The sequence below is a fragment of the Zophobas morio genome, unplaced genomic scaffold, assembly GCF_036711695.1.
Source record: "Zophobas morio isolate AGI-343-1 ecotype UQ-CSIRO unplaced genomic scaffold, CSIRO_AGI_Zmor_V1 ptg000002l, whole genome shotgun sequence".
NCBI lineage: Eukaryota > Metazoa > Arthropoda > Insecta > Coleoptera > Tenebrionidae > Zophobas > Zophobas morio.
Genome location: NW_026972107.1, coordinates 24,314,123 through 24,458,301, shown reverse-complemented (window position 1 = coordinate 24,458,301; position 144,179 = coordinate 24,314,123). Strand labels below are relative to the sequence as shown.

Below are 144,179 nucleotides of genomic sequence, written 5' to 3'. Positions count from 1 at the left end.
TCACTAAATATTGTTAAGTTATTTTTACATTAACAATGTACTCTTTGTATGTGTGTTAGAGAGTTAATAAAGTTTTAATGAAGTCGTCATCACTGTACTCTTAAATTCGATATTCATTAGTTAGTTAATGTATACAGCATGTTCCAAATCAAACTCTGCGGCTTTGTGTTAAAAACGGATTAGATATTGAGATTCTATAAATGCCATTATTATTAAGCGATTTTGATAAATCGTTTAATTACTATTACAATGATATAAAACATTCAAATGTTTATTTCTCTTTCTAATATTATATAAAAAAAATATGAATATAAACAAACTGAAATTGAATGAAATATAGTACTTCCACTTTATTTTACAAACAATTAGTTCAACCTATGTCATTAAGCATAAGTATATTCGATCTGTCTCCCGTAAGACTGAATACAAAACTTCCTACTTATTCACGACTTGTCGCGACTAATAGAGTATCACGTGTTAAACAGGCACAAAAATTCCTAATTTATGTATGTTTAATAAATCTTCTAAATTAAATCAAATGTTTTCTGTATTAACCACAAAAATAAAAATCTAAAGAGTAATCTGGACTGCGGTTGGTCAATGAATAACGCCACCTGTTACCCACCAAATTGTCATAATAAATGAATTCAGAATTTAAAAAATCAACAATTTTCGACAGACAGCAAAGACATATGGTGATCACTTAAGAGGTGGCAATAGGAAGCAAAAATAAAGGCAGTATCCGGCACATTAACTGCACAAAATGATAATAGGTAGTTAAAACAATTTCTGAATTACATAATTCTAATTACCTTGTTTTGACTATTGCGAAATAACAAAGCTTATCAAACAATCCCATGAATAATTAATGGTTTTAACTAAACTGACGTTTCATGTAGTACATCAATTACAATTTCATGTTTAAATGTTAAAAGGACATAAAAGAAGACCTTTCAAACCAGCCTATCATTTTAATGTGACGTCACAATTACTACCGATAAGTTGTGTTTTAAGCTTTTGTGTTGGTGCATGTTTATTAAAGTCGTAAGTTTATTTAAAAAAATCTAAGAAAAAAATGGTTAGTCGATGACAAAAATAAGAGCGTTGAATATGATGAATATGTAATCACAAAAAATGCGTTCCTAGAGGTCATTTTTGTATACCTAATCCGTTGTATATATGAATCTAGTCAATTTTATATCGGAAAATTTGGAATTATGTACATATTTTTGAAAAATTCAATTGTTAATGATTTATTTATCTTTGTAACAAGAATGAAGTTTTATTATAACAATTTGTAGTACCTAAAGTCTAGTCTACTTAATATTTATAAATCTATAGCTAAATTATTTACAAAAAGAAACTTATATTAACCTTACGATGTGGCACTTGCCTCAGGGGTCTTTTTTGATTGCGTAAATGGACTCGTTATCAACTTCGCCACGTTTTGTAGAACGTTTATGGGAATCTGAAAAATCAAGTTACGACATGAAACACAGATAAGGCGTTTTGTTGTAGAGTAAGATATTTTTTTTAATTTCGGCATTTGTTAATCTTTTTCAAGTTTTACATGGAATTTTTGTAACAGCTGTTATGTTATCATGTTTCTTTTTATATGTGTCATATGGTATTAATCTATTTTGAATTACTTCTTATTCATTTACATCAACACACAATTTTTGGCTCTAAATATCTGCGAAATTCGTAATTTAGAGGAAGTTTGGGTTCAATTTTTTTGTCAGTAATGTCGACGTTTGTTGCATTACAAAAAATGTTCTGTAGTGTCCTTCTGTCATGTCTGCCATGTTTTTACAAAACGACATAGTCAATATATGAGCTCTAGGCAATAATTATATAGAAATCGTTGAAAATAACCTCTTCGAGGTATACGGTTTTTGTTATATATAACATTTTAAATGCTTCCTTGATGAGCTTGCATGATCTGGTGATATTTGGTAATGCTCTGAAATATAAAACTGACCGCTAAGAAAGAAACTCAGTAATTGGACAACGACCAAAAAACGTGATTGTGGTAGAGAGAGTAGTGGATATTTAACGTTATTGCACACAACACTACTTTAGATCTGTAAGTATTTAAAATATGGACAAATAATAAAACTTCTCTTAATTATGTTTGTTGTACCTACTTCATTATTATCACCACCTAATTGCTTGTTCACAAAAAGGTATCAAACTTTTGAAATATATACTTAATTAAAAAAAAAAAACAATTAGATTCCTCGTTTCCGTTTGTCCATCGTTTACTGTCTGGTGTCTCTCTAATACAGGTCCTTGTGAAATTTTAAAGATATTTTAAAGAATGTTATGGTAACTGTAAAGCGTTAACCAAAATTTTCGTAATCGCTCAAAACTTGAGGACGTCAAAATCGATTGCTTTAAAGTTATGTTTTCGTTTTTTAAGATTAATTAAAGAGTACAATAAAAACATAAAATGTTTTTCATTAATTTATACATACAGAGGTGTTTTGTATTTCGGCAAACATTTATTAACAAAAAATGTAGATAATAAAAAAGTCATAAGACTACTCGAGTCCTTTATTTTACCATCGCCAACACTTTAAACACATTGTTTTTTTTTTTCAAAGCTATAAAAATGATTAGGTGTGCTCTCAGTTCCCATTTTTTACTAAGTACATTTAAAAATTTCTCATACCCAAACATAACCTCAATAGCAACAAAAAATGTAAACAGATGTTAAGCCTTAGGTGACACAAGTTCCTTAAATATGCTTTTGTATAGTGTGCGGCTAATGGGATGCTTTTAGTATATCCGAATCTACAGGACGGAAACTGTCACTGGGGTCGCTACAGGAGAATACACTTCTAACAATCACTTTTCTGTGAGTATAATTTAACGAACAAGAAACTTTAGGCAAAATACTGCTCTTGAATTTAAAGTGATAGATCTTTAACTGAAAACATCGTACTTATCTGACAAATAATGTGTATGTTAGTGTGTATTATAACATGCTGAAATTTTATTTATTTTACTGAAGAATACAACTACTAAATTTCTTTAGTTAAATATTTGTTATTATATTAAGTTCAAGTTCAGATAACATGTAATGATGTTTTATGATTTTTTTTGTAATGTTTACATCAATAAGTGCACACATTAAAATTGTTTGACGAATTTCTTTACCAGTAGGAAAGCAATTTTCTTTTGTGTGATTAGGTATATTTATTTTAAATCTCTGTATTAATGTTTTAAGCCGTACACCTTTAAGGTGTTATTTCCATCATGTCATCTGTTGCAAATTCTAATTGTAATTGTAAAGTTGTAAAGAGGTCTTTAATAAAAATTATATATAATATTAGAATAGTCACGACAGAACAGAAGGATTAACATTTTAAATGCAACGTGTACTTTTTTAATATTCGTGATTTCGAAAAAATGTGAAAAAGCATTCTGATTAGATAAAAACACACGAAATATTAATGAGTGGAAAACCACACATTAAAAATAAGTGGGTTTAATCGAGAGTGACAGTAAATTAGCTAATTTAAATTTGTTAAAGTACTAAATTACATAACGTTCTAATTTGTGCGATAACTGAATTTTATTAGTCTCCAGATAAACAGAAACATGGAAAGTTTCCTCTATCAGAACTTGTAGTTACCAAAATTTTTTGTGAACTACTATGAGTAACAAGTTTTATATTCAAATGTAAAATTAACACTATTCCGTTACCCTTCGACAGTTCTTTGTTTACATTTATTATACAACTACATACACAAAAACAGTCTTAGGACACACAGTGCGTTGTAACTCAGTACAACAAAAAATGTATTGTAATTCAATGGCTTTTTCATTGACATTTACATAACTTCGTTGTTTCTTAGAAAGCTTTTGAACTATTGTGTAGCTTATCTAGAAATCGGCAAAACGTCGGGCATGCCGCACAAAGAACTTTTAAGGACAACAAAACTAAATCGATTTCCGGTTCAAGATAAAACAGTTTACCAAGCTCACTCAGCAAAATGAATACATTTCACCGGTGGCTGAACGCCGAATTAGATTTTCTGTTTCACTTATTAAATTGCGACATTTTTAAACTTCCGCCACTTATTTTCCTTCCGTAACTCACTTGAAAGATGTCGTCGATAAATCTTGCGAACATTGATCCAGCCCTTTGCGGATGGAAAAGAGTCGGGATTTGGTCTGGAGTTTCAACTCCGGTTGTAATACCGGTTATTTGAACCGTTGCACCATCCTTCTTCTCCTCTTCATTTTCTTCTGCTTTTTTATCAGGTGATACCGCATTGGCGGCTACGTCGTTTACGGTTACCTAAACATGGTAATATACTCTTCATATCAGGTTGCAGTGGAGAAAGTGATCCTAATTGTTGTTTCTTTAAATACTAATTAAACTATGCATGTCAACATAAACTTGTTGCAAAAGAGGACTTTTTTAATAGAAATCTCACGAAAGCGCTTACCTTGTCTAATTGATCATTTGTTGCAGGCTTAGCAATTGCAGAAGCCACTGCAAGACAACATAAAATCACAAGGGTGTTAGCCATTCCGCCTGGAAAAAAAATGACTTTCATTTATCGTCCTTGAGTCACTGAGAAATAGTGCATTTTAAAAAGCACGGTTATAGTTACTTTATGCATTTTTCATTGAAATTCTAGGAACAAAAGGAGTGCGGTGAATGCATTAACTGCATTTTTAATGTAATAATACTTTAGCTCTTTATACTTATCGAAAGCTTACAATTAATGGAAATGTGTTGTGTCATTGATCGGTGTCGAAATAATCACATAGAACTCGGTAGTAGGTACTGAGTAACAAAATTGCTGGATGATGAATTATCACTTTTATTCGGAGAAAAATAAAATTTAGAAAGTAGTTATATAAAATATTCATTACATCTCTCTGCTCTTACCTCACTTTATTGCGACCACTTTATACTACCTGAACTTCAAATGAAAGATTATGACTAAACCAAAATTAGATTAATAATATAATATCAACTGCAATCAAGTTTAATAATGGGTCGACAATGTATTTCTAGGGAACAATTCGATACGCTTTATTACCCCTTTATAATGAAGCTAAACAACAGCGCCAACATTTTATTTAATTGAATGGCATCAGGTTTAGAGTCGGTTCTAATTAAAGTCGCTTTAATTAAAAGTTTACTGCATCCGGGTTTTCAAGAAAACGTCACAATCATTTGTACAAAATTTAACTTTAAATAAGATCACTACATACCTGTTGTATGCAAAACTGAAGACCACTTAACTGCTCGGACTGCGGCAAATTCACAATGTTTGCGAGTTTCTATTCTGACCGAACATTGAGTTCTCCTACCATTAGGTAGCATGCACTTTCCGTTATTTCCAGAATTAGCTTTTTTCTCTTTTTTTTTCAAGAAATAATACATCGCTATTGTCACACTTATAAAAAAGAATATTTTACAGTTATTTGTTGAAAAGTTTTTAATATGCGGTCGTTGACTGTATAGAAAAAATATTTCATAACTTTTTATCAGAAGGAACTGGATTTGAATGTGTTTTTTTATCTTGTTTATTTTGGTTTTTAAGATAATTATACATAAATGAAAATGTCTATTATAAAAAATTAATAACAGGAGCAACAAAAAAAATACAGGTTACAATTTAACAATAATACTTTTATATATAACGTCGTTGCATCCTGATTCTACGGGGTTAATAGCAATTTAAACCCTAAATTGCAAATCATTGTTAAGCAGAGCTGTTCGTAGAATTAAACTCATAGCAAAAATCACAGCCAAATATAATAGGTACAACATAAAGAAAAAATTAACAACATAAATAATAATGCAGAGATGTAATCGATCGAGCTAAACCAAATGTTCATTATTGTTTACAACAAAATGTGGAACATATTCAGCATTTACCTACTGTAATTTAATTTTATTTGATCAATAAGATGAATTAATATTGTACCAATTTTCCTTATAAGTTCACACTTCTTTTATTAAAATTCTTATTAAAAAGTGTCTCATTTTCAGTAATAATACATGCAGACTTCACAATCACCTTGGATGAATAAGTGTATCTATAATCACTCTGTATACATTATACAATAATTAAATGCAGAAGTTGATGCGTATGTTTGTTTATCACTTGGTAAGTACTGTTACCGTAAAGAAACGTTAAAAAAAACTACTTATTAATACAGTTCTACATACTGTTCAAATACACTTTACAATAAAGTGGACTAAGGCAGTTTGTTATGCAATGTCCCCTTTTAATTAGCGGGAAAAAATAGAAGTGCTGAACTATGCACAAACAGCAAACGCAAATGTTGGACTTCCCGAATGTTATAACAGTGACCAAATTACTTTTGGCATTATGTTCAATATCTCTAGTGTTTAGATTTAGATTTATATGCATTCGCTCTCTTGTGTAGGATAAAAATTAAATTAAATAGTACATAAAATAAAGAGTCGTGTCGTTACCATTCGTTTTGCCACTCCAAACTTTCCACTTCAGAGCTACCACTTTTTTCTAGAAAATTAAAATTCTAATTTTTTTGACCTGTACCATGTCAGTTCTTCAGAATGGAAGACTGTCACATGGAAGCAGTAGTTTTTGATATCACACATGTGCATGACATAATTAAACCTTTACCTAAGTTGTTTCTAAATCAGACCACATTGTTAGATAATTTCCTCAATTAAAAAAATCTACATTAAATTGATAAGCCTTAGTAAAGTTTTCAACATTTTTGAAGTACCTACAGTTCTGTTATTATGTGTTCATAGAGGGCAGGAACAGTAGGTAATTTGCTTACCGTTCTCCTCTTGGTTGTTAGTCGTAGCAACCCGTAAACTGAACTTACTGCTATGGAAACCTGTACGGTAAATGATCGAAAAAGCAATGGTCGTACAAAAATGTATTTGTTTTATTTGTATTTGTACAAAGTGTCTATAAATGATGCATGCATCGCAATACCTCTGCAAAACTCTTGCATTGAGAGCAAGTTGGAGGCCACTCTCAACATTTTTTGTGACATACTTAAACACTAGATTTGTACACTTAGTTAAATCATGTAAATCCGTGGCAACTCTTTTTCTATTCTCGTTGCTGTTCTTAGCCCTTCCTGGATCAGAATCAATAACCGTTTCCCTAAAAATAACAGTTCGGCGAATGTTTGAACAAACTAACCGAAAATATTACTCGTTTTATTACAAATTTGTTGTGTACTGGAATAGTGTCACTCTTACAATTGGTCACTGAAGATCAGAAACTTACAAAATTGAACCAAGTGTCCCAAAGTGACTGTTGTGATTATGATTTCAAATTTGTTAATTAAGCACAAACCGAGATTTTGAAATTTACTAGAAATGATATTAATAATGACACTATAATTTAAAGAATTAAAGATTCTCATCCTAAGAAGAAAAAGTACAAGAAGGACTGAATTAAAAAAACATAAACATTTTGAAAATAATTGTTCTAAAATTGTTAAAAATGTAGAACCATACTGAATAATTGGCACACGAATTAGGACTGGTCAAAATTATAGAAATATGGTAAAAAATTATTTACTCTGGTTTTAAAACCTCAGCGTAAACTCAATATTAAATTTAATTTTATTCTATTACTTCTATTATATTTTTCACACACGCAAATTCACAAAACCAAATTTTGTAATTTTTTGAAAAAACTGGAATCTCTGATTGTATTTCAGGGGCGAGGGAAGTTCTGTCAAAATATTTTTTTTATTTTTCAATTTTTTGGTTTTGTTTTTTTTGTGAGCTTAAGATAAGGAAGTATTGTAATCGAGTCCATTGGGCGACCGGCTGCTTTCACAGTTTCTCTATGCGTCATGACCTAGAATACGAATGAATGAGTCTCTGGTTTCCGTCTGTCGGTCTGTCTGCTTGTCCGCCCTCTGTGTCAATTTTTGTTGGACAACAAACTTTGTCTAATCATCCCCACCAACAATGTGCTGACGTCATCTCAACATTGTAGGTAGTAAATGGGTTTTACACTGTATAAAATAACGTAGTCCTACGCGTGTAGTTCATGAACCAGTGTTGAGTTTTTACCCGAAACACCCATTTTTGGAAAGAAAAATCAAAATTTAATTTTTGAATCTGTAAAACCGAATGCTTTGAAAACTTTCAGATCTTTTGAAATTGTCATGAGCATGGTAAATGTTTAATCAAAATACATTTGCTTGTCCCCTCCTAAAAATTGATGACGTCACCTCAAAATTTTGCCGAATAAATCCTACCTAAAATATACAAAATATGATGAGTCTATACTTGTCATTTAACACTGCATTAATGTTTTTTAGATTTGCTTTTACAGGGTGGCTCAAAAAAATTAATGAAAGAATCAATTTATTTTATTGAATAAATCAGGAACTGTAAAACCGGATGCTTTGAAATCTTGGAAACGTTTTAAGGTTATCGTAATCATGGTAAATGATTAATCAAAATGTATTTATTTATCCCCTCCCACAAAAAGCATGACGTCATCTCAAAATTTTGTCGAATCTCTGCAAAATATTATCATCACAGTCGTATTTTTTACAACTGTTTACACAGGTGGCTCAAAAAAATGACAAAATTTTATAAAGTAAAACCTCATTTGGAACAAACCCCCGTAGCACACTTATTTACAATTATTAGTTCCTCACTTGTAAACATCAATTTACCAAGTCACTGTATTCAACATGAAAATGTCACTTAACTGGCTATAGCCTGTAAAAATTTTACTGGCTTGTCAGTAAAATTTTTACAGCCCTGCTCGTGCTCATATAACCATGTATTTTAAACTATTATAAGTTGAAATGACAGCCAAAGTTGATTCAGGAAAATTTTCACTCATAATTGCTGCTTCCTCAGTAATATAGCTTGCGCCACACTCATTTCAATACATCGAAAACGATAAATCGAAAAATCTAAATGACTAGACAACACAATAAGTGCTATGATAACTGCCATGCTGACGTGTGTTTCCAAGGCAATACGTCTAAAGCTCATGCGATGTTTCTTCAAATATTGGGCCGTATGGAATTTTTAATAGTTTATAATAGTTATTTATAAGTCAGAAACAAATAAAATATTGAACAATACACGCAAGGTAACCGGTTTTTACTGGCTCCAGAAGGTGACTGACTCTCCTGCGGCGTAATATTACGTATTTACATATGTTTATTTCAACTTACAGGGGTACTTATAAAAAAAACAAAATTCGTAAAATCAAATTAGGTATATAACTTTTCGCTGGATAATATGTTTCATTGTACTTGAGGGGCGAGGGAAACTCTCTCAAAACAACTTTTCACGATTTTTTTATGTAAACTTTTAATCATTTTAGTGATTATTATTATTATTGTAGAGAGTTGGATGATTATCCATGTGTCGGGCACTCAGTGACTGTTTAAAACCCACATTTGTAGCAAATTGACAAACTGGAATTCAATACTAAACTTAGCTTAAGACACTATTTCTATTTCACACAAGGGACAAACGCCCAACGTTGATTTGATTTTCTTTAATCGTAGGGTATGTTAAAAGATCTAAAGCTATCTAGCTATCTAAAAATTTGGAAACAACATTTGCAGAAACTGTTTCTTTGTAGTTTAATATATGTCCTAAACCAGACTGCGAGAATTTGGTTGAAATTCAGGCAGTAAACATAAACAAATATTGTCAGTTAAAGATATATTTATTTGATTTGTGTGTTTGTCTTCTCTTTGTCATTTTACAATAATTTATATATCAGTTGACAAAATTCACTGAGTATTTTTATTTATGTATCACATTTGGTTACAAGCTCCTAGTAAGCTGATCCTCCAACTCCAAAAGATTTAGACACTGAAACAGATCCACCTCCTCCAATTCCGCTAACCAACTTATTAACGGCTCCTAATGTTGATATAGGAATCTGAAAAAAATACACACGTTAGGATGTTTTAAGTTACAATTACTTGTAACAGTAAATACTACATGGTAATCATCAATTTCTGCACTCTTTAAATTGTAGAGTTTACGCTTAATTTCAATTGATCAATTGATTGTCACTCACTGGAAATTTTAACATCAATGACATCTTAGATGTTCAAGAAAAAATTTACAGAGTTTAAGAATGTGTTTATAAGTTTTTAGAAAATGAAATGTAAGACATATTGCTGATGTCTAAAAGGGTTTTAAGAAAGCAATAATTGATTATAACACTTATTTTATATCATCCGTCTTCTAAAATACAATATTTTCCTTAACCTACTACGTTCATACGTTCACTGTTAAAATTTGAACACAAAAAATAACTTTTTAATTGTCCTCGTTCTCTAATATCGCCTTTTCCTGGTGACAATAAATATTCACTTTGCCAACAATAATAGATACGATAGAACAATAGTAGAAGTTATCTATATCAAAGTTCTGAATTAAACTGCACAAAGTTAAATAGATAATAACATAGCCTACTGCCAAAATTGATAACAAACAGTAGTATATTGTAAAAAGTACAAATTAAGTATTCTAAAAAATTTGCAGTAACCATCAATATATCTTGTTATTTACAATAGTCACATGTCAAGTTAACTCATTATTTCCAATTAAATAATAGGAAAATAAAGCGTGGTATCCTACTTACGGCAAAATATACTAACGTAACTTACATTAAAGATATCGTCAAAAAGTCCAGAGTTGACTGATTTCGTAACACTGTAACCTCCGGATGCCACACCTCCTCCGCCGCCGCCTCCTCCTCCAAAACCACCTCCATATCCTCCTCCAAATCCACCACCGAAACCGCCTCCAAATCCACTAGCGAATCCTCCTCCGTAGCCGCCACCACCATAGCCACTGTAAAAATAAATAACTGTTAAACTCCCTAAATTCCTTACTTACACATTCTTGTAGCGAATGCGGCTATGGACATGTGGATGGTGATGTCCATGAACTCGGGTTTTTTGAACATACGTGACAGTATGTGGAACCACTTCGGCTTCTTTGACAACTTCTCCTTTGAAGCTTCCTCTTACTCCAACCTCAGCAGGAGCTTCTACTGTCTTTTCGATAATAGTAGGTTCTGCAGGAACTCGAATTTTCTTCTCAACGGTAGTAGGAACTCGAATTGTTTTTTCAACGTATGAAGGAACTTGGACGGTTTTTTCGACGTAATTAGGAATGACTGTTCTTTCAATGTAAGTAGTTTGGGGTTTTTGTTCTTCGATGATTTCTACTTCTTTTTGTACTACTGGAGCAGGAGCTTTATGACTAACTTTGGTGATGTAGGTTTCACCACCACCAGATGTTGCCCCAGCGTATGATCCGCCTATGGATCCTGCTACGCTAGAAGATCCTGCTAAGCCTGCACGTGCTGCGACGCCACCGCCAGCTGAAGCTCCTGCGTATAAACCTCCCGCAGATTTACCTAAAAATAAATTGTTCATTAATATTTGATACTTAGCGTTTGTTTTTTTTGGTAAACAAACTATTTTTAAAATGAGAAAAACAAATTAAATTGCATTATTGTTAATTAAATACGTTTTCTTTTATCGTATGTATGATCGACACAATTTAAAAAAATATTAAATATGTATGTGTTATTATATTAAATCACCTTCTGGATTTTTTTTTTAATTTTGAAATATTAACACTCAAGAAAGTGATAGTATTCAATGGTTTCTTGAAGGGAGTTTTTAATTATTACTACGAGAGCAAAACATCTAATTAGTAAATCAGTAACTTAATTGTAAATTATTTTTAAACAGCATGTATTAATCAGTACTGCATTAAACAGATGAGTAGTTCTAGTGTAAATCAAAAGAAAAAATAGCCCCATGCGCAATTAGTTACACGAGTTCTTAAAAATGTCAAATATTTGACTTAAAGGTAACCTCGAAAATAACTGTATTATCTTGATGATTGCATGAATTTGCAAAATAATATAAAACAGAGAAATGCAACTCTGTTATATATAATTATTGTTCCATCACTTAATCGAACCAACAGATACGTATTTCCTTTTAAAGATGTAATACTCCAAGTTTGGGTACAGTTCATCTAGTGTGAATTAACCTACTGAAAAAATCAATGAGAATTGTCAGAGTAGATAGAGTACAAGGTGGGAATTGTGAAAAGTAATAAATATTTTCTATAAATAATACTCTCTACGACGGTAAGTAATGCACAATAACCATGAACTGCAGTAGTTCTATGGTACTGTAACATATAGTCTGTTCTTGAAGAATACAGTTTTTTGAGATATCTTTATGAACTTTGTTAAATATTGTATTATCACAAAAGCAATGTTTATCATCCAGTACAATGATTTTATATACAAAATCATAAAAACGTGTATTTTTCTTTGCATTACGTTGTGAAAAGTCTACTACACTATAATACCTAATATTTCTTTCTTTCTGTAAAACCATTGACCCGACTTAAACCATATATAATAGCAAACAGTATTTAAAACTGAGGTTTAACGAAAACTCCCCTTGTAGATAAGAACTATTTTACAAATTAAGTTTCAATTTAAATGGTTTCATTTTCATGTTTAAATTCGTAACTTCTGACTGGCCAAAAATAAACATATCATTATATCACTCTGCAAGTGTCAAGTAAGATTTCCGTAAGACTCCAAAAAACATGACAGTAGATATGCGCTAAAATGACCCTGAACAATCCTCGATTTATCGCTCTAGGTTGTTATATACATATAACATATAATTAATAACAATTTTAACGTTTAGGGAAATTGTGATTATAACCTAAACTGTAATACCTTTGATTGTCTTAAAAAAATTTAGGATTTGATAAATATAACGTGTTACTAAAATTGTCACATTTACGTTCTTTCAGTGGAAAAAAACTACATTTTATTTAGTAGTCAATTTAAGAATTATGGAAATTAAAACCAGATTCCATTTTCCATCTTTGTTTTATTCTTACTTCTGTTTGTTTACTAAGGAAACCAGTTAATGCATTATCTTTTCTTGGTAAATAATTATTACTTTTTGTTACACATCAACATAAAAAATGACTCGAAATTTTGTTTTAAAAAAATAAGGATGTATAAATGTTCAAAACTGAAATGGCAAATTAGATCTTCATTTTCTTTAGAGGAAAATGACACACATTGATTGTAAGTATAAACTCGTGTGGACAAAATCAATTTCAAAAACTAAGACATAAAACATCCGCAAAAAAACAAGGACAAAAGCATTAAGTTTGTTTCTTCCAGGACAAGTCGTTGGTAGTCAATTAAAAATTGTTTAAAAATAGTTACACAACATGGATAAACAACTTTGAAAACAAATAATAAAATCCAGAAATACTGAATAAGCTTATTTGCTATGGAAACAAGTCTAGTGCGATAACAATACAAAGTGCAAATATTTTACAACTACCTGTACCAAGTAAAATTAAACGGCTTTAAAAACACTTTTTTTATATTTTCATCACGTTCTGTACTACCAAAACCGATACGTATGTTGCTGGTTTAAGAAGTCTGCCCACAGGGCCTCCGTATACAATTAGCTACTGATCAAAAGTCTCCACTGCTGATTTTTCTGGTGTTAGAGTGGTTTCAGGCAGTTCTTCTGGTGCCTCAGTTGTTTGAGGTATACGCCGCCTCAACAACGGCAAAATATCTAAGGGGCCAAACCCCTTGCCAAAATGATACGAAAAACCAGATGCATTACCGCTTCCATCTACTCCTCCTCCAAGTCCAGCTCCAGCAATTTGCCCATGGGGTGTACCAGCTTGTGCATGAAGGCCACCCTGAGCAGCATTTCCTGTTAATAATCCACCGAGACCAGCAGAAGCATGGTAACCAAGAAAGTTGACTCCAACGTTGCCATTTTCAAAACTGAACAAGGGCTTTGGCTAAAATGGTTTGAGCTAAACCAAAGATATTTTATTTGTTTATACTTACAGCAGCAGCGTCAAAACTTGCCGATATTGCGGCGGATTTTCCCAAGTGATGTGTAGGCAACGCAAGAATTATTACTGGTAACAGTAATGTTACATGTAAGAGTAACCACATTTTCTCTGAAATAAGAAATAAATCAAACAGTCAGACGATAATAACGCGAGATACTAAGAGCGGCGTGTGTGCGATGTCTTTATTAGATAAGCAGTCGGTAGTGCTTTTACAAGTAGCAAACGTGAAATGCATTAACAAAAAGTGTTTATTCTTATTTCTATTGTCATTCCAAGGATTTATAGGCAATTTAGAAGTACCATAGTTTTGCATAAACACTTGTTACATTTAAATTACACATTCCAAATGAATCACTGAAATTTCATTATAATGTCTGCGCGTTGTTTACAACGACATGGATTTGTTCAAAATAATTAGCACCAAATTTCAATTTTTGTTGTGCTGTAACGATGTACCAAATTCTAATTGTTGCTCATCTTCACACGGTTAATAACAGTTATTGTGCGTTTTTTGTTAAAGTTTATATACATTTTAATGAGATAAAAGAATCAAGGAAAACGAGTTGAATGGTTTGACGCAGGCTCGCAGTTCATATTAACTCGTAGTGCTTGTAAATATACGTAGACTGGCGTCACAAAATTATTAAGAAATCATAATTATATTTTTTATGACATGCTGTTAGGAAAATAAACATAATCCCCACATATTATACATCATTTGTACACACCTCATCACATAACACAAATTTGTACATCTCTATGCGTAAATGTAAAATTAAAAGCAAAATTTGTCTTGTATAAATAAGAATTATTCTCGACTGACTAGACTACCTATACGACGATATGGAAGTTCTTTTTAAATAAAATCGTACCAATATTTCGTCTTAATTTTATAACGTATAGTTCAACCTTAACAGAAACATCAAGTTTCTGAAAACTCGTAACTTTGTTTCTCTGTTTGATTAAGAGCTAAGTACTTGAATACGAAAAAAATCAACACAAAAAACAAAAAGACATGAATAAATTATTTTTTGTCATGACTTTATAAATGTTACATGTGTTACATTCCCACATTAATTGTTCTTCAACTTAGAATGTTAATTATGTCAGACATTATTTTTATACAGTACGTCCCTAATACATGATGCATATGCTGCACACATTTCAGGAATGAAATATGATTAAAAAGCACCAGAGATATATGTATTTTTCATACAAACATTGGTTCCGTGCTTTTACATGTACTTAATATTTTAATTGTCATGCACATGTTGCATTAGCATTTCATGATTTTACCTCAGAAGTTCATAACACTGGACTTATGTACTTAATTAATCACACAGGAAAGTCTCGAAAACAGCGGATCACCTCGGGCTTATATACTGACATTTCATTTTGAGTAGCTTATTTTACATTAGTGTTTGTTTGGGTTTTAACCTCGGAAATCCATTTCACCGGGCTTACATACTGTCAGAATTTTAACGACACTGACCACTTTTCCTCAGAGCAACTTTATTTTTAGTACTGATTTTGATTAAGACAAAGAAACATGATACGAGACAAAAGCAAGGATAAATCTACAATAAAAAAAAATGTAAATTTTACAGACTCGCGTAAACATTTGGATCAGTTTTTGAAGGACTAAGTAACTATATTTAAAAAATATGACAGTGTTTGAATAATAGTTTTTTAGATGTTGTCAAGGTATAGACATTTTTTTTCAAAAATCATTTCATTTGGTTGAATGTTTTACAGATTTTATTTACTTTTTGTTCTGATTATTATTAAAATGTATAATTACCACAAAATATTTACATAATTATTCACATAGTTTTTTAACTATCCAAAGCTGAGCAGAATTTTATTAATAAATATTACCCAAGTTATTACTTTAATATCATCAACAGATTCAAGACTGTAAAAACAACCTAATTAATTATGTCTCTTAATTTTTTTTCAAAAATGATGTACTGTATTTTATTATTCTTTCATATTAGTCCTAACACCAAGTTTAATAGTATGCGTAAAAACGAAAATGGATATTTTTTAATAACTTATACAACAATATGCCATAAATTCAAAAATATATCTAGTATTAAGAAACATTAATCTGCAATATTTGCACATTCGGCATTATTTGAAAATCTCAAAAATATGATTTTTCACATTATTTGCATGAATTTTTGCGACTTTTTAGAAGAAGGTTTTTTGATTTTCCATCATATATGTAAAATTTGCCCATTAAAATATTAATAACATAATAAGCATTAAGTTTTGTACAATTCCTTTCAAAATTGGCTAAAATGGAACCAAACACATAGTACTAAGTATTTTGATTTTTTTTAATTTTTGCTCTAGTTGGCCATGACGCTTACGTCAGCCGTTTCAGTTGCACTACTTACGCACCATGGCCAACTAGGGCAACAATTAAAAAAAAATCGTACAGTACAATGTTTAACGAGCCTCCATCTATAATCCATATATTTAATGACATCAGAATATCGTTCACACAGCAACATAATCTAATATTAATAGTCAATTAAAGTATATCTACGGCAATTTTTTTATAAAACTGAGTTACTTCTTTGGTTAACAAATGAAATACTAATTGATCTTAACTAATGGCCTTATGAGAAAGAAATTTGTCAGGTGTTTATTTTTATTTTTTTAGTATTTTCTTCTTGATTTTGTTGCCTACTTTAATATCCAAAATTATATTTTCACATTATACCTATATAGTGGAACTGTAATTCTAAGACTGCAAAGTAACTTTCAATACATATATTATATACAAAAATATGTTAAAATTATAAAATATTTCTAAACTGTTAATTTGAAGCAACAGAGAAAAATTCGAAATTTCTATAAAAGACTGAAATTAAAATGTATCTCATTATTAATTTTCGAAAACTAACGTTTTAGAAAATTTTAAACTAAAATTTTATATGTACGATACTAACAAATATTAGCTGCAATCGATACGTGTGTGTCTCATGAAATAATCACATTTTTCTAATCATTTATATTCACAGACCTGCAAGATATTTAACGTTACTTGAATAAGTTTTGCACGACTACAGTAAAGTAACTTTTTGTCAACCAGCACTTATTAACAAAAAAAAGTGAAAAATAATTACACACATAACGAACACAAACACATAAATATACACCGTGTCTTAGAGATTATAAGCAATTAAAATAAAATTCCTTTAACTAATGTAAATTTAACGCATGTGTCTTAAGCATAAAGTTCGAAAACTCTCTCTCACCCCTCAGATCCTTGTTCTCTTGTCACTATGTTACTCACTATAAAGGAAACTACCAACTGTCTTCAAAATTTCAAATGTTGTATATATACGTCATTGTACCTGTTGAACCTGAGAGTAATTCTCAAAGCCGCAGGCCTTGTTGATGGTCTGACGAAGGTCAAAAGTAGATGCTCTCTATTCCGTCTGAGACTAATTATCATCATTACAGTGCAGTGAAAGAAATTACGCTTTCAAAATATCAGCAACCATAAGCACCTAGGAAATTTAAACACTAAGCCAAATACTTCAAGGATTCGTCATAAAATTTAGTCCAATTTTTAAAGTGAGAAAGAACAAGTGGGTTTTTTTAGGATGTTTTTAAATTATCGGAATTTCCCATTTGAATGAATTATTGACTTGGCCAAACAAATGTAGATTAGATGTGGAAAATACCTATAGTGGTGATGTTATCAGTAGGAAATTTAATTTATAAAACAACACAACATACGACTCTTTACTAATTTTGCTGGGAAAGTTGTCATTTCGCGTTAATTGATTCGAGTGAACACAAAAAAGCGGTGATGTTACAGTTGAGTTGATAACACTAATGAAGCTTGTGTCACTGTAATTTAAAATACAAAAAGGAGCAACGTTTTCCATGACAAAATAATAATGTAAACTTATGACCTAATGTGTTCATTTCAATAAAAAAAACCTAACGTAAAAATTATTTTTATAAAGTTAATTTTCCATTTTAAACTGTTTTGATCCTTCTCTCAGCACATATAATATTATATCTAAACTGTCATTATTTTAATTTCAATAGTAATGTCAAGTTAAAATTACACCACACATTTACATCACATGCTTGTTCTTACTATTTCAAGCAAACAAATAATACTCTTTGCTCAAACGTTGCATAACGACATTATATTTTATATATTTATATTATAAGTGTTAATTAAAAATTGATTACTCAATGACGTGAATGTACAATGCATTCTTGACAGTTTAATTTAGTGGGAATATCCGAGTGTATTATATGGCGTATTTTTTTTGTTTCAAATTTTGACATGCATCAACAAAATTTTATATAATAGTTTCTAACGATTTTAAAACTTTACAAAAACACACTGTAGAAAAGAGTCAATCATTTTTTTTTTGTTTGGATGTTTAACGGCAATTATAAAAACACTGGAAATTTTTATGTAACTGTTATTATTTTTCACTTTTTATTTTTATACTATTCTATGGTTTTAATAATTCAGAACACTAGAGAAAGAGTAACACTATTAAATGCAATTGACAAATAGGTTGCAAACGTGTTACAAGCTGAACTAGAATATTCTCAAATTTTTAAATAAATACACCTCGTGTATGTTTTATTCATCATTTGATAACTGTCGCTCTGGCCTAATTTCTTCGCAACAATTTATTCGTTATTCTTACCTTCGTAAAATATTTTTAAGTACCATGTTTATTTTCAAACTGGAATAAAAAATTGATGTCAAAAGTTTAGATAATAATTTCCTCGTTCCTCCTCGATGACCGATTGTACCCTTTGCATTTTTCTGAAAACAGTTTTTCAGTTGAAATAACATCACTTACTGTGAGAAAGTTGTTTTTATTTATATATTAGTCAATAACCACTACCCTATTTCGTTAATCAATAGAGTAACCACTGATATAATCAATAAATATAACCAAAATAAAAATTTCAAAAATAATAATACTAATCAAAAACAGAAATATTATAAGTTTCCATACATATAAAGAATTTATCTAATAAGATGAACAAAATTTTGAAAAGTAATATATTACGCACAAAGTCGAAAAGTATTCCATTCCTGTCGAGGTGAACTAGTGGCATAAGTGAAATGGTCCAAATTAGGAAAAACAAAACTGTGAACGTTAAGAGATAACATTAACAGCTTAAGTCAAATTTATGAAATTATTCTTAGTTTTTATATAATCATTAATATGAGGCACAAGATAACATGTAGTCAGAAATATATAAACTGTGTGTTTTATGATGTAGTTTAGTTATGATTATTAATGGTTTAATCTGATTTTAAAAGTTTATTACACATACATTTTTGTTTCCTAATATTATTCAACTTAAGTTTTACTCGACATGTATGTATCATTAATTATAGTTTTATAATGTAGTTTATTCAATGGCGGCTCGTGACCTTTTGAAATGAGGGGACACAATTTGATTGATGAGTTAAATATGAAGATATAAAAGAGGTTGTTATTACCAATTAATAGACGAGAATATATGGCGGAAATAAATACACAAATACATTCAATAAAAGAAAAAAGTGCTTGTCCACATACCTTTGGTTTTAAATCATTACTGAGAAGACAAACAATAGAAAACAATTTATTATTTTGAAATTCTCCAACTAGTTACTGGTAGTGGTCACTGTTCAAGCAAGACCCGATTCCAGCTGAATACAGCGACTAAACGCACGGTTTCCATGGCAACGGTGTAAACAAAACGTCTAAGTGAGGCATGATTTGGTCTCCGCTTTTATCAGCACTTCAGCAACGTATCATATGTCCAAGACATTTTATACAAATAGAGCAAGATAAATTATGACACAAATTTTCGGATCATTTTTGAAATATTGAAATTACTATTTTGCTACGTCCAGTGTGTTTGTAGACGTTGCAATTTTGAGAGGGTACGTGTCCGTGTGCCCCCTGGGACCAGCCACCCCTGAGTTTATTTAGTTTATTTTATCCAGTACTGACAAGTAAGACAACACATTTTAGTTGACCATGCTATATGTTAGTGCTAGTAACTTGTAGGTTTATGAAATTTTATTTCAGAAGTTGCCTGACTCAAAAACGATTTAAAATATTATTATAAAAAAGTTCGCTTTTACCTTTATACAAATTTAAGTGTTTAGCAAAGTTATCCATATTTTACAGTATTAGATAAATGTGTTGTAGAATGTTAAAATTTAATAGTGACAAAATTTATACTGTACATTATGTAAGAAATTGGTAAAAATAGTCTCATTCTGATACAACCACTAAATTTTGTAGCCTTGATAAAGGACAAAGTTGGAAGTCAGAAACGTCGGCCATATTGTAAAAAATGTTATTATTAAAGTCAGATTCCCCACTATGCCTTTTTTAATTTAAAAAATAAAAACGTCTTTCAATTTGTTGAAGCCTAATTTGCAACTACCCAGTTATAATTTATAACTTTAAAATAATTTCAATAAATTTAAAAACATAATTTGTGCTTGGTCTGACCATACAAAAGAATGTGAACTTGCACACTGAAAAAATCATACTGTTTGAGAGAAGTAGGGTACCGGCAGTAAAAGTGAATATTGAATACATTGGTTTCAAAAACAAAAACACTAGTGCTGATCACCGATAAGATATGTTTTATCTATTTTTGGTCACTTATTTCACTCAGTGTCTTTACAAACATACTAAAATTATTAACATTCTGCCAATAAAAAGGCTCAATTACATGAATTTACTGGGGAAATTTATATTCGCCCTCAAAAATATTACTCGTAAGTTCGTAACATTGTTTATTACAATTTGGTTATAATTAACCCATAAATGTATTCATTTGAAGTAATTATTTTGTTGAAATCCTGAGCAATCAATATGCAACAAACCTGCATTAGAAACGGCATCAAGCAAATGTGTTCTAATAATAGAGTTAATAGTTGTTTACATAATTAGAACAATGAAGTTGTTTCACAAAGCGTAGTCAAGAACTTTTGGGAACAAGTTACACACATTCTTGTGCATTTTAATAGTACAACAATTTTATGAAACAACTTTTATATACTTACTAACGCTTATAAATATTCTTGTGTGCCTGCAAAAAGTGCACCGAACAATTATTGTTTGATGTATAGAAATTATAAAAAAAATATGAAAGTCTCTAAAAGTTAGCACAGAAGGTAGCGACAATTTGCATAAATTCAGGTACAGTGTTGTTATACTTAGCAGTACTCAAAAAAAGATTTTGAATCTGACATTAAAAGCATGTGGAGTAAGTTTACTGAATAAACATCGTCTATAACAAAAGTGGATATGTTGATAGTGTGTGACAACTGAAAGATGAAGATGTTCACTCTTCTACGATGAAACAAATGCCTTAAATAGTGAAAACTGTTGTTAAGTATACAATCTACTTTTATTTTTCTTAATTCTGCAATTTTTTAAGCCCAGGCAGTACAGTGCAACAAATTTCGTTTCTTTCAAAACTTATAAAATGAAATAAATCAGGAGTGGATCCAAAATCCAGTGGATTTTCGCGTTACAGGGACCCTACTCTTGACTTCGCTGAGTTTTCTCACTGGTGACAAACGTCATGTGTTTAATTTCACCGTCGTCTTCGTTGATTCACTATTAAAGTCTCTCCAATTGGTTACAATCGTCCGACTTGTCAAAAGGGAAAATATCAAAAGATGTCACTCCCTTCGGGAGTTACAGGAACCTGTAATTAATCCGTTTTGTCACGCGCCAAAACACTTTGTGCTTGAATTGATATTATCAAAATGTCCAAAAAATATTGCTCTGTGGCTGCCTGTGGGGTAATCAAGGATCCTAGAGACCACACAATAATACACAGATTCCCTTCAAACACTGTGAACAAAAGGTTGTGGTGCAAAAATGTTTTTAATGCTACAAGTACGTACCCCAACATGAATCTTTTACCTAAGGGAATGTATAGCCATTAAAACCATTTCAGGAGATAATATTGCAAATAACTTATACATTTGTGGTAAACACTTTGAGAGAAGTTGTTATTATACAAAAGACTTAAACCCGGCTCTGTTCCTACTTTGTTCCTCCATGGTTCCAAGTCACCGCTACCTGTTCCTACTTCTTCAAGCTCCTCAGCAAGTACTAAACGTGATCCAGAATGCAGCTTCATAATTCCTGAGACACATTCCAATAACAATGTAAACACCTCAAAGAAAAGCTTTCCTACTGCAGATCCCTTTGAAGACCATCCACGCCCATGGCGTTGTGACTTTGGCACCGGTATCGAAATTTTGCCTCTTTTTCAAGTAAAAACCGAAATACATGATGTCAAATTGTGTCAAAAAGTCAGACCACGACAGACATTTAGCCGACATTACAGATTCCTTTCCCTCCCGACGTATGCGCCCTCACATGTCACATTTAAGGGATTGGAGAGACTTTAATAGTGAATCAACGAAGACGACGAATTTCACTAATTTGAGTAAGTGTCTACTCTTGACAACCTGTGAGATGATAAATCTCACCCAATGAGTTATTTCACCAAAATATGTGGCAACGCCGTGGGAATTAAAATGTATCGAACAAACGAGAAACGAATAATTGACAAGTGACAAATTTTTTTGAAGTTCGAAAGCAAAAACTTTTAATTATTGAATACAATGAAAATAACGTAAATACAGAAAGACATCTTGGTCAAATTTGTGAAAAGTAATCCAGATTTGACGTCTGGGAGTTTTCTCCAAATTTTACAACAAAAAAGACAGAAGAGTTGTGGATAACTATTGCGCGTGCTTCGGTTTGTTCTTCTTGAAGCCCATGCACATCGTCATCAAATAATCCTTAAAATAAGTATTAAAATCTTCTGAATTGTTATCTAGACAATTTCAGTACTTTCACGAATATTAATTTCTCCCAAATCTTCAGGCGGAGGAATGTTATTTTGAATGCACAAATTGTGAAAAACCACACAAGCGTTTATAATTTTTCCGGCTACTTCTGGCATATAATGTAACACTCGATCTTTTAAACAACATCTGGATCATTCTTTCAATAAAGCATTGTATCGTTCTACCAAACTTCTTACTCTCTTATGTTGTACGTTAAAACGATACACAACGATGGGGGGAGGTACACGGGCTATATGGGTACAGTCTATGCATCCTATTACTCCAGCAAATCCGAAATCGTTGCAAAATCTATAAGAAAATCTTCTAGGTATAATTAAAGCTCTTGAAAGTTTTTGGAAACCTTAATCATTGCATTTAAAATCTCTGGTCTATTCAATGCTTCTGTAACTTCTCGGACACTTCGGCTTACACTTTGTTTTGAAATATCGATATAAGCATTGTATCCAACATCTGTCTGATACAAAACGCAAAGCTGCAAGAACCTAAACATTTTAAGTAGAACCTGCATTCTTCTTAAATGTTTACTTTTTATAGAGTACCTAATATACTTGAATGAAGGCAGTTTTGTGACAGACATACTTAGATACCTGTGTATTTACAGCTAGATCTGTCGATCTTAGTTTTGGTCGCATAGGTGGTTCCACCATCTAACAATATTATAATTAAACAGTCTCTTATTAACTTTAAATAATTTGATAAATTGTTTTTCGGGCAATTTAGTTAAGGGATTGCCAGTACATCGCGAAGCAGGTTCCAAATCTTCAACATCTTCGTTTAAAATATTTTGTATTACAAAATCATCCATTTTTTTAAAAATATTTAATCACCAAAAAAAAAACGAACCAAAATAGTAACAGCACACGTTAAAATATTTCAGAATGTAAAAAACACACAAAAACATACAAATCTCTCCCAAAATGAGAAATCTCATCGAAAAAGTATCAACTGTTTAAAGTCACGCGTTTCCATGTGGATTTTCTCATCGCTGAGTTGAATCATTGTGTCAAGAGTAGACTTTTAAAAAAATTCACTAAAATCACGTCATTTTAGTGAAAAAAGTCACAAATGAGAAAACTCACTCGGTCAAGAGTAAGCTCCCAGGTCGGGCACACTATCTACAGCACTGGCGAGAAATGTTATAGTTATATATGTTGATAATGAGAATTATTGCAAAATTTTTAGTTTGCATTTTACTGTCTACATAATAATCTTAACAAACGTGTAAAACTTGACAATAATCGGACCAGTATTTTCGGGGATTAGTAATCTGTCTAATAAAAATCGACCCAAATGACAGATGAAAGAGAGACGACAACTTACTACTTTTTCGAAATTTAATAAAGATAATGAAACGTCGAAAAAACATAAAAATAGCAATTCGCCGTATAGACCCTATTACAGTACTTCTTTAGGATACGCTCGAGAAGTAAAAATGAAAAACATTATACAGACACAACCTTTTTTGAACAGTTTAAACATTTTTGACTCTTATTACTTTTCCATACAACCAGCCAATCATATTGATCAAAAGCTCTTGTATTTCAGATACTTTATACATTAAAAAGAACACAATTCTATAAAAATATATGTTCCATTCAAGGACATATCTAAGAGGATGAAGGATCATATCAAAAAATAAGTAAACCCTCTCGCCAAAGGTCATAAACAGTAAGTAAAAAGAAAAATGGAACGTGTTTTACGAGAGATGGCGCGTACAGTAGTGAACAAGCACACAACCAGTGGTGTACCGAGACTATCTTAAGTGACCTGATTACTTACAACACACCCAATGATCACATCAAAAACAATCGACAAAGAGTACTTATCGAAAATCAATGTAAAAAAAAATGTTATTTATTTATTTAGGTAAACTTAGTTATAAAATATTTTTTTAAAATAACCTCTATAAGTTAAAATAAAGATATGTGTGGACTGCTAAAATCTACATGATATTCTTAATATACACACAAAATTTCATAACAATCGATTCGGTAGTTTCGGAGATTACGTGTCTAACAAAAATGGACACAGACACTAGATAGATAGATAGAGAGAGAGAGAGAGAGAGAGAGAGAGAGAGAGAGAGAGAGAGAGAGAGAGAGAGAGAGAGAGAGAGAGAGAGAGAGAGAGAGAGAGAGAGAGAGAGGAGAGAGAGAGACGGAAACGGGAGACCACTTTTTTCGTACTCTAGAGGTCATGAGACGCCGAGAAAATATGAAAGTGGCATTTCGGTCGATGGACTCGATTACTATACCTACTTCCTTAGTTTAACCTTACCCGAACCGACAATTTCCAGGACCATCAATAATAATCGACAGAATCCTACAACAGTTTGAAACGCAAGGTTACACTATAAACAAATTCTGCAAGGGCCAACGGAACACCCATGGTGCTAGTGGTAAAAAAATTGAAGCTGTTCTTATGTTTCAACGTTTAATATGAGTCAGTATAAAATTTATAGTTGCAAATAAAGCATGTTTTAACGTTTGCTTTGAACCCAAAATCAGAATAAAGACTATGTCAATGTTTTCTTTTTATTTCAGTACAATAAGGTGTAATAAATAAAAAAGGATTTAAAAACAGGTTTTCATTCTCTACAATGTTTGTATTTAATTTTTTGCTCTAAAATAATTAGGAGAGACAATATTTTCATGTATCTGTTTTTACACGTAAAATACCTATGTTCCAAATACAATTCAACTACACCCGGTATATCATTTTGAATAAATGCAGTGCAATACTAATAATAACATTCCTGTATACTCAAATTTTGGCGAAACTGGGGAGAACCGTTTTGGATTTGATCAATAAAACAAATTTCCAAATATAAAAGCACTGGTAAACTACAAGTACAGGGTTTCTATAAATGACTATAGGGTCGAAATAAGTTATGGATATGTGCCGCCTATCACTTTATGCGAATGTTACTAAATGCCCAAGGATTCACGACAAATAGCAGATACATCTGTATAACTGATTGCCTAAATTCGTCATATATCAAAAAATAATAAAAATAATTCATTACAATAAAAAGAAAGAAATTTATTGTGGTTAAACGTCAACAGTCACTCTCTTTTTAATTTGTAAAATGTTCTGTAACATGCTTACGTCAATGTTTTGGACCCATGGTTCAATTTAATGTTGTAACAGGAACTCCTGACTGCTGAGACAATCTTACCAAAGATGTTTGTGGATTCTGACTGAGTCATCTCAAATCCACACCACCTTCCTCAGAATCTGAAGGGAGATTTTTCTTTATTGAGATTGTCAATTCGAACAAATGTGTTGATTACATTTCCTTTAATGTGAGCCTCTAACGATGTTTCTTGAATTTACAAATCAGCGTATTTGGTCAGATACTATTGATTACAAGCAATTGTAAAATGCACCTACTCTCTGTTTACAAATGTCCTATTGCGATAATAAGACAATGAAGGTGTCTTGTTCAACAGAATAAACGATTTTCACGGTCTTCGCTTCCTAGCCGAAAAACAAAATTTTCGAACGCAAGCACCAAGAGTTTTGAAAACGACCGTTTTATTGTTTTGAGATTGTATCGACGAGAATTACTGTAAATGATACTTGAAAAACGTTAGAACAATAAAAGCGATGACTTTAACTGACAGAGTGACAGGTTACAAATGACATTAATGACAAGTGAAAACTGTCCTAATGAGGTAATATTTCAGCGAAGCGGGATTTTTTAAATCCATGGCCAACTACGCCCTTAAAATCATCTATAAAAGCCCTGTATAAAGTTATAATATATTGCATATTTTAGGTAAGATTTATTGGACAAAACTTTGAGATGACGTCATCAATTTTTTGGGAGGGGATAACACGATACATTTTTACCATGCTTACAACAATCTTAACACGTTTACAAGATTTCAGATTTATCGGTTTTGAAGTTTCAAAGTTAAATTGTAAAATATTGTTATTATAATTTTGATTTTTTCCAAAAATGTGGCCACAGGCAGACGACAGACAGAAGACAGAATATACGGAAACGTTATTAACGACCGCAGCGCGCGGCAGGCCGTTTGAAAAGACTCCGTCTGTGCCAAAATATATGCCTGTATTTTTCTAAATATTACCTAATTTTTAAAGATGAAGAAGTTTTGTTTAACGCGTATTTGGTGTACATCAAATAAAACATTTTAATGTAAAAGGCAAACTTTGTTTTAGTAACAACAAATTTAGTTTCTAAACGAATTTAAATAAACTTTGTCCAAAATATCTACCGGCGTGGCGACAATATATCCCTGGAAATAAAACTAGCTGTCCCAATTCAAAGAAAGAAGAATAAATTACCAGAAACAGCTCTTCAGTGTATCTACCCGTTTCTTCTTGAAGCTATTGTAAACGGAATGATTAAACACGAAACCACGTAATCTGCGACTAAAGAATATGCGGTTTCAACGATAACCCTTATTCTAATTTAGCATGCAGGACGATCCTAAACAGTCTCTAAAAATTCTTCATTAGAAAATACATTTTCCCCTTTATTTCACAAAAAAAAAATGTTTTTTTTTTATCGTTCACTCATTAGGGCATCATCCGTCCTCTTATTAATACTTATTTAATACTCTCCTTAGCTCCATTAAATTCATTTAACGCGCGAGCGGAAATTGCCAAAATATGGAACGTTTAAAAATGCAAAAATTACAAAAAATTATGAAACATGCGAAATATTTATGTAATATGCATTTACCATATAATAGGTATTTGTTGATCACTATAGTGCAAAATGGAAAGACAATTGTTTTGGGTTTTATTGTTATATATATTTTAAATCCATCGGCATTTATAGTTATTAAAACACCACATAACAAGGTCAAGTAGTACAAAACAAAATTAGTAATTATTATAATTAATGCTGCTTCCTGAATCCATTAAATTACGAAACAACATCCACATTCTTATTAATTCAACAAGTCTAGATTAAGTTTACGAAATCTCTATACACGTTGTGCAATTTTTTTTGTAAAAAACACAGACAACTAAGGAAAACGTTTTGTTGACAATACTTAAATGTCATTGAATTTAACTTTAATCTTAGTGATTGCCGTAATATTTTTTGTAGTTGCAGATATAATCCTTGCACTTTTAGTTAAACTAGTTATGCCCAAGTATATAAATGAGGAGGGCTGGTATTCTGCTGATGGATCAGATTATAATTTTGATGACGCAGCTGAAACTTGTCCTTGTTTATACAGAATTTTTCTATATGGAACCGAGGAAAAAATTAAATTCAGATCCATAGACAAAAAAGCTCGCCGACAAAGATCCTTAAATGACATCTATACTGCAGACATGGAAAAATATCCTTACTTAGCATCCTTAAGCATTGCTGCCTTCAATGACGATCCTAAGGAGAAAATATTCGTTTGTAATGGTTTGATTGAATCAGCTGAATGGCTCTTAACAAGTAAAATAGCACAAAACAAGAACCGCAAAAAGTTAAAGGTTTATTTGTAGGCCAAAGCTGTATAGATCATGATTCAGATTGGTGCAATTTAACCGTACGGTCTATGAGTCCATTTTGGTCGCATCTTGGACATGAACATGATGTTGTTGATGTTGTGAAACATTCCAGTGGCCTAGTGCAATTGAAAGTTTGGCCAGAATTTGCAGAAGCCGCTGTGCCCTCACCCCCCATTAAATATCCTTTTAGTGGTAATTGGACTTATGCTGTTTCTTTTGGATGGAATGACAAAATGTATCAAGAAAGCCTGAATTTCAGACAAAAATTTAAAAGGTTTCATGTTGAAGAATGGACTTCAATAAATTCTGGTTCGCAGTCCATACAAGTTTGCAAGAGATGTGAAAAATTTTCTAGCAAACCCGTACTGACAAGTTGTCATCAATTAATTGCCATGGAATCCTTTGGCAGAAATATGTGTAATGGATTTGTAGATCCAAAAACAAATTTTGTTCAGAAATTGGATGCAAGTGATGAGTGTTTCCTGATATATAGAGATACTCATAAATTTAATGACATAGAAGTCTGTCAGAGTCAGATACAAGTTGAAAGACTCTTTCCTTATGATTTGAATAAAAGTGAAAGTAGTTTGAACTCCTAGTTTTAAAGAAGAATCAGCTATAATTTTTAGTTTCTCTGCATGATATAGAAAATTACAAGTCGACCAACTCCGCTTAGTAACTGACCTTAATAATTAGTCCATATTAGTTATTAGTTATGTGTGTTGTAGGCAATACTTACGCCGTAATAACAAGAGTTTAATAATGTTTAATTATATGAAAAATAATAAATTTGCTGGTTTTTCCAAGTAATAAGTTCGTTATATATCATGGTACATAGTACTACGATCAAAAATCTTTGGTCGTCAATGTTGCTTAGATCAGTGGTCCCCAAACTTTTTTCTGTGGCGACCCCCCAGATTTAATTAAAATGTCAGCGACCCCTAATTTATTTTTATTAATACTAATAAAGAAACGAAACCTTTTTAAAAATTTATTTTAGGAATATTTAACAAAAATATTATGTTTAACTAAATATTAAATAAAATATGTTACATTCAGGGTTGCTAAAAAGTTTACAGCTAAATATCTCCAGAACGGTGAATCAGAACTCACTAAAATTTGGTACACAAGTAAAAACTGAATTCTATCCTCTGAAATGTCATTCAAATTTCCATCAACATTTGTTTTGGAGATATATGACCAATTTAATTTTTTTTTAATAGCACGAGGGGTCACATTTAATATTAATTAAAAAAAAACATTTTTCTACATTCAGAAATGTAATACATGTCTTTCTTTATTTGGCATTAAAAGGTATAAAAAAAAATATTAAAATAATACAATTTAAAAAAATATCTCCTGTCTATCACATCTCAAATATTTTCGAATAGGGATATGTAAGGAGGTTGACTTCAACTTCGTCAAAACGGTCTAGCTTTAAAATAATCATTTCTAGACGATTTGAAAACTTTTTCATCAAGAAAGAGTACATTGTTTTATTAAGAGCAAAAGTGTTACTTTTCGTTGCGAGCTCTGTAAGTTTGACGGCGGAACGAAGCGAGGCCGACAATACAGACGAGGCACAGAAAGGACTTTTACTCCAACTAAAACATACTATTTGTTCTTCAAACGTCTCAATCAAGTTAAAATGTAACACATTTCTTTTTACATAACCTCACTAATCCCGGTATCACTACATCATACCACCACACAACCTGACAATCAGGAACTATATATAACTATCACTTTTTCCCCATATTAACCGAATTGAATCACAATTGCAAAGTTTTATCTTGATGTTTTATTATCATTTATTTGAAGCTCGTTTGAACGAAAGGGTGTTGATGTTCTTTAAAATTTCCGCAGAAAATAGTTACTTTAACAAGGCAGGAGGGTCCTAGTAGGAGTACACCACGGCCAACTTGTGAGAAACACTTCAAATCGAAAATGGGAGGCTTTATATATGCGTTAGCGAATATAAATGGAGGTGCCGATGGTTATGAAATGGTCCTGACGCTCACACCTATAACATTCCAGGTTTCTCGTACCAGACACACCATTCTTTCGTCCTTGAGATAGGCCATCTATTTGTTGTGACAGTTTTTTCAATAACTTTTTTATCTCGTCGTTTTCTTCCTTCTCTAGTTCTGCCACTATGATTTTGTTGCACGTTTTTACAGAATTGTATACAGTTTTCACTTCCAGTGCACGAATCAGAGAATCAGATGATGTCCGCACCTGGATACTGGTAGAATTTTCTTAAATTCAGCGTCGCGAATACCGTTGATAAAGGTTTCTGCCGCAAGACGCTCTTGAAAAGTTGGTCGTACGTCGAAGTATGTAAGTCTTTTGACATCTGCCTCAAATTCTTCTTCTGTGTTCTTGTCTTTACTTAGGCTGTAAAAACTTGTTTCAAATTTTCATCCCCATATCGAGGTTCTAGACCAACAGTCAGGGCACTGTATCTGTTGCTATCTTCTTGGGAAAGAGTTTGGTGCATCTTTACCTCTGCATTCGCAGATTTATTACCAGGACTGTGGTGCATCTAAAACGGTCTGGAACTGTAAACAACCTCTCAACTAACTGAGCAGCAAATCAGAACTACTCTGTGCTTGGTGCCAAGACATGAGAGAATACAAGAAAAAGAAATGGCAGACACCCTTACTAAAAAAAGTTCGAAAGCTTCATTTATCCAGAACCCTACTGTGGTCTAACGAAAACCCACCTGCTTCTGAAATCTATGAGTGGAAAGAAAAAGAATCCCACAAGAAACAAGTTCCGAATCAACAGCATGCGAAAAAGTTTGTGACATTTTTGTCAAAGGAGACTAAAAGCTATTCGATTTGACAAATAATGAACTTAAACTGATAACAAGTCTGCTTACACATTAAAATTATGTGAATTTTACCTCAAACTCAAGGAGGAAATTGATTGTATTACGACGAGGATAGACTAGGTATGGAGAAATTCGGCTAATAGCTAACAGCGACGAGAATCGACGATAAGGTAGAGGGCACATGGAAGGTTTTTGCGTAAAGATCAACAAACGAACATAGGGAGAAAAGGACATTGTAAACTGATGATTAATATGTGCTGCAATTCGTAAGCTCTACTGTAGAACAGAAAGTGAAAATTCAACTGTTAGAGTGTACAGATTTTGCAGAGGGGTATGTGCAAAAAGCTCAAATCGCTATTCTCAGAGGTGTATTGTGAATAGAATTCAACCGTCCCAGAACTTGCTATCTAGCTGAACATAAGCAATAGAGTCATAATCAAGCTTGGACCTGATTTGACTTTCATAAATTTGCAAAAGCATGTCTGTATCGGCTCACTATTGGCAGTGGGTTAATGTCTGTAACAAGCCAAGGCCCTTGTGATATTCTTAAATAAATTCTCTAATATAACCCTGCCAAGTAAGTTTCTGATTGAAGGAGAGTGCTATGCTATATACTTGACTGTAGTTATGAAAGTAATGTGTAATGTCTTAAACGGAATTTCAGCAGTTTTCTGGTATACAAGTTAGTTCTTCCATTATAATGGGCGAATTCACTTTATCTTCTATCTATACATAGTTTAAAACAAAGTCTCTGTCTGTTTAACTGTATGTCCGAATGCAATACATTCAAAAACTACTACACTAATTTTCATGCGATTGTCACCAATAAATAGAATGATTCATGGTTAAGGTTTTGGTGTATAATTTATGAAGGTTTTTTGTTTTTTGTAAATAGAGTAGAGTAAGTAGAGAAACTAAAAAACTAAACTTCCGATATTCTACGAGTATATGCAACACAACAAACGAAATCTAACTTCCAGGTTGCATATCTGATTTCCATAAAAATCCGAAGACCTTGAATTATTTGACTGATAAAAACTGAAAGTTTCACCAAATGTGCATTAAATCGAACCAAATAAACGATTAATATAACAAGCCTAAAACTTGTGAAATAAAAAATGTATTCAATAATGTGTGGGTCCACCGTGATTTCTAATGCACTCATTTACTCGGCAAGGCATGCTTGAAAGAAGATGGTTTATGGTGTCCTGTGAGATCTGGTCCCAAGCTTTCTAAAGCCGCATGCGAAGGTCATTTAAATTATTCCGGGGATGCTGCAAGTTACCTAGAGGTGCGCTATGATATCCCACACATGTTCGATTGGTGACAAATCTGGTGAACGGACAGGCCAGGGAAGAACTTCAACATTATGTTGTTGAAGGTACTCAGTTGTGATTCTTGCGTGCATTGTCTTGCTGAAATAGGGGTCGATGTAACCCTCTGAGGTAAGGAACTGCAATCGACTCTCGTACACTATTGATGTTTCCTCTTGCATTAAAATTTCCTTGAATGAAAACTAGAGTGGACCTGCCACCTTGCGTTATTGCCCCCCAAACCATCACGCCTTTTGTGAGAGCTGTATGGCGTTCAACAGCGAAATTCAAATTTCGGCGTTCTCCACGCAATCGCCTCATCCTCCTACGTCCATCATGAGCCCAAAGACAAAACCGAGATTCGTCTGAGAACACTACCCGATGCCATTCGTGGTACCAATTTGCTCGCTCGTGCACCATTGCAACCTACGAGTACGATATCTTGGTGTCAATGGGAGGTAAAGAAATGGTCCATATGAACGCAACCCAAACGACCTTATTGGGTGATAAACTGATGACATGGAGATCATATGCTCCAACGCACCCATCCAATCAGTTGCAATTGCACGAGTGGTAGAACGTCTGTCTCGTAGGGCAGCAATTCGTAAATGACGATCTTCGCGTGCTGACGTTCTTTGAGGACGACCAGATCCACGAATTTGCTCATGCACTTCTTCCTCAGATCACCTCCTCCAACACTGCAACACCGTTGAAACACTACGGCCTATACGGTCCGACATTTGCCTTATTGAAAACCCGGCTACTCTCATACCGCCAATGCGTCCTTTTTTCAAACTCACTCAGTTGATGAAAATGAACCGACTCACGACGTCTTGGCATGTTTGGAAGTTGTGTATGTTACACCGCCTACCCTCTTCGGCCTCGTTAATTTTCCCGTGACTAAGCTATGAATACACAGTTGTCTGGTTACTGATTAAAGGAGGAGGCACCGTCTCTCCTAGTTTCGATGACAACGAAATTTAAACCATCAATGTGACAATATTTTGCAAATGAGACTGTCAAGACTGGATTTATGTTTATTTATTTTTTTTATAATATTTTTGATAGCAGACATTATTTTTGCATTTTGTATTGGATTCCTTTTACGAAAGTCCATTCGTGAACGCAACACATTTCCTGCAGATGGGACAAAAGTTCGTTTCGAAAAGGCTGTTCGCATGTGCCCTTGCTTACACGGATATTATCCAAATGGGGCGAAAGGCACTTTATCATACAAGGTAACCGAGGTAACTATCTCAAAGGAAAAGAGCAAAAGATCTGTAGATGAATTTGCTACTTCACACATGAAAAAATATCCATTTTTGGTGGCTCTGAGCTTACCTGCATATAAAGATGATACAGGACACAAAATTTTCTCTTGCAGTGGTTTGGTTTTGTCAACCAAGTGGATGTTAACAAGTAAGATTTTGGACAATAAAAAAATTATTTTAAAATTTTTTTCAAGGCGAATCTTGTGTTCAAGACGATTTAGAATGGTTCAATTTAACAGTGCGCTCTGAAAGTCCATTTTGGGGGCATCTAGGTCGAGAGCACGCTGTTATTAAGGTTGTTCGATCAAACTACGATGGTTTGGTACAACTTCAAATATCACCAAAATTTTCTGAAAGAATTGTTCCACTTCCACCCATTAAATACCTCTTTACTAATAAATGGAACTATGCCGTTTCTCTAGGTTGGAATGACAATATGTATCGCCAAAAACTCGGCTATAGATACAAACACAAAGTGTTTGATGTCGAAAAGTGGAAAACAGGAATTTCTAAATCAAAATCCACGTTGACATGTCTGAATTGTGGAAAGTTTTCTAGTAAAGTATTACTGACAACTTGTCATCAAGTAGTTGGAATGGAGTCTGTCGGCCAACAAACGTTTTCTTTGTCTAAAAACCTAGCATCAGAAATGCAAAATGCATGCAGCCAATGTTATCCCATACATCAGGATATTGCAGATTTTGATTTTGAAGATGGAGATATTTGTCATAATTATAACTGAAGTAGTTTACTTTTACCTTGTAATAAAGTTTTCTAAGTAATAATAAAAACTGTTAGTATTGGAACTCTTTTAACTGATGTCTATTCTTATGGGAGCACGTATCCGATGAATGTATTTTGTTTCTAATTAAAGTTTTAAATTTTATCTTCAAAGGTATTTCATAAACTGTGTCCTAACTGAATTAGTTCTTTCAGCTATTTCTGTTTATTCATACGTCAGTATCAGTGTCTGCCATTTAATTCTGTGTAAAAAAATGACCAAAATTTTTTGCTCGCGACGGTGTGTTATGTATGTCATAAATTACATATTAAGGTAAGAAGTAACGTATTAATAAAACAAATATAAAGAAGTGCTTGTAAAAAGGAAAGTTTTTCATTTTCCGAATTTTGTTGTTTCTGAACCATAAAGTAGTAATACTCTTGTAGTGTATAACAATAGTGTGTTATTTCTTTTTCAGTCAGGTCTACCACTGCCATCGTCTGTGTTTGTGTCAGAAATTGAAGCAAGTGAATGGGGAACAGTTTGAACAATTTCTATAGAATAAATTTTTACTCCAACGTATTGTTCTGTTATTGAATACTAGCTGACCCCGTGAACTCCGTTTCACCTACAATTTAATTTTGAATCTGCAAAATCGAATGCTTTGAAATCTTGCAGATGTTTTAAACATATGATAAGCATAATAAATTTGTATTCAAAATATATTTACTTATCCCCTCTAAAAAATTGATGACGTCCGCCCAAAATTTTGCCAAATGAATCCTATCTAAAATGTCCAAAATAGGATGAGACTATACTTGTGATTTATCATTCCATTCATATTTTTTAGTTTTGCTTATAGGGGGTGTCTCAAAAAAATTAATCAATGGGTCAATTTATTTTATTGATTGAATCAAGAAACTGAATTTTGAAATATTGCAGACGTTTTGAAGTTACTGTTTGACATGGTGGGTTTTCAATCAAAATATATCTGTTTATCAAGCCCAAAAACTTAAAGACGTCATCTCAAGATTTTGCCGAATAAATCCTATCTAAAATGTGGAAAATATCATCAGTATATTTTCGTAATTTATCACTGCATTCATATTTTTTAGATTTGCTTTTACAGTGACTCAAAAAAATATATGGATCAGTCAATTTATTTTAGTGAATAACTCAAGAGTTGCAAAAATGAATACTTTGAGATCTTGCAGACGTTTTAAAGTTATTGTAAGCATGGTAAATTGTTAAGAATATTTATTTATTCCCCCCAAAAAATTGATGGAATGGCTCACTCGATTTTCGCAGATAATTTTGGGAATACAATACAGTTATTTTTAGTATTACACTGCACCAATCCAAGGTGGTATATCTACGTGTTGATAGTAAATGTTGATTAGGTCATCACAAAATTGTGTGAAGAAAAGACTCAACTCGAAAATGCTGAATATGTTTCATTATACTTTTGGTGCGAAGGAAGTTCTGTCGAAACAACGTTCGATCAATTTTTTGACAATGGTTGATATAAATAAAACTCAGTAGATGCTCATACTCGAAATACGAAGTATCTACTCGAATATCAAATCAAAATATTTCTAGTTTTTCTAGATGATACTAATACTTCAGTAAGTAACAGTTGATGCTCAAGTAGCATCTCGATACAACAAAAAAGGACAACAGTGACAGTGTTCAACCGTCAAGGCAAAAATCGAGTCACCAAAATATAAGTTAGTATGGGGTAGACACCTTGAGATGGGAATCTCTATGGCCAGTGTTAGAAAAAATGCACTGCACAATTTATGAATAAATAAAAGTTAATTACATGAAAAGTTTTCGATATTCCTGCTCCTAATGTGTTTTTCAAACTGAATGCACCTTTTGACGACGTTTCACATTTATGAAAGTCACCATGTTTAGTTAAAATTCACTCTTACAACGATCCTACTGGTTTTCTAAGCTACTTTACAGACAGCTCAGTTATTTGCCACGCCGATGCTCACATCTAGATTAAATGCTCGCAAAACGCGTAGATGTTCAGTTTGTGTCCGGGGCGATACAATGTTTCCCAGTAGGTACTCAGTACATAGAGTAGATGCTCAGGTATATAAGAGTAATAAATAATGAAGTAGGTACTTCGTACTTCGAATATGAGTATCTACTAAGTTTTATTCATACCACCCAATGTCTCGCTTCAATGTATGATTATGTTGATTATGAGCATAACGCTGATCAACTTCCATATCCGAATTACCCATGAAATAAATCAATGCGGTTTGCACCTGAGGTAGTTCGTCGCACATTTGATTCGTGGACCTATGTGAGGTTCTCGTCTTCTCGGCATTTTAATGAACTTCATAAAACGACACAGAATTATTTTCACAGTCAATCAAATCTGTAAATTTTGTCTTGAGAATTTTAAAATATTGAAAACTTCAAATTAAATCCTCGAATAACGGTAAAGTTTGAGGTTTTGTCAAAACCAACAAAGTGAATATAGGTAAATAGATTGGCAGATCAAAATGAATAAGAAACTTTCGCAATATGTAATTAAATTTAACCAAGACTTTTCTTAAAATAAACGACGTTTTTTTTTACGAAAAAACAATGAACGATTTCAAATGCAATATATGTACTTTTCACAATCACACGGAAGAATTAGTTTTGTATGACACGTCAGTTAGACGACAGGTCCGTCAGAGACGCCAACTATTGACAGTAATTCGAAGTGCCGATTCCCATACAAAATGTTTAAAATTTTTTAATTTTTTACTGTTCTTTTAAGTTATCCTTATTTTTTTTATTTATAAAGCATCCCCGTAATATAAAAAATATTTCAAATCGGTCAAGCCGTTTTTGAGTCTTAGCGTGACTAATAGGAACAGCAATTGATTTTTATTTTATAGATGATTAATAAATGGGGGTTGGTGGTAGAATGGTGAAAATTTAGGGTTGTGTGTATTTTTTGATGTCAAATCTTAAAAAAATAAAAATAAAAAAATTTGTCAAAAAAATAGACAAAAATTTTTTAGGGTGGGCCACCCTTATCACTTAGGGGTTTAAAAAATAGTTTACAACCTATTGTCAGACCTACCGAATAGACATAAAAAATTTCATACAAATCGGTCTACCCATTTCGGAGAAGTTCGGTTACAAACATTGTGACGCGAGAATTTTATACATAATGCATTATTATTTTAGAACAAATTTCATTACCATAAAAAAGGTTATACTGACGCGGACTTTTCTTTAGAACTTTTAGAGGGGAACAATTTCGTTATACATGATTTTTACGTAACTTTAACCGTTTAAGCAGCGTAAGCAACGGAAGCTGTCAAAGGAGGAATAATTTTCCCGTTTTTCCGAATTTTTCATTGCTACTTCGCTCCTAATCATCGTAGCGTGATTTTATATAGCCTATATGTAGATATGATACATGGACTATCCAACACAAAAAGATTTTTTGAATTTGAACCAGTAGTTTCTGAGATTAGCGTGTTCAAATAAACAACAGCTTCAGCTTTATTATAAAAGTATAGATTTATCATTAAAATCAAGTTTATTTTGTTTGTTATTAATTTTCTCAATTTTTTTGTTATGTAACCCCTACATCAAATTACATTTTCATATGCAGAAAAATAAGCGTTATCAAATAATGCAATCAAAATTATAACTTCCTATTTAAAAAAATCATTGATGACGTCATAACTTTTACAAATTTGACGTACTTTTTTTTGACCCGTGTCAAAAGATGGAGAGTAAAATTAAAAGCTTGACATGTTTTTGCATTTTTTTTTTCCAAAAATAAATGCTGCGCTTTTTATGCATTTTGTACATTAGTTTATATTATACCTACTTGATAATATTTGAAAAAAAAAGAAATTGTGAATAATGAAGATTTTCTTCTGCATAGCATGTGGGGATCTTGCATGTTTGTACAAATATAGAAGCTAGCCCTAGTACATCGAAATCTATATTACCAAGAAGATCTGCACAGTTTGTTCCATTAGAAACCAGAGAAGCAAGAGAACGAGTACACATCTAGAAGATACTGAAAGTAACATTTGATGACGGTGAAGAAAAAGCAACATATTCGCAACATATTCGCAACCCATTCTGGATATGTTCCATCACATTTAAATGATAAAAACTTTAAAAATTTCTTCTGAATTCTGTCTGGGATCATATGCTGCGTCATATACAGCACGTACCAAATTAAAAATACGTTTTCTAACCTAGAGAACAAAGACATAAAACATAATTTTTATCAAGTTACCATTACAGAAATACTTAGATACCCTCATGAGTCATGATAAAGCCTAAGGACTTGCAAGCTGTGTTCAATGTGTGAATTAAACGTTAAGAATTCATCACATATTACACTAAGATTCTTGCTTGACTTTTTCTTAGTAGTAGAAAATCCATCAATTGAATATGAAAATTCATTGTGGGTATTTTTATGGGAAAATGATGTTAAGAAACATTTTTTTAAAGATACTATTATTACACCACGGGCACTGCACGATTTTGTCAAGATTGGCTTGCAAATGTAGCGTATTTCCTATACAAGAAATGTTTGAGTATATTTTGTGGTGGTCGGCATAAGCAAGAACTAGACAACTGGCATATAATATAGCAGGTCATTTATGAATATGTTGAAAAGTAACGATCCAAGATTAGAATCTTGCGGAACGCCGCTATTAGATAAATAGGACCTGACGCCATTATAAGAAATATAATTGAAGCGACTATCATTGTAAGGACGCATTAATTTTAAAAGTGCAACTGGGAAACCAAAGTTACTAAGTTTAACAATTAAAATTCTCTGTGAGATCCAATCAACGGCCTTGTAAACATCAGTGCAGATGGCATCAATTTGACCTTGAATATCGATTTCTTCGGCTAGTGTCTGACATAGCATAGATAAATTAGTGTGTATAATAAGAGTAGATCTACATTTTACGAAACCATTTTGGTATGGTGATATGTAATGAAAAGTTCGATGAAATAGATTTTGGACGGTAGTTGTTGAGAAGTTGAGAACTTCCTTTTTTGTGAGTGAATATTTGTTTTTAAGGTCATGTCATGTTAATTATTACGGAGAGCGGTAGGGCAAAAACAGATCTATAGTCTCGAAGAAGAAAACTTGGGAATGAAATACTGAATCATCACCGGCTGTCAATGCATAAGGAAAGTTTTTCATTATTAATATTGTTCATTTTGACCAATTGGGAAAACTGAACAAATTTTAAAGTTTTCGTAAGTAGGCGAAATAATGACATTGTAAAATTTTGTTGTTGTTCATTTTTTGATGTATATGAAGTTCCATATTCCAGAAGTATTTGATTATAAGTTAATCTCCATTTGGTTGATGTAGGCATGATGTGCACTATTTAACTGATTTTTTGCAATAGATCTTAGCGTTTTATAATCTTTATAGGATACATTATTATTTTTGGTTCTTAACCACCTACGTCTCAAATTTTCTATTGTTTTAATATTACTCTTAATTTCATTGATGACCCAATATGGAAACTTATAAGACGAACAAGTAGAAACTTTTGGAACATTTTGATCTAGAAGCATATATTCATAGAAATTGTCCAGTGCAATATTAACATGATCAAAATTATGGAGAAACGTCGAATCTGCTTTCAACAAATTTTCATAAAGTTTAGGAAAGTTGGCTTTGCTAAAGCTGTAGCGAGCATTATTGGCTGCGGGAAACTTATGGATAGCAGTTGATGCTAAAAATTCTAAGTTGACAGCAAGTGAGGGGTGGTAAGCATTTTCAGGTATATATATTACACAAAATATATATGAATTTGATTCTACCAAATACACACCAATATGAAATTAAGTTTAAGATATAACATTATATTTAATAGAATTAGAAAATGAAACTAGAACACCACCACCTTTGGAGCAAACTGTAACTGAAAAATTTCTATCAGAACAAACAACATTGTATAGATTAGGAAATACAACAATTTGAAAAAAAAAATGGTCAAAAGTTGTTTCGGCAGAACTTTCCTCACTCCTGACGTACAACGAAACATATTCGAGATGAGTTTCTCCTTTACACAGTTTTGTGATCAACATTTTTGCAAGGACACGTATATCAACTTGGGTTGGTGGAGTGTAATACTAAAAATAACTGTATTGTATTTCCAAAATTTTCTGGGAAAATCGAGTGAGCCGTTCCTGATTTAATGAATAAAATAAATTGTCTCATTCATTAATGTTTTTGAGCCACCTGCTTAAGCAAATCTAAACGAGAAGCAGGCTTCACGAACGTGTTGTGTATAATACTATTTGCAACAAATATTATTATTATTATTATTATTATTATGAGTAATCCCTCAACAGGCTGAGAGCCCAATTACTGAGGAATAAAAACTAGAAAATAAAGGCAAAAACAACTAAGTTATTATAGAATTAGACACTGAAAAACTGCTTAATTTTTGCTGGCGAAGTACTAAATATATCAATCTCCGATTCCACCTCTCTATAGTTTTGAAGCATTTGATATACTGGAGACGATTTCAATATGTTTGTTCTTGGGACAGGCATATGCAACAAAGAATATGATCTTAAACCTGGTTTTAGCACACGTAGCTTTAGGATCTTAAGAAGATCTTCACATTTAATACGATAATTTAAAATATTATGTAACATTATGATAGAAGCTGCTTTTCGCCTGCAGACCAAACTCTGATAGCCAAATCTACGTAACAGTATATCATTTGGAATTCCTCTTGTAGGGTAAACACCATCACAGATATAAGACAATAAACTTTTAAACCGAAAAGATCAACTGTGAGTTATTTATAAATAGGTTTAGGCGGTTGAAATTTCTGCACTATGTACGGACCACGGCAGACCAATAACTCGCAGCTGATGTTACGCAAGAAAATTATGAGAAAACTGACGTTAACTGAACGTCAGTTGATGATTTGAAAATTCATATCAACGACATAATAATAATACTACTTTTTATAAATTTCAACTGCCGGTCTCGCTGAAAATAAAACTATTTATCTAAATTATCAAAAGTGATGCACAACTAGAAAGCGAGAAGCGAGTAAGGCAGGGTTGCACCGGCCGCACTCCAGACGGGTAGTGAGGATGAATAAATTTCGACCGCCCAGCTTTATTTATAAACGACGTTGACGGCGCCGTAAACACTTAGTAATTTGACGTTTCCGGGCTAGGTTACCATGGCAACGGACAGCAAAAAGCAAGTGTGCGGGAAGATCGACCTCCCGCATCTTGGAGAATATGCGAGTTTATCAAAAAAGGTCATGAATGCAAAAACTTTATTTAGATACTTTATCAACGGGAATCAAGCTATCTAAGCTATATGCGTACCATTAAAAATGTTAATGTTTCCCAGTAAACACAGTTACGTCGTAGCGATGTTAATGATACTTAACTCTGTCTACGATCTTGTTAGCTGTTACATCCCAAATTGCATACATTTGCTTTCCCTGTGCTATGTAATGTAATCAACAGTGACCCATGCTTGTAACATACTGGTGACATCCACATTGTTTCAGACTAGAGACGTGCTCGCTGGTACATCATCATAACGTTGTGTTAGTATGTCGCTAGATTCTCTATATTTTGATGTATCTGTTACGTTTTATTTTAAACGCCAATATAACGTATTAAATGGGCATAGACGTTACGTATATATCGCAACATCGTAAACATATTACTCTCAGTATATTTTATTAACATGATCTATGCGATATGAATAGGCATTTCAAAAAGTCTAGTTACCATTTAGGGATATGGATATGGAGAGTAAAATTTAGAGCTTACAGTAAATTATTATTTTATTCAATGTTTGAAAAAATATAATATGTAATAAGTAATAAAATACAAAAATTAATATAAATTCATAATATAAATAAATAAATATATATATGATTTCCTAATTCGAAAATAATACAACATAATTTACACTTAAAAAAAGACACAGAAACTATAAACTGTCGTTGTTTTTTCTTTCTTCAGGCGTTGACTAGAATGCCTTAGCCACTCTGAGCAGCGTTGTTCTACTTCTTTTTCTCTTGCGGAATGGGTCTTCATTGTAATTTCTTCAAAAATAAAAATTGTAATAATGATATTTATTGCAAAAAAATACCTTTCATGATATTCATTGTTTTTGTCCCAGCCATTTTGGAATTTTCCTACCGAACAAACAAGCTACAGCAAATTCGCTGAATTTTTTTTTTTAATACACGCCCCACATTGTTCTTTTTCCCATTACCACCTATCTGGGACAATAGCAGCTCCTGAAATAAGAAAAGAAGAAAATATTTTTATGTGTATATATCGAGTGACTCTGAAATAAGTTCGGAAAATAAAACCACAACATCACGAAGTAGAGAAAATTTTAAGTAATTTCTTTTATCTAGTCCTAATTCAGGGGAAAAAATATCAAGATCTACACCTCATTCAGTGCCATTTGTTTTCATCTAAGCAACACACAGCAAAAACAAAGAAAACATTTAGTCACAATGGAAACTGAATAAATCATTGCCGCATCATTTACATTTAACAAGATGTTCCATATTTGTTTTTTGAAACTGGAGCAGCAATTTAATTACTTTGAATCCGTGTGACAATTAAAGAATTTTTTTTCCGGATCTATTTGGAAGTCACCGCGTATGTATAACATACAGGGTGCTTCACTATAAGACTTTTCTGCAACCCACTATGTATGTAACGTGTTAAGCGAAATGTGTCATGTTTAGTAGGTTCCTAAAAAGTGTTATAGTATTACAGGCATCTACCTGTATATAATATCCAAAATTATGTTATATGTAAGTACACATAAATTTATTGTATTTTTTTAACTTACAAAGAAACCTGCTTGTTGTAGTAGGGAGAGATAATCTTCTAATTCCTCAAAATTTGTTTACCTGTGGTCTTGGCGGCATATCTTCTATCACTGTTTTCTTTTTGATTTGTCACATTTGATGACGTTTTCATATTGGAGATATGTTCACTCGTTTCCTTTAGAATTTCTTTTATTTCGCACATATTTTTTGTATTTGTTTCAAGTCTAGAGAAAAATTATGTTCATTAGCACCTAGTTCATTAAAAATTGCAGTAACATACCTTTACAACATGTTATGGCAAACCGTAAGTTCTTCAAAATCAGCGGGAGTATCTTCAGTGATTAATGGTGGTATTTCCAGCTGTATAAAAACTGTTGTTGTTATTTACGTACAGTTATCAAAAACAACAGAAGCATGTAAAAATTAAAATGATTACTTCATTAGAATTATATTAACTTACCTAGTGTAAATACAACCCACACTGAATGGCACAATTTTCGCAAAACTGTATTAAAAATGAAGTGAGTTACGGATTCACGAGAAAGGTTCGGTGGTTGTGAACCAAATGGCCAAATGGAATTCGACAGCTTCACTGTGAGTCTGAAGTGCAATAACCATAAATACGGAAAAAAGGGATCGTCCGACTCATAGACAAACCAAACCAACAAAGGTCCGACTGCACCCCCCAAACATCTGATGGATAATAAATGCAGAATTTGAGCGTTATTTTTTTATTAGATGAAATAAATTTAATAAAATCAAAATTAACCACTCTCTAATTTTTTTGCTACCTATCATCGCTTTATAAACGTCTTTATAAAATCAAAATTCGACGAATGAACTCTCCAAAACCTTGTCCCGTTTCAGGGACAATGGGAAAAGAATTTTTATGGCTTTGTTTGTGTCGTTGGGTCTTCCCTATATTACCCCAGATGTTTAAGGTGACCAGACGTTCCGATTTGATCGGAACTGTACCGATTTCAATACTCTAATTCCGATTTCAAATTTCGTCCAATAAATGTTCCGATTAAAACATTCGTTCCGCGAATGTTCCGGTTTCTATAAATCTGATAAGAATAAAGATAAATCCTCGGATAAATCACTAATTTTCATGAATAGTAAGTTTATTTTGTGAAAAATTGGGAACAAAACTTGTAGCGATACGGTTGTCAGCACTGTTTTAAATGTCAGCTAATGTCAGTACTGTTAGTATATTACAACTAAAAATTTTCAAAGCAGTTATATATCAGATTACGATGGAAATGGAAACTAATGTTCCGATTTCAGACTTTTGAAATCTGGTCACCTTACAGATGTTCTATTTATAATTTGCCAAGTAGGTACTTACAAAATAACATTTCAAGTGAACAAGTTTACAGAAATAATTCTTAGAAATTATTACAATGAAAAAGACTTGTCTTTGGTGTATTTCTAATAAAGCCGTTGTATTTTTCGCTCTGAATATAATTATTAAATAAGCATTACGAACTCACTGACGAAAGTCACTTTTTAAAGAATACGACGACCCACATCTAATTGACCATATAATCTTTAACAATAAATTTCAAATAATAACATAGTGGTTTTTTTAAATTTTGATAAGGTGTTGTAAAACTATTTCTGTTTCTGTCTTCATTCCAGATGCTGTATTTACGTGGGCAAAGGATGCCGTACGTGGGATTTTAGGGGCGGAAACGTATACCTGCTTAAATACTGTAAATACAGTGGTGCCGAACGAAAACAAAAACAGAAACATACCCGATGTATTGGTTATTATTAGAGAGCGGATTTTATGAAATTTGCATATCCGTTATTTTTTGTATATAACTCTTGATATTCAGTATGTGAACGAATCATGCTAATTAAAAATGAATACAGCTATAAAAAAATTGCATATTTGCATACATTTGCCTCCTGCTGCATATTTCACGTAACGGGTGCATATTTTGCATTTTTTTCAATTTTTGTGCTACTTTGAAAAAAAAACTGCAATTCGATCGGCATTTTTCTAGAAAGACGAAATTTCATGAATCATATTGCAAATATTGTCCTGAGCTTCAAATAACTGGGAAAGGTTTGGGTTTTATGGTAGTTTGGAGGAACCACTGGGTGTTAAGCCATCCTTCCAGGTAAATTCGGGTCCTAATTACTTTTGGAAATACCGTTCATTTCAATATTTTTGTTCGTTACTTAAGTGTATTAATGGTATGTTTTATGGTGGTCGAAGGGACGTTATCCTATTATTTTTCATCGTGAGTTTGCATTTCAGTATTTAAAGCGATAGAGATGTGTGTCAATATGTAGATAACTCAAATTAATTTATGAATTAAACTTTTTCCTGAACTTATTCTTCAAGAAGAAACTGTGTTTTGTTGTGCCTGCTCTAATCCGATAAGTATTTTTACATCTGTGGACGCAGTACGCAGTTTTTCTATTTACAAATACATACTTTAGAATCACCGGAAAAATTTTTGTTAGAATATTTCGAAAAATATTTAAAAATAAATTGTTACCAAAATAGTAATTAAATAGTCGATTACTACTATTTTTTAATTCGTTCTGTTTACCTATATTTATTTTTTAGTATAAGAATATTATCTTAAAAAATGTCATTTATTTGTCAGTGAGATCTAATTAAACACTTTGCAATGTGATTTATGTATTTTTTGTAATAAAAGGTTTTTGCAATTTGTAAATAAATTTAGTTCGGTTATTACGCTTTTTTTATTTTTGGAGCATAATTATGCAACTGCATATCTCTGCATATATTAAGAAAGTTATTGCATATTTGCATAAATTTGATGCATGTCATATGATCATATTTCCCAAAATTTTGCTGCATATTTTCCGCTCTCTAGTTATTATACATACACTCTATTACCAACATTAAAAAAAGTCTACACTATTTCGTCAATCTGCTGCTTTATTATCAGTTTTCATTTAGCTACATATTGGATATGAAATTAAGTGAATTTTTTGAATAAATAATAATTTAAAGATCAACCACGAAAATACTCAATTATAATTATACATTATACATTACCAGTTTATTTTAGAGCCCAAGAGTACATTGGAAAAATCAAACTTTTGAAAATTTAATGTTAAACAGATATACCTATAACTGAGTGCGAAAGTCAATACACAAAACTCGATGATCAATTATTGTTTCGTATTCAAATTATTATTTATTTTCCTTACGATCAAAGTGAAGAAGTTATCTAATTCATTTTTATTTAAGAACGGTATCGCTGACCTTGAAATAGATTAGTTTTTTAATTTCGATTTTTTTCTTTGTGTTGCTTTTGTTGCCGATCAACATATTTTGCATTAGAATTAATAAAATGATGAAATATATCATTTTATTTTTCGAGCTCATTTCAAAATTCTGTATATGTATAATTGTTCCCTTTTGGCAGTGACGCATAGGCAGAGGTTAAAAAATAATGTCTCATTACTAGTCTTAATTGGTATTACCTGTTAGATGGGACATTTTTTAATTCTGATCATAAACTATGTGCATTAAGTCTCTTCTTCTGTTTTATAAAGCGCAGGTCGTTATGGACGTATAAAAATAAAATTATAAATACATGTAATTACAGGAAATATAATATGAAAAAAAAAAAATTAAGAGCAACTCACTATTGGCGTCATCTCGCTTGTGCAAGATTTAAGACAGGGAAGAAATTTCTTTTTTTAAGACTCAGCATCTTTTGTTTATGAATATACTATTTACTTGCAACACAAACATAAATAATAAATATAAAATAGAGCTATATAATACTCGATATGTATGTTTTTAAATGTTTTTTGCTGTTGCCCTGTCAGAAACGTGAATTTTCGATTTAACATGCCATTTTATAAAATGAACTGAAAAACACTTTACATAATTAACTAATAACAATAAAACATTCCGAAGCATGTATATATATATATATATATATATTAATCAGATATCTAGTAACTATAGTTAACATTACTTATTGGTTACATAACCGTAGTACTCCATTGTGACGTTACAAGGCTTACCTGGCAACTATATCGCTGCGACACAATAATGAGATATCTAGTAAATGCAGTTAGCATTAGGTGTTAGTTACAAAACAGGAGTACCACAGTGTGATGTTTAAATGCTTATGTGCAAGCTATATCGCTGCGACATAATAATGAAATATCTAGTAAATGTAGTCAACATTACGTGTTGGTTACATAGCATGAGTACTCCATTGTGATGGTATATAGCTTACGTTCCAGGTATATCGTTAAGACATAATCATGCGATGTACTTATTGTTCTTTTGTGAGTACGTACCTGTCACGTCAACATCACAACTGTGTTTACTGGGTTATACATCGGAAGAATGTCACGTAGACATTTATTTGATTTGAATGAGTTTATCGCCTCAAAACAGACGACTAAAATTATTCATAAGCCTCATTTAACAAAATATTCTGAATGTTGTTTTATTATAATTTTTACTTTATCAGTATTTTATTGTTATAAAGACGAGCGTACTCTCACATTTTACAGAAAATGGGGTGGCTCGTTTTTGATTTGGTGAATATTAAATTAACTGATTCATTAATTTTTTGAGTCGCCTTGAACAAGCAAATCTAAAAAATATGAATGCAATGATTAGTTCCAAATATAGTCTGATCATATTTTGCATATTTGCGAAAGAATTTATTCGGCAAAATTTTGAGATGACGTAATCAATTTTTTGAGGTTGAGAAACAGATACATTTTGATTAAAAAGTTACCATGCTTACAATAACTTCAAAACGTCAAGATTTCAAAGTACTCAGTTTTGTAAGTCTTTATTTAATCAATAAAATATATTGACTCAGTCATTAAGTTTTTTCAGACACCCGTACAAGCACATTTAAAAAATGTTAATGCAGTGATAAATCACAAGTATAGACTCATCACATTTAAGATAGCATTTTTTCAGCAAAATTTTGGAGTGGCGTCATCAATTTTTTGGACAGGATAAGCAAATACATTTTGATCAAAAATTTGCCATACCTATGATAATTTTAAAACATCTCCAAGATTTCAAAGCATTCGGTCTTGTAGTTCCTGATTAAATCAATAAAATAAAATTACGCATTCATTTTTTTTTGAGTCACCCTGTATATGCAAATCCAAAAATATGAATGGAATGATAAATCACAAGTACAGACTCATCATATTTTGTACAGTTTAGATTGGATTTATTCAGCAATATTTTGGGATGGCGTAGTCAATCTTTTGGAGGGGATGAGCAAATACATTTTGATTAAAAATTTATCATGCTTATCATAACTGCAAACCATTGGAAAGATTTCAATGCAGTCGGTTTTGTACATTCAAAATTAAATTGCAAAATTTTGTGTCATAATTTTAATATTAACTGATAAAAACTGAATGTTTCGGGTAAAAACCTATAAACTACATGTGTAGTACTATGTTGTTTTATACAATTTAAAACGCATTAACTATGTACAGTTTTGAAGTGACGTCATCACCTTAGTGGTGGGGATGATTAGACAAATTTTGGTTAGCGTTTTACCATCTACATGATATTCCTAATATAAATGCAAAATTTGACAACAATCGGCCCAGTATTTTTGGAGATTATCTGTCTAATAAAAATCCGGGACGCCAGGCAGATGGACAGACGAACAGACAGACGGACAGATAGACGGACAGGCAGACGGACAAACAGACGGACAGAAAGACTTATTTCTTCGTACTCTAGAGATCATGAAAGGTCGAGAAAACGTAAAAGTAAAGGGTCGGCTGACGGGCTCGATTACAATAGTTCCTTCGGTTACGCTCGGGAAGTAATAAAATTATACAATATTAATTAAATATGAAATAATATGTGCCAAAAATGTGGGTTTGACGTTTGATGATGACGCACGATTCAACAGTAATGTTTCTGCTTTGATGGAAAAAAGGATATATGCTCTAAAGTTATTTATTATATATTGCCATTATACTCTATTAAATTTCAAAATACAGAAAAACCTTGTGAAAGCCTAATTTTATCATTATCAGTTATTATCAAATACAAAATTAATCACGTCTTTAAATATCACTTAGTCATTTTTATTTTCCAATTGTTTGTTATTTCCTGACCTCTATATTTGAGAGAGGAATTCTATTCTAGTAGGAGCCTACATGATGTTTCGTTACGTCGTGCTCATAAACTTATCAGTTATCATGCTAGTCTTCAAAACGGCATTATTTGAAAGATCGTTAAACATTTCACTGTACCAAAGTATAAAATACCCTTGATTTTTTTGGAAATAATTTAACCTTTAATAGTTCCCATCTCAAAATAAAGAAACTTCCTTTATCTGTCTGACAATATGGTCTCCCTACTTAAGGTTTATTTAAGTTTTTATTTACTTTTGATACTTGTTTATTTTATTGTATAAATCTTATAAGTTTTAGTCCACGTTGATTTTGTAAGAAAATATACATATTTATTGTTTTTGTTTTCAAGAAGTTAATTGCGCATATCTTACGCTAGACTTCACCTCTTCCGCATTAAATAAGGGCCTATTATTATTATGACTACCTATTCGTTGTCCATTATAGTCTACCATAATTTTATATTTATGTCTACATTTCATAAATATTTTTTATCGTTTCATCATTATGGTTCCTTCCTCCCGTTAAGATATACATACATATTTAAATATAAATTTTAATTTTAATTTACCATTAAATGGTTAATTTTTTATTCGTTTGAATTCAATTCCACATTTAACATATGTACAGGGGTAGGAAGAGAGTAAATTCATAAATAAAATAAAATTTAACGTATTTAACATTTAATTTAAGCTCATTTCATCTTAATTGAAAATTAACATAATTATTTTATGAAAAATATAAATGAGAAAAAAATTGTAAGACATAGAATATATCACATCAATAACATAGTCATAACAATGAATATATGCTCAAAGCATGCATTTGTTGCTAAATTACTTTAGACTAATATTGTGGCAAGATCTTACGGTAAACTATAAGCATTGTGTAAATTTTTATAAAAACTAAAATTGTAGAGCAAACAGAACGAATTAATAATCACACTCACATAGAATAAATACTATGTGAATATGTTAAACATATAAAAATTGTATTTTAAGAACAAACTATATAAATTCAAACAATATAAAAAAAATAAGCAACAGTAAATAGTTTTCCGTCCTGTTCAACTTTTTTTCACTTTGTGTTCTTAGGTTACACTTCCTTGAAACCACGTCTATTGTAAGTCAGCATTAATTAGTACTTTCTCGTCTTATTTTTAAACACAATAGATTTGATAATCATCTACACAACAGGATTACGGTGAAAAAAAGTTTTCGGCTAAGAAAACAGTTTCATTGAAAAAACTTAAACTGCAGTACATATGCATACTCCTACTACGAAAAAATACAAACGTAATAATACAACATCTTCTTACCCACAGTAACTTTCCTCATTTACTATTTTTACTAACCTAACGTTAATCTTCTACGGCAAGGTCAGAAAAGTGAATACGTAAATATGTACAAAACCCCAAACTCTATATTTTCGTTTATCCTCATCAACTTTGTACATGATTTTCATGTCATATACCCATTTTAACACCTACTGTTTTGTTACAGTTTCTTCTTTATTAAGCACTTCAACAGCTTGCACTTTTTGCTGCCTTAGTAGCTGATTATTACTTTGGGCAGCTTGGTTGGCTCTTTCTAATTTTCTTGCAGCAAAATCTCTCAAACTTTGGAAAGCAGGCCTACTACTTTGAACCAAATTATTCACAGCATTTAATGTCGATATCGGAATCTGGAAATGAAAAAAATGGTGTCATATCATTAGGCCTACGGAAGAAAAAAGTTAAAATGAATCGGCGAAAGCGTCTGATGGATGTGTGAAACGTATTTTTCTTTGAATGAAAACTTACTCGATCCCTACATTATCGCTGTTATAACTTTCGTCCGATTTATCCTGAAGAAGTATTCACCCTGGCCAAACTGTTTCTGTTAAAAGTAATGTAATTATAATTAGGAAACTGTTAACTGTACCAAAAAAAAGTAAGTTAGAAGGAGTGTTGCCGGAAACTTTAGTTGTGTCAGCCTCAAAGATTAATTAAAATTTACATTAGAGAAAGCAATGTCATCTTAACCAGAAACGGAACGTGTCAAAGAGTTTGGGTCTTAGGCCTACTTTTTATTTTCTTTTACAGTTACGACGTGTACCGTTTTACTTACATTGAATAAGTTGTCTATAAACCGAGATCTTTGATCTGTTTGCCTTTTACCTCGAACGTCGCTCCCACCAACTTGTACTTGAAAATTGTATTCATTGTCCTAGAAAATAAACACACTTTAAAGATGGATTTTATGCATAATTTTATACGAAAACAACATTTGGATAACTGCTCCATAATTACATAATCTCATGTTATCTTGTAATTTATGACGATAAAATTTACTTTCTCTAAAGAGAAAATGCAGATAGCTTCCTATTTTTTTGCAACAGAAATGTTATTCTGCGGAAATGTGATTATTTAATGTTACGTCTACATAATTGTATCATTATACTGCTAAGGTACATGTTTAAATATTATTATGTTATATAGCACAGAGAATTACTTTTCATATTTCATCGAATTTTTCAAGTTTAGATTTCATTAATAAGAAAAGATTAATGAAATATAAATTTTCGAAATGTTAAATTCAGTTCCAATGATAATATTACATTTTAATATATTTATATACCTGCTTGTAAGCGATGTCACCGAGGCCTTTAGGTGTATCCACAACTCCAACTATTTGAAGTGCTTGCGTGGTAACAGCTGTTATTAGTAACATCCATACAATTTTGTCGAGAACGTAGACAACAACCTGAAAAAAGGCAAACGGGAAATGTTTAAACTTCCTAGATACTATCAAAAATATTGATTAGTTTTCTGAGAAAATGGAGTCATTCTCATTGTGTTCGACTTTGTTTTTCGGGTAATGAAAGTACTTAAATTTCAAGATCACATAAGTTCACTTAGAAATGGGTAATTTATTCATTTAAAACAAAGTCAAGGTGCTAAATAATAATTAGACAGGTACAATTTAATGAAAACGATGAAATATTTTGTAAAAAATACATCCAGACTAACTGAAAGCGGTGCCACTGTTTTAGAAAAAGGAAATAGGTCTAGTTTTGTATACTTACGTAATAGAAATCAAGAGAATTATATTGAATTGTTGAAAATATCCTGAATAATTTGATTTTATAATTAATAATAAAGTTTTTTGGCTCCTTCTAAAATGCAAAATAATTTCCCAAACATTATTTTGATATTTTTAACAAAATTAAATCTTAAAACTTACTTATTAGCAAAAACACAAATATCATGTAAATCACAATAAATGTAACTGAATTACAAAATAAATGTGCGAGAAACATCAAGTGCATCAATGTCAGGTACTAGATATCAAGAGATTCAATTCAATTTACAGATTGCATCTCAGCAAAAATCTGTATTGATTTTATTGAGAAAACAAAAAACTGTTCTTAATTAGGACAGAAACTAGAACATACATTTGCCTAGCAGTCACATTCTTATAACCAGTTTTTATCTCCCCGTTATTATATAATTAGTATTCTTTGTTAACTAAATTTAAACCACAAAATTTTTATAGTGTTATAAAAAAAAAACTTACGAAATGATGAGTAAAAATGAAAAATAAAAAATAAATTAAATAAATTTAATGTTCGAAGTAATCACTGTTTATCTTCAGCTAAACACAAATTTGAATTTTAAAAACACGCCGGATGCACAGACTTCTAGAACTACTAATACCAATATAACTTGTGGCACACCAAATGATGCAGTAATATTTCAATATCCCAAAGATCCAGAATCTTAAACTATTCCACATCTTTTTATGTGTATATTTAAAAGAAGACGTGTACTTTGCATTTTTACAAGGTTGAAAAAGCTGATAAATCGGATTGGAAAAGAATGCCAACGTAAAGCAAGATGTTATTTTTACCTTTTTTTTTTTTTGTGAAAATGTGATTGTGTTTCGGTAGCTCACATTTTAATAAATTTTGCATGCAACACAAATCCCAGGTGTTTCTTTTTTATTATTCTTTAATTACGTACACATCTACATATAAAAAAAATAGTTCAGTGAAAACCTCATAAAGATAGTCCAACAGAAAATTAACAGTATATCACTTTGAAAAAAAAAATGAGACTCATTTCGATAAAGCTTGATTGTTTTTTCCATTACTCTTGATATCAGAGTAGATGAAGATTTCGAATTTTATTTGTTTTAATATTACTTCAAAGCTAAATACCACAGCGAATCACCTGGTATAACAAAAAGGAAACACTTAATTCGAACTAGATTATTTGTAATTTAAATTTTGCAATATTTTTTATGGACTCAACAATGGTGTTAACATTGAAATTATTGTAACTTAATATTAATTATTTTTATTTATTATGTGTTTGCCTTGATACTTTGTTTTGTGTATTTTATCCAGAAAAACAATAACAAATTTACATACATTTCGTAAACGCCCTATCGATAAATTTTCGCTCGAGCAAACTACATTTGAAGAAAAAATTAACTGACCTTCTCAAATGGATTTTTAGACATCGTCATCATTCTAAAACATGACAATAACAATAAGAATCCCAAGAAAACGCAGAAAATCTATTTAAAAATATATGAATAGATTAATTAAAAAATTAATCAAAGGTTTAATTTTTTTTTTTCAAACACACAATAATTGCACCCATTTTTTCATTATTAAAACTGTTACTGTTGATGTTATGACTTTGATAGTTTCAAGTTTCATGATTTTTTATAGGTTCCTGACATGAAAAGTGTTTATTTTTGGCTAGTGTTTGGTACACAGCATGAAGTAGCATATTTCTTATACTTTTTAAAATGTGTTTCCGTTAATCATTTTGTATACTGGTTGCCTTCAGCTTTTTAAACACAACACCTAATTTATTTTTTTATTAATCATCAATCAATTAATCAAATAATATAACGACATCTCCAGTTTAATAACCAGCCGAATAATTGAAAAGTTGGATATAACGCTATATCAGTGATGCGTCCTCAATTTTTTTGTTGTAGTTGGTCAGAAATTAATTTTATTCGATATTTATGCCTGATACATGACATAATTTCCAGACGATATAGCGTACACAGTTTAATATACGGCAATTAAAGTTTTACTTGTGAAAATTGTTAATAATAAAATCTTCACTGTGTTTGCATGTCACAATCTTAGTGTGACATAATGAAATTACACTCTAAAAAATGTAAAAAAAATTGTAGCGTGTTACTATTACGGAATGTACAGATAAAAAAAGTATCAGTAAAACCATAGTCTTATGAAATTAAGACAGATAAATACGGGTGTTTTGTTATTTATTATTATAATTATTTATGCTGTGTATGACATGCGACACTGTAATCTAACTAATACAACTCTTCCAAACAAGTTTGTAACATTTTGTTCGAAATTCCGTTGTTTTAATAACCGCAGAAAAAGCACTCCAATATGCGGTTATGTTTGCTGCTCTTTTTTCCCCGCATTCAAAGGTTCAAACTAAAGTGTTTTCAGTTTTCAAAAGTATCGCTATTATGAAATCGCAAAAGCAAATTTTATAATTTATTTAAGAAACTGGATTTGTCTTATTGTACTTCAAGGGCGAGAAAAGTTCTATCTAAATAACCTTAGCCGAATTTATTATTAATTTAGGTTGCTGATCAAATGTTTCATACAACCTGACGAGTTTATCGGCAAATTCAAGGCTTAATTTTTATTGTCCATTTTGGAGGTTAATGCAGTAAATTTAGCTAAACTTTTTAAAGGCTTGAAGATGTTTCAACAAAATGTGATCGGATAATTTATATGCATAGTTTTAATTGTTTTTTTTTTTGTTTGTCAGCCGTTAACTGTGCCCGTTTTTAATAACTGTTTCTACTTTAAAATTGAAAACAACTCCTATTTGAAAATTATCAAAATAAACACTAACAAAAAAATATGGACAAATGAATTCCCCATAATTGATAAGTAACTTATATATTTTAAGATATTTCATGCATGGGAAATTCATTCTTAAATTTACATAGAATTGCCGATTATATTTACAATAACATATACCACTCATTCATTAATTTATTCCTATCCCAAAAGCCCTTACAATACATTTGCAGGTTATTGTTTGTAAATTAAAATAATGTAAAACAGTAGTAAATTTTAGTTCTTGTAAAGGTAACTGTGATAATGTCAACCCGACAAAAGTTTTAAAAATTAAATTTTGATAAGTCTATTAAAGTAAATCCGATTGTTTACTTAACTACGTGCTAAACTCCACGTGACTTGAGTGTTATGCACAAAGATCAAGTTCTCTTACCTTGCTCATTGTCTTAGAAACCGAACTATGCAGTGCAGATCAACAACAAAAATGCCTGTACACTTGAAGAACCACTCTGATATTTCCGTTGAGTTACACAAGTACAAAATACTAAAATCCACTGTTGCGATAGAGATAATATAACAGTACCACCAGATCAGGTAGACTTCACTACCTTCCCGCCGATGTTTCACCGAATATGTATATGCCACCTTTCTCTCAATCACTTTCACATTTCCTCAACGTGTGTTTACTTCAGAGGTTAATCGCATTATACACTAAACGTCCTTTGTCGTCTCTATAAATAGCCGATTTCAATTGTTAATGATCCCTGAAATATGTTAATAATTTATTTTAATTGTAAAACGAAAAACATGTACAAGAAGTGTTAAGGTAGAGATACGAAATTCATGACAGTTAAACTGTACAAATTAATATATCGTACAAAATTTGTATAAAGTTACACAATATTCACTCTGGTGTAATTTAGTTAAATATTCATGTACAACGAGGTTCTTAAAGTGAAGAAGTTGTAGAGGACAACTTCGAACACAGCAATTAGCGATAACTAATTGTATAAAAGAATATAAAAACATTCCACTTAATCTTTCCACTTACAATACGTTTAACCCCTATTGAGTCCACTTGATTATCGTTTTTCGCATTCGCACATAGGCATCTCGCATGATGTGAGATAAACCTAGTAATCTGACCTCAGGAAATATGTAGGTTGAATACTTAAAAAAATTAGCTACCTCGACATTTAATCGTGGTTATACCACTTGTTGAAGCGATAAACGTGTCAGTGACAGGTTATACAAAATGATCGGATTTGAGACAGTTCCATTTTTCATTTGTATTGTGCCAATCAGTTATCACTTACGTAGTGTAGTTATTTTATTACGGTCACTTTTAAACCAGTTTCTAATGTGTGTTAATCATAACGGCACTCATATTCTCTTTAAAGGAATCATTATTCAGTGCATCAAATTTTAGTACTGAAATTACGCACTTGACAGTAGAGGGAAAGAATTTATTAACTGTAACAAAATGCATATTTTACAAGACCTCGCTCAACAGGAACAGATTCGTACAGCTAATAGATTAAGTAATACCAAATGTGATGGCCTAGAGCTAAACGTAGGAGTTTTACGTTATCTGAACTGAACTGAAGCCATAACTCCGGAACTGTATTATAAATTCGTAGAATTTTCGTCAATGATCACATTAATTACATAAAAAAAATTACAAATCATTAAACAACCGACGTCAAAGACTGGACGCACGATAAGGTCTGACGCAAATGCAATTTATTTTGTAGGTATATAATTTCGTGAATTTAAATTTGTAATTTAAAAACCGGCCGTTATAGAATTTGGCAATATTTGTGATTAAATTCATGTGAATGATTAATTATTCGCTGTAAATTTGCGCCCAAGCTGTAGAAGTAGCAGAAATCTAAATAACACAAGTACTCTTAACGTCAATTAGCGTAACTTCCAGTGAAAACCAAGTCATTTGTTTTGAATTAATAGTACCTAGAAAACAAATCAATGACAGTGCTTACTGTCCATTTGTCACGTAGCACAGTTACAGTTTAACTGACAGTTGCGTTGTGCCACAAGAGAAATAAGAAATTTCCATTTAATTAGTTAAAAACGTAAACCCGAAACCTCCACATTTGTGTAAACAATACTTGCGCAAATATGTTTTTATTAGCAGATGAATGCAATATTGTCGAAATTAAGGTAAATTATTTTTTCATTTGACATTATATGTATAAACTGTATATAGATCTCTAGGTAACAAAAATATAAGTGATATTAATTAAAAGAGAACTCGATGTACATTTAACAGTTACGTTCTAACTCACGATTAGAAAAAAATCTGGTCGAATGAGACTATGATCAGCGTATGTAGAGCATGACAATTATAGAGTTAAAAAAATGGAATGAGTTTATCCACATTAATTACAGCCTCCTATTATCTATTTTTTTCATCACACCACGTGCTATTACACTGTTAAAATGAGATTCTGTAATTTGAGCACTATCATTGAAACCTGCGTTAGATAACTAGATACAACAAAACTACATGAGGATGAACAAAGATCTCATAACAGGAATACATATGGCAAGATGAGATTATTATAATTATACCTACACAGAATATCAGAATATCTACACAGAACTGGGTCATGCGAATTCGAATGAAATTTGAGTCAGATTGCAAATTTCAACTGATTTTGGAATAACTATTACATTTCAATTTGATTTTATAACTCATTAATGTTATTAAGTATACAAGAGTACGAAGTGCATCGACAACTACAACGACATAATTTAGTCACTCAAAATTTAATAATCGTACACACGCTATTTGTGTATGCTATTAAATTTCTTAATCTTAAATGCTAAAGAATGCTGATCTATAAAATCATAAATTTTAAACTCTCAGTTCAAACTTATTAGTGATTGTCACAGTGACGGCTCCTGACCTTTTGAAATGGGTGGACACAATTTGATTGATGAGTTAAATATGAAGATGTAAAATAGGCTGTTATTATCAATTAATAGACGAAATTGTGTAACGGAAATAAATATAAAAATACATTCAATAATAGTAAAAACGTACTTATCCACATTGTTATTTTTTTCATAATCGCACATCCATAAAAATTTATGATGCTTGTTATCTCTATTAAAATATCTATGGAAGTTTCTCGTTTTGTCATGAACACCTTTTTCTATTAATAAATCGGGGGTGGCTCTCCCTCAATTTTTCACTAAAATTTTACCGTCGTAAGACAGACGATGATTTTTTATTAATTATTCAACTAAATTAATTATTTTTATTTAAAATCAAACAATTTTACTCACGCAGAATGAATGAATGAAATCCCGCAATTGAGTTACTGGTAGCGATCACTGTTCGAGCAGGACCCAATTCCAGCTAAAACAGCGACTAGACGCACGGTTCCCATGGCAACGGTGTAAACAAAACATCTAAATAACGCATGATTTGGTATCCGCTTTTATCAGCACTTCAGCAACATATCAAATATCCAAGACACAACATCGTTACATGTAAGTTTTGATACATTTTATATAAATGGAGCGAGATAAAAAAATTAGATTTGATAGTTATGACATAAATTTTTGGGTGTTTCTAGACGTTGTAATTTGGGGCTGGTGCTTCCTGGATTGTCAACTGTTGAACAAGGAAGAATTTACCCTACTCTATAATTAATTTAACTGAGATGTCTTTAAAAGTTGTTGTTTGAAGTTCAGTATAGGTACGCAGCTGAATTTCAATATGATGTGATTATTTTTTTCGTAAAATTTAGCTGAGTGGATCTCTGATAAACCACAATTTTATTGAATACAATCCTGAAATTTACACAATTTCAAAGCGGCATGCCTCGACTGTGAAGAATCGACAAAGATTCCTAGAGATAAGATTATTCGACCATTGATAACCTAAATGACACTAATAGGGCCATACCCAAAACTCAAAAATTGCGGAGGCGTGCGTGCTTGACTTGCAAACCTCAAGGCCGAAAGTTTACGTTGACAATTATTGTTCTTGCCAGATTGTCCTTAATAAAACTGGTTTTTTGAGAAGTTAGAGTGTCCTTAAAAACAGAAAATGGGTACTCTACGTCACACTTCACTACGGGCGTGTAATTAAAATAAGACACCAAGTTGTTGTATTTTTTGTTAATCGTAGGATTCCTTATTCCGTCACACAATTGATACATATAATCGAGATTTCTCTCATATATAACTTCGACTTTTTTTATTACACGATCTGCAAAGACACTTGAAATATTTTTTAAGCCATTTTTTTATATTAGATTTTGCTATATTTTTTTCGCAATCTGTAGGGCTTTTGGCATCATCTTTTAAAAGAAAAAGAAAATCTTTTGGTTCATCAAAATTTTTGCTTAAAAAAAACTAAGTCCTAGCCACGTTCCCAACTGGAACGTACGAGTAAATATGGAAATTGTTCTTGTAAAATGCAACCCTCGAAGGGGCTTTTCTGAAGATCGTTTTACATGACGATGTAAGTAATTGATACGGCATACCGCATATGTAATGCAAGTAATATGCAACATATTTGGATAGATGTTTTTCAGACGACGTGTTTTTAACTTATAACAACACCTTTTTTTGGTTTTAGCTTGAAAAATATTGTTAATGCACGATACAGTATCAACATGACATTGTTTCAGCAGAAACATTTTCTATAACGGACGAAAATTACTATCGAGTACATGTACTGTGCAACGTCCTAATATGTCGACAGGTTGCTCCGTACTATTTCAAATGCAGATTCTCCGAAAAATTATAAAATTTAATTTTGCGAACTTTATTTTTTATGATAAGTTGAAAAATTTGCAAAATTAAATGTTTTAATTTTTCGAACACTCTGTATTTGTCCGAAGACAGTTCTGTGTAAGTAAGTAACCAGTAGACCAAGTTTGCTACGAAGTCACACTTACGAGCTTGTTTATATTTTACTTACTTTTTTATGCTTTTATTTATACCTTAGTTTTATCTATGACGTTCAAAGCTAAAATTGATCTGTTATTCTCACAATAATAATAGAAAACTATGAATATACCTACTAATAAGCGCACGGATAAGCGCACGGATAAGTGCAATGTAATATTAATATAACAGTATTGCATTCTCGCATTGTCCATAAAATGAGATGTGCCATTCTTGATTTGTTGAAAAAAAAAATGGAAACTCTGAGAGATGCGTACCTCGGACCTTCCATCTACTAGAGCAAATCGTCGTCCCACATATCCATGAGGCAGACTTACGTAGTTGTGTATTTTGTGGCAAAAGAAGGAGTATGTTTAAACAATACCCACCGTAACTAATAATAATAAACAAAAGCAGGACGAATTTACAAAGCACAAGTGTGGTAGAATAATGTTTTAATGAAATTTAAGTTTTGAGGGGATCTCATCACGACGTTGTTGGTGGGGATGATTAGGCAAATTTTGGTTAGAGTTTTATGGTCGTATACGAACTGCGGTGCAAATTTTGTTCAAGTATCAGGTAGTCAGATACAGTTGACCGAATTGCGGTACATTTCCGCCCGGGGTTAGGGGGCAGGGAACAACTGCGCCAGTGATACCTGTATAATCTTGGTAATTATTAATAATTATAAATATAAAAATAAATTCCGTGAATAAAAACGAAAAACGATATATTGCAAAAGATGTACTTCGTAGACATATTTTTATAGAATCTAAAATTGTTCAATGAAATTTCAAGGTACAATTTTGTGAAATGTGTCAGCTACAAGTTTATTATCATGTCATAATTGTAGTTAATACAATAATATTTACATAGTTATGTTTTAGCTGAGTTTACGGTGATTTTATTTAACAATAATAAATAAAGCTACAATCGCTTTAATTTACTAACTAATAAACATTAACTAGTGATTATACAAATCTATGTAGGTAATATGTGATCTACGATGTTTTAATAAATATTAAAAAAGAAAGAAAAGTAAAGAAAGTAAAGTTATTTGAAAACAGATATAAACAGTACCTATGTCCATGTTATTTACTTATTTAAATTTTTATTCAGTTCTTGAAACCCACACTTACCGCAGTTCGGTTAGGGATTACAAGGTACCGCAGTTCGGACAGGTTGGAGTTTTACCATGGTATTCTTTATTTTGATTCTGGTCACTACCTATTTCAGGTTCTGAATTGTATCAGAAACCTAATCATTGTTGTCAGCGGAAATATCATCAGGAAGCATTATTATTAAATTGATTAATTAAACATTCAGAGCTTGATAAATCTTCTAAATATTTATATAATTCTTACAAAAATGTTTTTTAACTGAACGACGAATGTAACGGCTCGGCACGCTGCAAAACATTCAGCTTTAGTGTATATTTGTTTTTTTGACAAAGTCGATTTGTTGTGTTCACAACATTCGATTTTTGGGTATTTATTACTTGTGTAAATTTAAACAGAGCCACTGCATCGTTGCGACTGACACTAAGATTGTTTTGCAGTGTCGTTTTTTACAGTGAATGCAATGTCAAAAAAACGTAGGTGTGTCGTATTTTCATGTGAAATAGTGCGAATTGTCATTTAGTTCATCCTCTGCTTTGTACTGAAAACTGAAGTGTTTTTGAAACGGTATCACCGATGATATATATCATGGGTCTGTAGTACTACAATATCTTGCACTTGAAAAAAAATTTTAGTTTTACTCCTACATCTACTTCAATTTTTAACTGAAAGAAAACTTTTACTGCAAGCTCTCTGTTTTCTGAAAAATTTGTTGATTTTTTTTATACACCGTAGGCCACTGTGTAGTAAAATAAAGACAAAATTTGACCCTATGTAGGTTCCATAAAGCATGACATTAGGTTCCAAAACATCGGTAATATACCGTGCAGCTGTTAAACGAGAGCTCCTGGTAGCGCCACCAATTTAGTATGTCCGGTGTAGGAAATGCCACCCCAAAACATTACCTATAATTCACTTGTGGAAGAATATTGATAGGCAAATATCACTCGCCAGGTCGTCTGTACACCGGCATACGGCGATTTGAGGAATACAGGCAAAAACAAGATTCGTCTCCAAACAGTATATTGCTCAAATTCTTTTAACATTCCAATGCTGATGACTTAGTACGAAGTAGTTTAAACGCGCTACCTTATGTGCCCTAGTGAGCAAAGGTGCTTTAGGTGCTTTGGCAGGTACTCTTGGACGCATACCAACTTCTCGCCAACGATTTCTTACCACCTGAGTACTCAGCACCACATCCGGGCGCTTGAAATCTCTTTTTGAAGCATTCTTGTGTGCAGTGTCGCGTCCTGAGTCCTGTGAAGCGCAAAAATCGGTCGTCTCGTTGTGATGTTTTCCGTTTACGACCTTGTCCTAGTTTTCTATTCACGCTTCCCGTAGTATGGTAAATTTGCATTAGTCTAAAAAGGGTCGAACCATCAACGCTCAGCAGATTGGCCACATAGCATTGGGTCCTATCTTCAACCAAAGCTACAGTCCGGATGGCCGCTTCTTGCGATAACCTATGCGTGATGCCATTAGGAACACTCATTATATGTCAAAATGACGTTTTCAATTTAAACATTTTACAAACGTGTGATTTAGTATTCGATGTTAGGATACCATGGTAAGACACTTTCTTTCTTTTAATAGATCCATCAGTTAGAAATGATAAGGAACTTTCTTTCGTTGTAACTAATCATAAGGCCTGTTTTTTAGTATTTTTTTTATTTTTTCGGTTATTATTAACAAATTTGAAATGTCGAATCAATTTTTTTGGTGTGTATTTGGAAATTTCAACCTTCCTAGTTTAAAATGACCCGTTATCACTGGATACAAATGATTTCCCAGCATTTTTTATACATACTTACTGTGCTTAATTCCAATTCGAATTAACACATAACAGAAAATACAAGCTTTCGACAAGGACAAGCTCCTTCATTACTGTATCTTTTTCTCACCAACGATGGCAATCTCCTCTCCAAGTGACTGTTATGTCGCCAATTGGGTGTTCTGACAAGTAATAATAAAGACAGTGCCACGAACAGATTGAAAAACGCTCAAGGCAATTAAGTATGACGAAATTATGTGGAAATTTTTATGTTACAAAGAACATAACGCTGTCGAAACAAGTGCCAAATCCTTGTAAAACATTAATTGCTCCTAACTTGATTGCAAGAGCTAACGGGAAGAAACGTCTCTAGCAATATAAACTCACCCACTCACATGAAGATTATGTTGTTTACAGAGAATTCTCAAACAAAACTCTCAAATGATATCAAAAGATCTATTTACTAAAATTCTCCAATAGACAAAAGTCCAAAGACTATCTTTAAATATCAAACACTCAAATCCAGACTTCAAACAAAAACGTCTATACCTATTTTTGTAAATACTAATAATATCCCTAGCTGCAGATGTGCATATATTTTAGCTTGTTACTGTGAATCAATTTTCCCTACAGAGCCGCTAGATACAGTTCCTATAATATTGTCACTCAGGTCATTGAATCAAGTCGACTACATTGATATTACCGAAGAAGAAGGTTCTGAAGTGTTAAAAAGTTTAACAGAAAACTCAGCTCCGGGCCCTGACGGCATTAGCCCTGCAGTTTTGCATTACTCCTCTCCAACTCTCGCAGAACCTCTTGCTCATATCATACTGGTTACAAGCTTCAGTTATTCTTGAACACCTCCTGCGCTTTTTATTATTACCAATGGTCATGTACCGTTAACTCAGCATGGCTTTCTTCCTGACGGGTCTGCAGTTACATGCTTACTCCAGTCTGTAATTGATGGTCGAAATACCTCGACGAATCACGAATCCCAATCCGCGAATGTCATATACCTAGATTTTACGAAAGTCTTTCATCGTGTTCCTCTTAGACAACTTCGTGCCAAACTAGAGATTTCTGCTTTTTTGTTAAATCGTACTTCTTCGGTTAGAGTAGGATCCTCTTCTCTGATCCTCCCTTTCCTGAAGATTTCATCGGGTGTTCCTCAAGGAACCGTGCTGGGTCAATTTCTATCCAACTTATACATAGCAAATTTAGCTCTGCTTACTGTGTAATAATAATAATAATGATAATAAACATTACAAGACCTAGAAAAATGAAGATGTTGCGATTAAATAAAATGCAGTTTAGTCAGTTTCTCCAACGAATACTTTTAAACCTAATTGATTGTAACTTGCACTATGCTGCCAGCTCTTCATTTTGACTAGAGAGGAGATTAATATTTACTTAGTTAATTTATAAATAGGGCCAAGCTTGTATACAACAGCTTGTGATTGTCAATAACGTGAAAGTAAACTTTAATAATATTAAGTTGGATAAGGCTATTGTCTTTGGCCGTGACAAGCTTATCTAGAATGCGACTTAAGAAGGTTACATTTTAATAAAACCGAACTTTATTAAGTAGATAAAATTTTATGGTAAGTGACATATTTATAAGAGCATGCCTTTAAAATAAATCTAGTTATTTTAACCATACAAGTGACAATACAAAACTGATCATATTTATTTTGACTGTAAAGTGTAAGAGCAACAATTTTGTTTTTAATTCTCCGAAAACCGTACACTGAAAACGTATTTAAAAATCATTAAGCATGCTGCGAGTGAAAGTAACCGAAAACACAATATTGAATCCATTTAGGTGTTTATGAGTCGTTCAACAAAACACTCTTGTTTTCAATTTATTCAGCCATTTTGTCACCAGCGTGTAAATATTGTTACAAACGTGGGGGGGTAAGAAGTTAAATTTGGTTAACTGAATTTTTGTGTACTTGTCTACTCATTGTTTTGAACCATATGTTTCAAATTAATTCCATGTAATTCAGCCACAGTACGTAAAGGTTAAATTCTTAGGGTCACTGGGGTCACTTATTTTAGCCAGCAGACTAAAAATGTATAGACATATACCGGGTGTACGATTGTGTTGTCTGAGACATCCCATGTATGACATACATATATACGCGGTTTAACGTCAGCCCTCTCCTTATAATTTTGGATCTGCTGGGGGTACAGCTTTGAATTTTAAAATTCACGGAATTCTGTCATAATTATAGGTATTTTTATTAAATAGCATAGGGATTCAAAGATAATATTGTCCCAGGAAAGAATACTTTCATTTTAAAAAAGATTATCAAATATATATTCACTGAAACTTTATTGTAAAAAAATAGTAAACGATTGCATTAGCGACATTAATTTTGATTCTTTTTTAAATCAAAATATGTGCCGAATTTCTTTGTTGTGAAAAAGAAAAAAGAAGAAAGAAAGTCTAAGAAATTTATTATGAGAAGGTGTTCTCACAGATGAATGGAAATTTAAAGTACATATCATCAAACAACGATTTTTTTCAACCCTAATGAATTGTTCAAGAAAGGCGAAGAGCTGGACTACCCTAAATATTACCCGCAGATTATTTAAAAATACTGACAATGTGAGAAGAGAAACAACTGGGTATAGTGCTAATATATTTAATAAGTCCGAATTTTAAATGCGGCACAAATCATTCAGGGCACTGTCAAAACAAAAAGCAAAAGGAAACCAGCAAAAAGAGAAATCTGAAATTATAGCGTTAGCCTAATAGTTGCGAAAAACGTTTGCAAAAAATCCTGTGTATATCATACTTTACTTTATTAAAACATAAATTTAGTCACCTACCTTTGTTATTTTTTCTTGGATTCTTTGATATTACCCACATAAAATAATAATATGACAGACACGACTCAAAATTGTTAGTGTTATTCAAAACTGAAACCCAACAGTTCACAGTTTATCATACTTAGTTATTTTATAAAATCTAAACTGTTCAAAATTAATCAAAAAACCGTTTAATCTATTACTTTAGGATTTTCTTCAAAAATGTCGTTTATTTTAATAAGGATATTTAGAGATACTAGCCATACTTTATAAACTACTTCTGCTACAATATAGAAATTTTTAATATGCTAAATTTATTTATGCTCACGGTGGACTCGAAGACATCTTGTAGAAACAGAATTTTTCTACCTTTAACAGTTTTTAGGCAACACTATAAATCTAAAATTAAATCTACGTAATGAAGAGATCTTAAATTAAGTGCCCGCAAATTGTACAAATTGATACAAGTAATATGTAAATAATAAATTAGAAATTTTCAAAACACTTGTTCATTAGAAAAAAAACAGTCATATTTGAATTCCACACAAAAAGCTACCTATTTTTTTAGTACAACAGCAAAAAAACTAAAAATGTAAATAATTGTATGCAATTTGCATAAATAAATAAACTCTATACGAATATGTAATTGGCTGAGTAATATTTATTTAATTTATTAGTAAGCATGACCCAGTTTTATGATTATGAATGTTCATAACATTTATAGACATTCATAATCCCTAGGACAGGACTATTCGTTCAAAAAATGTACCTATGCCGATCTTTCTAGTGGCACTTTGTTGAACAAATAGCAACATATGATGCCCACCAAGTACGTCAATGCAATAATGATATGCTTGAGGTAAAATATACGGTACTTAATTAGAAAATATGTGGTGTCTCACATAAGATTATCTATCTAGGAGGTTAGAACGTCCGTATACTGCCTACGTTATCGTTTTTAACTGGGAGAGGAACCATAATTTGATACATAGCTTCGTAGTTCTGACGTCAGCTTTACATTTACAGTTTTAATAGTCGATATTTATAATTAAATTATAAGGACAGTTACACCTATTTTTATTTTTTTTTTTTGACAGATCTAGGTAAATTTTCTTGATAGAGCGATTTATCTATTGATTAGGGACTGTCATTGTCCTTTTTCTGAAATTATCTAATTATTTTTAGTTATTTATAAAATCCACAGAAAAGAAATAACAAAAAATTATTTAGATGGTAGAAATAATAAAAAACTATTTAGATGGTAGCAAAACAAAAAATGTATTAAAAAAACTACAATAAAAACGAAACCTATCACTAAATAAATAATAAAATAAAATTTTCATTCATTGAAGCACGTACTAATAACGCAAAAGTCGCGAGTTCGATCCCCTCATGGACCCTCTTTTTTTTCTTACATTGTGCAATTTAATTTTGAATCTGCACAACCGAATGCTTTGAAATCTTGCAGATGTTTTAAAGTTATGATAAGAATCATAAATTTGTAATCAAAATATATTTGCTTATCTCCTCTAAAAAATTGATGACGTCAGCTCAAAATTTTGCGAATAAATTCTATCTAAAATGTCCAAAATATGATGACTCTATACTTGTGATTTATCATTCCATTAATATTTTTTGGATTTGCTTGTACAGGGTGACTCAAAAAAATTAATGAATGCGTGCATTTATTTTATTGATTTAATCAGGACCTGCGAAACCGAATGCTTTGAAATCTTGAAGATGTTTTAAAGTTATCGTAGTAAATTTTGGATCAAAATGTATTTGCTCATCCTCCTAAAATATTGATGAGGTCACCTCAAAATATTGTGTAAAGTAAATCCTACAAAATATGATGAATCTATACTTGGGATTTATTCCTGCGTTAATATTTTTTAGATTTGCTTATACAGGCTGTCTCAAAAAAGAAATGACTGAGTCAATTTATTTTATTGATTAAATAAAAAATTGCAAAACTGAATATTTTGAAATATTGCAGACGTTTTGAAGATATCGTAAGCATGGTAAGTGTTTAATCAAAATGTATCTGTTTATTAACCCCAAAAAATTGATGACGTCATCTCAAAATATTGCTGAATCTATCTAAAATGTGCAAACTATACTTGTAATTTATCACTGCATTAATATTTTTTAGATTTGCTTAAACATGTGGCTCAAAAAAAAAGCATAATTAAATGTATTTATTGGTTAAATCAACATAAAATTTTGGGTATATAATACTGTTATTTTTAATGTTACACTGCACCATTCCAGGTTGCTGTACGCGTCCTTGCAAAAATGTTGATGACGTCGTCACAAAAATGTGTAAAAAAAAATGCAACTCAAAAATGATGGATATGTTTCATTGTACTTCAGGAGCGAGGGAAGTCGTGTCGAAACAACTTTGGACCAATTTCTTTCATCGGACTTTGTTTCATTTTTAATACACGTCCATACCCAATACGTATCACTCTTGCAACTATTTTTTGCAAAGGATATACAAGTTTTAAAAATTTCACGGCGCACTGAAGTTTGAAACGTACGTTTCCATTTGCTGCCTACCTGCTACAGGATCAATTTGCACAGTTATTAGCATCCTCAACATCACAGGGCAATAAAATTTTAATGGATACAAAAATAACCTGTCAACGGTACTGTTTTGATACACGCATTCTTACGTTGGGTATGTTCTTTTAAGAGTTCGTATTACAATAACATGACAATAATTTTATTTTTAATTTACAAACAAATGGACATTTTCTCACTTTAGAGTTTTGTAGAAAACATTTAAGGTTATGTATTCGAATCTTCCCTCGCCTTTGAAGTACAATAAACTCCGTTGGTCTCTATTATGACTTTTTTTACAGCCTCTTTAGTTAATGTAAATATATTAATAGAAATATTTATTCATCTAACAATTTAATTTTATTGTAGTTGACGTGTTATAATCACTCAGTATTAACGGTTTACTAAGATTTCAAAAGATTTTGGAGACAAATTGTAATAATCTGAATTTTATTGGTCAATCCAAATACATAAAATGAAAACCAGATTTGTGGCATGATGATCAATTTGGGAGGATGAATTGCCGAATTTTTAATAAATTTTATTTGCGTCAGACAGGTTTAATGTAACCGGATAAGCTAAATGAAGTAACTAGATGTTCACGATCTAACATTAAGTCAACATTTGCCAAAATAATATAAATACTTAAATTATTAGTAAATTAATTCTAAACATTTATGTTTTATTTACAATATATTATTGTGTATATCAATAGAAATTAACATCTAAATGAGCGATGCGTATTCGAACCGGAAATAAAAGTAGTACTGCCGCTTAGAGCACACTTCTTGAGTCTATCATGTAATGTCGGAAATGTTACAGTATTATTAATCGGAGAGTTCTGTAACTTAAATTTTTCTATGAGTAAGAGAGAATTTCCAGCTTTCTCTCTAACTACGCTTTGATATTTCTTAATAAATGTAATCTTTCTTCTGACACTCGCTTTTGTCGTTATGAAAGTAGATATACTTATTCTATATTGTTACGAGTGCACAATGCTCCAATATTGATTGAATAATACGTGTAAATCTATTCGTTAATTTTACAATAAAGTTTAGTTTACAAATTATTAATTTAACTAGTGATTGTTATTTTCTTAGGGAACCATTCACTGTTGACAAAGAATGTACAAATTAACGAAAACAAAGAGACGAATAAATACATAATTTAATTTAATTTAAGAAATTAGGAGAAACAGTGCAATCTTTCAGGGTTGTTTATTTTTTTTGCCGCTCAGGATATTTTAAGTTCATATCAACATATTTCGTAAGTAATGTTAAGTATGTAAGTAAATGTTTTGACTGTGGGCTCCTTGACATTTTGCACATGTTTTGGAAAATCAAGGTTTAATATTGTATTTTTCTTCTAATTTTTATTGTCATTAATTAGTGAAATTCAAAGTCGACGCTCGATTGTATCATTGAGATTGGCAATTAGATACACATATGGGATCGGGGACAGAATTAATTAGCTAAGAAAAGCATTTTTTCAACTCCATTTATATAACAGTAATAACCTAATTGCTTTATTAGAAACGTGCATTGCCTATTGAATAAAACTTGAGTCCTGGCTTTTCTACTGTTAAAAAAAAATCACACAGTCAATCGGTTAACCAAAAATAATATCGAGACAGCAATAAAAAACACGATCAAAGACACCTATGGTTTTTTTAAGATTTGTCTTTGATAGAATTTTCGATTGGTCAGACTACCGTCAAGTTTTTGTTGCTGTCTCAATACATTGTTTATAATAGCATATTAACAATTGATTAATTTAAGTGTTAATTAAAATATAAATACTTACTGAAATTCTTGTCATTTCAGACATACTTACATTAAATTTATATCTCAGATTATTAAAACCCATCTGAAGTAGGTAATAATAATAAATCAATAACTTAAATAGTAATTGACCGTTATTCAGTGACTGAAGATGGACTATTTATATGTATGCAACAGAATATATCCACACATGTACAAAGGATTGTATAATGTGTCTAGTGTGCTGTGTGTTGAGCGCAAGGATAAATCAAGGTTATGTAACATTATTTTTCTTGTACTAAGTTTAGAAAGTTACAATGGCGCAAGCGAAATGTTTACCTGTAATTTCTGGCTTTGAAGAGTGCATGGTGCTGAGAAATACGAAGTCGAACATATCACTACACATTTTTTTACATATAAGTAGTTATAAAAAAATATATTTTTTATTCACATCATGTCACATATTTATATGCAAGTATTTTAACAGTTGTATAGAAACATTTTAAACTTAATCTTCTTCCGTTAGTAATATCCCTCTTCCAGGAGTTCCAAGAGTGTTCTTGTGTACCGTGGACAAAGGACAAACAGATTTTCCATCATTTATTTTTGTTATGCCTTGTAATGAATAAATTAACAATAATTGTGTACCAATCTATAAATAGTAATTAAATACAGAGTTTCTGTTAGTTCTAACCAAAAACAGTAAGTGAATGAAAAAATATGTTTTGCTCCAGCTTATCATCTTCATGTTTCTTGACGTCTTTTTGATACAGATTGAAAATTTTGTATAATATAGTAGTGGAAAATACAAGTGGCAAACCTAACTTTTAAAACCCGCTATAAAATTATCATAAAAGTATGAATTCTGTCAACAAATGTTTATTGTTCTTCTATTTATGAATAAACACCCGCACAGAAGGGTGGTGAAGATGAGTCAAGCGAAGCAGTATTAAAAATAGGACTTTTCATATTGTTACGATGTACAGACGAATAAAAAATTGGTGTAGGTAAAACTCAACGATTTATTTCTTACTAACTAGATTTTACACGACTAACAGCGATAAAATAATTCCGGCGCAACTTCTCTTCACTGAACTAGCTGAATAATAATGCGTTCCCGAAGGCAGCCTCTATTTAAACCCATACTTCGGCGATCCAGGTCTTTCTCGAATTGGGTATTCACGAATTCCGCTTCCAGGGTTTTCGAACGTCGCTGGGCCGCGTCACCAACGATGCGTCACCCGTCATTGCCGCCGGGCCTAGAAAGTTCTCGACGGTCCATTGGCGTCGTACCGGGGTGGCGTATGGGTTTATTTCGTAACAATATGTACGCAGGTAAATAATAATACAATGAAACTCCAAAATTCTTTTTGGTACAAACTTAGCACGTTACTTTTTATAAATGATGATCATTTTTAGTACCAAAGAAGTAAAAATAGTCCAATTAAAAATTAAAATTATTTTAATTTAATTCCCATCATTTTACCTCATATTTATCTAATATTTTTGATATGTCCCCTGACGTTTACATAAAAATAAAAATGTCCATTTATACAATTCAAGAAAAGGTTCAAATGGTTACGGCCTTTATTCAAGCGTGCCAAATTCGTAATAATTTTGCAGTAGCATACCCCCATTGCAAAACTTATCATCTTTGGTATTAATTTAATTAATTAAAAAAAGTTACACTTTAGCCTCAAAAATCAGAACATGTAAAAAATTATGTAAACTATGTGTGTACCAAAAAGAATTTGTAAATTTGCAGTAGAAAAACGATTAACACGATTTAAATTTTACACTATGTAAATTCCTGTGATGCATTCGTAAAAAACACATTGTATATGACAGCATATGATAGACGCAAGTGACAAAAGTGCAGTTAAAACTGTTTTTAAAGATTTTTTATTATTATACCAGTCTATGTACACTAGAAAACGAAACTTGCAACGTAAACACGAACATAAATTCACAAGTAACGTATCCAACAAATTTCCAAGTAATTTTTTAAGTTATTTAGTTATAACCTACGTCAATTTGAACGTAGAGGAGAATCTTTTAGCCCTATATTTATTTACTACTAAATAAATGAGCAAACCGTTTTGAAAATGCTGTCAAATTTTGTACACCTTAAAAAAACTAAGAAAGATAACTAACAGTAGATATATTAATCAGTCACAATAAATTAATCTTAACAAAAAATAACCGATTTATGTATTGCCTATACATTGATATTATTACGACTAAAGTAACATAATGTTATACAAGTAGTTAACAACTTACAAATAACCTCACACAGAAACTACATGATCTCCAGAAATAATACAAAAGTGGAGTAGAACTTTTCTTTCTTCGTGTTCAGGTCCTCTAGTTTGTAATAATTTTTTTTTAACATTGAAATAATCATTCATAGAACCACGTTTGCCAGCAAGACATTATTTATAAAAAAATATATATACAGCGTTAGTCACGAGAGAATTACTTCTGAAAATTATTTTTACGCAACTCAAAATACTAATACCCTGTACCACTTGATATTATCTAAATTTAAAATGAAATGCCTAATCCATGATTGCTTTGACTTTGGCAGTGTCACTTTGACGTTAATTAAGTTTTAACATTTTTTTTCATCGTCGACTCGCCTCTAGAGCCCCATTGGATCGACGACGTACGCTCAGATCAATCTGGGCTATACTGAAACCGTAAGTGCTCTACCAATGTTGTTCGCCGCTAATGTGCATGTGTTAATTCGCTATCTCTGCGTCACCTAGAGCCTCTTCGAAGTGCAAATCTCCAACCTCTGGACTTCTTCGGCCATCCATTTACAAAAAAGCCGTAGGATCCCCCCAAAATGCCCAACATTTTCAACAGATTAGTAGTTAAATTATTTACTTACTTGTTTGAGTTTGTGTTGTAACCTTTGAATAAAATGCCGTAAAAGCAATTTTTAGAAATAATTTTCTCGTGATTAATCGGTTGCAAAAGATCAAGAGGCACACTGACAAATTTATTAGCGGCGCCGGAGGAGATTTCCGACTGGCTGCGGTACCACCATGGACACTCGCGTAACCTCCTTTTCCACAATTGTCAAAATGAGATTGTCAAACTCAAAGCAATCATGGATTAAGCATTTCATTTTAATTTCAGTTAGTATCAAATGGTACATGGTATTCGTATTTTGGGTTGCGTAAAAATAATTTTCAGAAGTAATTCTCTCGTGACTAACCCTGTATATACATATATAGAAATATTTTCTGAAAGGGAAATATGTAGTTAAATTTAACATATATGTTTAGCTTATTTTATGTAAGAAGAGTATTTAATTATTTATTTAGTTTCACATTTGCAGTCATGTTATGCCTTAGGTAAAATCAGTATCAGCGATTATTTTAAATTTAACTTACGTTTAGCAATGCACAAGTAGAAATGTGAAAGTGGGCGAACATATTAAGGCACCGTAATATTTAAAGTACTTGCACATTTATTCCAGGGAAGGATTTTCACACCAGTAACATATAATTCACTTAACAACACACATACTCCAAAGACCTCACGACCTAACTGGGCCTCAGCATATAAATATCCAATAGTTGATCCTAAAAAACGAAAAGACATGGTTTAACTTATTTAAACAAAACTTCCCTTGCAGCTAGAACATAACCTGTTTTTAATATAACTTATAAAAAAAACGAGTATGAATTAAGATGCTACATGTATAGAAACATGTTCTACTTAACATGTTCATAATAAGTATTATTTATTTACCATTTATTAATTCATTTGTTTATACAATATTTTAACTGGTATTAAGTTAATCACGCATTTCATGATACGTTTGCCGACGTCTGATTGGCATAGAGTCGGTCATGCGATACTTTAACGTCGTCTCAAAAATTTAATCGCAATCAAATATTAAATGAGCTTCTATAAACCGGCTCTAGAATTACCATTCTCCACCAAAAGATCGAATTATCAGGATTTGGATTAACCAACTATCGAAAAAAAAAATCCAAAATTAGAACAAACGTTTTTAAAGGTAGGTATACTCTACCAAATGATTATATTTAGATATTGAGATAAAAAATCAGTAGTAAAATTGAACCGACTGTTGTGAAATTTTGCACACGATATCATGAACATGGCATAATTTTAAGTAAATGTCGCTTGAAATCGAAAGTCTCACATGCCTCTTGCTAAAGACTTAACACAATTCTTCTTTAGCTTATAATCGTTGGTCGGCTGAAATTCATTGTCGAGAAAACTAATAATTTATTTTTTATTAATCAAAGAAACAGCGAAGCGAATTTTAAAGTTTTAATAAGTATATTCACTTTCAGTCGTTAGTTGCTCTTTAGTAGACTTAGAACCATGGGGCAAGATACCGAGATAAAGTGAGGAAAAAAGGTAATTTTTGATTTCTTGAAGTAAAATGAAGATTGAAGAGTATCACAGTGATAACGATATTGTGTTCTCACTGCCTAAATCAAAAATGTTACCAAAGACACAAACACATGTTACGTGTTGAATGCCATCTCCCTCATTAACCACTTATTTCACACAGTTTTGTAAATAAACTAAATTACTTATTTTTTTCAGTCGACTTTGTGGATTATGTTTACGCATATTTTATTAAATACTAAACTATGGAACATTAATTGTGTTTTTATCTTTATTTAAACTATTACCGTTCTCAAACCTCATTCCAAGTCCTGCTCCCGCACTTTGCCCAAACGGTGTGCTTGCTTCAGCGTGTGGACCACCAGGACTCCAACGCTTTGCCAACAATCCTCCAGCCAGACCAGCAGAAGCGTGGAAACCAAAAAAATTTACACCAATCGTAAAATCATAAAATGTAATTGGAAACCGAAACTGAAAGCAATGTTTGAAAATAACAACGTAATTGTAAAATACTTACCAAATTTAGACCAGAACTAAAATAATCTGATCCGATTAAGGGAAAAATCGACATTTCCGCTTCTTTTACGACACATATTACAACCAATACATATAAAATGTTCAGCATTTTAATGAAAAAATTATCGTCTGGAAACTGTCGCTATAATCGTTACAATGTAAAATTTTGTGTAAAAATATGCCGTCGCCGCCGATTATTTAAATAAATAGTGGCGACGAATAAGCATTGTTTTTATTCTTTCTAGACTAGTAATGCGGAAACTGCATTTTAAACAGCAGTTGTACACGTAAAGTCTGAATTATGTTTGAAAGCTAAATATATTAAGTATATTTAACAGAAAACCTTGGCAATAACAGTGACCATAAATTTGACTGAGGACACCTTGATAACACTATCTTTATTTAAATAACTAAATATGTAGTTAAACGTAAACCAATCAAAATGTATTTACACCAAAATTCGAGAATAATTTTTGTAAGTGGTGCTACCTAGTCACTTACATATGTTTTTATGTATAAATAGATACATTCAAAATGATTCTTTTATTAATGTTTTAATTACATAGTACTAACAGCTAACTAAATAAATTATAGCGTGACAAAATTACAAAATCATAAGTTACGGTAACTTTTTAGAATAAATAATAATAATTAGAGATTTGTAAACCAATCTAACCATTTTTAAGGTGATAACCATCAGTATAAAGAAATAACTTAATTGAGCAACCTGCACACATTATACGACTTATCACAGATAATCTGGCAAAATTTCATCATAGTTTATAAAAACTTGGAAATTTCTAAGGAAGCGTTCCTTTTGAATGCCGCATAATTTTGTTCCGAAACCTACAACAACAATTTCAGGTCTACAGAATTTTATCAACTAAAAGAACATACCTTCAACGCATCTTGTAACTCGATATTCGTTAGTCGAATAAGACCTCGTAGATTTCGATTAAGTAGCTTATTAAATTCAGTCCTGGTTAGCTTGAAAGGAGCTTCTGTTGTTGTTGCGTTTGGATCACTACTAGCTGTAGTAGTCTGCATTACCTACAAAATTAAATGTTAATTACTCAATACATTTGTTTCGTTTTAGTATATTTTATTTATATTATAACTATATTTTACAAAAAAAAAAATCTCTACGACTGATCTAACTTTCTTGTCTGGCCACCAAGGTGAAAATTTTCTTTCCGTTGTTTAACAGGAGATTAATGTTCGCAATAATTTCTTTGGAGAACACAAACAATTTTACATAAACAAAAGTTTTCTTAAATTCATATCTTAAAAGCTTTTCATCTTAAACCATATGTAAGAGATATCAAATATACAAATGTTCGAAAGTTAAACGAGAAACATTACACAATTTCGGAAATATATGACCACATTATTTTTAATCTATTATAAATCATACAGAATCATTTAAAGTTAATATGATCAGGATTAAGATCCGAAACCCAACAATTTAAAATAAGTGTTTTTACAATTTTTTGATTTTGGCAGTAATGTTGAATTTGAAATATTCTTTTAAAGGATATACTTATTAACTTACTTAAATTTAATAACTACATCTGATCAGAACTAGAGGTCATTACAGTCGGATAGGCAACTGTGTCAGACTTAACACAGCCATTTTGTATTTCTCAAATCATATAAAAAGTTTTGTAATTGGGTCATTTTGACAAATGTGTAATTTTGTTTCTTGACGTCTCGCAACATATAGAATACGAAAGCGTTGATTTTATATTTATCTGTCGTCGTCTTTTGGCGATTGTAAACAAATAGTCTTCGAATCTTTGAAATTTTGTCCCCCAATCCTTTTTAAGAATACATCATGTCATCTTCAAATATACTTAATTATTACTTTAAATGTGCAGCAAAGCATATTTTCCCAGTCAGTAAACGGTTAGGACCTACTGAACCAATACGGGAAAAATTTAAATCGGCGCCCATGAAAAGTTGGATTTACAAATTTATTCTTTGAATCGAAAAAGTATTTGGTTTTCTTCAAAATTTAAATTTAAAGCACTAAATGATGTTTCTACTCTTCTTGGAACTTATTCAGTTGCTTCAAGAGCAATGTCAGAACCCCCTGAACCCCTGTACTTCAAGAACGAACGCAATTCGGTTAGAAGTATCCATGTACCTGATATTTGAGCAAAATTTGCACCGCAGTTCGGATACGACCCTCTAGATGCACAAGCACAAAAGGTTTCCTCCAGATAATAAATAGCACAATTTTGCATAATTTTGTACAAACCTAATATGGATTTGGGGATTACGAAACATAAATCAAAACTTATGTATTCTTTTCACAGAAAGCTAACAAAATGATCAGAAAATATAGCAACGATTTATTAAAAAATAAGAAATGTGACATTTGCGCTTCAATAGTATAACTGTACGTTTTAAAAGTACTTAGAACAGATATTTGAAAAATAGAGTATAATTAGATTTATTTTATTTCTGATTTTAAAAAAGATACATTTAATATTTGTAAGAGATATGAAATACAAACAGTGTTATCAAAAAATATATAAAAATTTATAACAAAAAATATATTGCAATATTACTTGTACTTTATTTCTTAATTTATTGACACATAAATGCTTCATCTAATTTCCCGAAATTTTGAAATAAATAAATATTTTGAAAAGTTTTCCTTCACGTATGTAAGGAAAGTTCTCTATGTAGAGATATATTTACAGATGTTCTGTGGCAATATTTATACACAACTTTAAATTAAATCTCTATATCAAGCAAGATTTGTACAAACTATTTCAAACTTGTTTCCAAAGTGTAACTGTATAGATTAGTTAAAAAATTATTTAGATGTAATTAACATAAAACTAGACATTTTACCTAAGATACGAAATTTATCCACAAAAATCGAAGGTCATAGTAGACAAGACTAAAATGACAGTTTTCAACGAATTGCACACAGGACTTTTTATGTGTTAAATTTGTATATTTAATTTGTGTAAAAATTACCATCATTAATACGACTTCGTTGAAGTGGTGCAGAGTACTGTGTAACAACGAACCACATCTACGAAACTAATAGTAAAACATATTTTTTTTATTAATTGATTAATGTTAATTGAACTATTTAAGTGTATTCAACAAATGAGTAACAAGTAAATAAAAAATGGTTTCTTTTAACACCGGAAAAGCCTCAAAAACCGGTATGATAATTCTTCTCATATCTTTTCCGTTACGTTGATATCATTTACATAACTGAGTGTAAACAATTTTGTATTTCTTGCACTGCAAAATTAAAAAAAAAAGGAATGAGGATGTAAAATTTCATTTTGCAGCTGATTTTTTTCCTGTTTTAATTTCCACTGTTTGCGATACATCCGTAAAGAACTTTAAGATTTCTAAATATTGTGCTAAAAAATATCCAAACTATAGATCGTGTTCTATTCTTTTTGTCGAATTTATCATCACTGCAAGGATACCTTTTCAGAGCATATTCAAATGAAGGAAATTGTTTATCGTTCAAATCAACTTACAGGGGCACTTTCAGGCGCGAAGTTGTCATTGATGAGTCGACTCACGTTTCTGAACGTGTGTTTAGTATCGTTCCATTGCTGAAACATTGAAAATTTAGATACAAGAACATCAATTTCAGAGTTCTTACCTCAAACACAACAGAAAATAAAGTGCGAAAAAATCCGGGCTTCTTTTTAAAAATAAGTCTTTTATCACGACTGATTTGTTGACTCGAAATTAGCTAAAAAGAAGAACTCATTCCCAATTTTAAATTTTATTTTCACTTACTTTGTTTGCTCTTGCTGTTTCTGTAGACTGGAGCGCCAGTACCAAACAGGTTGTTATTAACAATAACAGCAAACTTCGAATTAACAATCTATTCTGCATAGCCTATAAACAGAAACAAATTATTTTTAAAAACGCGTTTGGTTTCAAGCGAACTTTCTCTGAAGTTTTCTTTTTGTTTTTTTAATTATATAAGAGTACTCTGATTACACTATAATTCAGTGAATTATTATTGTATAGACTTTTATAAAAATCTAGGTTGAATTTTCTTAAAAATTATCTGATTAAATCGATTTCAAAGATCTTTCCCAGGAACGGAGAAAGCGGTGCATCAAACAACAGAAAATAATGTGAAGAATAACCATCAAGATTTCTTACGCAGATTTTTAACTCATTCATTCAAGCGAGGCAATTGTTTCAGTTATCTTAGCGGGGTACACAAACCTACTTATTTAATTGTAGCACAATTACGTAAGAAATTTCGTGCTCAATGAATGCAACGTGATTTACTATTTTTATTCGAATCGACAGAATGTAGGTAATTTAATTAAAAAGAAAACAGCTCGATTGTTGTGATAAGATAAATTTGTACAATATAAAAATATCACGACAACGACTTTCATCAGCATTCCAGATAAAGTAAAAATTACATAAAAGTGCTCACTTGGAAAATCCGTTTTGCTACAAACTTGTAATTCTCGTTTATTAAGTAATTGAAAATGAAAGCTGCACTGGTCATTATTTTTGACAATAATGATCATGTATGCTGTAATTTATCTCTGACTAGTTGGAAAAACAATGTCCACAAGGAATTAAAGGCAAAGGAAAATTTAGTAAAAAGTAAATAACACTTACAAAATTATTGTCAAAATCTCTATCTGTTCACCATATTGTCACCAGCCACTCTTTATCGTAAGTCTATAACTTTGCGTGTACAACACCTTAACCACTAGCATTCCTTCGTAAGAATGCTCGAATAGTTATTACAAGAATCCACCGGCACTTGCCAACGAAAGTGACTTGAATATACTGTACACGTAAAGGTAGAGTTTTCCTTTTCTGGCGCAAATGCTGCCTAGCTAAGGAAGGAACTGATTGGAAGTTAAATTAAATGTGTACACTATACTCTCACTGATTAGCGGCGGTTGAAATAATGATATAACAGGTTGTTGATAGTAGGTCTGGGTTTTTTTGAGAAGATGAAATAGTTGATCGACATTCGAATAGCCTTGGTGACCTTTGCGTATTACAAACGCCTGGAACTAAGAAAGTCGTGACGAGACGGATGTCATTGGAAATCGGTGATATTGCTCAACGAGGATTTCTTTTGGACAATTGACTCATGCTGTCTACGCATCACAATTAGAAACATTACAATATTGGCTAAATGAGATTATTATTAGCATACGTGATATAACGCATTTCCGGTTTACAAATCTTGGATCAACTTTTATTAATGTAACAACCGGTAGGAACAAACTAGAATATAAATTTATTATACTTATATTAATATAATTTCACATTTTATGTTTGAACAAGAATATGTAAAATAAACTTCATTTGTTGTAATAAACTAATATTTGTTACTTTTAAAATATTTAGTAGTAAATTTAGGGACATTATCTTGAGATCGCAGTTCATTTAAAAATGTTGATCATACAGGAAGCAAAGTTTATAAAACCATTAGAATATAATATTTTCAGTAATGTTAGAAATTGAACCTGTTACTCAACGAAATTTTAATATTTGAATTGTGGCCTTGTGTTGAAAAAGTGGGTTCGACTGTTCAGCAACTTGGCAACAAAAAACTCTAATTCCTAAAGAACTATCAAAACTAAAAGTCAGTATATTATTAAAGTACACAAAAAACGCATAGCAGGCTAAATATATCTAATAAATATTTATTTGACAATCTTTTGTCTTAACCTCATTACTCATTAATTTCGTTGTAGGTAATTGTATCAACGTTCTTTAATCATTAGCACAATATACCTTAGTAGGCGTAAATGTTAAATATGATTCTGCAAACTTTTTTGTTATATGAATTGCTAAATCACACAATGTTATGCTTTATGGTTCAAATAAAATATTTTAATAAAATTATGTCATGGAGTTATAAAATTTTAAGGACACATATGTTTTGATATGCATAGTGAAATATTAATAAAACGCCACTTTCTTTCTATAATTTCAGATAAATTAAGCAAGGCATGTGGTTTAATAGCCAAACATTTATTGCATCAACATCCTCAAAAGAATTAATAAGTAAATTTTAGCTAATTTTCTGTAATACTTAAAGAAATGACAGAACCACGTCACTCTACAAATTGCAACGAAAAGTAAATGAAGAAAATTTTGAGATATGTAATATGTATTTGAAATATTTGGATAGGTAAATTTAAGTTAGCGTTGTATTTCCATTATTTCGGAGTTTACATGTGTAAATAACAATAAAATCGATAATAAATTTCGCAATAAGAAGACAGACAAAAAACTGTAATACGTACTACGGACCACAGAGACAACAGACTACAGATAGATGGAAATGAAAGGTAAAGATTCCCATATTAGAAAAGCTGTCAAACGCCTGAACGATACGTATAGTATTTACGCCCTAGTTTAAAAGCTCGAAAAATAAAAAAATACAGGGTGTTAATAACTAATTTACATGAAGTCGTGAACACGACTTAACCAAAAAATTGAAAGGTTGACGACTAACTAACAAAGTAATTAATTTAGTAAAAACAAAAAATGAAGCGGCATAATAAAGTCCAAATAAAAAAATGTTTTTTCACTAGCGGCCATGAACCATGCAAAAGTCGACTCATTTAGAGGTAGCAAATTCAACTTTTGCGACCACGGGTTCAAAAAGAAGATTGAGGTTATGTACGCAGTACTTGATGTGATTATTTTTCAAAAAATGAATAAATGTGTGCTACTAACATTACTTGAGTATACGCATGCTAGTTGGTAGACGGTAGAAGATAAAATGATTAATTCAGCGACAAGTGTAAACGGTATTCTTTGTGTTGAAGATTTAGATTAAGTTTGATTAGAAATCAAAACAAAATCATGTTGCGTCAAAAATTGAACTGTTATTTTTTCAATTTATTTGATTATGGTGTCTGCTAGTGAAAAAAATAGTATATTAACCACGGTTGCAAAGCTACTTCTAGACCTCGCGCTTCAGAGCCCTCGACGCTGCGCGTCTCGGGTTCTAATTTGCGCTCGGTCTAGAATGCTTGGCTTTGCAACCTTGGCTAATAATATACTATTATGTACCTACAATAACGTTTCCCGTTTTCGATCGTGTGTGGTCGGTCTGTCCACCCAATAGAAATTTATTGGACAGCTATTTATCCGTTCATGATCTTTATGAACTACGATTGGCCATGAAAATTTAGTTAGGTTTGTTGATAGTTGGTAAAAAATAGTCAAAATTCCCTTAATTATTCTTGTCAGGTTATCTTATTTCAAATGTGAGGTTAGGAAATGTGTTAGACACTAAAATATTATTAACAAATGAAAAAAATAGAAAACTAGAGCTAGAAATAGGTAAATACATATCAGGATAAGTATGTGAAACTACTGACAGACAAAAAGTATAGCAGTGAAACAATTTGTCCACAATATAGAAAAATTATCAATGCCTACTTTAATTCTAAAAGTTCGTGATTGCACAACATTAATACTAATAATAATAATTCCTTTATGATTTTTATTTTTACATTTTACGTTTTAGGCTCGTTTTTAAGGTAAGTGAATCAACAAATTTTACTATTTGTTTGCAAGTTTCGTAAACAAATTATCAATACAGTAAATTTATTCAATAATTACATACAACTATAAATAAAATGTATGTTAATTACACATTATCTCTTTATAACGTCATCTCAGAAACTTAAATCATTAATGTACTCTACTTCCTGAAACGCAATATTGCTGAACAGTTAAGAAGTTTTTTTTATTATCAAAATATTTTATATTTGTTTTAATTTAAAAACAAAATTATTCCAAAGTTTAACCAGTTGCGAAGTTGATTATTCAAAAGAGTTTTGGTTTTTAAAATATGTAGATTATTTAAATTATTTTAGAATTACTAGATCATATTTAGAGAAATGTTTGATTTTTACTTTTCTGTGATCTCAACTTTTGTTATTTTATTTATTTTTTTAATACATGTAATTTTTAAATAATGTTAAGCTCTCTTTTACTTTGAAAACCTCATGACCTTTACTTTAACGTTCATTTGGTTGGGAAAAAATTCTCTCGGGTTTTCATCGAAATTTTCAGATAGTTTTCAGGTGTACCTTACTTAAGGACTTATTTCCTTTTGTTTTCTTAATTCTACTGTATATACTAAAATATTCTAAGACTAATCTAGTTTAGTATTATTCAAAGTGTTAGTTCAAATTTTCAAATAGCCGCTTTAATTTTTACTTCCCGAGCGAAAGCGAAGGAAGTATTGTAATCGAGTCTTTTCATGACCTCTACAGAACGAAAAAAGTACTCTCTCGTTTCCGTCTGTCTGTCTGTCTGTCAGTCGTCTGTCTGTTACACAAAAATATACTCATACTTGTAGCGTACAAATCCACTTTTAGTTTTTTCGCTAAACCTTCAAATTTTCACAAAACACTTGCCAGGTATAATAATGTTTTATTCCCAGCACGGTTTAAACGTCTCCATGGCGTAATGGGTGAATCGGAGATAATGGGGATCTGCGGTACTGCAATTGTGGTTCGATGCCGAACTTGACCCTTTATTTTTTTTTGCATTGGTATAACGATGTGACTACTTCTCTTTTATGTTGTGACTAGAAGTTTCCATGTTGATCACGTCATCACAAATTTTTTATTGGTAAAATTAAGATCGAGTCACCTCATTTTCTTCAAAAAGTGAAGAATACTTACGACTTTATATATTAATGATAAAATAAGAATTGTAATATTCCGAACATTTTGTTCGATTGTGGTTTAATTAATAATTTTAGTCCTGTTTTGACAAGACAAACTCATTCAATTCAAATTAACTTTTACGTGACATTCTTGAGCTTCAGACTGCTATTACCTACTGCTGAAAGACAAGGGGTGTTATTTATGCCTCTGCGTTTTACTTTACAGCGGTTAACATAAAACGAAAATCATAAATTCAAATTTTATAATTATAAGAGCTGGATTTGTCGGATTATATATAGCCTTCGACCAATTTTTGATTGATTAAATTAAGAACCTCATTTTTTAGATTTGCTTATGCTGGGTCACTCAAAAAAATTAATGAATCAGTCAATTTATTTTATTCAATAAATCAGAAAAAGATTATTCCAAAATTGAATACTTTGAAATCTTGCCGACGTTTTAAAGTTATTGTAAGCATGGTAAATTATTAATCAAAATCTAGCTGTTTATTCCAACAAAAAATTGATGACGTCATCTCAAAATTTTGCCGAATAAATTCTACCCAAATCGTGCAAAATATGATGAATTTTTACTTGTGATTTATCACTGCTTTTATATTTTTAGATTTGCTTAAACAGGTGGTTCAAAAAAATTAATGAATGAGACAATTTATTTTATTGATTAAATCAGGCACGGCTCACTCCATTTTCTCAGAAAATTTTGGGAATACAATACTGTTATTTTTAATATTACTCTGCACCAATGCAAGTTGATCTACGTGTCCTTGCAAATTGCATGCTTGAAAGCTGTTGGATATGTTTTATTGTACTTCAGGAGCGAGGGAAGTTCTGTCGAAACAACTTTCGACCAATTTTTTTAGCTGTGGAAATTGGAAAATTCTTATAACTCCATTGTTTAAGCTCATGAATTTACTCGTAAAAGTATCTTTAAATATTCTTTTAAATTTACTTTCAAATTATACTTAACTTACTTTGGAATGCCATAATGTTACACAGTATACTGAACGGTATAACAACAAATGAGACTTTACTTAACTGTCGACAATTTTTTCTTGAAATGCTGATATTCCAAAACCATTTAAAAACACATCCTAAAATATCTACCACCGAAAAAATTGATAATATCACTTAAAAATATGTATAAGAAATAAATCTTTGTGAAAACATGCCCTCTGAAATGCATAACGCTATCTATTGGTTGTGGTTAACAGGCAAGGGAAAGTCGATAAAAATGACTTCACACGCTGTTTCAACATTACATTGAAATATGGTAAAATTTTTTTACACTGCTTGGAAAATCCCATTACAATGTGTTAGACTAGTGGCATTTCGTGTAACTCCACTAGCTGATGTTTAAAATAAGCAGGAAGTCGGATCACATCTCAAAAGCACATATGAAAATATGCCATGAAAAAAAATTAATATTGTCTCAAGCAGCAATATTTATTCTACTTTTCGAGTAGATAGATAGATGAATTTTGTTAGTAAGAAATAATTTTAAAAAACAACATTAACATATAACGTGCGACACTTTAAATTTATGACGCAAGTAGGTTGGTAATTTAGCAATATAACATCAACTTTAATTCAGTTAGAGATGCGTCATTTTACAATTTAGAGCATACATATTACATGATGTAAAAATACATATTTACAAACAGGTGCATGCAACAAACACATCTTTATTGTTATTTGAGCAAAATTATACTCATAAAACTATTCAGTACTATTGATACTTCGAACTTTGTTATTTGCTTGTTCTAGAACCGTGAACAGTTTTTTACACTCGAATAATCTTTACTTTCTGAATAAAAGAATTGTCGTTAATCATTGCGGTTAATTGATAGTTACTATATCTCTTTACATTTCAAGAATTTTATTCAAATTCACTCAACCCTTCTTGTGAAAAACGGAAGTACATATTAGATTTCTTTAAATGTTACTTTCACTGAATCATTGTATAATTCAGTTGTTGTAAAGTGACGTCAGGGTCAATATATACATGATCTTGAACTTAATATGAATACATTACAAAAATAATCCATGCATAATGTCAGAAGCCGAAGAATAATACGATATTGTAAAACATTCCAAAAAAACAACGTGTATGCATAAATACATACATCATGAGATATTATATTTTTCAATTTTTATCTTTAACTCTCTTAGTTTTATATAGGTTGTTTCTTCCTAACTAGCTCAACATTAATTAAACGCCAAAGAATTTGCAAATTAATTTGTAAATTTAGAAATTAACACCAATCCAAAAACCAAAACAGAAAAAAACTCATCCACAGATCTACCGATTTTAGAATATGTAATTTTTATGATAACTTGAAGTAAAACGACATGTCTATACTTATTAAGGTTAAACTATGTAGGTGCTAGGAATTCTAGGCATACTAGCAAATATTTATGATAAATATTAGAAATTGGAAATTACGAACATTCCGATATGGCATTACGTAAAGTTTACAAAACTACTATCATACTACAATGAAACGAAAAACTATCAAAAATATCTAACTTAAAGACATAATAATTATCGCTGTTCTTTGTTAACCTTTTCGCAACAACGCGATGACTGTTTTCTTTTATTGTCACGTCATTTATTACACTCACACTCGAAACTTTCAACCAATAATAACCATAATTATCATCTACATTTTGAAAAATGTTGATGAATAAAATATCTTTTTTTTTATCTTGACATGCCCTAGTAACTGAAACAGCCAAGAAATACATATGATGTAACGACTTGCAAACATGCAACAATTATAACGAAATAACTGAAATAATAACAGAGACCTTGAAAACTGAAGCTTTTACATGCATTGTGCATTCAAATAATCACTTGGCAAAAGTAACTAAGCAAATTGTACGAACATGTTTAGAAACATGTGAAACGATAAATTAATAAACCTGTGTAGAAGTTTCACAACGTGTGTTGAACACCTCTCACTTTTAACACGAAAATGTGCATACGAATTTTCACTGTCATTGCCAACACTTAAAGAACACAGCAGTTAGAGAACGACAAAAAATGTTATGTAAAAGATATTTATTTTCCATAACAGTTACCGTAAACATAGAAAGCTATTTTTGATATAATATAGCTCTATAATTAGTTAAAACTTAAGTGAAATGCAATCGGTGATGTAAAAATTACATAAAAAACATATCGTCCTGAAATTAATTAATTAATTTATTAATTAAAGTGAAATTATTACAAAGTGATTATTTGATTAGTGACGTTACAAATTAATAATAATATGTATTCATCTTTGTGCTTCAAAACTAATTCACGTTGGATTAATAGCATATTTTTCCCTTTTTAGTCCCAAAGCAACGGTGAACGTACATATTATGCATACTTATCTCGAAGCCTAGTTATGTAAGAACTTAATGCACACGACTATAATTAGTAAAACAGTCCACTTACTCGAGTTTCAATAACAAGTCCTTTCTAATTCTTTGAAAAATACTTAAAAAAATCACGCACGAACTGCACATGCACTACTCTCCAAAGCTGATGCCGGCATCTAAAAGCGCACCTCCACTTAAAAGTATGGAAACACTGCTAACCTTCTTTTAGTAAAAAAAATATCATTTGTCAAATGAGTCAAGGCTGATTGGCTCACTTTCTTGCATAAGACGGTTGAACGGACATAATAGAAGATAAATACTGCTGAGAACACAAACCAGTGGTCAATGACGAGAATGTGGAAAAGAAGTCTTCAACGAAGTGGTGGTAACCTATTATTGTTTTGAACTATTTTTCGTGTGAAACTTATTACTAATTGATTACTTTTAAGGCTTATAGAAGATTCCCATACTCATACTTTCATTAATATGCCATAAAATTGCCCATTAGACTTCGAAGGGGAAAACTTCTCAGATCCTTAAACTAAATTACTTTCATATGAATAGTAGATAGTCGATTTATTTAGGTCTGAATCTCCTTAATAAAATAATTTGCGAAAGCGAAGACACTCAAGGCTTTTTTACTAGCCTTAAATTACCATAATATAGTTATGTGTATGAATAAGGCACAGCGCTTTCGTAATTCCGATTACACAGACTTTATAATAAAACAAAATTTATTTTGAAGAGATGAAAATGCCAGTGGTTCATTAAAACTGGTGTATTATAGGTTACCCCACAAAGCTAACGTTACATCATTAGAACGTTTTTTTTCGTTGCATAAAGTATTCACACATCGTTTGCTCTTTAACTGGGTCATATTCCACTAATAAATTTAAATTTGAATTTAGCTTCTGACATAACTTTTTTTTTCTGGTAACCTATATATTATTTAACTTAAGCGTCATAACCAATTCTGGAAATTTGCTAAACGTTGCGTATCGTGTTTATTTCGACAACGCACTTACTGGAATAAAAACAACGTAAAGTGAATAAGTGTGTATCCTACATGAAGTATTAACTTTTCTATAGTAAAATACTGTTTCGTAAGAGAAGGAAAATAGAAAAACGTTTAAGCAAGTTTTAGATAACCGACTTTGCGTGTTCAGTGAAAACGCTCCAGAAAAAACGATATTGACATTTACACATGTAATTTAGCAATAAATAAATGTTGCGTTACAGCAGTACATACTATCTTTGCTAATATGTATATAGTACGCCATTTTTACTTTACAAGATAGCAGTCGTAAAAAAATCCAGTTCAAATTTTCAACCACCACTACTTAAAAACAGTTTGACTAATCTTGGTAAAATTTTTATACTATGAGCCATCTAGATTTCGAGTACGTTGTGTTGAAAAAAGTGATTTTGAAAATGCGTTGATATACCCCTTTTAAACTATACTTAGTTTTAGATCGTTAAAGATACGTATTAAGATTATTCAGTGATTGTAGTGTTGGAACTACTCTTTTTAGTTCCCAACAGGGAAGTTTTCAAAAAAGTACGATTTTTCGAAGGTTCAACACAGACTAAAGTCTCCTGAATTGGTTGTTGTGGTTTGAGTGATTACAAAAATTTTCGCAGAATAATCAATGACATTTTTAATTGTGAAAATAAATTGTAATAATGCATATTGCTATTATTTAATGTTAAGTATTGTTGCTTATCCAATTTTGTTCTACCTATATCTATATAAAGCACAATTTTAGACGTTCTTTAATAACATTACACACGGAGACTACCGCCAGTGGTTCTCTTCATTGCAACGTTATAATGTGACAAGAAATTTAAGCAGAGGAAAAGAATAATCATTAGTACGAAAAGACGTAAACTTCAAAATAAGACAAAACAATCTAATAATCCGTTGACTGCATTAAATTTATTTTTTTCTATATATAATATAATAAAAATTGTTCTTCTGCCAGAACTTTCAGATAATTATGAGTAAATTTTGATACCCAATTGTCTTAAAGCAAGCGACAAAGTTTTTTTATTGTTGGGGTAATTAGAAACCTCTTTAAGTACCAATTGTACTTGTTGATTAAAGAGTCAACTTATTACCAATATCATTAATAGAAACAATCGCTTGTAGTTTTATGTAAGTTTTTGTACCTAATGTGTGCCATTTGTGTTGTATCAGTATATTGTGTTACCTCGGGACTTTACGTCTTATTACCAACATATTGTTGGAATGTTCCTCTAAACTAATGCGGTTTTTCCAGTTACGCAAATTCATATTATGCATTTTTATTTTCATTAAACTCTGTACATAAAAACTACAATACTTACGTACAATTGAAAATATGTGAAAACATAATAAAAATTTACTAAATAAATAGTTAAGATTTGTTCTGAATTGATCTTTTTACTTGTGCAAATTTGCAGAGCATACGAGGTTTCCATCCACCACTAAGCATTTTTTAAACAAAATACGGGAAGTAAACAAAGGTAGACAACAGGAAAAACTAAAGTTAAGATAACATAATCGTAGTACGTATGAAAAAAAATTTGTATTTATATTGTGTACCATCGACTAAATAATTCGTCTTCACCATTGTAAAAATCAAGAAATCAGTGCAATTATTTTTTAAACTCTTTGGATACAGATTACCAGAGTTTGATTTCATTTATCGGGCGATATGAAGTTCAGAATTTCTGATTTTAAACTATGGAAATACCTTATCTTTGAAACTTTCCTTTATTTAGTTAAAGTAATTTTCTAATTATTAATTTCACAACGAGCTGGACGAATTTTTTTTCACTACACAGTCACAGCAATAAGATATCGAGAGTAAATTTAAAATGTCACCTGCTTGATGATTTTTCACCAAAGTGATGCAACAGCTGACGTTTTGACGACAATGTCATTATTATACGTAGAGTGTTGCTGTTTTCATCACCCTCCACTGTTTTCTTTGTTACTCCCATAATAATTAACCCCGCTTGATTTTTTACTTTTTGGCTATTTGTAAATGCGGTATTTCAAAAAATGTATAATTTCAATGAATTAATAAGTGAAATTAAATACTATTATACTCCTATCAATAAAGAAAAATTTCGCAATTTGGCAATCATCGAGCAAGAATAAACATCACTTTCTAACATTTCGGCGCATACTTAAACGTTAAACAATACTTATAGCAGATGGATCTTATTTTAGTTTTAGTTAGTTTAGTTGGCCAAAAATCTTATAATTTTCAAAATACCAGTTCAGGACGGTTCACACTGTTAATTTAGATAAAATTTGTTGAAAAATTGTTAAAATTACACCAGCAAAACACTTGGTTTAATATCTAATTATGTTCAGTTGAAACTTCAAGTACATTCACTATTTTATTAATTAAAGACTGTATTTATACATAATATGCTGTTGAATATTTGTTTCCGAAGTCTTTTTAAAAATATTTCAAGGTAGCTATCGGCATCTTACAATTCTGATTTATCAGAATTATATAATGATTCATATATTATTGTGCCTATAAATGCATATTTTAAGATAAATTAATGCTTATGTTTACATTACTAATAAGTAGGCTTCGGATCTTAGGTTTTCTGCCTTTTTATATCTACTTCAGGCGTTGCAGCGAAATTTATATATTTATCCGAATTTAAAAAATTCTATTTATTTAACGCCCATTTATTACTACCTAAAATGCCTAATTTACCGTTAGAGACCTAAAGTGTTAATTAAACGACCTAATTGTAAATTTTAAAAGACTTAAAATAGGATTCCACGACCAACGAAGCAGACGTGCTTGCACAATAGAGATTTTCCGTGAATTCATTGTCTTGGTTAGCAGATTGTTTAAAAATGGGTTGTAAACAACGCCTTTGAGTGGGTGTCGCCAACTAAGAACGCTGGCCTGCATTTCATTTAGATTATAGCCGGAAGGAGGTGAATCTCTGAAAAAGCATTTTATTTTAGAAGTTTATTGTTAGTGATACTGAGTGTCTTTGCGTGTTAGTGAGTGTGGTGGGGCCGGTTTTGATTTTTGTGCATACAGTAAAGAATCCTCAAAATGCCTAAGGTAAAATCATCCATGAAAGATAAAATCAAATTATCGTTAGGGAATAATTTGGACACTAATTTTCAATTTTCTTCAAAGACAATGGAGTTATTCAAAAAAGTGTGTGGAAAAGTTGTAAGTAAACTAAAATACCGAAACTTGAATTATATTCACATTTTTGTTTCCTAGTTTAAGTGCGAAAAAAAATCACACTTTGAACAACACTGCAGTGGCGATGCACATAAAAAGAACAAGAATAAATCCAATACACAGGCTTTATTAAATATTAGTTCTGACAATGATTTTACGCAATTTTGCATCGATTTATGTAGGGCATTTACGGCAGCAAATATTCCATGGAATAAAGTTAGTTGTTCTGAGTTTAAAAATTTTATGCATAAATAAGGCATTTACCCACAGAAAGCACGCTGAGAAAAAATATTTACCAAAAGATTACGATATGGTGAGCACTAGAATTTTTATTAAAATTTTTTTTAACATAAATTGTATAATTTACAGGTAATTAAACAAATTAGAAATTCTATTGGCAATAATAATATATGGATTAGCGTCGATGAGACGATAGACAGAATGGGAAGAAGATACATAGACCATTTAGTAATTGGAAAGTTATCTTCTGAAAAAGCTGGCCGTCCATTTCTACTAACTTTGAAGCAGCTTGATAAAACTAATAGCAACACAATCTCGAGATTTATAAACGAATCATTGGCTGTGCTTTTGATAATTTTAAGTATTGAAATTGTTAATTTGTAGCTTTATTGTGGCCAAAAGGAACTGAACACAAAAAATTTAAATAGTTTGTATCAGATGGTGCTTCATACATGATCAAAACTGGTACTAATTTGAAGGTTTTTATGAAAATATAACACACTTAACATGTATAGCACATGGGTTACATTTAGTGTCTGAAACAATTAGACTGAATTATCCTGATGTCAATGGGATAATTAGCAATGTTAAGAAAATCTTTTTAAAAGCACCAACAAGATAAAAGTTTTATAAAAACAGTTTACCAAATACACCTCTCCCACCTGAACCTGTATTAACCAGGTGGGGCATTTGGATTCAAGCAGCATTGTTTTATGCAGAACACTTTGATGTTTTAAAACAAGTCAGTAAATATATGTATAATGGTCTTTTACTATCATTTTTATATTGAATATTTTTAGGTTGTAATGTCATTTGAAGCCACAGATGCACAAACCATTAAAAAAGCTCAAGAATTCCTGAATAAAGCAAACGTTAAAAATAAACTCTTATACATTAAAACTCATTTTAAAATTATTACTGATGCAATAGAACAATTAGAAACTATAGGTTTAAACTTAAACCAAAGTATGGAAATTGTGTAAAAAGTGTATACATCTTTAAAAAACATACCAGGAAAGGTGGTGGAAATGGCGTTCCAAAAATTATGTTCCCTATGAAAAAAGAATCCAGGATACGATTTTATATGTTCAGTAAATAACGTAATTTGCGGTAATGGAAATGCTACCAACAATACATACATAAATGAAAACGTAGATTGTTCAATGTTTAATTTTTCACCCATCACTTCTTGTGATGTGGAACGCACGTTTTCAAAACTTAAAAGTGTTTTAAGCGACCAAAGGTGTAAATTTACAATCGAAAATTTAGAGAAATACATAGTTTGCTTTTGTAACTCATTTTAAATACCTGAATTACCTAATATTTTATTTTTTGTTAAATACGACTTGCTTTAATTTGATCGCCATTTTTTTGCGATTACTTAGAATTAGTGGACGTAACTATAGATCGTTTGTTTATTTAATCATTTTTTTGTTTGTTACGCAAAATATTTGTTTCTATAATGTTTTGTTTAATGTTTTTTTTTTAATATATATTTTTTTGATGTATGCTTTTTCGTTGAGCAAATATTTTTTCCTCCAGGTTTTTGACCTAAACTAAGATGTTTGTAACCTAATTCATCAATTTTGGGACCTAAAAATGTCTCCTTTTATTCATTTTTTAACGACCTAAAATCCGAAGCCTACTAATAAGTAAATTTTTAAATCATGTGCATTTATTCTGCTTATAAAGAGTGTTTCAAAACGATTTTCATCTAGTTAGCTTCGAAATCGCTCCTATCTTTCCCTTGATGCAAATCTGCAGCCATAGGCGACTAGATGAAAATCATTTTGAAACACGTTGTATTTATTACAGTCAGTACGCTACGTAGGTAGGTACTTCTTAGCATTTTAGGAATGGAAACGTTAGCAACAACAAAATAGAAAATAAATAAAAATCGTTGTCAAATGCATTTAATGTTACCGTTAAAAAGCGAATATATAATAAACTTCAGAACATTGTATATAAAAATTAAGATTTTCGGTACTAACTCAATTTGTCAAAGTTTGAAACGGTTTAAAATCCGATAACATTGCAGAGAATTAACCTATTATATATATGCCTGTCGTCATGTAAGGTGCAAATATCCTTTTCAAAACAAAAATATTTTATCGAGAAGAAGGGACAATTTAGAAAAGCACATTTTAGAAAAATATATTTAGTCTCTAATTATAATAACAATTTAAGTTAGTACATACTGAGTCATTTTTTTTCCAAAAGAATAAATTTTTCTGCATATTTGTTTCTTCTGTGGATATTTTACATATGTAAGTGCACGTCTGGCAGTTCCTGCATATTTTGCCTACATATTTAGACTTTTTTAGTGTAAATCTGATGTCTACTTATTATGGAATTAACGAAAAAAACATCTAAGATTCTTGCTCGAGTTAAGGTAGTATTTGCAGTTCAATAAGCTGCTCATAAAATTGCAACTTTTCATTCTATCGCTTTAGATTTTTGTCCCACTATTATTATTTTTCTCGCTTGAATGTCCCTTGGATCTTCTCTAGATATCGTTGGACCAATTTATCATGACTTTCATATTGTGGTTTTGTTAGTACTCACAAGTTGATGATGTTTCTATAATTCAAGTTTTTACGAAATTTACGATATTTTTATTAATTATGCCACAAATATGCAAAAAAATGTTCAGTTGTTCAGTTTTAAATAAAATTACGAAAATTTGAAAATTTGAAGTATCAAAATGATTTAATTATTTAATTATTAATACTATATATACTATACTTTAACGAAATCTGTCACAAGACTAACATAAAGAAATGAACAAATTATTTATGCACATGCATACCGATATAAGTATTATCAAAGTTATGGTTTCTATCGTAATTATAAACGTTTAAAGCAGAAATATATTATCCAGGAAATGCATAGAAGAAATGTAGGTATTGCCTTCTTTCCAAAGGTGAATCGTTTCGAAACCACTTTCTTGTTAAATGAATAACGACTTGCCCCATTTCTGAGACCTATCACTTTGATATTTTGAATGCGTCTTGTAATATCGCGCAAAAGGTCAAACACGGCACAATATATGTCCATTCACCCTGTATAAAACAAATGGTGACTACATCCCAAATTACGGTTATGTAACTCTCATTAAGAAGTACATACTAATACAATTGTTTATCCTTCACGGACTTTAAGCAATTAAGATCAAGTCATAATTTTAGTTAGTTTAGTTGTTTTAGATATTACATAACAGAATTTTTGTAAAACATTCAGATTATTTTAAAGTATACAATACTAAAAAAATATTTTTAGGCTATTCACAAAATCTTTCAGTTGGAAAAAAATTAACAAGTTATTGAAAATAATGGTACATATATTTCATCGTCATGTCATAATAGGTATTATCAAAATGGTACAGTTCAATGTGGAAAGTGGCATATTCAGTTAGTGCCTATAAAACGAGTACCTACTTGGCAAAATTTCCTGATGAAAGCGTTACTAAGCAGACGTTAGTTCGGCACATCAGAGGCTTGCTTGATAGATTTATAAAAACTGAATGTGTGAATAGAGGCGGATCACCAGGAAGACCTTCAGTCGGTAATGAAGTTGTTGACGATGTAAAAAAACAGCTTAGAGCAAAGTCTTAATAAATCAGTAAGGAAGCTCGTATTGTAAGCTGATATTCCACCAAGCACGTGTTATAAAATTGCAAAAAAACTCTATTTGAATTTTATTTATTTGGTTAAGTACTTGAAAAATTAAGTTTTAAAAAAGAGGAGTACATAATTTGAATGAACTAATGGAGGCTACTTTTGTGACTTACACAAAAGCGAGTCATGGCTACTTTTCTATTGGACTGGAACTTTGTGTTTATCTTGATTTCCTATTTTAAAGTTAAAATAAGCAACATCTTTTTAATGCATATACGATGAATGAATAAATTTTTTTTTTTCATTTTGGATGAGTCCAAAATGAAAAAAACAAATCTTCGGAATTAGCACAAACAAGTTCTTCTACCTGGTGTTAAAATTAAATGGCGAGTTATGTTTCGGGACGTGATACTAAATTTTAGGAATTTATACTAAAATACAGTCAAAAAACGTGCTATGTTCTTCTAAAGTCTTCAACTTTATAAAAGGAAACAATAAATATATCAGTACAAACATGTATAACGTAAAACTATTCAATATTGTGTTTCCAAACATTTGGAGAAAATAAAAAAAAATAAAAAAAATCTTTGATTTAATCAATAAGATAAATTTCTTGATTCATTAATTTTTGATCACATCTGCCAAACAAACAAATACAGGAGCATGGCACATTATAGATTTCAAGTGAAATTTACTTAACAAAATTTCGAAAGACGTCATGAGTTTTTTTTTTCACCATAACCTTAAAATGTATGAAAAACTGCAAAGTAATCCATTTCGTAGTTTCTAACTTGAACTGTAAAATTTTGAATTTTTCAAAAGATTTACATTCATAACGTTAAACATAGGGGTGGGTCACATCTGCAAGAACATAATATTTTACACATTTTAAAGAGGTTTTACTTATCAAAATGTCTAGAAAATGTTGTCATCAAATTTTTGGTGGAGATGATTACATAAATTCTGGTTAGTTTTTTACCATTTACTTTTTACAAGGGATTCTGAAAATATGTGTAAAATTTCACAACACGAGTAGCTTCGGACATTTTCAGTCCAATAAAGTCGCCAATAGACTGCAGACAAAGAAACGCTAGACAGACATAAAATATAGAAATGGATCAAATTCTATTTCCCTAGATTATGTTCAGGACGCACAAAAACCTTAATCGAACAATAAAATTACAACTTTTATCAGACCAGCGATGTCATAAGTCCTAACACGCATTAGCAAACAGATTGAGTTCTGTGTAGTTAGGGGTTAAACTAAAATTATAGCTATATACATATTATAACAAAAAATGTATTTTTGAAATAATGAATATCACTACACTATGAATCTTAAAAAAGATGTAATAATCATGTAAAGCCCTACGCATTATTTAATTTTTAATCTTGCGTTTTTGTTATTTTACTGAACTTCTTTAACATTCTTTTTAAGCGTATTATACGTATACAGTTTTTTTTTCATACAAAATCATTTTAAGCATTTTTAAAGTGCTTTTTGGTTCACATATTAGATGTCTGTTCAAAATTACGTCAAAACAACTTTTGCTTAATTAATTAGTTATTTCGGCAAAAGCTCAAAAAAACTTTCTTTATCATTCTCGTATCTGAACGAACTGACTCGGGGCGAGGCTCGTAAAAATATCTTTTAATTTTGAGTCCTAAACATCAATGTTAAAATTGTTGTTTTGTTTATAAAACCAGAAGTTAAATTCCCAGTTGTAATTTGATATTTTTCATAAGACCATCATGCCACTGTTTGATGTGTTGTGAGAACTTTTTTACTTGTAACTTATCGTATATATTAGGCAACCAAAATTACAGATTGAATTTTTAACTCTCGTTTCAAATAGTTTATTTAGTGAGATAAAACAAAACAATCAATGAAACATTTATTTCTACAAACTAATTATTATTAACATGGTTCACATTCGATTTATTAACGGGTACATACTCACAGTTTATAGTGTTGTCAAAATAAAACTAATCCGATAACTATAAAATCTGGGTACATGATAATCAGCAAGAGTCATAATTAAAATAGCAAGCCAAAACTAACAATACCTACTGATAACAAGAAGATATGTATATAGCAAAAATTAACAATGTAACAACAATTATAATAGGTAACTGCAAAAATAAGCGCAGAGACTTATACATGCGTTTATTTTATTCTCATTTTTTCATTTTTTATTTCTTTAATTATATTTAAATTTTGTACATTTTCAATATATTAATAACAACAGTTTGTTATAATTGTTACCATTGCTTTACGCACATAATTAAAACGATTTATTTTCATATTTTTACCCGGCGCCTCCACCAAATTTAAATAAGATTTCAATTATGCTAATGGACAAGTGCTAGAATTTTTGTTGTTCTAATTTTTTATCACGTAAATACACACCTATTCACTTTGATACTTTGCTTCTAAATCATATAAAAGCTGCTCCCGCCTTTTGTACTACCATATATATTATATCAACACAAAATTAATTTTATGGCTGATTATTATTTTTAATAATTTATACACGTGACCAAAAAAGACGAGAACCCTTATATAACTGACACGACTGATTTATTGAATTCCCTTGAAATCGGTGCAAAAATGTCAAAGAATTAAAAGTTTTCCAAAAAAATCAGTAGATGAAATATGAGTACATGTTCCTTTGGGTCCTGCAATGTGTACACAGATAATTTATACATGAATCATCCTGAAACTAAAATGTTTGTTCTAATAAGGCTTAATGATAATTTAAATACGAATTAGCAGTAATAAGTTGTGCGTCAAACAATTATTCAGACCTTCTAGCTTCAATTGATAGAACCAGTTTGTAGTAAACAAAAGGGGCGACAACGAAACATTAACTCCAACAAAAAAATACTTTTAAGGTTAACAGTGTGTCAGTTTCAGATCAATGATATCTATGCGTTAGCACAATCAATGTTAAGTCAAAATTTTTCATTTCTTTGGTACAGTCGCGGCCATAGAAAAGTGGACCTTTTTCACACAACATAGTTTTAGTTGCTATTTTTTTTTTATATCATAATAGCAATTTGCATGTATGTTCCTGATTTGAAAAACGGGGCAGAGACAAAATTATTTGATTTGTCAAGTAAAACATTAATGAAACCCTAAAATTTGTTAAAATTTGAAAGTGCGTATCAAACGTAGTGGTCTAGTTTTCTCTGGCCACAACTGTACATATGTCGTGGAAATACCAGCGGTTAACATCATTCAAGCATTTTTAAAATATTTATTGTGTTTTTTTTTCCTACACAACAAAAGTATCCAATGAAATAAACTTCACACATCTGAATAATAGCAACTTGATGAATTGACATTTAAAGATTAATGTGGGTAGTGAAAGTTACCTATTGTTGTGCACATGAGATAGGAAAACCTGTTTTAAAAAATCATTCTTTGTTAACACTGTATGTTTGCAATATTCCTCAAGGAGAATCTAAGTTATTACCTTTGAATACTCACCGTGAATTGAAGTTTTTCACTTACATGGCTAAATATATTTGAATTTAATTTGTAATATAAAAGTAGTGATTGGTATCACTATTTTGTATGTTTTCCAATGTGTGTATAATTTATGACAAAACATTTACCGTGTTGGTATAAAAACAAAAAGTGAATTAACGCTTAAGATATTTTCTAGACATATAATTAGATCTCACAATGATAATAAAACTTAGTTTTTCTACACGTAAGTGTATTAAATATAACATGAAATAGTAAATGAAATTTCATAAGTATAAGATCACAACATTCTAAGACCTTGGTTGCTTAACAAGTAGGTAACAAAAAAATTTACAATTATTATATTTACATTAAAATAACGATCGACATATAATTAGTGTTATTTCAGCAATAATTCTTTCTACAGTTTCAACTATACTGTGCATTGAGCAAGATATCTAGGATAGGGTGTACAAACGCAAGGTTTTGCTCTCCATTAGGAGCCTTACTAATTATTTCTACAAAGTCATGTATGTATTAACACTTATTTCTACGTTTTGGCAAAAAATCGTTCAATTAAGCTAAATAATATTAAGTTTATATGTACATACATAGAGCAATTGATAACAATAATGGCATTAACTGACTGTTACTACATCCAAATTTTGCTCTCCGCTAATTAGGTGGAATTAGGATCCGAAAAAATCGGTTTGTCCGTTGTCGCTTCGATAACTATTCCTTTAGCTCCAAAAATCTTCCTCAAGAAGGGTCTCATTGTTTCCAGTAGCCTTTGGGCTCTTAAAGCTGTGTTCTAAAAATTATCTCGTTTGAATTTGGCTTCAGGAGAATTTTAATCTTACGATCATGTAGTCTCCTACAGTGGTAGACAAGTTAGTGACCAAAGTGTATGTAGATCCGAAAAGTTGACTCGGAAACTCTAGTGATACTTTTTGGTCTTTCTCAAAAATTACAATATCTTCAGTAGTGGTGGGAAGTTTAGGGGTTGTGGTTGTTTCCCAAGCAAAGCCTGCCGAGCGTTTCTATAATTAAAAGAAGTCTTTTTATAAAATATTTATTATTTTTAATATGAGTATGGTGACTAGTGAAGGTTTCATATAACAATTTGAGATTTCTATTTGGGGTTGACGTGCTACGTGAAAGGTGGAATAAAATAAATATAAAATGTTTATTGTAATTTATTACAAAAATTCCAAAAGAACACAAAGTGTATTAAATTATTTATTTCGTACTTATTTACAAAACTAAGACTAATTCATCATATTCACAATAAAATATATACATAATCTCAAATTGTCATACGAAAAAGGTGATATATTGTGAATAATATGATTTCCAATGGTTTCTACAAATGATAACAAAGCACAATAAATTATAGAAAGATCGAAAGAGAGAGAGAGATAGAAAAGACAGAAAACAATTTTGTTAAAACAACAACACTGGGTTAAGTTACGAAACTGAGAATATTTAGTAAAATTAGGACGATTACAACAACCATAACAAGTTTTGATAGTGAAAGTGATATCACGCATCGCCCGAAGGGTGGAATAATTTCGGGCCACGACCTGTACAAGTGACTAGAATAAAAGCTGCCACAGAATGATTGCATTATTTGCAGTAAATCCAAACTTATAAGGTTATACGGCTTTTACAAATTTAGTCAATCTTAAATGGGTCAATCTCCGACCATTCAGCAAAACCCACAGTTCTAACTAACTAGCACCGTACAAGTTACATTGCCATATAAGCTTATTTTTGTTTTACTGCACAATTTGGCCGTTATGCTTGTTGTAAGTACGTTTGCTTGAAGATGGTGAGCCACATTAAACAGCCCCATATCCCGCCGAGAAGGAGGCTCCAGCGCCGGCGTGGCCCGCCGCAGGGGCACCTACACCGCCTCCCAGGAGCGCCCCGAAATTGAAGCCAGTGTGTCCTCCACTAGAAGAGCCGCTGGTGAGCTTGCTGGTGACGGCGGTCAACAGAGGACCGGCGGCCTGCAGCTTCTGCCCGATCACCCCGGAGATGATGCCGGATAAGGAGACCACAGGATCTTGTGGAGGATAGATACCTTGAGCCTTGTTTTTGGCTATGTTGGTATGATCCAACTGGTCGATCCAGAGGGTCTTCTTGTCGATGAATGAATTGATTTTCTGTGAATGGATGAATGAGCGTGCGGTGCCAAGATGGAAACAGTGTTGTGCATAGTTAATTATGGGTTGGGGCAAGATAACGTCGATTTTGAGATAAATGGCATGCTTTGTTTTGGTTTAGATATTTTTCATGAAGGCACCTGAACAATGAAGACTTGTACATGATTACTGGTTGTAAAAGTTCGGACAGTATTTATGTAGTTGCATAATAAATTAATGTATGGTGCTAAAAAATGATCATTATGCATGACAGTGATTGCAAGCCAGTTAACTTTATGTATTACAAAGTTGCATGGTCATGTTCAGAGGAAAAGTTATTGTATAAGACTGAATTTTTTTATAAAGGTCAAAGTTTTACTTACAAGACAACGATAAAAAATAAACTAAAATAAAACTTTGAAAATAAAGTTTCATATTTTTTGTTTGAAACGCAGAAACACCGTTAATTTTAAATATGATAAAAATTAAATAAATGAACACCAAATATTATTGAAATTTTTAGAGAATTTATTCAGAATAAGCCAAAGATCAAAACATCAAAGTTTAAAAATGGTAGTTATTTTTGCAACAAATTCAATATAATTTTAATTATTTTCAAAGTAACAGTAACAGTAACACACGGATAGGTATGTATATAACGTCTGATAGTTAAAGAGTCCAACAAAGAATACATTCGGTTCATATTCTTAAAATTATGGTGAAATTTTGAATACATCTATTGATTTTTTACACTAACTAATGTAAGAATTTGTCACCATAAAAACACAACAAAAAGTATTTATTTCACTATTTCGCACATATTGCACACAATTTTTTTTTGCGCTGTGGGCGATATGTGTACATCAAATTTGTGCCACTGATTTTGCGTTTGATTTACCAAGTATTAGGACGGTTAGTATCATATAATAAATTGATTATGTCTTTTCTGATTTTTAAATATTTATAATTTTTTTTTCAAGTAATAACGAACAAATGATCGGTAGTTACGCTAGACTCTTGGTGATGGGGTGATATTAAAGAATAATACCAGACGAAGCTGTAATTCTAGGATCTCAAAAGTTAAAGTTAATTAATCTAGTCAATGCATATCATTACTTAGTCTTAATACCCGTAATGATAGGAGTCTTGCCTGAATGCCGGTCATTTCCGGGTCAATGGTGGGTCTTAAAACAATAAAATCATGAATTTTTACCCTGTCTAGCTACTACCGGTAAGTTTGTGTATTTCGTGTTATTTTTTTAAATCAGCAATCAAACATTAAATGCAAAATAAAACTTAAGAGCAACAAGTGTTAAAAATAAAAATAGTTCTGGAAACTTACACCGTTTCTTTTACTAAATGAATCTGGTACAGCCCATTTTAATCTTTTAAACTGACTTTAAATTAACTCAATACATTTTACAGCATATGTAATTAAGTAACTAACGAAATTTTAACAACATATTTTCTTAATAAAATGATTTAAAAAGATATATGTAATATGTCTCATTTTACTTACTATATACAAAATTATCATAGTTTCAAAGTGTCCAGTAAGACATCATGTCTTCTAATAAATAAGTTTGAAACATTTCGAACCAAAATAATAAATCAAATTAAAAATTAATTATTTATCCTCTTAGAAGAATATAAACTACTTTTTGTTACATAAAGTATCTATATTTTTTTTAAATCGTGGTCTGCAATTGGTCCTAAAATTGTTTTTCTAAAAAAAAAACGACGAAATTTATTTAAAAACAATAAAAAATTAAATTCTTCATTATAATTACTCTTTGAAAAATTTAAAAACTTAAATTGATTGTTAAAACATTTAGTTATTTAATAACTAGATAAATAACTACATAATTTATTTTAAATTAACCATCGGTTCATAGAATTTTTTTGTGAAAATTTTCAACCTCCTCTTAACAGAGATCTGTAACTTTGACTGTGCTTTTTAATACACGATTATTTCAGTTTCTTTTTTCTTTTTTAGAGAAGAAAAATCACGAATTTTCTTTTTTTTTGTACTTAATGTTTACAATTTCAAGAATTATTTATTCCCAACAAATTTCGGTATCATAGGAAAACAACTACTTTTTTGTTAACAAGAAAGAGCACAAGGATTTTTGGGTTACGTTGACTGAGAAAATAAGCTGCTAAAATTTCTATACTAATTATGCTACACCCGAATGAAGATCACTGATTTTTACTTAATTAAAATGTTGAAGCAAATGTAACAACACAGTGAGCAAAAATCACAAAACGAAAGCCGCCATATTTAATTATTTTGACAGAATTTGGGATAAAATTTAGGTTAGTGTATATTTTCATAGAAAGAGAAATCAACAATGTTAATTTCAGCACTTTTACTAAAAGTGATCATAGCTCTAGAATAAAAGAAACCGATAGAATAAGAAAGTAACTGACCTAGGATCAGTATAAACGTCTCAACTATTCTAATCACGTGAGACACATCAGTTTTAAATTTAGAAGAGACTACATCTCGAGGTTTTCAATCGATTTTTTTTATTATTTATATCAATGTACAACTATATAAATAATAGTTGTATGTGCCAAGTTACTCAAGTTAGTGAAGTCATGCACAACACTGAGGATGGTACACTTACGTTAAAGACAAATCCTAAGATAGCGTTCTTCACTCCGAAGGCGGCAGCCACTTTCGCCTTGTCTGCATATCCCACCTGAAATCAGTGATAGTTGTGACGTAAGACCGCATTGATCCTCGAAGTGTTTTCTAAACAGTGGGAAAACCAACCTGTTGCATGCTTAGCTTAACAAATGTTCCACTGATTTTTATAAATCTACATGACGTCCTCTAAAATCTAGTCATTCTAGTCGATATGGAAGAAAGTTACTTTATTTCACGCTTTAGAAAGCAGAGAAATTTTCATTTATAATTAAGATTAGCAGATAAGTATAAATTGCTACAATTTTCTCGAATTTATTGTAACTCGAGTGAACGCATCCTGTATGCAACAAAGCGACAAAGTGTGGTGTAATAGTTAATTTTGGGTTCACACGCAAAAAAATCGGCAAAATTTTCCTACAACTGTGTCAGTATGTGGTTAATTTAGCAATCAGAATTGCGTTTTAATGTATCCACCTACCTAATCAATTACAAAATTGCGGAGGAAAAAAGAAAGCTCAGGACGAATTTAAGCGAGCTGCTGACGGTTCGGGATTTCTTCGCGTTGCAAAAGATTGAGATAAAGTACTGTTTTTGTCACTGTGATATGGTGATGCAATTTTACAATGTGTCAGCAACCTGGGCGTTCTAGATATAACCTGAGTCCTAAATCTTGACTTTTGTCTTCTTTAGTTCCGGCAGTTGCGGAAGTAATAGTGACTGTCATCATTAATCGCATCGCATTGTTATTTATTTTGAAATTTCTATTTTTATGGCGGTGTTCAACAAGTTTAATTGAATTTAATTTTGACCAGCAAATATAAAACCTACTGTTGTAAAATAACAACAAGTTTTCATATACAAATAATAAATACTTACATAATTCGTGGTTTATAAATTTTGTGTAAAGAAGATATAAATTAGGATGTGTAAATTCTCAGAAGTTCAAAAGTATAGTCAGAAATGCTGTAATGTATTATATATTTCCTTACTGGTTGTATAGTGCCTTTTGAATGTTTTTATATTTTTTTTTTTTTTCTAAAATTTTCCATATTATAATGAACACAAAATTTTGTGCATATAATTTTCTCAGCGTTTCAGCTCAATTTTTAATTCTAGACTAGCTGCTAATATTTTAATAGTAATAGTAATAGTACGGGTGTGATTTAGACCAATGCTAATTTATGTTATTTTTTTAAACATTCTAATAAATAATCATGTAAATGTGACACATTACATAAGAGCTTTTTGAAAGCCACTTAGTTGAAAGTAGACACAGCAATTAATAATTAAAACAAATTCAACTATGTCCAAATTTTATTTACTATAAACTGATACAGAATACTGAATTTATTTTCCAACCTAATTTTTTTTTAATTATGACATAATTTGTTTACCGAATACGGACATCAATAAGTTTTGTGATATTTTAAGCTACTAATAAGCTAATAGCAAGGAGCAATAAAAAACACTATCCGACAGCTGTAGACTTTTTATTCTTTCATCTAGCCAGTTAGCGTCAAGTTTAAAAATTCAATTGAAAATGCAACGATCAAAGATAAACTTTCAAAAATCCATGGCTCTCTCTGATCGTGTTTTTTATTGCCATTTCGGTAGCATACATACAGAACTCTATTTGTCAATAACAAATATTTAAATGGTATTTATTTTACTATGATTCTATGAAAAAATACGAAAGTAATCGGAACCCAAGATAATTAATTTAATTAATAACAGAAGAAGTGTTAAGCACGAAACAAAAAAAAATGCTTGCAACACTTAAAATATACCAGAACAATTTTATTTAGGTATTAAATTTAAGCTTTCAGATGAAAATATAGTCAAGATATATTAATGTATACCTTTCAGTTAATACGAAAATCATAAAATATGGGAATAGAATTTCACACTAACTATTTAAACAAATGTGTACAATAGAAGGATTACTACAATAAAAAAAAGCTAGATACAATAATCTCGTTTTTCTACTATAAAAAACACTTAATATCTCCATACAAGCTACAGATCGCCAAAATTGTTAAAACAAAAAATCTGTTAAAATATACTCAAAATTATACTAGAGGATTAAATTTTAGTTGATTGATTGCATGTGACAAATAAAAGTGTTCCTTGATTATTAATTTTATACCTTACTAAACAAGTATCAAATCATTTAGAACCCGGCAAGTTTGGTCAGCGACTATCTTTGTATATTAAAAACCTGCTTTCTAATAAGAAAATAAAATTACCAAACTCTCCAGTAAACTTTTTTATCACATTTTTGTTCATTAATTTTTTACTGGTAACTTATACCTCCAAGTTTGAAGCAAACCTAAGAAATATTTTTGACTCACCTTTTATGAGTAATTTGAACTTAAACAATTATTTGTAATTGCAATAGTAGTATTATTTCTCTCGTGGAATATTGAACTTATAAATCTATATAACCAACAGGCACGGAATCAGATTTTTACTAACAATTTTATAATCTTCCACTTAAAATGCAAAAAACTGATTGAATTGTGTGTATTAAAAATATTAACACTACGTAAGCAAAAAGAGAATTAGAATAGACTATAATAATAATTATATGCTTTCTGCGTTTACTGCATTATAAAGTACGAGATTACTAAACCAAATGCTCTGAAATCTTGCAAACGTTTTAAGATTATCGGAAGCATGGTAAATCGTTATTCAAAATTTATCCGTTTACAGCCCCCTTAAAAATTGATGACGTCATCTCAAAATTTTACTGAATTAATGTAAAATATGCAAATTTTAAGAGTCTATACTTATGGTTTATCAATGCATTCATATTTGTTAGAATTGTTTATACAAGGTGACTCAAAAAAAAAATCAATGGGGCGACATATTTTCTTACCACTGTTATTAATAATATTACAATGCACCTAATCAAATTGATCTACGTTTCCTTGCTAAAAATTTAGTATGGAAAAACTCACAAGAAATATATGCATACCATGCTTCTTTACCTGAACCTTAACAATGCACACATATGTATATTAATTTTAGCTTATAGGAGTCATCATAAAAATAAATAAAATTCCCAAAGTTAATATTAATTAATTATTAATAATTACTATTTGTCTTAATTTTTTCCTTATAATATTCATGACGCAATAAGTAACTCAGAAAAGCGCATTAGTTTGCTTAAAATAGCATCAATAAAAATATAGTCTTCAAGTTGGCGCTAGAAGAGTAAGTTGTTTCCTCATTGTCTGCTATTCACAACACAAAATACGGAAGACACATAAACATCCGGTACAAACTAGAGATCCATTTTGTTGACCACAGGTTGTCAGTTTATGCAATTTGGAAAACACCAATGAATATCGCTAATGTCAGACTAAATTATATTAATCATTTAGTTCTATCTTTTTAACAATGTGAACTAAATCAAGAAGTCGTTTTACTTTTCGTGGCTATTGTAGCTACTGAGCTAACTAACAATCACCTAGGACTAACACGAACTAATACTCTACTCACGTTTTTGTGTCTATTTTTGTGGTAGCTCACATTTTGTTAATTTTTAGCATAATTATCATTGTTATAATTGTGTTGTGTTCATGAAATATTTAAAAATATATTATTCAAACAATGTTTCTTAAACCAGCGGTGCCGTTCCCCAAAGAGTTGCGCCATAATTATTGTTAAAGGTTCCAAAAATGTATGCAAATTAAATAAAATTTAGACGAAGTCCATAAACGGACAAATATTAGTACAAGCAGAATATTCTTGACCGATTTAGAATGCTAAAATGTTTATCTCATCTTAAATATAAAACACTGGCAAAGATTTTCAGCAAATTATTTAAAAAGTCCTGTTTTATTTAAATGAATTTCATTTTAATAATTTTGTAAAAAAGTAGTAATAATGAATTTGACTCCATGGTAATTGTAGAAATATTTTCATAAAATATAAAACACTACTAATACTAGTTCTTTAAAATTTTTCAGTTATATACAACAGTTCAGCAATACTATTTACCGTTTTACGCTAAATATAACATAATTGTTTACTTTTTTAATTGCATTTAACAACACGGTTTTTCCCTAATCAAAAAAAAGCCGCAACTAACAATAACTCGACAAATCACTTTCAAAGTCAATTTATGCATAATTTAGAATTAGAATTAGTAATATGTTAACAGTTATTTCAAAATAACACATTCACCAACGTGTTACAAATAAACCCATAAGTGACGTGCCAACGACTTTCGCTACTCAAAATCGAGAAAACCCATTGGCATTCAATGCAAAACAAGTGCCTCTATGCGTTAGGAAAATGTAGGAAGTGCACAAAAGTCTACTGTGTGAAAAAGCGTGCACACTATCACCGGAGAAGAAAAATCAATGCAATAAAGGCCATTACTTTCAGTTTTCAAGGGAAAACGCAACTGACCGATAAAAAATGTAATTATTCATAATTAACCGTTAATTGAGTAGTATTACGCTAAATAATGTATTTGCATGATAATGGAACTGGTCGGACAACATAATCTTGAATGACTCTTTATGTAACGTCCAAATTTAGCATCACTTTTACTCTCGGCGCTGGCTTATTAGCATAACTTTCTTCTCCGTTGCCGCACTTTTACTTGTGCTGAAAGATGCTCAGTAGAGTTAGACTTATGGTTATTTAATTGGTGAAAATTTTGTACGTACGTGGTCATGTCCTAGTGTATTAACGTGAACGCCGTTTGCCTCTCTTTTGACTAGTGATCTACTTTCGGAGACTCCGCAGAAAGTGACAAGGCAGGCCAAGACAGCTAATGTCCACATGTATTGCCTCATTGTGCTGCAACAGAATTACTAAATTGACACAACTGTACGCACGAGAAAGCGAGTAATCCTCAAGAAGTATATTGCCAATGCTAAAACAAGGCAGAAAAACTGAAAACACTAGCGTCACTGCAATATACCTCCGAAGCACTGTCACTGTTTAAAAATGGCGGCAATTCAAAAAATGGCGGATGATACCTAAGAACAAAAATGTCTTACACTGTTTAATGTTGGGACCGAACTAAGTGAGTGAATGCGATAATGTCTTAAAGTTCTTCTTATTTCAAAGCTCATATGTAGGTCGTAAGTGTTCGAGTGTTGGCGCGATTGGTAGCGAATGAAAGTCAACGAGGTCAAGGAGGGTACTTGAGATACCAATAGGAAAATTTCTTTTTTACCCCACTATTCCGCAAGATGCACTTCTTCGCGGTTCGTCTACCCTGCCGAATAATGTACTTGAACTTGACTTATGGCGCTTGCGAAATTTGCTTTGCATGACTGTACATTTCGATTATTATGCATTTTTTCTTGAAGAACGATTTAGAAGAATTGCAACACGTGAAAGAGCGTGAAATTACGAATTCAAGCCAATTCAATGTAACGTGGTTTCAGTATTTAGTTGTAATGTAGATGTTTTTGGCGCCAAATGATAGACCAGATTAACAGTTTGATGCAGACAACAAAAATAACTTTAAAAAAACTTGTGTTGATCTGCTAACAATTATTACGACATAATTTATAACTTTCGACATATTATTAAACTGCTTTGGTATATGTCTTCACACAAAATGTTGACATACTAAAGAAACAAATAAAAATCCTTCCACTGCAGAAGAGATAAAAATCAATAAATAATTTAGTTTGTGGGGTATTTACGAGAAATTTCGTAACAGATGGTATTGGCTTGAAGTAATTACCACAGGTATGTGGGCAAATGTACGGATAAAAACATTGTCGCGTGTCTTGAGTAGACTAGGTTAACTCCACATTATAAATCAACAAGTACGCAAAAGTTCTTAAGTGAAATAAAATTACTAGAATATTTATTGCGCAAAATTTAAAGATGGAATTTTTACTCAATATTTTAGACTAAACTCCTGATACACCTGTTATCGCACCACGATGTTTTTCTGCTATATTTCCCTCGTTCATAAGAAACGAAATTAGGCTACAAATCATTGAAGGCTTCTGTCATTATTTATAAGCCTTGTTGATGCATATTTTTGGTGTAACAAACAGTTTGCAAGCTGCATTGCATTAAATTCCTGAAAATTAGACTTTTTTTGTTCTTAGTAATTTTTATTATTGTCTAAAGTTCAGTTTCCTTTATTTATTTCTAGCAAACATATATATTGTTTTAATAATCCTTAATCGCGTTGCACGTCTCCAAGAATTGGTGTTGACTACTACTTCTAACTATTCAGGTTGTTGACGGATTATGATAGTGGTGCGACAATTCTAATTTTTTGAAATTTAAAACCTCTGTTAAACACCAGAATTAAAATTCACCATAGGTAATGAACTTTGTTAAATCATATATCTTTACAAATTTACTAACGATTTCCCTAATTATTTATTGATAAATCATTCCTAAAAACTCGCTACAAAATTTCTTTAAATTTTTATGAGCTTGAACTACTTACATTAACATCTAAACTGACATTTTCTATTATTTTCCGATCTGGACATGGTAAAAGAAGCACGCATTGCTTCAAAGGTCGGTATCATTCAGAATATGGTCTACCGATTTTTGCCAGAAAGATAACTTTACGGAGAAAGGAATGTTTACTTTCTGGAGAAATGGTGCACAAAATTTACCAACACTGCTAATTACAAGTAATTTATTTATAAAATGCTACAATAAAAGTTCTAATTAAAAAGTTACATTGGAGTGAATTAAAGTGAATTTACACCAATGTTAATATATTGTAACAATAATAATAATATTACACTGATAAACATCTTTGATTGCCAAATCCGCAATTAATTTATTGGTACAAACAGAAAACTAATAAATTTCACTTTTACCATATTGATTGAACGAAGAAAAAACCTGTTCAAACGGATACTAGAAACTTTTACTCCTTACTTTTATGGTCGTAAAAAATGCATTTGCTGAATTACTTTGTCAAAATAAAAAAAAACATACCCATAAACAAAATAAAAAACTGAATCGTTTTATAAACGCAATGTTTTTTTTATATAACTTAAAGATCACGTGAGAACCACATCACTTTTCTTTTACTCTCTCAGATTTTTTAAATTACAGTGAGTGCACTAAAGTGAATGCGAACTTCATTTCATCATTGTGTCTAAAATCTCACGAATTTTGTTTATATAATTCGATTTAAAAAATTCTAATGTGAAGAGTTTAATTCAAAAATATTTCTTGAGAATCGATCTATCTAATATCTAATCCTGTTTTATAATGTCAATCTCTTTATTGAAAAAACGGCCGTCTCTTGTGCAAACTATCTACTCCACGCCTGATGACTTTCGATGTCTTGGGGCTGTCTGTTTTAATTAAGTATTATTTTATTTTTATGAATGTGATAATCGAACCGCTTCAGATTTACTGACTTCATTCGTTTTGTGAGCGATGTCTGACTGCACAGTTTAGTATTAAGTACTCATAACAGGGCAAGAAAGAATGGTATTTGGTTTTATTTTTAATTTTCTAGCCATGCATGTATTATAATAATATAATCATAACCATTTTGATAAATGTCTAATTTTATTTTTTCTTAGAATATAGCGAAATATGGAAAAATAAACTTAAAAACTGACAGCCGAAGTAAGGGTCAACTAAAATGTAATTATGCATCTCCTCCAAAAAACAGGTAATGTCATTTCAGAAAATCCACGCAAATCTTACTTGAAGTGTTCAACGTATTTAACTTTGCGTAGTTCAAATTTCTAAAAAAGATCTCTGCAAACAATATAAGAATAATGTTATGATTAACGTTTACTTACAAAACTAAATTTTGAAGTTTTAAAATAGTATAAGAATTGAATTCAGTGTCTTCCATTGTACCAGATGACTCATCCATGCAGCTACTTCATCCCTACTTTGATTGGAGAGTGATATTTGGAAGACATTTGGAATAAAATTAGGAACCTTGCATTTATTTGCCATTAGCTTGAAATATTTTTTCGCATTTCCTTTGTCAGTTTATTCGAATAACTTGAATTCGAGGAATTTTACAGTTTTCGTACAGAAAAATATTCACTATATTTTGAAATGTTACATATAATTATGTATCTTGCATTATAAGAATATTCAGATTACACCATTTCATTGAACACAAATCCGGTTTTTGGAAGTCAAAATAGGAATAATACATCATCACCGACTCGAACATGTTAACTAGAACAATCAGATGTAATAGGGATAATTTACATATAAACTGCCACATTATGATCAAAATAAGACCTTGATATAGCATCTCACGTCAGGAATACAGCATCAAGAAAAATGCACTTGAATTGTTTGAGTACGTTTCTGGTGGAACAATATGCTGTTCTAGTCCAATCACGTTAATCAAGGGGATGATATTTTTCAAAATAAATAGGGGGCTTCGGTGCCCTGTAAATTTGAACTTTCAATTTTCTAATATTAATATTACAAAATAATATTGTTCTGAATTCAGTGACAATTTTTGCTTAAACCGCCTCTACTTTTTCCCTACAAATGAGAATGTACATACAGACTGTCCAAGATTAAAGTCCGCGGCCTTATATCTTAAGAACGAATAGAAATATTAATCTGTTCGTTAGAACAAACATACATTGCAGTTTAAACAACATATAATTTTGCGTCGTGACGCCGACGCCATAAATGCGTCCTATTTGCAGTGTGCTAAATTCAGCTTCGTCTTTCAAACCAAAAGCATTGACGTGTACAGAATTTCAATATTTCTATCCCTTCTCAAGATATGGGCCCGCGGAGTTTTATCCGGGCCATTTTTTTAAAACTGCGGTCCTTATAAATTCACTCTAAATCTCAGTCGATTTGCTTCTAACAATATGATTGATTTTAATGCGATCTTGAAAGTGGAGCGTCCACTAACACCGGATTTGTGACAGTTTAATAGTATATTAAAGAACGAGTTTCATAAGGCAGATATTAAGGCACGAATCCAAGTTTATTGAACGACCGGCGAAGCATTATGAACGCGTTATTTATACTATTTTTTCTACTGCGCACGTTTTTTCGCAAAATTTAATTGAAATTTGGGTTTTTTTTAAATCTGGGGAATTTTGTCGTGGTTGATGATGGGTTGTTTTGACATGAACCACGAAACATTTGAAGTTCGAATTGTCACAACAACAACTATAATTCGAATCAATTCGAGTTTTTGTAAATTAAAATTGGTTAAAATGTCTTATGAAGACGTTAATGCAGTCCTTACGCCTCCCGAAATACGGAAAATTGCACAGAATAGTATACAAAATTTATTGCCAAACAAATCTCGTTAAATTTATTTTGACGTTTATTTACTTTATTTAATTTGACATTTGCCACTGACATTTCTCGACATGGCTACCAACCATGCCGATCTAAATTACACCAGATCTATTTCAGAACCCCTGTGTTTTTGAAATGTACGCTAAAAAAATCTGAGTTGTCGGGTGAGCCTAAGAGATTCGAAAAATCTCATTGTCAGATAAAATGCCAAAAAAAGTCATGGCTGATGATGAATTATTTGCAAAGACTATAAAATTTATCAGAAGAAAAAAAAAGTACATTGTGATACTCTAGCCGAGTGAATCTTCCTAATGTAGAAAACACCAGAACAGTAAATCAAACTAAGTTGTGGAAAGAATGCTAAGGGAGGCCGAATTAAACATGTTTTGAGGAAAAAATTTTAATTTCTTTAATATATACCCCAAAACCATAAAATTAAATAAGCATACAATAAAGAAATCATAAAAATATTTTTTTGAAATTTAAAACAAAAACAAAAATAAATCAAATTTTGAAAATGGCGTAGCACCCGTTTGCTAGACAAGCTTCAGCTCGTCTAATAAAAGAGTATTAAGTATGCCCGGCTTATCATTTCCGGATTTGCCCTAATTTGTGCAGCAACAACGTGGGGCACAGTAAAATCGATTTTTTCGACAAAAACTTGTTAGCGTTTTGATGGCTACACATTATTCCTAAAATACTTGTACACTTTCGCAACAAACAGTCCAAAACTTTCGGAGATTATCTGTCTAACAGACCACAGACACCAAACGAAAACAGACGACAGACAGACAGACAGAAATAGGAGACCTATTTTTCATACCCTTGAGGTCAAAAAGCGTCACGAAAGCACAAAAATAACTGTTCACCAGATGTACTTATTACAATACTTCCCTAGGTTACATTCGGGAAGTAAAACTGCACTGAGCTATCAGCGCAGTTGTTCAACATTCCTCTTGTATTAATATAAACTGTTGTTATACAGTTTTGATTTTTTTTTTGCAAAAATGTGATTTGGCAATAATTATTCCAGTAGTTTTGGAATATTATCTGTCTAATCAAAATCCACACAAACTACAGACAGAGAGATGAAAACGCGAGACCTATTTTTTCGTACTCGATAGGTTATAAAATCTCGAGAAAACATGAAAAGAGCCAATCGTCGAATGGACGCTTTTACAATACTTCTTTACATTAGGCACGGGAAATAAAAAAATATTTATTAGCGATAGGAGCTATGGAGCTGGCAGCATTGATTCCTATATTATATACTATATTATATGAGCGTTAGGTATTAATTAAATTAATTAAGTCAAATTATAAAACTTGCCTCAGGCAGAACAGTTTTTTCACTTACTGGTAAATTTAAGTAACTTGCAGAAAATTTCACTACAGTCAATATTAAACTTTAAGTGTTTGAACTTTTTTTTAAAAAAAGAAAACATGAAACAACCTGCTCTTGTTTTGTTATACATACCTGAAGTTTAACGTATGATTTTGCCTTAGAAGCGACCCTTAAGTTTAAGCAGTAGTGTTCTACGACATCTTGTAAAATAATGTTGAATATACTATTTAATGAATGATCAAATTCAACATTTACTTAGTTAAATTAAAACAACAATTCATGGGAGGCAAACCCAATTCAAGTTAAAGTTTGCAATAAGCAACTTCAACCCAACGCATATTACTTCGCTAAAGCAAAGATACTAAAGTTTTGTTTTACCTATGATTTAATGTTAGAATTAGTTCAGTTTTTAATTTAATGACGGCAGTATATTCTAAGTAATACTTAGTAGGAGTATTTGTTTTCATAAACAACTGCCAGTGTGACTTTTGTTTGACCAAGTCCGTGCTAGACTATGACGAGGACGAGGTACCTTTCACAACTATGACGTCAAAATACCCGTCCATTCAAACCAAACCGTATTTTCTCTGTACGGAATCTATAAAAATATATAGATTTTTCTCTAGAGACAAACGTTTTTATGGACGAATTGTAGTAAAATATTATATTGTTATTATTAAAATTACTTTAACCAGCCAATTTTAACACTTACCTAGGTAGAATTAATTTTACAATCAAACTTTCTATAATTTATTTTTACGGATTCTAAGTATTAATTATTTATTTTTTCGCGGATCTACACCTGACTGCTACCTAATTTTGCATCAGCAAGCAACATTTTACCAACCTGGAAGCCTTGCCTTTGTAAAACTGTCGTTACAAACTATAATACTCATATACTATCGCATGTTTTGGTAACACTTGTAACATATAGGAAATTTCGGCATTTAAAGATAATACCCTATTGTGTTAGTAATGTGAAATTTTGGTGCATACTTTTATCGGTACCAGTAGAATACCAATTTAAATGACGAACTTTTGAAAGTAATCACCGATTTATATCTTAACTTCATTAAAATAAATTCCATTAATGACTGCATAAACTTAGAAAACAATTAAAGTATTCTAACTAACTGCGGAAAAAATGCAAATGGATCTAAATAAAGCTAAATAGGTACCTTGTTGTTACATATTCAAAAAAAAGAAAACAAAATAACTTACAACTACCGGATTGACGAAAATGATATATCGCGGTCGACAAGTTAAAAAATGTAGGAGGAAGTTTTGAGAGCAAGTTTATTTTTAGGGAACATAATAACAAAACTGGTTGTGTTGTGAAAGCCCATAAAATGTTTGGTTTTATTTACCGTAATTATCTAGTATTCAAACTTTATTAACTTTGTATTACTGGTTGATTAGATCAAAACTTGAATATGCACCGGTGGTTTCGTACCCCATTTATTCGATCTATATAGCAACTTGCTTCAGTTGAACGAAAGTTCTTAAAATTTTGTTGTACCTAGTTGGTGGTACTTATCCTTGTCGAGACTATGAACACAGTGTATGGTTAACCTGATTGCCACTATTCTTACTCAGTAGTAGACGAAGTACATCTAACTAGAATCAAATTATGTATGGTTTGGTAAATAATATAGTTGATTGTCCTTGTTTGTTAAAACAATTTCATTAGGTCCTCAAAAGTACTCAAGTGCAATAATTTCGATTTGATTAGTAGTATGTGTATGATTAATAGAGATTCTTTTAAAACAATAGTTTTAAAATATCTAGCGTCATGGTTCATTATCTAGAAAATTAATATAGTTGTTTTTTTTTAATCCCATTTACTTATAACATAACATTTTATAAGTTTTTCCTTATATAATTTGTACCTGCAATTACGCTTCATTTCGGCTGTCTTGTACTTAATGGCACAGAACGACTAGGAGTAAGGACCAAAAAAGCGGCGCATTGATAAGCAAAGTGAAAAAATACGATACGAGCCAGCCATATATCAGTTGGTTTGCATAGTGTTTGCTTAACTTCTTTGAAAATGGTGAATTTTTCCAATTTAGAGCGTATCGACATGGTAATGCTTTATGGTGCGGCTGATGGCAACGTCAGGTTGGCCCGCGAATTGTGGATCGCGCGCTTTCCATCAGTGATAGGACCGAAAGAATACTGCAAGCTGGAGAACAAATTTTGTAACGCGTTGAAGAAGAGCCCGACATCAGCAGTCGCCGATTTGCAGTTGAAGTTGGAGTTTCACGATTTGTAGTGCATCGTACATTAAAAGATCAAGGCCTACATCCTACATCCATACCACGTTCAAAAAGTCCAAGCTTTGGAGCCCACCGATTTTCCACATCGCATAATTTACTGCAAAAGGTTGTTACAGCAATGTCGTGAATGCCCTAACTTTTTAAATTACATTAAGTTTGCGGATGAAGCAGGACTAATTCGCAATGCTGTGTTCAACCGCCACAACACTCACATTTGGTCCAATGAAAATCCACACGCTCGTCAAGAAGAACGATTTTTCAACGACAGTTTTCCATAAATGTATGGTCTAGTATCGGTTGGATGAAATAGTTAGTTTAAGGAAATCAACAATGTTCAGGAACTATCAAAGAGCTTCAACAGCGAGTGGAAATGGCAGTCGTTACAGTTCTTGGAACTCCCGGAGTTTTTATACGTATCCGTGCAAACATGTTGCGAGGTGCTGAAGCCTGTATTGCTAAAAGTAGTAGCATTCCATGTTGCTTTGGTCTTTGCTCTAATAAAACATGTGGCAAGAACCAAAGATCCGTCAAAATAAAAAGTCGATCATGATGAACCATTACTAAGAGTCGGTCCTTCTCAGGATCATCATTTGTTTCTATAACACATGATCTTTCGCATTGACCTTTAACCAGGAATAAACAAATGATAACCATCAAAAAGATGGTTTTACTTTTAACTGAGCCTGAAGTTTAGTGTTTACATCGTTTTTATTCGAACGTTTATCCACCTACTGTTTAAAAGTTGGATCAGTGGCATCGATTAGACTGTGGTGCATGGTGGTTTTGCCTCATTCGACTTTCAATTTGTTTTATCTGTATTTCCACAGTACTACGGTACGTGATGCCGTGTAACAATTATTACATATATTTCGAAATAACCCTCTATATTGAGCACTCAGATTGAGTACTTCTTTCGATTGTTGATTAACAGTATAGACTATATAAAAGAGTAGGTATATCTCCGAATTTATTTGAAAAGTAAGCTTTATGCTAATTTTATTCTAATTGGAATTTTATTTTTGATTTTGCATCAAACTTGGTAAAAGTTTTTGGAGTTGTTCCCGAGCGTAAGCGAATTAGTATTGTAATCGAGTCTATCGGACGACTTGCTACTGTCAACTTTTCTCATTTCATGACCCCTATAATAGAAAAAAGTGGTCTCTCGTTTCCGTCTGTCAGTCTGTCGTCTCGTTGGATTTTTATTAGATAGATAATCTCCGAAACTACTGGACCGATTGTTGCAAATTTTGTATGTATATTCAGAATATCATGTAGATGGAAAAACAATTTGATAATGTCTCCCTTTTTTTTAGTAAACATTCCTATATTTGTGGTTTATGAATCCGCATTGATTTTTTACCATCAGTATCTAGGTTTGCGTAAAAGAAAAATTCGAATTGTACAATAGCCCCTTTTATACTGGTGACGTACGAACAAAAATAAAACACCCTAATTACTACTTGATGCGCAAATGTTTTTTGAACACATGGCATAGCTAATACCGTACCGTACATTGTGTATCTGTCAGTGTCTTTCATCTGTAGACTGTATCACTATTCGAATTATCGATCTAACCTCAAATTATTGTTACGACGATAGCTACACCAATCTTTCAGAAAACAATTGGGTATCGGGAAGTAACTAGAGGTGTTTTTTTATTCAATCGCTCATTATAAAGTGTTTTTTTTTTATTTCTTAAATCGTAATTATCTACATTTTTTAATTTATAGGAGTTACCAGAAAAAAAAATTAAACACATATTATAATTTTTAAAAAATCAATATTTGTCGGATTGCAGTTCAGAGGCGACGGAAATTCTGTTTAAATAACCTTAGATCAATTTTTTTTTAGTTTCCTACTTTTGGATTTAATTTAAATTTTTATACATATTAATATTTTAAATTTCGTTTCGGTATGGACGAATAAACTCCACAAACATCAAACTACAATACGAACATGAATAGTCGGCCATGACTGCCTTTCTATTGTCAATAATACAGATATATTCTGCAACATTTGTTGTACATATAACGTTAAAAGTCTCCACAAAAAGTAGGCGTCGTATGGCGTTCGAGTTCACACACAAACGTAGAAAATAGTGGGAACAAATTGTTGAAGCGATTTTTTAACTAACCGGATAATCACACTAAGCAGTTCCCTTCTATGGGCAATATTAAACTTTTTTGTGGTAATTAAATTAATTATTGCAGTAAAATTTAACAAGTACTATAATATAATTTGAATAAATACTTAATCCTACATCGGGAGTACAAAACTTTCTCGAGCGGTAAATTAAATAAATATTCCGTGCAATTATTATTCGAGCTGTAAAATGATAGAATGGGCTGTTAGATAAATTAAATAACTGACCACTTCTCAGTGTTCGGTAAAAGATAAACGTTTTTTTATCTCTTATTACCCATAATTTTTAACATAATTTTCAATATTTCTATGGACAACTTTGCTGGTATTCAAAACCACATTATTTTTGTAACAAAATATTTTCTTTATTTCACCCAGATACAGAATAGGTACTTATATTAAAATAATACTAGATATTTCAGTCAATTATGAAACACGTAAAATTAGAATTGATTCAATTAAAAATTTAATGAAAAATAAAATTTTCAAAAATATTAATGAGTCAAGTTCCGCTCTCGAGCGGAACCTGCCTGTTATTAGTTTTCATTTTACTAACTGATCAGTTTAAGTTAAATAAAAATTATGGATACGTATGAGAACTACTTAACCATTGGGTATCAGTCTACTAGAAATATTGATTTCTAGTAGACTGATTTGTACTTAATAATTGCTTACGCGTAACTGCCCATTTCTTCATTTCACTATCGAACTATTCATTCTTCCAGTACTTATTAAACTACTCATTTCAAGATATGTTATTCCCCGTCCCAATTTTATTTACTGCTCATATTTTATCGGCCAATATGTTTATTAAAAAATAAATTAAGTCACACATACTAGGTGAATTTTCTTTGCGGAAAAATTATGTACACGAACGTTACCCAAAAACAATAACATTAAACGTTTGCAAGATTTCACAGCATTCGGTTTTGTAGTTTCAAAGTTAAATTATTATAAGATGCTGTTTTACAATTGGATTTTTGTAATATCTACGATAAGAGCTCAACACGAATTCATAAACCACAAGTGTAGTAGTATGTTAAATTATAAAATTTTAATAACATTTACGACGCACAATTTTGAGGTAACGTCATCACACTATTCGTGTGGATAATAATTAAACAAAGTTTGGCCAGTTTACCATCTACACAACATTCTTAACACACAAGTAAAATTCGATGACAATCGCCCCGGTAATTTCGAAGATTATCTGCACCTATGGACATATGTTTAACCATTGTTAAGATGACATCGTCAACTTTGTAAAGCAAGCGAATAAATAAATTTTAGTCAGTATCTGAGTATCTCATCAGAATTTTAAATTCCAATGATTTTATTTTTTTTACGATATGTGTTAAAATATGGATACATTGTCAAGGTCACAGATAAAGGAGCGTAAATACAGGTTTTCTATAAATGATTATAGAGTCGCAGTAGGTCTTGTAAATGTGCCGCCTCTCAGATTTAACTGTACGGAGATCCGTACTAAGTTCACAAGGGCGCATGACAAAGATCACACATGGACCACACACATGTGTATAACTGGTTGTCTAAACGCGTCATGTTTTTGAAAAATAAAACTAATTCATTACGATAAAAAGAAACTAATTTATTGCGGTTAAACATCACAGTAAATGTTGAAAAATGTTCATCATTCTGTTCAATGCACTTGTACACTCTTTTTTTAATTTCAAAAATGTTCTGTAACATCCTTTCGTCAATACTTTGGACCCGTTGTTCAATTGTTCAATTCTGCTCAAGTCGTCTCAAATCAGCAACAATTTCCATAGATGAAGTCTTCCACGAGCTTTCTCTTTGTTGATACTGCCAGTTCGAACAAATCTGTTGATTACATCTCTAATGTGGGCCTTTAATGATGCTTCTTGAATTATTAAATCACGGTATTTGGTCAGATATTCTTGCTTAAATGCTGTTACAGAATACACAACTCTTCGTTTATGAAGTCTCAATGCGATAACAAGACATAACGATGAAAGTGTCAACAGAATAAACCATTTTCACAGTCTTCGCTTCTTAGCACAAAAACAAAATTTTCGTACGCAACCACCAAGAGTTCTGAAAATGACTGTTTTGTTGTTTTGAGCTTGGATCAACGAGAATTACTGTAATTCGCACTCGAAAAACATTAAAACAATAAAGACGACGACTTTAAATGACATATTACAAATGACATTAGACATTAATATGACAAGTGAGAATTAGGGATTTTTGAAATTCATGGGAACTACGCCCTTAGAATAACGCTGCACATTTCAACTGAGATTTATTTAATAGAATTTTGCGAAATCGGCAACGATTTTTTGGATTAGAAGAGATTGAGCCTTTCACCAGACTCAACATACAGCTAAAACTTCAAAACAATCACTTCAGTAGTTTCGAAACAGATCCATGAAAGAGACCGTCATGTTCGTATTGTAGACAGTCAACGTTAAACGTCAAAGAAGCTCACATCAAAATAAGCCTACTGCAATACTTAGTTATTCTACACCATGAAAGTCAAAGAAGCACTACTTCATCTTTTTAAAATACGATAAAAATAGTTGTAAATATTAATAAACAAAAAGTAAAAAAAAAATTAATACATATTTGCTTGCAGAGTGGCTACAATTGGAGAAATCAGTTCCTAATGTATTAATAACTTTATTATTCTTCATTAAAAATCATCACCCATTTTAATAAATGTAAATAAACGCTGCCAGGAAATTTATGTCCCGGTTTAGGCTTTTTTTCTTTAATGTGCTCCTAGTAATCAGATTTCTTCAAGATTATACACTGTTTGAATTTATCTGAGTATGTAAGTAAACAGCAATTTTAAAAAATAATGAACATAATTAAAAAAACTAAATCTAAAGAACGTTATTATAATATCAAGAGAAATTAACAGAAATACTTATTAGCGTAAAAAATAGTGTAAAATTGCCTGTTTGACCCGAAAAAGTGACAACTTTACTTAGCCATCGATGTTTATGCATTGCACAATTATGAAACTTTATTTGTATAATTACTTGTAATAAAACCTGCGTGCAGCAACGGTATACATAATTATTTAGGCACAAAATTTGAAACACTGTTTTCACTTTCTCGCACATAACATGTTATTTCAATTAAAAATTACCAAAATTCGACACGTTAATTCAACATAATACCAAGTTTTATAAAATAAAATTGTCGTGTTTTCATTTACTATTATTGCGGCTGAAGTTGGTGATAGTATACTGAAACAATTAGGGCGTATAATCATAATAAAACGTGTGAAAACGAGTGGAAGAAAACCTGCGAGCACACACTTACGTAACATACACAAACCGCTTAAAATTTCAGTCGGAAGTGAGCATGCTTTCATTTAAATCTCCGGAATCAAATAAATTTTCACTCGAATCTCGGCATTAAAATTGGTAATATTTCCGGTGAGGTTTTAATGATATTCACCGTAGACGCTTTCGAGTGACTCTTAACGGAAAAATTTGCTTTTGTTCCAAATCCACAATTAGTGGATGCGAAAGTGGTTCAGATTATGTGTTACTATAATTAATTTTGGTTACATTCACAATGAAACGGTCAAAGAATGCTGTTATCTAACAGCAGCTATATATGGCTTCAGGGAAACTGGAAATTTCCTTGTAGAAAATTTATTGATCATACCGGATGTACAGGCGATTATGTCGTCCCACAGTTAGGAAAGTGGCTTCAAGAGAAAAAAATCGAAGTTTGCACATGAATTAAAACATTAAGTAGTTATAGTCTGCAATAACCAAAATACGCAATAATTGACTATGGTGTAACTATGTTAAGGATAATAAACTGATAATGAAGTTATTGTGCAATAGGCAAAAAATATTCAAACGAGTCTTTAATTGTCCAACAAATTAATTAACTAATGTCGTACAACTGTCCAACTATGAGAAACAATTACATGTTGCTGAACGTGAATTTAAAATACCCAGCTAACGAAATTTGAATGAAAATTGCGCCACGCGTATTGTTGGTTGCCTATCACCAACTACTGAATACCGCTTCAAGTTGATTAATTGATGTTAACGTTAAAAAAACAACAAGTAATTTAACAGTCGATGACCGGAAATTTCTATTTTTTTATCTCAGTTATCACGAATATTGTTTTATAATACAAAATAGTTTGTTACAAAATAAACGATGAAAGCGAAAGTGGTTTGGGATGTTAACACCGGTGTGAGAATCCGTTCGAGTTTGTAGAGAAATGTGATCGTTCATTATGGTGTTACCTATGCTTTAATCCACTATTAATATTAATTCCACGAGCTGTATGACCTTAACTGTTTTTATTTCATTCGTTTATAACTGCGTATATTTTAAACCGGTGCTTTCATTTTGGGTTATTGTTTACAGTTGCACGCACGCTTTTCTTTTAAGATTTGAGTTAACGTTGAAACAGCGACGGTTCTTGGTTCTAGGAATTCTGATGACAAAAGTTTATCACTGTAAAGGAGAAAAGAAAGCAGTGTAAAAATGGAGTGAAATTTGCTGAAGATTTTAGGAGAAGAGTAAAATCGTTGACCCTAAATTTTTATGCTAACCAGAATCGATCGTAGAAAAGATTCACTGTAGTTTCTCGATAGATTTATGACAGAGAAAAATATTTCTGCATAAAAAATGTGGTGACAATTTATAGAAAGGATAATAAAAACAAATAACAATAACGACTGAGAAGACGGAATAAGGAACTATAAAATATAAATACGAAGCCAACAGGAAAGTGTAATCAGCAGGACTATTAATAATTAGGCACTAAATCAGGAAATAATAATTATTTGGAAAATACAAAATATAAAAGCAAAAAATGGTGGCTCAAAAACAAAATTATTATTTGCAACGAACTTTTGTCTTCTTTGTAATACGCATTTGTTGTACTTCAAAGGCGATGAAAATGTAGTGAAAATAACTGTGCAGAGCTGGTTTTAGTTTTTTTTATGTAATGCATACCTACACCAGCGACTCAAGGATTACTAAATCGTAGAACGATTGTTATCATGCAGAAATATTAGAAAAAATTATAAAACGATAGTCGCCGTAAATTGTAAAAAAAAAATTGAAAAATTGTCAACAACATTTAAAATTTCCGTCGGCTCCGTATGCCAGGGCTTATTTTTCAGTACACCTTCATTTACCCAACAATTCGTTCAGGTATTTTTTAAAATAAATTACTTATTTTGTTGTATTCAGGGTAACAAGGTTATTCACGAAAAGCGTCACGCCTGAAAAATTCAAAACGCAACCAACAATACAATTTTATAGCGATAATTGATATTTACCATCATTTCTGTTTTAGATTAACTATAGTTTACTATTTGGTTTTGATAATGTGGAAATAAACATGAATTATTTTATTGCGTTAAAATTAAAAACAAACAAGTTCAAAACAGGAGGTTGTCAGGATGAATGTTAGCTACACAACCGTGAAGCAGTCACCATATATCAAAATCATATCGTCGTTTAAACACTCTGCCTCAATTCTGACGAAATGTCAGTTTTAACACAAAGTGTTTAACACTGCCTACGTCAATGTTGTTACACAAAACAGATAACTATGTTTTAGTTTTTTTAATGGTAAAAATAAAAAAGATGATTTTAAAATAACTGCGTCTTGAATTTTTTAGGCGTGGAGTTTCTCGTGAACAAATGTATATACAATTCATTTGTTTGCAGCATGTAAGTGAAATCATATTTAAAAATCTTAAAAATATACTTATAATCAGTGTTGGGCAGTAGGGCAGTATCTAGATACTTGTAGAGTAAAGACGGTGAATGTGGAATAGGTTCGCTAAGTTGGAATACCCCTATTTTAGAACATATTTTAGAAAAACTAGTAGTGCCATCTGCACTGTGTATGTCGCAAATAGTCTCTCAACAGGCATTATTAGCACAGATATTCACTGCATTACCCACCCATATATCTTAACCTTAGAAAAATTGAAAAACTATTGCACTGTGGTGGCAAAGTTTTGATCTAAGTTATGTTTTTTTTTATTGTTTGGTTGTTGGTGGTCCGTTTTGGAAACAGTCGAACTTGCAGCATCCTAAGACTATAAACATTCATGTGTTGTAGTGAATATTTCTATATATGAAGTTTAAACATTTTTCTGTTAAGTTGTTCATTAAATATACCTATTTAGGACGGTAATGTGGAATACACATGATTCTGGTAATGTGGAATGTTCCACAGTACCTATCTTTTTACATATTTTTGTATTCTTAACAGTTTTTGAAATGTTTACTTAGGTAAGATGCCTAAAAAGAATACAAAGGAGCATCAGTGGTCGGAAGAAATAATGAAGGCGGTTGTGGTTACGACTACTGCATTTATTTTTTTTTTAAACTTTATATTGTTTCATTATTTAGAACTACCTATTACTCAAATATGTGTTATTTTCGGAATGCAATTTATTTTTTATATGAATATATTTCTTATTTGTCTGTTAATAACTGTTAAAACTTATCATCAAAGCACAACACGTTGTATTCCATATTACTGACCCCAACTATTCCACAATAGCCTACCAAAATTTCGTTCCCAGAAAATGCAACAAAGTAAAATAGCGTGTTATATTTTTTATATTTTTAAAATTAACAGTTTTATATTTTGGCTACAAGTCCAAAACACTTATTTGCACACATGTGCTAAACATTAGCCAAAAAATCGTATTATTTCTATTTTTTTAAGTCAAAAACAAAATGGTATTCCATATTCACTGACTTTACTCTATCTAAATAAAGTATCCAGATGCATTTTAGGGTGTCTAGTATCTGTATCTAGATAAAATCGAATTTAAGCATAAAATATCTGTATCCAGATACAAAATTAATGGCGCAGATACAGATACATTTATTTATTTCACTTTTTTTTCAGTAGTTATTAGTTGAGTTATACTAGTAGTAATTTTTGATTCTTCATGTTGGTGATTTTAGTCACATAAACAAAAATAGAGGTAAGAGGTCCACTAATAGTGTTCTATCACGGAAATTTTCATATTTTAAATATCATATCATTTCCTACATTGTAGCCTTCAGTACTTATACATCTTTAAATATAATCTTGAGGGACAATAAATCTAAGCCTTGGTAAGATGGTATTTTAAAAACTATAAACCACAATTCACTATTCACTGCGTTTTACGCTTATCGGGGCAATGCATTTTATCTGTGTACCTGAGCAACCCGGGTCCGGTAGGCCCGCTGGTTGTATTTGTATTATTCAATAAGAGTAATTTTAATAGTAAAAATATTTGTTTAAGGTATGTTATTATTTTTGGAAAATAATAATTGCGTGTTACATAATGATTAATTTTTTCAATTAGCACAAATTAGTTCTGTAATCGACTAATCGAATGTTCAATACATACATTTCTCTCGCATAAATCGCATATTTGTTACTGTTTTATACCTTTATTTTTCAGACAAATGTAGCATCTTTTCCTGTTACCACATTTCTTCACTTTTTCATTGTTGGACCTAACGCGAGACGGGCTTGGCAGGTCCGTTTTGCCCTAGAATGTGCCGATTATGTTTAAGTGTAAATCTTGGGCAATAAAATTAATATTTTTACAAGCCTCGGTAGAATAATTTATCGTGATATATTCTCAGAAATCGTGAAACGAGATTAAAATGAAATGAGTTTCAACAAAAATCTGAAAATTTAAAGTTGCACTGTGGTGATTCCGGCCTGCCAGGCAGCCTTTGATCCTATAACGGGTTTAAATACCGTTCTAAGAAATTGTACTTATTTTGCCTTAAACGGACCCAGCAATTCTTCCTAAAATGTATATACCTGCCGCGCCGGGATAGACGATTACCGGACATGGTCATAAAAACATCGTAAGCCGATATTGAAGAATAATAATTTATGACAGGTTGCCGACAACAGACCTTCAGCAAAGAATAATCATTTCCCGTATTCTTTTGAAATATTAATTTTTAATAATAATAATAATAATAATGTTTATTCTAAACCAACAGACATAATGTCTATACAGGTAACACAATAACACAAGTGATTAAAAAAAAAAAACAATAATATTAATGAAAAGATATAACATAAATATATATAAACCAAAAACAAAAAAATTACTAAAATGACCTAATCAAATTATTGCTTATTGTTTCTTAACTTCGGCATGAGTTCTTAAGACCCAGTACACATACATAGCGATAAAAGTTTCTTTCTAATGTTTTTACTACAGAAATCATGAAAAAATATATCGATGTCATGGTGCATTACACAATTATACAATCTAAGACTACTTACAAGGGGGCTGTTAAAATGCCGATAGGTGTTCGGTAATACATAATAGAATGTTATAGGAGATCTTACATTAATTCGAGGAACGCACATTTTAATTTCACTTAACAAGTTGGGGACTATCACTGCACCTTTTAAGATTTTTTGTAAGAATATTAAGTTAGAAACATTTCTTCTAGCACACAGGGGGGTCTCATTAACTAAATTTAGTAGAGCATTTTGGTCGCAGTGTCGTGGTGGATAACACTTGAACATTTTGAAATAAAGATATTTATAATATTTACGAAGAACATTTTCAAATAACATTACATATATATGTTGAAAGGGGTTCCATATAACAGCACAATATTCAAGCTTACACCTGACCAAACTGTGGAATAATGACCTTATAATGGAAATGTCATTGAAGTCTATAGTATTCCTTATAATAAATCCTAAGATTTTCATTGCATTTGTCACAATAGCCTCAAAATGCGGTATAAATGATAAAGTACAATCCATTATAACCCCTAGATCAGAAACACGATCAGATCTCTTAAGCATAGTACCATTTATGTTGTAATCAAAAACAAGCGTAACTACTTTCCTAGTGTAAGACATAATTAAGCATTTACCATTATTAATCGGAAGATGGTTATTTTTACAGTAGGAAGTAAATTTATCAATGTTTTGCTGCAACTTTTCGCAATCAGAAAGATCTTTTATAATATTGACAATTTTTAAATCATCCGCATAAATATAAAATTTGCAGTCTATATAGTTCACAACATCATTCAAGAACATGATAAAAAGGAGTGGACCAAGATTGGATCCTTGGGCAACACCACTGTGTACACTAAACAATTTTGATTTATAACCACTGTATTCCACATACTGCTGTCTATCTAGTAACATCGACTTAATCACTTTTATTAAGTTTCCAGAAATACCAAAAGCATCCAACTTACGAAGCAAAATACAATGATTAACCTTGTCGAAAGCTTTGGAGAGATCAGTGTACACAACGTCGACTTGGGACCTCTTATCCAAGGCTTGCGACACAATTTTAATTCTGGAGATAATTATTTGATATACTCAAACACAATTTGGCCACTGTAGTATGGGAATAAAAACAAAAAAAATATTCTTTTGAAGCGTACGTAGTAAATATTGCACAATTTGCGACGCATCAAACAGCGAAGCGATGGCCTATTTGCAGGAAAAAAGAAAAGATTTTTCAGTCTTGAATAACTATGCAACAGTAAAATGTATATTTTTTAAATTTAATACCACAATCTGTTCTTCTGCACCCGTGGAACGGGTGTTTAGTAGCGGAAACCAAATTCTGACACCAAGAAGAAATAATTTAGGTGACAATACGTTCGAAATGTTGTGAATTTTAGAAAATTCATTTAACAATACATAAAAAAATACATAAACATGTTTTCAGTTATTTTATTCGCCAAAGTTTCAAAAAGTATCTGTTTTTTTGTATCTGTATGTAGATACATTTCGAAAAAATCGAAAACAATCTGTATGTAGATACTTTTATCTTCCATATATCTATATCTGTATCTAGATACTTTTAAAAGTATCTGTCCCCAACACTGCTTATAATGTATTTTACACTTTTCGAGATGCATACAGTGGCGGCCAAAATAAAGTAGGACACTTTTCTTTCGGCACTGTAAATTTCAAAACTCCATTGACGTTTAAATGCCTTTATTAATGTATAACATATTCAAGTGAGTCTAGTTTACACAACTAAATTTGTTGTACAAAAAGAGTACCAAAAGTACAAGAAAAAGTTAATTTATGACAACTCATGTATTTAAAGAATAGATTAAAAAATCAAGGGCTAAAGGTGAATATGGTCACGTGGACATTTCAAGTAAGATTTATATCAACACAGTTGCGACTCAGTTTTCAATTATTTACTTATACGAGTACTACTAGAAGTAATGAGTGTTTTACTGCCCTCACAACTACCACAAAGCACGTTTATAATTTCTAAGTTCGGAAATTTCCCTAGTTTTGGAAATTACCTCGTCAAAAAAATTGTCAGCAAAAAAATAAATACGAAAAAGCTATATTTTCATATTCTAGAAGCTGCAAATATTGGAAAAACTTGAAATTACATACTTTTCAAAATCCTCTGTTGCGATGTTTCCTTTTAGATATCGTTCTCGAGTTCTGAAATTTTACCATTGGAGATCACTTACTCAAACTAAGACACTACGTTCAACATGTTTGATGAAATAGATCGTTGTTTTACAACGTCATAGACATAGTCATATATGCTGTTCTAACTGACAGTTTAATTATTATCGATTAACGCAAATACCTCAAATACAAGAACAGAATATAATATGGTGCTAAAAAACAGTTACGTTTAGTCTCGTAAGACATGAGCTTCTACGATAGCAGCTTAAATGAACGTGGATTTTGCAACTTAGCACGTGTATTTTCGAGGTACACTGTAATATTGGTGAACGGTTGAAATGTGCATAACGAAGCGATTTTTTTTTGTCCTGAACGAAAATGAGGGCCGGATTTTCAAAATAAAATTATATAAGGTCAAAGCTATGAAACAACTGATATTTTTTTTGCTGTAGACAACGTGTGTTCAGTTGTCATCAATTTGGCGTTGCTTGTTTGTTAAAAGAAAAATGCATGTGTTTTATTAATTCATAATTTTGTGTATAATTGACATTTCCGCGTTGTCGGCTGCCATCGATTAAATTTTAGGTTAACTGTAAACATACTTCACAGTATTTACAAAAATCGAGGCCAACTTGTTGACAGTATCAATTAAACACCCGATTGGTGTATTTCAAAATATATATGAATTTACAACGACAAAACAAAACACCAAATAATTCAAAATTAATTGCTACCAAATAATATTTTCAAAACAATTTCCAGCAAATCGACGATTTATCTTTTTTAAAAATTCATTATGTTGCCCTCCAAAAATAAAACATCGGTTACTTGATACCATTTGTTACTGTTCAAAATACAATAAAATTTAGGTTTAAATATAAATAATATTCAGACATAATTTATTTAACGCTTGTCGAGAAATATTAAACGGCTAATAAAATTCCAAACTTTCACACCTGGTTTTACTGTTATTTTTATTTTTCACGTAGGTTTTCAAAATCTTCTATTTTTTACTCAGATGTTTTTTGAAACTTCGCCAGATAAGCGACCCAACGCTTTTCGCCACACCGGTGTGCATCAATTAAAAAAAAACACATGTGAAAATTTGGAATTTTATTAACCGTTTAATCCAATTAAAGTTTTGGTCAATTTTATTCAAAAATATATTAGTATTTATATTTATAAATTTTTATAATATAATATGTACGCTTACCTGATACGTATCACTTATTAAATTATAATCACTTTAGCAGTTAGCTTATGAAAATCACTCATTAAAAATTATTTTATAGAGTAGTTAAGAAGAGATAGTTTCGTTTAAAAAATTTCTTAAAACAATTAACAAGTAATTAATGCTGCAAACGTCTTTAATTTATTTATTAAAAAAAATCTTAAGATGAGTTAAAATAGCATGTTAATAGGAAACAAATTAATGCAGAGAAAGGAAAAATATAATATTTTTAAGAAATTGTTACAACTTGCTGAAACATTATTTTAATCTCTTCGGTTCCAATTAATTTTTGAGTGAGAAATTTAAACATAAATATAAATTTTGTAAATAACTAATAACAGTTTATGATTAAGTGATTTCACGCATATAAATCAGTGGTCCTAAACTTTATTATAGGCAACTGAAAAATTATCCCATCGATGGCGATGTAAAAAAACTCGTATCGTATTATATCTCAAATATATATGTAAGTATATATATCAGACTGAACTACTTAAATTAATATATTGATATATACTGTGCATATATGTGTCGTTAAAATAATATCCTCGCGGTTATGAATTAATGAACCCTAAACAGCTTATTCAGGTGTATCTCTAAAATTACTGTCACAGATCACTCATAATCTATAATAATACAGCATTACACAAAACTGCACCGTTATTGTGTTAGTAAATGTTTCCAAGCCCTCATTACACCAGTCATAATTATTTACATAGCATATGAGTGAATGATCAATAACTGCATTTGTCTTTTATGTCGTTTTGCGATACCAAGGCCAGAACATATGAGAAAGTCAATCTAACTCAGACATATTCTTAAACTTATTCTGAAAGTGTGTGCGCCATTATTAATTACCACTTAAAAAAAATCACCCATTTACTTTGATTGAATTTAAATTAAACACGTTTACCGCCAACAAGGTTGGCTCCCTTTACTTCAGGTAATTGTTATAAGTTTGCAGGATGTTGATTCGACATTTTTACTGGTAAATTCCTATGACTTATACAGGTTGTTGCAAGGAGTTCCGTTATGCCATCTTTAGTGAAAGTAAATGTAGTAAGGTTTCAAAAGAAAAATAAATGAGTCAGTACTAGTTTGGCATTCCCTAAAATTACCGGCAGATGCAGTAACATTTCTGCAAAAAAAAACCACCTACATCATGAAATACTTTTACTGTACTTTTTGAACTGCCAAAATAACCGAAGAAAGTGCACTTCTCTTTGATCCGTTGCCTTGGTTTCGCTTCGTTGGTGGCTGACCTTAAAGATCACAACTTTTGAATGGCAATAACCTTAAAGTCCGCAGACTTATCCTAGACGAATAGTTTGCATTTTCTCACATACAAATAATTTCTTATAATTACTTTTGAAAATGTTTAATTCTTTCTACGTGGTTAAGCACAGAGAAATTGTATCATCAAAAAATTATTTTTGTGGTTATACATATCTCCATATCTACTCAATCTACACAATTACTTTCTAATAAGATTCTAAAAAAGGAACCACCTAAATTTTCCACGGCGCTTTATTGATGAAAGTGTTTTTGGGAGAGTGATCTAATAAATCATTATGAAAGTTATACAATTACGCATCCTTCCCAGGAAGACAATGCTTTGTTGGGTGAATTTATGTTATCTAATAATAAGCGTGAATATTTTGTTTTACATTAGAATTGACGCACACACTTAACTAATGATTGCTTCATAATGCGAAATAACCGAAAATTCCTCTTCTTTTGTTATTCATTTTTCAGACTTTCTATTACATTTAGCATCTTGTAAAGATGTTGTGAAATGTACATTCAAAAAATAATTATCACGTAATACTATTCCTCAAATAGCAGTGCATCATTTATTATACTATTCCTATATGGTAATAAGCAACGTCATTCCTGTAATAATAATTTTTAAAATTGTTACTACATAGGTATGACTATAATAAAAAAACTTTATTTAATAAATATACATTTTCAGCAAAGTCCAGGGTAACCCCATACATCACACTCAAAAAGACCAAGTGATATAATTGATAACTAATCAGTAATCATAAAGCGACATATACGTATAGTTTATGAAGGTTTCTATTAATTTTACATTTTTTCCTAAGATATTCTGATTAAAGAATGAGAAAACTTTTAAATTAAAAACAAATAAATATACTGGAAAAGGTACGTATATAATTGATCTTCAGCTATCGAAATTACAATAATTTTAGAGAAATCTGCAGTCTTGTAATTACTGAATAAGTGCATCAACATAACACAAAATTTTTACGCATTGTGCATTCTTGGTGCACATTTACATTTAGGTACACTTACACTTTCTATTAGGAGAATATATCACGGAAACTTTGTGAGATTTACAGTTCATTTTTTGTACAAGCCATCCAGTCTCTCAAAGGTGAAATGTTCATAAAATTATCACCGTTACAATACTTGTAAATGAAAACGAGTTAACGATGTTTCTAGACAGTTGTTCATTTCGTAAATGAAACTGCAACAATTTGCTTTACATTTTCGACCACCATATGTTCAAGTGAGTGAAAATTAAGGCGTTGTTATTACATTTTAATCTGACAGCTTGAACATTTTTGTACTTTTACTATGCCGTCCATGTGCATAACAGAAGCGAAATTAGAAATTTTTGGGCATGAAAGTTGCATTAAGAAGCGTACTATTTCATTTAAAAGATCAATAATATATCTACGGAAAGTTCCATGTTTTTAAATCAAATATATATGTCTACTATAATGGTTCTAAAAATAAATTAAATATGCAAAAAAACAAAAATTTCGTTTTGGTCATCATACAGAATTAAAATTTAAAAACTTTTAAAAATCTGTAGTGTTTAAAAATATTAAATGAATAAATAAATATATCATAAATCTAACCCTGTTTTTTCTCTAACCGACTCTAGAGTACGAAAGAATAGGTCTCTCGTTTCCGTCTGTCTGTCTGCCGTCTGTCCGTGTTGATTTTATTAGACAGATGATCGCCTAGACTACTGAGACGATTGTTGTCAAAAATTTTTAATGTATGTTAGGGATATCCCACAATAGTGACTGTTCCTTAAATTTTATAAAATAACATATTCCTCCACTTGTAGTTTATGAATTCGTGTTTTTACCATAGTCATCCAGATTTGTGGAAAAACAATCAACATTTTATAACAACATTTTACAATTTAATTTTGAAATTGCAAAACCGAATAGTTTGAAATCTTGCAAAACTTTTTATGGTCATCGTAAGCATAGTCAATCGTTAATTAAAATTTGTCATCTCAAAAATTTTTCGAACAAATGTAAAATATGCACAATATTAAGAATCTATTTTTGTGGTTTATCAATGCATTCATAGTTTTTAGAATTACTTACACAGAGTTATTGAAAAACTGATAATAGTGATAATGAATGAGGCAATATGTTTTATTGCCCACTCCACTTTCCCGAAAATTTGGGAATACAGTAATACTGTTATTAATAGTATTATACTACACCTATTCAAAATGATAGCTTTTTTACCTGCAATTTAACATACCTACACATTTATCAGTTTTAGCTCGTAGGGATTCTCACACAAAATGGAATTGTCAAAGTTAAATTTTATAATTTTTCGAAGCTGTATTTGTTCCACTGTATTTTAGGGGCGAGGGAAGTTCTGCCGAGATAACATTCGACCAGTTTTTTACGGCATTATGAAAAATCTATGGATTCCTAATTAATTCTTGTCAGTTCTTCACTTTCACGACTTATTATTATTATTGTGATGATATTGTTATTTCCGTGTACAAAAATTGTATTAACGTAGCCCTGGTATGTAATGTAATCATAATCAATACTTATTACAAACGCAAAAATAAAAGAATAACTCTCAGGGTATGATATACCTACTAACTTGTAGACGATAGTCAACTGGTTCCAGTTTACATTAAAAATGTGCCCTGAAATATTTACTTGTATTACAACATATAGGTGAGTCGCGAAGTGGGCGCTCTTTGAAGAATATACTTTAAAATTAGTTTTAATTATACAGAATGTATAGTTTACTTTTGGAATATCGATGCTATGATGCCACGCTATTCCACAGTATTTTCTATATTTAAAATTGAGGGTTACTGCGATTTTTTACTTTGTTAAGAGACACATCGACCTATTCGAAGAATTAAGACAAAAATTAGGGTAAGATACAACAACGAAATAGAGGGTATTATGTTTGAAAAAACTCGAATATCAATATTTGAAATTTGTAAAGTTTCAGGATTTTTTTATAAACACACTGTATATTAAAATTTTATTTAATTGATACCACAATAAAGGGCGTACGTTTCTCTATTCTTCCACAAAAAATTGTAACACATAATTTATAAATAATCCGATTGCTACAGGCATCAAGAAATCCAAAGAAATGCTGTCTATCACTTTTCCTAACTTTAACGTTTTCGTAGCCGATCCATGGTTTTACTTGAGAACCATTTCTATATCTCCACGTTTCATGTAAATAAGTTAATTTAGTTTTTTAATACCCCCTTTTGTATTTCAAGCGGATTTTAAAATACTTAATTCTTTTTGTAGTCAAGTAAGATCATCATATACAGGATTTCTATAAATGATTATAAGGTCAAAGTAGGTCAGGAATACATGTCGTCTCTCAGATTTAAACTTTACTAAATCCCAAGGACGCATGACAAAGACCACACGCATCTATATAACTGGTTGCCTGAATGTTTCATATGTTATTAAAAAATAAATTCATTACAATAAAAAGAAACAAATTTATTGTGGTTAAAGATCATAGTAAATGTTTCTCCTCTCCTCTCATTTTCATTTCAAAAACGTTCTGTAATCCTTTCGTCAATAGCCATGCTTGCGGATTCTGCACAAGTCATCAACAACTTCCTCAGATGTGTTGATAAAATCTAATGTGAGCTTCTAACAATGTTTCTTGAATTATTAAATCACGGTATTTGGCCATATATTCTTGCTTACAAGCGGTTGCAGAAAACACCCACTCTTCGCTTACGAATGTCCAATTGCGATAACAAGACATAACAATGAAAGTGTCTTGTTCAACAACACTTTCACGGTCTTCGCTTCGTAGCACAAAAACAAAATTTTCGTACACAAGCACCAAGAGTTGAAAACGAATGTTTTGTTGTTTTAGGGCCGGTTGCATAAACGCAAATCAAATTTAATCTCTGATTAAGAACAATTGTAACTATGATAATAACAATCGTTACTATGGAGTTAATCAGAGATTAACTTTGATTTGCGTTTATGCAACCGGCCCTTAAGCTTCGATAAACGAGAACTACTGTAATTCACACTTGAAAAACGTTAAAACAATAAAAGGATAACAAGTTACAAATGACATTAATGACAAGTGCGCTTATTATATTCCAGAATTTGTCTTTTCAATTCTTCCTTAAAGTATTCGTCGTGAAATTTAACCGTTTTTCCCTTCCTTCCCCACTATTGGAAAAAGTAAGTAATTTTTTAAATGCCATGAGTCAAATAGTTTTCTACCGAAGTTGTCTACAGTTGTCTTTCGCTTATGTCAAAGACCAGCGCATTTTGTCATCCCTGTTTTTAATCGTGCTTCTAAAAACGTTCCTTGTTTGCGGCATTTTACCGCTTTAAAACTACAGTCCCAATTCAAAAATTTCTCAAAATTTGAATTTGTCATTGACGTAACTGCCAATCCTTATAGACCAATTTCACTATTTTGGGGACTTTTTCATTTTTACCAACATAATTCAAAACATGTAACTAGAGTTAATTTTTATTTTAAAATTACATCGAATTTGTCATAAAGTCTAATGTTTTAGCTAACTCAGACCGTCGGCGTCGTAATTACATAACGAAAAATAATAATAATGGGTGAAGATAGTAACAAATAAATAAACAAACAAAAACCAAAAAGCTATATGTACATTTCGCCAACATCGATCACTATATTGAGAGCGGTAAATCGCTAATCTAATCTAATTTTGATGTCTAAAAAACATTTATAATAACCCTGTACTAAATAAAGCATTTCTTAAAATACCCACAAAATCAGTGGGTTTCCAAGTATAGGTACCAACTTTCGTACAGAAGCAAATATTTGCGTACTTAGTAATTAGACCAACCCCAGTGGATGGAAACAGCTACTTCTCGGACAAGAGTCCAAGTGGACGCTGGACTTCTAGTGCCATCACTGAAGTCATCCCTTTATTTACGGAAAACGTTGGCTTATAGTGCTAAAGTTGCGACAAAATGGAACCCAGCGGTCACTACCGACATCTCACTATTATAATTCGCCTGGCATAAGCATGTAGAGTTAAATTACTATCCAGTGTTACATAACCATTATAATGTGATATACTGATGAATGATGATGATGATGATGTCAAAGGAGGTCGAAACTGCAGTAGGCAGCTTTTCATTAAGTTGCATAACTTTTCGAGTTAAAAATTCTTTAAGAGTATAGTGTTTTTGCCAATTTTTAAATTTTGTGTATTAAAAACTAAAGATTTGATCCCTCAACTAAAGTAAAAAAATAAGTTCAAGTGCACTCCACTTACATTTGTTAAAAAAACATTTTCTCGTTCTCTAGTATACATTGTTTTCTGTTTTCCTAGTAATTATATCGTGAAGGTTTCTACCTTTCATCTTCCTTCTACCGTCATATTACAGTTAGGTAAGTGTTCCAAATTGAAAGTCAGGAATTTCGTTGAAATTCAATTTTGAAACTCTATAAGCTTGTATTTTTCACTTACAATTTTGCAAAAATGTAAAATAATAGGTAATAGGCAATAAAGTTATTCCTCCTGAAATCTCATTTATTAAAAGATGTTGACTCGCAAGTAGATTTAGGTAAATTTAACTACCACGCATCCGCTGCAACGATAGCAAAATTGCATAGGTAATAAGTGAGACCCTTGCTCGAGTATGGTAGCGCTGTTTAGCACCCTGTCCTAGTAATAAGAGATAAGCAGGCGATAAAATCTCTACAACGCCGTATTAGCCGCGTCCCTTTTAGTTGTCGTCGTCCTAAATACGAAGATAGGCTAAAACGTTACCTACAATGGAATACCGGAAAATCCGGGGCGATGCAATTACAACTTTTAAAGCTTTCAGCACTGTAGGATCATCCATTCGTCTACTCCTTTCCACCTCCGTTGATCTTCGAACTCGAGGTCATCTATTAAACTGCAGAAAGAGAACTTTCGGACCAGAATTAGGCAGCTCTTCTTACCAAACGGAATTTTCGACACATACAATTCAACTCCTTATATTGTAGAGAGTACTTTCGTATTAGCTAATTTTAAGATTGCCGTCGACGCCTTCCAGACTGCTTAGTTTATTGTTTAGTATCACTAGTTTAGAATTATACTTATTATTATAATAGTATGTAGTTTATATTAATTAGTATCTGCATTGTTCCTTGGACATAACACGACATTGTCCGCTGCCCAGTTTTACTTTTCAAATGAAAAATAAATTAAAAATGTTTTTTAAATTTTGATCCTGTGTTATTTTGGTAATTTAAAATCAGTACCCCATTTAATTATAACGTGTGAGTAAGTAGATACCTTAGGTGAAAAAATACTACCAACACTATTTAAAAAAGGCAGTACAATTTTGGTTGCTAAATGTTGTAATTATAGTATTTATTTATGCACACTCTAATTAAATTCTGTTTAAATGGTCCAATTTCATCATCAAAATTATAGTTTCGTGATTTATTAAAAATAAAATGGAGTAATATCCGCTGCAGCCAATCGTTCTTCACACAGCTCGTAGCTATCGTTGTTCTGTTAATAATAATTGTATGGTAGAATCACGTTTTCAAACTTTATTTGACGATCGTGAATATATGTTTGCAAATATTAGCGCAGCACTAACAATTACTCAACTGGTTCCCCAAGTATGAAATAGTTAAAACTGGAGGCGAAGGCGTACTAAGATTATGGCTGCTACTGAAAAATTAAATAACAGTATTGGATTCCCAAAACTTTCTGGAAACATGAAATGGGGCGTTCCTGATTTAATCAATAAAATATATTGACTAATTCATTAAAAATCTAAAAAATATGATTGCAAGGATAAATCACAAGTAAAAAAAAATTTTTGCGCATTTTGGGTAGAATTTATTGGGCAAAATTTTGAGTAGACTTCATCAATATTTTGGGGGAAATAAACGGATATATTTTGATTAACAATTTAGCAAATCTAAAACATATGAATGGAATGAAAATCACAAATATAGACTCATCATATTTTGCACATTTTAAGATAGTATTTTTTTGGCAAAATTATTAATTGACGTCATCAATTTTTTGGGGGGATAAGCAAATACATTATGATAAAAAAATTACGATGCTTATGATAACTTTAAAACGTTTCAGATTTCAAAGCATAGGTTTCCCAGAGTCAAAATTAAATTGCAAAATGTTGTTTTACACTTTTGATTTTTTTTTTCCCAAAAATCGCGACGTTTCGGGTAAAAACTCAACACGGAGTCATAAACTACATTACTATGTTATTTTATACAATTTAAAACTCTTTTACTATGTGCAATTTTGAAGTGAGGTCATCACATTATTGGTGGGGATGATTAAACAACATCTACATGATATTCCTAATATAAATACAAAATTTGACAACAATCGGCCCAGTACTTTTGGATATTATCTCTGTGTAATAAAAATCCGGACGGCAGACAGAGGGACAGACAGACAGACGGAAACCGAAAACCTATTCCTTCGTCCTCTAGGGGTCATGAAAGGTCGAAAAAACGTAAAAGTTGAGAGTCGACCGACGGATTCGATTACAGTACTTCCTTCCCTTACGCTCGGGAAGTAAAAAGGACAAAAACAAGATTCTTGTTTTATCTCCAAAAGTACAAAAGTATTGTATGAAGCTCACAAACAGCTTAAATAACAAGCAAAAAATTAATGGCAGTGTATTAATTCGTTATTCCTCTTAAAAATTAAAACGTTAACGGCAGCGTAAAAAGATCATCCAAGATACACAAAACGTGGAAAGTAAACAAACTGAAATTTATTCCATTAATCGATCTATAAAAGGCAACAAATATTCACCGACCTCAGGGTATTTTCAAAGTCTGAAATCGCTACAAATTAGTGGTGACGTATTTCACTCTGTAACAATGAATTCTTAAATTTGTAGGTTGGTACAAAACGTGCACGTATTGGATGTGTTTCATAGTATGGTTATATGTGTTGAACAATTTTTTTATAGATGCAAATATAATCTATCTCTAAATATTTTCATATTCCACTTCCTCTGTTATTAGAAACAATAAGACAATATACTTTCAGTTTCATTATTTTGTACCTTATGCCTTATTTCAACCTACTTGACACAAATAAGATAAAATAAAAATCAAATTTCCTTAGTATAATAAGGCAAAAATGTAAAAGATGAACGATATTAATTAGCAACTGAACATGTAAAAATAAAAGAAAAAAATTGTTTTCAATTTGTTTAACCGTGTCCGAAGCAAAACGATGAAAAGTGGTAGCCAAGAATGTGACATTTTCACTTTTTATTTAAATGGTCTTGGGCATTATTAGTTTACTGTGCAGTCTTAGGCGTTTTTGTCCTATTAGACCTGTCAAAAAATGAATGTAAAATTATCCTTCTTTTTGGGTTTTCTTTGACGAACAATAAAGAGTTTGGAAAAAGATTTCGATAAAATGAGACAGTTCACCACCTTGTACATCGTTAAAAGATCTCGTTGTACATATATATTAAAGCCTTAGAACCAGTGGCGGCTCGTGGTGATTTTTGATGAGTGGGCAAAGCATTATAGGTACGTTAGAACATCTATGAAAAAAAATATATACATATATATAATTAATCATTTTTGTGAGAACGTGTTTTTGTTTTGGTGCTGCATGTCAATCAATATAATATAACAAATATTTTATGTATATTACATATATATTATTTTAATTTTATAAATGTTACTTACAATGTCGGTCAGCAAGAACCAACGAGAACGTCGAAGACTCTTGCTAGAAGAGGAAAGAGGAGCAAAAAAAAGGTTCAGCACATAAATAGATTTGTTAGGAGTTTATAGAACTATAAACTCAAATAATGATCCCAACATGTAAAAATTTTGAAATAACATGACGAGAAAACATTAAATTTTAAACCTTTGAGATAAGCTACACTTAGAAAAAGCAGCAATTTGGAAAATTATTGTAAAAGCAAAATTAAAAATGCCAAATCAAACAAAACATAAATTCTCAAAATACTAACAAAGTTAACAATAACAAATAAAATAAAAATAATTCCAAAATAATCGTTCTAAAGACCACTAATTACCAAAGACTCCTCCAAAAAACTTTTTAAATTTATCATCGAATTTACTTTAAGAGAAATTTGCGATTCATCTTGTCCCCGAAATGTATGTTTTTGTGTAGCCAAGAAAATTATCATATCGAATAAACGCCGACTTTAAGAGAATTTTCTATAGTTTCACTTCGTTTTCCAAGTACCTAATTTTCGTTTATTCATATTGCTCATGTTTTTGTAAAGCAGTAGCGATATATTTTATATCGCTCTTCTTGTGGAATTCTAAAGTGTTCGTAATTTAATTTTATGTTAAATAGCAGATAATTCCAACAGCTTTGTTTGCTGTTTCACTACCGATCAACCAACCAATAGGTACCTAATATTTATTGTCCGAACTTTGATTAAAGACTTTATTACTGCCACGAGAGTTTGTGATGGCCAATTGTTTCATTTCGGGACATGATCTTAATTTATAAACAAATAATTCATAAATATCAAGTTCCATACTACTGAATTTATTTATTAAAAACAAAAACTCAATGTCTTTAATGCCTTCTTTACCACCTCTCTAATATTATTTGCACAGCTTACAGTAGGATTTGCCATTAAAAAAAATTGCTAGAAAGTACCTACTTTGGTACCCGCCTAACTATTTGGTAATTTGAATAAACTACATTTTATAATTAAATGCACTATCCTGACTGCAGTTTCTGATCTGACTGAATTCAATTGAGTCGTGTCTCCGACGAGGACGAACCATGCTGAGTGCTTCCGATTTTCAGGGTGGATTTGCCCACCCATGCTAGAGCGAACGCGTAACAAACCTGTGCGGACAGTCTGAATTAAATAATAAATTAAGCGTATATTTAACTTTTGTTGACTCTGCTACAGTTATATTTATGAAACAAAAATGCATATGTAATAATAAAAAAATACACATGTCAGATACGTACTGCAGTAATAAATGTATTACTTATTCTCATCATTGGTTATTCGGATTTTTAAGTTTATAATTCATTATAAAGTTTACACGGTGTCATAATACATACAAGAATATGGTTATTACAAATTTTCATTTGATATGAAAAAGTATTTATTAATTATTATGGTGTTGCTCTTTTCTATAACAATAGTATTCAAGAATTTTCGCATAACATTATTTTCCTTACTACCTTACCCATATTTCAATAGAGTAATAAAAATAATTACCTCTATACTTTTACAATACAGAAGAAGTAAAAAAATCGAAATTAATTTATTGAATCCTTGAATCGAATATCGAGAGATCCGATTCTGCAGCGTTTGAGATATACGTTGAGGCCAGGGCGTCCTGCCCCGCTTGAAGCAAGAAAACACGGATATGCAAAGACGCGCGTTTCGAATTCTTTACTCTCAATTACGTACATAGAAAACCGAACGTATGTCGTTGCTTATAATCAAGAGGGTGGACCAGGGTGGACTAGCCCATCCTCACATGAACCGTATAACGCCGAAACCTGACGCACTTTTTTACAACTGCAATTTCTCAGTTGCGGAAACTGCGGGATGTAATGAAGAAAAGCCGTTGGCTTAAATGATGTTTACGACGATAATTATTTGTATATACATATAAAATATTTTAAAAAAGAAAAAAAAGCAATATTTTACTTCGTATCATAATAAATCAAATAGGGTGGGCATTGCCCACCCTGGCCACCCCGAGGAGCCGCCACTGCTTAGAACTGATCCCATGAGTTTTATTGATCATAATTTGAACCATGCCTCGGAAGTAGCCTATCACCCACGATATACAGTGCAGCAAAATTTGACGGGACACACAATACGCAAACGTGGTCGTACACTATACAGCGTTCTTTATTGTAAAATAATACAAAAATAAAATGAAACGTGAGTTGGCACGCTGTTGCTTACAAATTCTGACGTTATAGGGGTGACGCTACATTTACGCCGGAAAAGCAATCATTTTAGTGCCACCTCCGTCCATGAAAAGCGTGTAAAACACAGAATAATTTTAATTTAAATCAACAAGGTGTAGAATATAGCGACCCTTTGGGACATAACTTGAGAATATTGGGGAATTTACAAGAACAGCAATGTAATGTCTGTTGAAAAACAAATAAGATGTATCTTTTTTGTAGAATATGGCATATAAGTATGTCTATTATAAAATATAGTAGTATTTTACGTCGGGTATCATTTTTGTTTCGAATGAGGTGACATAATCAGGTGTTTAACCTAATGTGGCATATAAAAGAAAGAAATCTAATTCTGGACAAGGAGGAAGTTGAAAATATGTTTTTTCTCCAACCATGCTATTGATCCAAAATATATGGGTGCATTTAAAAATGTTAGGTTTAATGTACCTTAAATATCAGCACTATTTTGAATCTTTCTTTTTTATTTACAATCCAGTTTTTTACCTTGCTTTACTTTTACCAAATTTCATTTGTCGAATAACAACTATTCATAAGTTAACCAGGAGGGTTTGCTGACTTTTGAGGAAAGTATGTTTTTGTAATTTCTTTGGATACAAATTAAACCAGTTTAGATAAAGAAATGCAAACGCAAATGCAACTGAACTACATTGCACTATTTAATAGCCTCGATCTACATTTCTACTTTGGACAGACTTTTTCACTTTCAGTAACTAAACATGTTAAATGAAATCACCAACTATTACAAAAATGTCTAAAACGATAATTATTATTTTAACACAATACCTACTTACGAATCTGAGAAAGCTGTCAAATCAAGTTAATGAAGTTATTTTATTGCAGGACATTGAACGCCCATGTTTTGTTGTTATGTAATAATATTTTGCTTTAACAAAATCAAACAAATTTCTCCAAGCTACTTTAGAGTATAAGAGCTAATAACAATTATAAACGAACATGAATGTTTTAAATATTAAAAAAAATATCGCCTCTCCCGTAAGCCATTAGTCGAAACATGAGCAGGAAGCAAGGCTTAATTGATTTAATTCACCATCCCAAAATTACCGTACAAAACAGATGGTGAATGTTAATGTGTTATCTCAAAACCAAAGTTCTAAGCACAACAATAATTGCCCCATGAGCATTCTCCACAAAAACAGATAAAAAACATGCATAATGGTAATTCGTCCAATTGCATAAGTGAATGTCAGACCAAACCACTACTTACATGATTCCAGTTTCCTGAATCATAGCACCTCCAGTTCACTATTTCACCACCACTGTATAAACTAGAAACTTTTTTTCTTGTTTATTTTAGCAAATTTATTAATAGTTCTTAAAAGAAATCCGTGACACACACGTTTCAATTGTTGCCAGTTGATTCCCCACTGTTATGGTTAACTACTCTCTCTTGTACACTCAATGCGTTCGTACATCGTTGGAATTGTTGAAACTTTCTTTGATAGTTCGTGCAGTTAGGTTATGGTCATTGCGTACCAGGCGAATAACAAGTGAAATTACCAAAAATTTTGCTTCATTATTTTACAGGAAAAAAATTACTAACCAATATCTTTACTGACATAAAAGTGAATGAGATAGTTGTTAAGAAAAAAATGTTACTTTTATCGTATCAAAAGCTGAGTTACAAAACTCGTAGGTTTCATCAAACTTAA

The 144,179-nt window shown here is 31.3% G+C and overlaps 7 protein-coding genes and 2 long non-coding RNA genes across 15 annotated transcripts; 2 read left to right on the top strand and 7 right to left on the bottom strand.

The window, feature by feature from the left end:
- Positions 1-1,237: 1,237 nt before the first annotated feature.
- LOC135122715 (uncharacterized) lies at positions 1,238-5,322 on the bottom strand. Its single transcript, XM_064047096.1, has 4 exons — positions 5,239-5,322; positions 4,461-4,549; positions 4,109-4,309; positions 1,238-1,468 (listed from the first exon to the last, which is right to left on the bottom strand). The coding sequence occupies exons 2-4, from the start codon at positions 4,542-4,544 to the stop codon at positions 1,376-1,378; spliced, it is 378 nt and encodes a 125-aa protein (XP_063903166.1). The 5' UTR covers positions 4,545-4,549; positions 5,239-5,322; the 3' UTR covers positions 1,238-1,375.
- A 4,357-nt stretch (positions 5,323-9,679) lies between these two features.
- On the bottom strand, positions 9,680-17,314 carry LOC135131236 (H/ACA ribonucleoprotein complex subunit 1-like). Of its 2 annotated transcripts, none has more exons than XM_064058879.1 (6): positions 17,197-17,314; positions 13,920-14,035; positions 13,687-13,870; positions 10,958-11,411; positions 10,654-10,840; positions 9,680-9,917 (listed from the first exon to the last, which is right to left on the bottom strand). In XM_064058879.1, exons 2-6 carry the CDS (start codon positions 14,028-14,030, stop codon positions 9,810-9,812), a joined length of 1,044 nt encoding a protein of 347 aa, XP_063914949.1. In that variant the 5' UTR covers positions 14,031-14,035; positions 17,197-17,314; the 3' UTR covers positions 9,680-9,809. The 2 variants fall into 2 exon arrangements, with proteins under 2 accessions (XP_063914949.1, XP_063914937.1); XM_064058867.1 differs by having other exon boundaries at positions 10,886-11,411; positions 17,197-17,311.
- Positions 17,315-27,880: 10,566 nt separating this feature from the next.
- Positions 27,881-29,065, top strand: LOC135122706 (uncharacterized). 2 transcript variants are annotated; one of them, XR_010279441.1, is made up of 3 exons: positions 27,881-28,266; positions 28,317-28,997; positions 29,051-29,065. XR_010279441.1 is itself a non-coding variant. In XM_064047079.1 (2 exons), the coding sequence occupies exons 1-2, from the start codon at positions 27,960-27,962 to the stop codon at positions 28,919-28,921; spliced, it is 912 nt and encodes a 303-aa protein (XP_063903149.1). In that variant the 5' UTR covers positions 27,881-27,959; the 3' UTR covers positions 28,922-29,059. The 2 variants fall into 2 exon arrangements, 1 of the variants encoding a protein (XP_063903149.1); XM_064047079.1 differs by having other exon boundaries at positions 28,317-29,059.
- Positions 29,066-33,495: 4,430 nt separating this feature from the next.
- LOC135122703 (uncharacterized) lies at positions 33,496-34,548 on the top strand. Its single transcript, XR_010279439.1, has 2 exons — positions 33,496-33,890; positions 33,937-34,548. It is a non-coding gene; the product is annotated as an uncharacterized LOC135122703 (long non-coding RNA).
- Positions 34,549-42,448: 7,900 nt separating this feature from the next.
- On the bottom strand, positions 42,449-43,993 carry LOC135122699 (uncharacterized). The gene is made up of 3 exons (XR_010279438.1): positions 43,593-43,993; positions 43,333-43,536; positions 42,449-42,763 (listed from the first exon to the last, which is right to left on the bottom strand). It is a non-coding gene; the product is annotated as an uncharacterized LOC135122699 (long non-coding RNA).
- A 6,214-nt stretch (positions 43,994-50,207) lies between these two features.
- On the bottom strand, positions 50,208-56,090 carry LOC135122685 (uncharacterized). Of its 2 annotated transcripts, XM_064047052.1 has the most exons (5): positions 55,734-56,090; positions 52,069-52,194; positions 51,559-51,657; positions 51,252-51,327; positions 50,208-51,133 (listed from the first exon to the last, which is right to left on the bottom strand). In XM_064047052.1, exons 1-4 carry the CDS (start codon positions 55,740-55,742, stop codon positions 51,259-51,261), a joined length of 303 nt encoding a protein of 100 aa, XP_063903122.1. In that variant the 5' UTR covers positions 55,743-56,090; the 3' UTR covers positions 50,208-51,133; positions 51,252-51,258. The 2 variants fall into 2 exon arrangements, with proteins under 2 accessions (XP_063903122.1, XP_063903114.1); XM_064047044.1 differs by lacking the exon at positions 51,252-51,327 and having other exon boundaries at positions 50,210-51,133; positions 55,734-56,082.
- A 16,319-nt stretch (positions 56,091-72,409) lies between these two features.
- Positions 72,410-75,449, bottom strand: LOC135122676 (uncharacterized). Its single transcript, XM_064047033.1, has 3 exons — positions 75,164-75,449; positions 74,934-75,117; positions 72,410-73,844 (listed from the first exon to the last, which is right to left on the bottom strand). The coding sequence occupies exons 1-3, from the start codon at positions 75,269-75,271 to the stop codon at positions 73,696-73,698; spliced, it is 441 nt and encodes a 146-aa protein (XP_063903103.1). The 5' UTR covers positions 75,272-75,449; the 3' UTR covers positions 72,410-73,695.
- A 301-nt stretch (positions 75,450-75,750) lies between these two features.
- LOC135122669 (uncharacterized) lies at positions 75,751-80,316 on the bottom strand. Its single transcript, XM_064047021.1, has 6 exons — positions 79,798-80,316; positions 78,946-79,047; positions 78,806-78,898; positions 78,678-78,755; positions 76,060-76,212; positions 75,751-76,008 (listed from the first exon to the last, which is right to left on the bottom strand). Exons 2-6 carry the CDS (start codon positions 79,042-79,044, stop codon positions 75,943-75,945), a joined length of 489 nt encoding a protein of 162 aa, XP_063903091.1. The 5' UTR covers positions 79,045-79,047; positions 79,798-80,316; the 3' UTR covers positions 75,751-75,942.
- Positions 80,317-97,176: 16,860 nt separating this feature from the next.
- Positions 97,177-143,919, bottom strand: LOC135131216 (uncharacterized protein). 4 transcript variants are annotated; one of them, XM_064058841.1, is made up of 5 exons: positions 143,735-143,906; positions 108,249-108,381; positions 103,544-103,618; positions 99,627-99,806; positions 97,177-99,577 (listed from the first exon to the last, which is right to left on the bottom strand). In XM_064058841.1, exons 1-5 carry the CDS (start codon positions 143,755-143,757, stop codon positions 99,446-99,448), a joined length of 543 nt encoding a protein of 180 aa, XP_063914911.1. In that variant the 5' UTR covers positions 143,758-143,906; the 3' UTR covers positions 97,177-99,445. The 4 variants fall into 4 exon arrangements, with proteins under 4 accessions (XP_063914911.1, XP_063914902.1, XP_063914927.1 ...); XM_064058832.1 differs by lacking the exons at positions 97,177-99,577; positions 99,627-99,806 and adding an exon at positions 100,054-100,934 and having other exon boundaries at positions 143,735-143,919; XM_064058857.1 differs by lacking the exons at positions 97,177-99,577; positions 99,627-99,806; positions 143,735-143,906 and adding exons at positions 100,054-100,934; positions 108,564-108,661.
- Between the last annotated feature and the right edge of the window lie 260 nt (positions 143,920-144,179).

Bases quoted from the DNA above. Each gene is read 5' to 3' on its own strand.
- LOC135122715 (XM_064047096.1), bottom strand. From the start codon at position 4,544: ATGGCTAACACCCTTGTGATTTTATGTTGTCTTGCAGTGGCTTCTGCA. The intron at 4,310-4,460 runs GTAAGCGCTTTC...TACCATGTTTAG, and splicing joins CAAATGATCAATTAGACAAG to GTAACCGTAAACGACGTAGC. The intron at 1,469-4,108 runs GTGAGTTACGGA...TTGATTTTTCAG, and splicing joins TTATCGACGACATCTTTCAA to ATTCCCATAAACGTTCTACA.
- LOC135131236 (XM_064058867.1), bottom strand. From the start codon at position 14,030: ATGTGGTTACTCTTACATGTAACATTACTGTTACCAGTAATAATTCTT. The intron at 10,841-10,885 runs GTAAGTAAGGAA...TTATTTTTACAG, and splicing joins CGCATTCGCTACAAGAATGT to TGGCTATGGTGGTGGCGGCT. The intron at 9,918-10,653 runs GTAAGTTACGTT...TATTTTTTTCAG, and splicing joins TTTTTGACGATATCTTTAAT to ATTCCTATATCAACATTAGG.
- LOC135122706 (XM_064047079.1), top strand. From the start codon at position 27,960: ATGCCCAAGTATATAAATGAGGAGGGCTGGTATTCTGCTGATGGATCA. The intron at 28,267-28,316 runs GTAAAATAGCAC...GTTTATTTGTAG, and splicing joins AGCTGAATGGCTCTTAACAA to GCCAAAGCTGTATAGATCAT.
- LOC135122685 (XM_064047044.1), bottom strand. The intron at 51,658-52,068 runs GTATATAAATAT...TTTATTTTCTAG, and splicing joins GTGACATCGCTTACAAGCAG to GACAATGAATACAATTTTCA. The intron at 51,134-51,558 runs GTAAGTAAAACG...TTTCATTTCCAG, and splicing joins TTATAGACAACTTATTCAAT to ATTCCGATATCGACATTAAA.
- LOC135122676 (XM_064047033.1), bottom strand. From the start codon at position 75,271: ATGCTGAACATTTTATATGTATTGGTTGTAATATGTGTCGTAAAAGAA. The intron at 75,118-75,163 runs GTAAGTATTTTA...CATTGCTTTCAG, and splicing joins TTAGTTCTGGTCTAAATTTG to TTTCGGTTTCCAATTACATT. The intron at 73,845-74,933 runs GTAATAGTTTAA...TTCGTTTTTTAG, and splicing joins TGGAATGAGGTTTGAGAACG to GATCAACTATTGGATATTTA.
- LOC135122669 (XM_064047021.1), bottom strand. From the start codon at position 79,044: ATGCAGAATAGATTGTTAATTCGAAGTTTGCTGTTATTGTTAATAACA. The intron at 78,756-78,805 runs GTAAGAACTCTG...TCAATGTTTCAG, and splicing joins TATTTTCTGTTGTGTTTGAG to CAATGGAACGATACTAAACA. The intron at 76,213-78,677 runs GTAAGTTGATTT...TTAATTTTGTAG, and splicing joins TCGCGCCTGAAAGTGCCCCT to GTAATGCAGACTACTACAGC.
- LOC135131216 (XM_064058832.1), bottom strand. From the start codon at position 143,757: ATGATTCAGGAAACTGGAATCAT. The intron at 108,382-143,734 runs GTAAGTAGTGGT...ATTCTGTTGCAG, and splicing joins ATTCAGGAAACTGGAATCAT to CACAATGAGGCAATACATGT. The intron at 100,935-103,543 runs GTAAGTGTACCA...ATCCATTCACAG, and splicing joins TCTTAGGATTTGTCTTTAAC to AAAATCAATTCATTCATCGA.